This window comes from Nyctereutes procyonoides, unplaced genomic scaffold (assembly GCF_905146905.1).
Source record: "Nyctereutes procyonoides isolate TBG_1078 unplaced genomic scaffold, NYPRO_anot_genome, whole genome shotgun sequence".
Classification (NCBI taxonomy): Eukaryota; Metazoa; Chordata; class Mammalia; order Carnivora; family Canidae; genus Nyctereutes; species Nyctereutes procyonoides.
Window position 1 is genome coordinate 11,485,028 of NW_026575037.1, and position 144,179 is coordinate 11,629,206.

The 144,179-nt window shown below is 42.0% G+C and overlaps 1 long non-coding RNA gene and 1 pseudogene across 1 annotated transcript; both read left to right on the top strand.

Annotated features, from left to right (window-relative positions):
* Window positions 1–7,464: 7,464 nt before the first annotated feature.
* LOC129506027 (uncharacterized) lies at window positions 7,465–67,246 on the top strand. Its single transcript, XR_008663668.1, has 2 exons — window positions 7,465–7,630; window positions 66,999–67,246. It is a non-coding gene; the product is annotated as an uncharacterized LOC129506027 (long non-coding RNA).
* Window positions 67,247–79,266: 12,020 nt separating this feature from the next.
* LOC129505799 (DNA polymerase delta subunit 2-like) lies at window positions 79,267–81,491 on the top strand (annotated as a pseudogene).
* Window positions 81,492–144,179: the final 62,688 nt, after the last annotated feature.

Here is a 144,179-nt window from a genome sequence, read left to right on the forward strand (position 1 = left end):
ACCTTCAATCAAGTTTCCTCCTAGCAGTTCTAGAAAATGTAATTGACAGAACAGTGATCAACAAAAAGAATCAAGTTTAAATCCATGTAAAACTGTTATAAGAAAAAGGGAATACGAATAACATCCTTATAGATCATGAAATCATGCCAAAAAGTTATGCTCCAAGAAAAAAAAATCAAAAATAGAATATTTTTTCTCAAAATGAAATAAAACACTAAGAAAATGTCTTCTATCAGAATTAGATATGTTCAGAAATGAAGTGACAAGACTCAAAGAATTGGAAATAGGATTACAGAAGCAAACAAACATACAAAATAACATCTTAACAGAAATAGAAAGTAAAAAGACACACCTTTTTCTTTTCTTTTTTAAAAGTTTTCTTTTATTTCTTTGTTTTTTCCATCATGATAAGTGCACTCTTTAATCCATATCCCCTATTTCATCCCTCCACCACCCACCTCCCCTCTGACAACCACCAGTTTGTTCTCTGTAGTTAAGTGTTGGTTACTGGGTTTGTCTCTCTCCTTTTTCTTTCCTTAGCTTATTTATTTTATTTCTTAAATTCCACCTATGAGTGAAATCATATGGTATTTGTCTTTCTCTGACTGACTTATTTCACTTAGCATAATCCTCTCTAGCTCTATCCATGTCATTGCAAATGGCAAGATTTCATTCTTTTTTTTATAGCTGAATAATATTGCATTGTATATTATATTATACCACAGCTTCTTTTTCCGTTCACCTGTCGCTGGACACTTGTGTTACTTCTATAGTTTGGCTACTGTAAATAATGCTGCTATCAACATAGAGGTGGGTGTAGCCACCCCTTTGCATTAGTGTTTTTGTATTTTTTGGATAAATACCCAGTAGTGCAACTCTTGGATCATAGGGTAGCTGTACAGCTTTTTAAGGAAACTCCATACTCTTTTCCATAGTGCCTGCACCAGTTTGCATTCCCACCAACAAACAGTACACGAGGATTCTCCTTTTTCCACATCCTCACTACTCTTGTTGTTTCTTGTGTGTTTGATTTTAGCCATTCTGAAAAAGGTACATCTTAAATATTAAAAATAAATGAGGAAGACAAGGATTTGAGAAAACATGCCAAGTATTTCAGATTGGCAAAAAGATCCAACATAAAGATAATGAGGGTTCCAAAGAAGAAAACCAAAACAAGGAAACAGAATGAAACTCAATATTATGACTAAAGAAAACCTGCCTGAATTGTAAAAAAAGAAAGAAAAATGTTTGAAACAACATATGGAAAGAGCACATAATATGCTGGGGAATAAACACATGCTAGTACATTTTCAGGTTTAAAAAAATGAAAAACGGGGGAAGCCTGGGTGGCTCAGCCATTGAGCGTCTGCCTTCCCCAGGACATGATCCTGGAGTCCTGAGATTGATCAGGCTCCCTGCATGGAACCTGCTTCTCTCTCTGCCTATGTCTCTGCCTCTCTGTATGTGTGTGTGTGTCTCTCATAAAAAAAATAAAATCTTTAAGAAAAATGAAAAATGTTTTGGGTACCTCTGTAAAAAGAGCATGTCACTTATAAGGGAAAGAAAATTGATTTATCATCAATTTTTGACGGTTGTGATTTATACCAGAAGCAAATGGAGTGCCATGTTTAAGGTACTCCAGGAAAGAAAATGTGAACCAAAGATTTTAAGTCCAGCAAAACTTACTTTGAAGTAGAAAGGACCCTGACAAATGAATCAACATTTCAGGACTCAAGGAATATTATTCCCATGAGCCCTGGGATTTTCTGAAAAATGTGCTTCAGACAACGAGATGACTTGAGAATAATGAGCATAAGAACTGTTAGTATTAAATATATAGTTACCTGTAAAATTAGACTAAATGAGAGTTAAAAGGCATAGGCAATAGCATATGCAATAGCTGTATGTTCTGACATTGTAAATTTACTGTAACCATTAAAAAAAAAGGAAGAGAATAGGATTAATATGAGCAACAATTTTTTTTGAGCAACAATTTTTAAATTGTTTTAGTAATCATAATTGATGGCAATAGTTTCGGTATTCGGAGACTGTTGTATTTATTTATTTATTATTATTATTTTTTTAAAAAAATTTTTTGACTGTTGTATTTATAACACAGGATAAAGCAAATAAGTTTTTGTAGGATATTCTGTTTTCCCGAGGTACCTGAGAAATAAGACTCTCAGAATTTGAACTGAAAATATTATTATGCATTCATGAGAATTTAACTTTATTTTATCCTCAAATATGTTTATTCTTTCCTTCTCCTCCACCCCCCAAGTTCTTCCTATTAAAATATTCAAGAAACACTCCAGATTTGGGCCATAAAATGGTCAAGATGAGCCTGGAACATTTTTTTCATACCAGAGACTGAAAAAGGTATCAAAGGCAATGTTTCAACTTCCCAGGGTTACCATAACAAAGTATGAGAAACTGGAATGCTTAAAACAATGGGGATTTATTCTCTCACAGTTCTGGAGTCTAGAAATTTGAAATCAAGGTGTCAGCAAGATTGGTTCTTTATGAAAGCTCTGTGGGAGAATCTGCTCCATGCCTTTCTCCTATCTTCTGATCATTACTGGCGATTCTTGGCTGGTAGATGCATCACTCCAATCCCTGCCTCTATTACATGACATACTTCCTGTGTGTCTGCATGTCCAGATGTCTCTCTTCTTCTAAGGACACCAGTCTTATTGAATTGAGGGCATACCTAAACCAACACGACCTCATCTTAATTACATTTGGACCCTGTTTCCAAATAAGGCATGTCCATAGGTTCTGGGTGGGCACAGGTTTTGGGAGGACTCTATTCAACCCACTACAGACTATTAGGATCATGTCAAAATAACTCATCTTAAAGAAGCTTTCATTGGCAAAAGTTTGGATGAAATAAAGCATTTTCTTCCAGAAGAAAATGTGGGTAATTATTGGCAGACCAAAAAAAAAAAAAAAAAAAAAAGGAAAAAAGAGTCACAAATCTAAGACGAAAACTAAAGCATCATGAACATGTTTTCATTTCAGTGAACTTGGTTGGAATTTCTGATAAATATAAGCTTTTTTGAGCTTCAGTAAGAATAAGAAATACGAAGAATTAAAACTCATCCTGTATGTTTAAATGTATGAATTCTAAATTATATACACACACACACAGACACACATACACACAACACAAAAATTGGTCGGTTTTAGAGGATGACAGGAAATCAATCCATTATCTTGAAAACCAAGGAAATAAATGGGAAGAACTAAGCCTTTCCTATGTAAACTGTAATACTAATGGAAGGAAACATGTCCTCATACAATTATTCCAGCTAATAAATGGAAACAAAACCATGCAATTAGGATATGCCCGTTTTGCAAACCCTAATGAATTAATGGGTCTAGGCAATGAGCGTCATTGGTTGCTAACATCAAAAAGAGGAAAAGCTAAAAAATGAAGTTGATTAAAAACAATAAAACAAAAGGAATGAACGCCAAACTACATTTTGCCAAAGGAATCAGACCAGAGTCTGATCTGGCTCTGAATTCAGCTTTCAATATGCAGGACATCAAGAGGACAGAAGAACGTGTTGAAATGCGTTGTGGTGTTCAATCTGTAAAACCCAGACTATGGGAGAATATGCAGGTCACATGGCCCAGGTTCTCCAACAAGAAAAAAGGAGGGAAAAGAAAGTGTTAGAGGGGATCCTGTAGATTAAAAGAGACATATAAAAATTAAAAAAAAATTTAAAAAGTAGGCAAGTCTGAGCTGTAGTATGTGGGGACACCCATGTGGATGATAAAACCATGAAGAAGCGTAAGGAAGCAAGGGCTATGAAAGTCAGGATAATGCTTAGTGTTGGGGGTCCAGAAGAACTGTGTGATTGGGATGGGGCACAGGGAGGGGGTGCCTAGGGTGGCCCATCACATTCTGCTTCTTGATCTGGGTGGTGGTTACAAGGGTGTTTACCATATACAAATTTGTTAAACTAGATATTTGTCTGTAACTTTTTGTATCTATGGTTTTTTTTCCCATGATAAAATGATTAAAAAAAAGAAAGAGTTGGTGATCACTCTGGCTATAGTGTTAAGAATAAATTATAGGGCTATAAGCCTAGGAGCAGAGAGACCAAGTAGGAGGCCCTTACTATTATTGAGGTAAAAGAGAAGATGCTGGGTCATACTAAAGGAAGTGGTACCAAGTGGTCAGATTCTGGATGTATTTTAAAGATAAGCCAAGAGGATTTCATGATGGTTTGGATGTGTGATATGAGAGAAAGAGGAGGAGTCAAGGATGATTTTGGAGATTTTGGACTGAACAACTAGTAGGATGAAGTTGCCATTAGTTGGAACAGCAACAACCATGCATGTCAGATGTTTCTGTTTTGTTTGGGGGAGTAGGCAAGAGTCCAGCTTAAACATGTTGAATTTCAGCTAGCTTTCGGAGGTGCAAGTGTTAAATAAGGAGTCCTGGAAAACAAATTCTTCTCCTCCTCTTCCTCCTCTTCCTCCTCTTCCTTCTTCTTCATTTTTAAACAAATCAGGAGTCTGACAGAAGAGATGCCTGGGCCAGAGGTTCCTTCTTTGGGAGCCACTAGCACAGAGATGGTACTCTTGTGCATATAAAAGGCAGATGGAATCAGATACCTTGAGGCTTAATCTCATTCCTTCTAGCTTGTGCCATCCTTAGCACATTATTTAATGGCTCCATTTCTCATTCAGCTTCTTTGTTGCTATGATAGTGGTACCTACCTCATCAGGTTGTGGTGCTGTGAGTTTGAAATGAGGAAAAGTGTGCCAACTGCTTAGCGGAGTTCTTACAGAGCACAGCACTCAGTAATTATTGGGTATGATGATGTGATGGTGATGGTCTTACCTCACAGCCTACTTCCTCAGGCATCCAGTGAACTTTGCTCAATGCTCCAAGGGTCTCCAGAGCCTCACCCCAAGTATCCATCCCTTCTGGATAGCTGTTCCATAGCCCAGTTTGCTTCCAGTTTTCTAATTACTCGGTGCTCCATTTTTTCTTTTCTTTCTTCTTTCTTTCTTTTTCTTTCTTTCTTTCTTTCTTTCTTTCTTTCTTTCTTTCTTTCTTTCTTTCTTCTTTCTTTCTTTCTTTCTTTCTTTCTTTTTTCTCTCTCTTTCTTTTTAAGATTTTATGTATTTGAGAGAGACAGAGACAGAGAGAGACAGAGGGTGAACAGGATGGGGGTGGGCAGCAGAAGGAGAGGGACAAGAAGACCCTGAGATCATGATGCTGAGATTATGACCTGAGTTAAAATCAAGAGTTGCATGCTTAACTGACTGAGCCCCCAAAATGTCCCTGTGCTCTGTTTTCTTAAGTCTCTGTTTCTTGCTTGTCAATCCGATAGATAAAATTTGAATCCATTGATGTTGGTATTTAGGGAGCTATTGAGACATGATCAACACTTTTCCAACAAAGGCTTTTGGAGCCATGACTTAAAGGAGGAAGTTGTGAAGGAAACTTTTGACACCCGGGGAAAGCAGTGGGACCACATTGCCAATACAGGAAGCCCTGTATTCTCTGCCAGATGAAAGGCCTCTCTTGAGTTTTGCCCTAAGAATAAGCTCATGATGAATGCTCTGCAGGCAGAAAAAGTATTTGCTCTGATTCAGCCCTTACCCAGACCTCTCTTCCCTCCTCTTACACTTGGTAGACTGAGTTCAGTTATTTTCTTGTTGAACCATTGAGCAAGGAGAAGGTAACACAGAGTGATGGAGAAGAGGCACTGCATCCAACTTCTGAGGAGCTTTTCAGATACAAGTATAGAGTCTGATGCTCTGGGATCTGGAGAACCTGGTCAATGTCTCCCATGGCTGGTCTAGGTTCAGGGTTCCCAATCATGGGTGTGTGAGGAGAATTCACTGCCTCTGTAATCTTCACATTATTCCATAGAGAAGGGCAGCAGCAGCATTTGGTGATGGAAACATTGCTTGCTTTCTCTTTGCCTCCTCCTTAGCAGCCAGCCTCGGTCCTCTTAGCAGGGCAATGTACAGAGATCTGCACTCAGAGCTCATCCTCCTTGATGCATTATCCAGGCAGCAGGTGAGAAGGTGGGTCCAGCCAGTGTACAAGTGGAGACTCCTCTCCCATCTTCAGCCTTACACTATGCAAAGAATCACAGTTCAATTCCCAGAAGTCACCCCTAGCTTCTGAGATGAGGGTGAAAGGGTGTCCATCTCCTGGAGGAGGATGTTGGTGTGGTTGAAGATTTTTTGTGTTGGTGTCTCCTTTACCTCTGCTTGATTCCCAAAAGGCAGGTGTGGGACTTGTGAGCATGAATCCTTTCCCATTATAGGACTTTTATTTTGAGATGTGTATTAGCCCTCAGAACATCTAGAAACCTGAAATTTTGTGAAAATTCAGTAAATGAGTACAATTTTCTCCTAGAGTTTGGCTAAAGTTTTTTTTTTTTTTTTAAATCAGATTCTTTTGTGTGCGAGATCAAGGAGTTACTAGTAAGAACAGTAACAGCACTGTCCTTTTGACACCACTTTATTGTCTCTACATGCTCTCCTTTTCATTTTCTGGTACTTTCTCTCATTTTCTAACCATTAAAAAAGTTATTAAGAAGCACTAACAAATGTTTGTCCAGAAATTTAGAGGATCCAAAGATCTCAATGGGAGCTTCTTTAAGAGCCTTCAGAGAGAGACTCTGTGAGGTTAAGGACTATGACCACCACATTTTACAGTGGAGGAAACTGAGGCTCAGGACAGGCGGGGAGATGATCAAAGGTGAATCTAAGATTCAACTCATGTCTTTCTCTGAGAGGGATTCTTTTCTCACTCGATACAGAGCTGAAATTGTACTACATCATGCCACTTTATTTGTACCCAGATGCCAGGAAATTGCACGCTGAAAAAAGTCCTTACTAAGGCAACAGATAATCAGTTTTTGGTGGGAAAGAACAAATTTGCTTCCTCTGTAGACAACTCTTCTTTGACACATCTTCTAGGGTATGCATGCGAGGGTGTGGGCAGGGTTCTGGAAGGCTGCTTTCTCAGAAGCGACCAAAGGGGCAGGGTGGAAAAATATTCTTACAGAGGAAAGTATCCCCTTTCCACGAGTTCTCAGGAATGTCTCCTACCATAGCCAGTCTCTTGATTTTCATCTGTAAAGGGGTCTGGATTGAAAGGAGCTTTGCACCAAAGTTCAAAAGGTCGCCCACTCACATTTTTCCAGCCCACAGGCCGTTCCCTCCACAAACAACATCGTCCTATGTCACTGCAGCGCTTATCTCCTGTGGCTGTAACAATACCCCGAAGACATCGCTTAGATGGTTCAGGAGTTCACATTTTTTATTCAGTTCCTCCTTTGCCACCTGTGTGCTTTTTGGACCGGCTTCACATTCCCCGGGCCGCGAGAATGGGCTTGGCAGGACCAGTGCCTTCCTGATTGGAAGCTAAGGTTCCATGTGTGGTTGTTCTTAATCTGCGTGTCTAATCTGAGGGCCCCTGCCATGCCCTGCAGGAGCCTTCTCCTGGTCCCCCGGGGCTGCAGCGACTTCCTGCCCCCACAGACCTTGGGTCCCCAGGCCCCCCACCGCTGCCCACCCCGCACTCGCTTCCTTCTTCTCTGTCCCCGGAGCTTGAGCCTGATGGACAAACCCTCGGAATCGGACTCGTTATGTAAGTTTCCGGGTCCCTGAGCTGGGTGACTCAGCATGAGGTGGTGGCCCGCTCTTTCCCAGCCTGGGGCAGCGCTAAGCAGGGCCAGGGCAGCGGCAAACGAATGGAAAACAAGACCAGCTAATGAGGTCCAGCTGAGCAGCCTTCATTCCCAGTGCTGTCTGGTGAGCCCCGGAAACCCACAGGCCCTGAGGGCTGTTGCCAACGAACCCCTGGGTGGGATCCTCCATCTCCCTGCTCACTTCCTCTTCACTCCTCTTATCTCTCTGGCTGAAGATTACAGAAGGTTCACGTTTGGGTTCCTCTTTGCCCCGAGTCTGCTACTTTCTGGGTCCCTGTTATACATTGAATGTTCGTGTTACCCCCAAATTCCTATGGTAAAGCCCTAACCCTCCAGTGTAATAGTGTTAGGAGGTGGGGCCTCTGGGAGGTAATTAGATTGAGATGAACGAATTAAGGTAGAGCCTCCGTGACGGGATTAGTGCCCTCCTAAGAAAAGGAGGAGACCAATGCCCTCCCTGCATCTCCACCCCCCATATGAGGATCCAGCAAGAAGGTGGCCACCTGAGAGCCAGGAAGAGGGTCTTCACCAGAACCCCGCTATCCTGGCACCCTGATCTCTAATCTAGCTTTCAGAACTGTGAGGACATCGGTTTCTGTTTAAGTCACAAAATCTGTGGTATGTTGTTAAGGAAGCCCAAAGACAGTCTCAACTGACCTCGGGTCCTAGGGAGGCTCAGGCAGGAAGTGAGGCTGGTGCATGAGGGTGTACCCTTGGGTGAGGCTCAGCCTGGACCCAACCTCTCTCTCTCCTCTGCCCCAGGTCCCAGGCACAGAGTAGAAAATCGGTTGGAAGGGCGCCTGGGTGACCAACCGAGGCATAGGTCATAATCTCAGGGTCCTGGGATCGAGCCCCAAAGATCTCAGTGGGCTCTCTGCTCAGTGGGTATCCTGCTTCTCCCTCTCCTCCCTGCCCGAGCTCTCTTGCTATCTCTGTCTCTCTCTCTCAAATAAATAAATAAAATCTTTAAAAAAAATCAGTTAGAAACACGGGTTATAGAGAGGACAGACTTTGGCCCTGAATTTGGTCTTGTGCCTGGCTTGCCCTCATTTCTGTCTCCTTCAGGCATGTCGGTGAGTTTTCTCTTCTTTGCAGGACAGGGACAGGTGCTGGCATCCTGCAAATTACTGGACTAGGAGCCAGAGACCTCAGATTCTAGTACAGGTTTGCACTAACCAGGTGTTCAAGGCTAGATGGCAAACTTTCCTCTCTCTGTGTCCCAGGGACTCATCTAAATGACACCTGCCTTAGAATTGTTACTCATTCATTAATAAAAATTGTGTGCTGGCTCTGTCCGGTGTTGGGATATGGCTCTGAACAAGACATCTTGCTCAATAAACAAGCCCCTGCCCTCATGGAGTCTGCATTCCAGAGTGAGGAGACAATTAGCCGGGAAACATGTAAATAAGATAATTACCGAATGTGGCAAGTGCTCTGAGGGAGACAAACAGGATTACAAAATCGAGAGTAACGTGGGGGAGGTGATATTTATTTAAGTCTCCCCCCCCCCCCCCCCGGAAGCTGAGAAAAGGCAGCATTGTCAGCCAGGCAGAAGCTTTCCAAGCAGAGTTATGGGCTAACGAAAGGAAAAACGCTTTACAAAATCTACAGTGCTACACAGATACCCTGTTTAATGTGAGTTAAACCACCTTCATTGCCTGTGGCTTTGCCCCCATGTTCCCGGATCAGAGTCTAGAGTTGGCAAGACTGGCTAGTGTCTGGAAAGCAATGCTAGGACAAGTTAAGTCACGCAGGAGGCCAACATTAGGGATCCTGGTGGGAGAGTAGGGTAGAAAGACAAGTGTCTGGGAGATCGGCTCTCTTTGAGGACGTGATGATCCAGTCTCTACAGAGACCCTTCTCCTCCCTCGGCCTCCTGTCCGCAAATGCTTCAGCTCTTTGTCACCCTTCTTCCAGCATGCAGCTGGCATTTATGGAGCACCTGCTAAGGGAAAGGGATCCTCCCCTCCTCTGAGCAGGAACTCAGGAAGTAACACCCCCTCCTCTATGTCTTAGGCCTAAGGAGGTCACTTCTCCCAGCTGTTCCTGTTTGGGTCCATGTTGGCTCCAGTCCATTTCATTTGTTATTTTGCTCTTCAGCTAGATTCCTTTTGGGAGCCAGTGGGGCTCCAAGCATGCTGTGTTTGTAAATTGATGCCATTAACCATCCAGAGGGGCCATCTAGGGGTTGGAATGTTACAGCGTGTGTGTTCTCTCTCTGGACAAATGCCCAGAGGTACGTGGAGTGGTCATGCAGCACATCCCCCTCAGGGAATCCCAGTAGCAAAGTTCACTGACTGACCAACTGAGCCATCCTCAGCACGGTGGGCACAGTGCAGCCTCCTGCTTTAGATGCTGTCTGCGCATGTTTCCTTAGGGCCAAGAGCACTGGACAGGGAGCCACAACATCGGGGATTCCACCTCCTGGGCTTGGGGCCTGATCTGCAGTGTTATACCTGTTAGTCATGCCCTTTGGGCTCTGACATTCTCCAGTTGTGTAACTTTAGGGGGACAGTGGTTTTCAAACTTTGGGCATCAGAATTCTCTAAGATCCGATGAAAGTCCAGAGTTCTCACCACCTGCTGAATCAGTAGCTCATTGATTAGAGGTGCAGGAATTTGCATTATTAACAGATGTTGAAAAGTGTTTCTGATTGCAAGTAAACTACAGTTTGAAAAACATGGCTGCTTAAAGTGGCTACCACCAAAGCGTGATTCGGTTAATTCCTCCCTTACAAGATTCATGGGGGGGGGGGGGGGACGCCTGAGTGGCTCAGTGGTTGAGCATCTGACTTTGGCTCAGGGCGTGATCCTGGGAACCAGGATCAAGTCCCACATCGGGCTCCTTGCAGGGAGCCTGCCTCTTCCTCTGCCTATGTTTCTGCCTCTCTCTGTGTCTCTCATGAATAAATTAAAAAATATTAAAAAAAAAAAACAAAAAACAAAACCAAGACTTATTGGTGCTCCACAAGCCTTGAAGCCAGGCTTCCAGGGGGCATTCCTGGAGGCAGCATATATCATGACAATGCCTCCCCAGAGGGAGCCCCGGCATGTCACAGGATGCCAGGGCCCAGAGCCTGTGCTCAGTAATGCTGATTGAAAGAATGAAGGGCCCAGTAATTTGGAGAGATGAGAAGGGGAGTTGGGCTAGACTACTAATAATACTAGTAGATGCCACTAGAATGCAAATTCTAGAAAAGTAGGGGCCATATTCTTATTATTTCCAGGGCCTTAGATATACTGAACATGCTGAACAAATTATTGGCACCGCCTATTTCTCTCTCTCCCTTGGGTGAGAGAGAAGGTCCGAAAGTCCATTGAAGTAGACTTACCCTGTTTGAAGGAATTTCCTATTTCCCCAAATACCTAATTTAAATTACCATAGAATCAGCATTGCATGATTAAAAACCAAATTCAGATTAGGACATGAAGGTATTTTTCATACCTAGTGGCTGGGCATATCACCTGGGAATAATAAAATGAGTCATATAATTTCTATTATAATAAGAAAATATGGGGTAATTTATTTCCCTTAAACACCAAGGCCAGAACAGCTGGGCCATTTGGAGAATTCACTAAATAACAAAACTCATAAAAAACAAAGAAACAGCAAATTTAACTGACAATGCAAAACCATTTTACACCCATTAGATGGGCAAATATTAAGCAATATGACAATAGGAAGTGACAACGATAGCATGTGGCATAATAAAAACGCTGATAGACTGCTCATGGTTCAACCCCATTGTAAAAGAGAGGGCACCCAGAAGCACACTTGCACACTTTATGACCCAGCAGTTCCACTTATAGGGAGGTATTCAATTCTTGCACATGTACAAGAGACATCAGAAGAATGTTCGTGGCAGCCTTGTTTTATAGGCAAAAGCCTGAAACAAGCAACCCAACATAGTAAAATGAAGTGGTAACTAATTGAGAAACCATGAGCATCACTTTTCGGTTGTAATACGATATACTTCATTATAATAAGTTTATGTAAGTTTTTCAAACGCACCATCAACTGTAGAAGAATAAATAAACCACTAAGTGGATACGATGTCAAACTGTATAAGCAGTAAAATGAATGAACTCTAGTTGTGTACTAACAGATGAAATCCAACAATACTTTGCTAATTGAAAAAAAAAAAACAAAACCCAAGGCCAAGAAGCATACATACATCATGATTCCCCTGACAGAAAGGCCAATAACAGAGCAAACAAAGCGGGGTGTGGAATTTGCACAAAATGATGTTTTGTTATCGCTGTAGATTCTTTTCCTGGATTTCCCATCCCGTGCTATTTAACTTGAAAACTTCTCATTCTTTCCTTAGGATAAAACGAAAGTCACTTCCTCTGTAATGTCTTCCCTAATGGCTCCAGGTGACCCCCCTTTCCTGATACATCTTTGCTTTACACATACATAATCAGAGCACCCGTGACACCATATTGCAAATATGGGCAACGTCCCAGCCACTTGTGTGCTTGTAACTGGTTCCTAACTGGCTCTTCATGGGTAAGGAATAATGTGTATATACATACATATGCACATAAATACATGTTATTTTCTCAATTTTTTATGCTGTTTAGAGTAGCTACAGATAGGACACACTTTGAGTTTTTACCTGCCTTATTAACATTTTCTTCATTAACTTAAGTCTGACAGTCAACAAAACAAATCAAACATTGATTTTTAGTGTTTGCTGATTTCCATGGTATGAATTCTTCCCATGTAGAAAATTTGGGGTTTTAACATAAAATCATTGAATGAGGAGCTGGACAGAGATGCATGGCAACCCCTGTGTCAAGGAAACCTCTTTTATGCTGTCATTCATTCAGTCCACAGGTATCTGCTGAAGGCCAAGTCTACAGTAATGTTCAGGGCAGGCAATGTCCTCAATTAGAAGAAAATTAATGGGGCTAGCAATAAATAAATGGAGGCAGCAAAGAACAAGAGGATCTGAGAGTGTGGTGAAGGAAATAAATAAGGTGGTTAGTGAAATAAATGAGAGGGGATGACCTAGAGAGACCAGTGACGGCTTCTTTGAGTTGGTGACATCTAAGCGGTGACCTGAAGAATGAGAACAGGTCATCGTTTTAAGGAGCCAGAAGACTATTCAGACAGCAGTGTCAAAGCCTCCGAGGAGACAAAGAGCCTGGAGTATGAGAGGACGACACGAGGGCTGAGAGATAGGAATGTATTTGGTGTTTGGTGTATTTGGATACAGTCAGATTGTGGCTGGATTTTACTCTGACAGCAGTGGGAGCTCATGAAGGGAGTCTTGTAGGCTGGTTTCTATTTTGGGTGCATGGCAAGAACTAAGGACATGTTTAGCCATCAGTTTTGTTCCTAGGTCTGACCCTTAAAATAGACAAAATCACACCATTGGTTTCAGGTTGATTTCTTCTAGGGACACATGATCTCCCTTAGTTCTTGCCATGGTGTACTGAGAGACCATAGTTTGGGAAACACTGCACAAGACAAAAGGGGTCCTCTACCTGAACCCCTTTATAATGCATCTTTTGACAAGTCACAGGGAGGAGCCTAGGAGGAGGGATCAGGTCAAGAAAAAGCAGAAGTTAAGGCAAGTTAACCTCACAGTTACTGTAGAAAAAGTAAAGTCTACACAGAGATGCTAGGCTTCTGAGATAAAAGGCTATTTTTTCCAATGGGGAATCCCTGGTGGACAAACAAAGCATTCTCTCCTCGGCTGCCAAAAAAGCAGAGCTAAATGATGGTTTGTAGGCCCCAAATGAATTCTTAAGTTGCTGTGGCGACTTGTGTCCTAAATCACACCTGTCTACAACAAACCCAAAAGATCCAAACCAGAGGTTAAAAAGTGGGAAAAAGAGAAATTCTTATCTTTTATCTAAAGACAGCCTTCCCAAAGTATGTTCTGAAGAATATTAGTCCCGTATAGTCACGTCATGACAAAAGATTTCCATGGTCCAATGGAACAGGAGGACGCCGTATTCCCATCTTGGAGACTCACTGTGCACATCTGAGAAGTCTTGTTGTCAAGACATCAGGTTAATATCGTTGAACTCAGTCTTTGGAAATAAGGCTGGAGAGCATTTTTGCTTATGACATTGTCTGCTGCACATATTTAGGGTAGCACTGCCTTTGGATACCTTCTCTCTTCAAGGGAGGAATTTTGTTTTGTTCAGGATGGAAACTTCATGGAGGCATGCAAGAACAATCTGATACACACACACAGCTGCCTCCAGCCTCAATCACCAGATTGGTAGGAGAGGAAGTATCCCCAGTGACCGTTGCTGTTCTCTTCCCCTCCAGATGTGAAGCTGCCTGGAGGCACAGTATTAGTTGAATGGGGCAGCATGGGGGCTGCTCTTTAATGGGGTGGTCAGGGTGGGGGGAAGAGGAGGAGGAGGAAGCTCTGGGAGTAGGTGATAGGCAGCCAGGAAAGCCCTGGCCTAGGGAGCATCAAGTGGAATATTCCTCTGGAAATCCTTTTGAACTAAGTGGGTTTGAATGTTGCACCCCTGGTTGCCTAGATCCCATGGCTAAGTGATTTGGTCTTCATTTTCCAGAAATGATTAACATTGCTGTAGTCACCGCAGGTCAGGGGCAGTTTGTCTAACTGTGGTGATGGAAACAAGGAGGAAGCCTCTCCCTGAGTCCCTCAGCAAAGTCTGCTCTCCACTTCTGACTGTTGGTGAGAAGAGGAGGAACATTAAAATATTCCTCTGTTTGCAAGGATTGTTCAGCCTTTTCTCTCTCTTTTTAAAAAAGATTTTATTTATTTATTCATGAGAGACACAGAAAGAGAGAGGCAGAGACACAGGCAGAGGGAAAAACAGGCTCCATGCAGGGAGCCCGATATGGGACTCGATCCTGGGACCCCAGGATCACGCCCTGAGCCAAAGACAGACGCTCAACTGCTGAGCCACCCAGGTGTCCCTATTCAGCCTTTTCTTAAACACTTCTCAGTGTCTTGTATTCTTTTAACGAAACCCCAAGCGGGGGCTAATGGATGATGTTTTCATTAGTCATTCTAATGAAACTGTAATGATGGTATTTTTATATGAGGAAACAGAGGCCAAGAGGCCCAAATCTTTCTGGGGCAGGAGCAGGGAAGGATGTGGTATCTTACCTCCTAATTCACTGGAGACCTCTGATGCCACCTGGCAAGTTGTCTGGGTCCCACATGTCACTTTGAATAAACAAGTTGGCTCTGATAACTAAGTGAGGTTGAAGACTCATGGCCCTGGGATGCAATGCCACTTACACAGCCGCTGTGTTGCAGAGGGGCCACTTTACCCCTCACCCCCACCCACTGAGCCACTCTAAAAAAGCATGGCTTTGTTTGGTGGTTTTAATTTTGTTTTCAAAAGCTTTTCTTCCTCCCTCCCTCCGTCTTTCCTTCTCAGTGAAAAAGGAAAGGACAACAAAATATCACTCGTTTGAGAGAGGCAACAATAGAAAGCCATCAGAATCTGCCCCTGGGAGTAAGGGGAGGGCTCCCTTTCCCATGATGCTGTGTGCATCACAGAATGTCAAAACAAGGAGCGAACTTCTCTCTCAGAGAAGATGGAGGCCCAAAGGTGAGGCTCCTGCTCAGGACTCTTAACCACAGCACTGCCTCCATCTACTCCTTCATGCTGGAAGTTGGAGCAGTATTTATTATGTGATTTCATGAGTTCGATGGAGCTCTCTCTGAAGCATAGCATCACATGACACCTTCTGGAACCTTTAGCAGGATCCATCCATCAGCATCCTGGTGAGGATTTGGCCATCTTGGTCATATTCGTGGGTTGAAGTAGGGATGAAATGAGCAGCCTGCTGAGAAAGGCTGCTTAACCTAAAACTAAAGATATTAAAAACGTGCTTGATGCTTTTCTGAGCACTGAATCACAATTAGTTTGCCAAAATTAGACTGGCTGAGACTTTTATGATGGACAGAGGGAAACTGAGCAGGGTGTGGAATATTACAGGCTTGGAGAAATGTACCGGAACTTGGACATCACTCAGAGCCCTGTGTAACTCCATGTCTCACGAGCCGATGGCCAGGGGTAAATTCTGGGCCTCCCAGCCATGCTGTGGAAAATTGTCTCCTATGAAGGATAGCTATCATGTAATTCAGACCCTGCAGCTGAAACCAAGCCTATCCTTCTTGTTCCTTCTATAAGGATGATCTCCTTATTCATAGTTTCATGCCATTTCATGTGAGCATGAAAATGTCTGTTCTAGATACTTTATTTCTTACTCTTGTGACAGAGGGATATTTTCTTATATGGGCATTTTTATGATTGACAGTGTTATCAAATATCAATTCTTTATAAGCCACGTTCTTAAAGTTTGTATGTAATGAAAGAAACTTAATTATACCTGTGCAATGCTGATAAAAATAATGTAGCATATAGGGATAGAGACACAGAGAGAGTATGGAGTATAGGGATGTAGAGGGCAACAGCAAGGAAAGGGAAAGTGACGTGGAGAGACACTTGGAGAAGTTCTGCAAGTGACGGCATGTGGCTGTTGGGGTTTCTGAAATCTCTAAATCTTGGCCAAGACTTCATGGAATCACATATGTTTTGTTTTCTCTGGATCCAGAGTAATGACTTGAGCTATGAATAGGAATGAGGAAGCTTGGGAAATCGCATTTCCCAGAATAGGGTGTGAGTATATGGTTCACAGCCTAGAAGTATGTCGCCACAACTGGACCCAATCATGCTGGTTAGAACACAACTTGACACATCTCTCACTTACAGTTATAAAGAAGGGTGGCCATCAGAGACATGAGGTTGCTAGGGACATAAATATCGCCAATCGCTAATGTTGGGAGGATTTCAGAGGTCATCGGGTCCCTTCTTCTGCCTCCTAGCTCTCAGACAATGAGTGAATTGGTGAGGGTAGGGGGATGGGGTTCTTGCCTCTGATTTTGTCCTAAATATACCAGAAATGAAGATGATATCCCGGCCACCAAGATAATATCAATCTATTCTAGTGTTTAGTTTTAAAGGAACCAGTGTATGGATAAGCGTGACTCAGATTATTGAGGACACATCATGTTGTGTCTGGCACTTGCTGAGCACCTGCCGTGCACCTTACCTCAGTTAATACTCATAGAAGCCCTAATGAGTAATAACATCTAGAAAGGAGGAATAACTTTCTCTAGACCACAGTGAGCAAGTGGCAGAGCTAGGGCCTAGCACCAGATTTGTTTGATTTCATACTTTGAGCTCCTAACATACCATTCTATGTCCATTATGAAACTCCTAATATTATGAAATGGTTCTCTATGTGTGTTGAATAATTGGTTTTAATTTATTGAACAAAAGACATTTCCCTTACAAATAATAAGAGGGTCATTATTAGGGTTTCTAGATTAGCCTGTAAAAATAAAGAGTACCAAGTATTTTTGAATTTCAGATACATAAATAATTTTTCAGTTTAAATAATTTTAGTATAAGTGTGTCCCAAATGTTGCATGGAACATACTCGAACACTAAAAAACTCCTCTTTGTTTTATCTGGAATTCAAATTTCCTGGATATCCTGTACCTTATCTGGTATCTATATTCATAATGAATGAGACCAAGTTGGTGAGTTTATTCCCTTTGGAGGCCATTTGTGGCTCTGTTCCATGGCTGACCCCTCCCTACTGGGAACCTCTTCATCCAAGGCTGCTGTAAACCCCTTCAGTTCCATGATCCCTCAATGCCTATGTATATCATAGACTATATTCTAATTCGTTTATCTTAAAATACTTTCACTACTCAATGGTTGGTACATACACAAGAATATATATATAACAATTGCTGAGTCAAAGGTTATAGATATGTTGCGCGTTGCAAGATAAGGCCAATTGTTTTCCAAAATGATGGTACAAGTATTACTCTTCTATCCTCACTGCACATAGGGTGTTGTCAGACTTTTAAATTTTTGCTTTTGTGGTGAGTGTGACTGGCTCTCTCACTGTGATTTCAATTTACAATTCCCTGATTTCGAAGGAGGTTGAACATCTCTTCACAAACTCACTTTTTCTCAGATATCTGTTTGAATTCCATGTATGTGCTGGGGTTTTAAAGTCCACTGTTTTAAGGAAGATACTCAGAGATAGTAACTCAGGAAAAGATTTAGCAGAGTGAGCCCTGGACACAGTGTGTACATTGCCTCTTGGCCGGTAGAAAGCTGTGTTTTGTATAGAGCACTACCGGAAGCCTCGAAGTTCCTAGGGGCCCAACCACCACTCAGATCCTCCCTCCCTCCTGGCAGCCAAGTGTTGTGGAAAGAATTTCCAAGCCAGACAGACCTGGACATAAGTTCTATTTCCAAGCTGTGACAACAAGTTAGTTTCTTTCTCTGAGTGTCTGTTTTCTTATCTGTAAAATTGGTAGGGAAAATGTGCCTTGCAGGGTTGCTGTAGTATCCAAAAAGATAACTGCCAGGTAGCTGCTTGATCAATGTTGCTTTCTTTCAGGCTTTTTTTTTTTTTTTTAACTTAAGTAGGCTCCACACCCAGTGTGGAACACAATGTGGGGCTCGAACTCATGACCATGAGATCAAGACTTGAGCTAAGATCAAGAGTTGGATATTTAACTGACTGAACCATCCAGGCACCCTTCTTTCAGGCTTCTTTGTACTCAAGAACCAACTAGAAGAAAAACACCTGCAGGCAATCAATATTCTGTTCCATTAGAATAAATTGCCAGGAATTTTTCATTTAAGATCTTATTTGTGTCAAAGATAAGCCCCAGGTTTTTCCTAAAATCAAGAGTGACTGGATTTTGGAGGCAATGTGACGGGAGGACTCCCTTCCGGGCAATACTGTGAATAGATCATCTGAGAACTATCCACCATCTCATCCTCCTACACCTTCAGAAGGAGACGCCACCACCATCTAGATATCGGACTCAGGGTTTCACAATTGTTAGATAGTTCAGAGTTCTTCCTGATATCTTGCTTAGACTCTTGTTTCAGTATAAACTGTGTTCTTTTCTTTTAAGATTTATTTGTTCATTTTAGAGAGAGAGGATGAGCACACATATGCAGAGTGAGAGGATCTTCAAGTAGACTCCCCAGTGAGCATGGAGCCCAACTGCGGGGCTTGATCTCACCACCCATGAGATGATGGCATGAGCTGAAACCAAGAGTCGGCTGCTCAACCACCTGAGCCACTAGGAGCCCCTTTGCTTTTCTTCTTCTAGTGAGGGAGCACTGCTGTGAAATGGACATTTGAACTACACAGCAGCATCCTATTGCTGCATTAAAGTCCCAAAAGCGGCATCATTGGCCTGGTTCACAAATTATGTTATAGGAGGTTGGGCATAGGCCTGACCTCTTAATTCACATGAGAGAAAACTAAGGGCCAGAGGGGTCCAGCACCTAGCTGAGAATATCACAGCTAGTCAGGGGCAAGAGCTGGGTTTCAACTCAAGTTTTCTGAGCTACAAATTTAGGATTTTTTTTCCTGTTCCCTTTTACTCAGGATTTCCTTTCATTGGACATGTGTCCAAAGGTGACCCAGAATCTTTCAGGCATCTCCAAGGGCCAATTTCAAATGTCTTAGTTTGGGAGTCAGAAGACTCTAGTCCCAATCTTGGTCCTTTTCAGAATAGCTCTTCTGGAGAATATGTGACCTTAAAGCTTTTGTTTACATGCTCTGCATTGGAAGATTCAATTTATCTGTGTCTATACACACACACACACACACACACACACACACACATTATATATGCGAAAATGGAGAGAAGAATTATATAAATAAAAATATATATAACATGAAATATAAATATTTTATAAACATTTATAAATAAAAATGTATATTTATAAATATCAATATAAAATAAAAATAAATAAATATACTTTTTATGGAGAGAGGAGTTCTTCTAACCAATTTTTAAAAAAGATTTTATTTACTTATTTGAGAGAGAGATGGAGAACACAAAGAGGGGGAGGAGAGAGGGAGAGGGAGAAGCAGATTCCCTGCTGAGCAGGGAGTTGGATATGGACTTGATCCCAGAACCCTAAGATCATGACCTGAGCCAAAGGCAGATGTTTAGCCTACTGAGCCACCCAGGTGCCTCAACTTTTACCCAATTAAAAAAAAAAGTCCAGCACCTAAAAAAAAAGGCTAAGGAATTCATGATTCATTCAGTCAGCAGATATGTTTTGTTTTGTTTTGTTTTTTTAATTTTTATTTATTTATGATAGTCACAGAGAGAGAGAGAGAGAGAGAGGCAGAGACACAGGCAGAGGGAGGAGCAGGCTCCATGCACCGGGAGCCCGACGTGGGATTCGATCCCGGGTCTCCAGGATCGCGCCCTGGGCCAAAGGCAGGCGCCAAACCGCTGTGCCACCCAGGGATCCCCAGATATGTTTTTTTAAGATTGTATTTATTTATTCATGAGAGACACAGAGAGAGGCGCAGAGACATAGGCAAAGGGAGAAGCAGTCAGTAAATATTTCTCAATTGCTTACTGTATGTGAGGTACTCTAGTAGGCCCAGAGAATAAAATAGAAATAAAATAAATATAATCCCTACTTTCATGACACTTACATTATAGTGAGAGGCAAATAATAATCAATAAGCAAATAATAACACGTGAAATAACACCTATGACAGACTGAACGAAAAAAAAGCAGGCTAAGAACTACTGATCTAACTAGACTTGCATTTCTCTCTGGTCTTTATGTTTTACCTTTCTTTTCCTGAGAAAGTCAAACCCCTCTAGAAACAGACTCAGTTTCACTTCTCAGTTGTAATTTGAAAGCATGTCTTTAAGTCCCTAAGTCCTCTGACCCTCCTTCACTTGAATAGGGTGGCTTTGTGCAGCCAGGCTGATTAGATTAACCCTTCATTCCTCCCTGCCTCCCAGGCAGGCAGGATAATTCCAGGTCTCTAGAAATGAAAGGCAAGTCTGTCTGGCCAGGATCAACAATGTACTTTCCCCTTGCAGCATCTCCCTCCTGATTACAGCTGCAGTTTGAGCAAGAATACATGATCTGAAAGCCCCAGAAAAACAAACTACCAAGAAATGTTGGCAAATTTTAGAAATCTGTGAATTCCCATAATGAGGATATTGTTCAGATTTTTATCTCAGATCAGGTTTTTGTCCACTGCTGAGTGGATTTTTATATGTGCACATCTATTGTTTAGACATGCAAGTGATTTATACCAGCCCCCTGCCCCATTTTCAATCCTTAATAAACTCACAGAACAATGTAACATTGTGCAACTAGAATTGTTGCTATTTTTGAATTGGTGCTGTCCTAAATTCACCCAAGGAGGTGGGCAGTAGTAAGAAGGGGACCTGTTGAAAGATTTTACAACTCAATGGCAAAGTTGAAATTTGAATCTAGGACATCTGATTTCTGGGTCTCTGCTCTCCAGGTACTAGATTAGATCCAACGGCCTTCCTCAGGTTACACATGCATGAGCACACAATATTATCAGAATGCTGTGGGGTCAGCTGATTAGAATTTTCAGTCCTTACTAGGGAATGTACCACACCACCAACTGAAAGGCCAGCTCTGATTTGGAGAAAAACAGACTTGATTAAACATGAATGCATGGTTGTAACACTTTGAAGTGAAAACAACACACAAGTAAATGAGGGGAAAAAGGCTATTGGGGAAGGTTGTAGATATCAGTTGTAGGGGGAATAGGAAAGATTAATACACAATTAAGGTTACCAGGTCACCATCTAAAGTCCTGTTGGTTGTCCTAATGGGCCTGATTAATTTGAACTCAGCTGACAGCTTCTCTCTTCCATTCCTTTTCTTCCCATCTTCATCTTCTACTCCATTTCTTCCTGCCATCCATTGGCATCTTGGGTCTGGTGGGGAGGTGACATCCCTTGCTCTTGAGAGTCTCTTGGGGATGAGCTTCAGATCATGGTATTCTATCATAGCAAGGAATTAGCTTTTGGGGTCACCTTTGCACAGCATTGCCCTCCTCAGGTCCCCACTGAAGGCTTGGAAAAGTGTCTGAAAGGCTCAAACTGGAGAGAAAATCAGGCTTCCTTCCCAGGGAACTGTTGACTATTTCTGGAAAGCCCAGCCTCAAGGTGTATGCCCATTGCTGAGAAGGTATCATGGCACAGAGCAAAACGCATTAGGGGCAGTGTCCTCACATCTCTTAAGTCTGTGCAGCATCAGTGCCTGGGCTAGGGAGTGGAGCAGGGGGCTGTCTTGGGCTAGAAAAGGCTGAAAGCCAGACTGGACAGGAGGCCCTTCCCTTACAGATATTGGGACTCAGTCAATTCCAGGATTTGAGCTCAGGCCCCCTTAGGCCACATATTCAGTTATCTTGGGAAATGCCATCCACTGAGGATGCTTATTTCTAGGCAGCAAAAATGCTATTACTTCTATTTTGTATAGCTGCTATGTGGATGCCTTCCATCACCCTTGGCCCAGGCAGCAGCGAGAAAGGGTAGGAGTCAGGCATTCGCCATTATCCGTTCACCTTTCTTGTATGCTCTACCTGCTAACGCAGCTCACTCTCACACTCCTCACTCCCCTGGCCCCACCCATATACACTCAAACCCTCCCTTAATTTTCAAGCCATGGCAAGGTTTAATTAAATGCTTATGTGCATTTTCATATACAGTCTGGTCTTTGTATCAAGTGTACTAAGCCTCAGCATTTGCCTAGAGTAAATAAGGAAGTGCTGTTAGGAAATTCATTCCTTGTGATCTTAGTGCTTTCTTAAACTGGACCAGTACCTTTTGTTATTACAGTTGTTTTTTAGTGCAGTGCACAGAAGGCTTGCTTTTCTGACTCCTTCTTTTGAATGTGATTCTTTTGACATGCACCCCTAGAATAAATTTCTACCCTTTCTCCAATCAATGGGACAAATTCATGTGCCAGTTTAGGCTGATTCACCTGCCCAGTGCTGTAAGCAATTTAAATAGGGCCGCCTTAATAGCACTTCTTGGGCCCAAGTACGGGGTTATACTCTACTCAGGAATGTGGTCCTGGCACAGAAACTCAAAATTTCTTTACGGATTTGAGGAGTGCATCAATGTAAGCAGACTTAGAGGAGGGGCACATCTGCAGGCTTGGAACCCTGCAGACAAATTCCTGTCCAATGCCTAGGAAAGCCTGTTTTCTGGCTAAAGTCTTAGGGAGACCAGAAATTCTTGCGATGTGGGTTTTAGAAGCTGGAGCTAAGGGTAAAGAAGAGGGGAGCAAGCCATGTGCTCAGGAAAAAATCATAGGTGACATTCTTGAGGTTTCCTCTCCTTCTCACCCCTTATAACCAGTCTGCGACCAAGCCCATCAGTCCTGTGTGTCCTGAAGTCCCTTACACCTATTTACCTTTACTATCATCCCCCAGCCAAGCCTCTACCTTCTCTCACGTGGTCAACCAGATGACCTCTTCCAGGTAGTTTTTGTGCATTTTCTCTTGCTGCTTTCTTATTCATTCTCCAGGCAGAAAATGGAGAGATCTTTCACAATGGCACGCTAGATCGCAGCACTTCCCTGCTTGAATCTCTTCATCAGCTATCCACTGTTGCTGGAATTGCATCAAGTTCTATTCCAAGGCCTGCAAGCCCCACGTGTTTTAGTTCTGCCCACCCCCCTTGTCTTCCCACAGCACCCTCTTCCGTGATCATTGTTCCACTGCCACACGGGAGAACATTGCCAGCTAAGCATTTGGATGCCTTGGAGCCTCTGCTTCTACTGCTCTCTGCCTGGATTGCTCTTGCCCACTCCTTCACCTGGCTGGTCCATTTTTAGGTTGCAGGTATGCACTCGAGTGCTCCTTCTGTGAGAGGCCCCAGATGACTTCCTTATCTAAGTAGCAACACTTCCCATCCCTACTCTTCAGTTGCTAGCTCATCACCATTATTTCAATGCCAGCATTTATTATAATCTAAAGTCACTATCTTTATTAATCTCTTTCCTTATTTTCTTACCTTCCCACTCATAGAGGGATGAGAGACATTTCTATTTAGATCTGTGCTCTCCAGTACAGTAGCACTAGACTCGTGTGGCTGTCGACAACTTGAAATGCAGATAGTCTGAATGGAGATGTGCTTCGAGTATAAAATATACACCAGATTTTGAAGATTTAGTGTGAAAATATATTGATACATGTATGCTGATTGCATGTTGAAATGATAATATTTTGGATAATTGGGGATCCCTGGGTGGCGAAGCGGTTTGGCGCCTGCCTTTGGCCCAGGGCACGATCCTGGAGACCCGGGATCGAATCCCACATCAGGATCCCGGTGCATGGAGCCTGCTTCTCCCTCTGCCTGTGTCTCTGCCTCTCTCTCTCTCTCTCTCTCTCTCTCTCTGTGACTATCATAAATAAATTAAAAAAAATTAAAAAAATATTTTGGATAATTAAGTTAAAGAAAATATATTCTAAAATTAATAACTTTGTGTTTTTAGGTTTTTTTTAATTGGAGTTCAATTTGCCAACATATAGCATAACACCCAGTGCTCATCCCATCAAGTGCCCCCCTCAGTGCCCGTCACCCAGTCACCCCCACCCCCGCCCACCTCCCTTTCCACCAACCCTTGTTCATTTCCCAGAGTTAGGAGTCTCTCATGCTCTGTCAATCAGAGAAGGACAAACATTATATGGTCTCATTCATTTGGGGAATATAAAATATAGTGAAGGGGAATAAAGGGGAAAGGAGAGAAAATGAGTGGGAAATATCAGAGAGGGAGACAGAGCTACTAAATGTGACTACTAAAATTTCTAAATTACATGCACGGCTCACATGATATTTCTATTGACCAGTATTAATCCAGACCACCATTACTCTCTCCAGTGGGTACAAACATTTGTTTGTATTGATGGTTTCTTTGCTTCCACTTTCTCTGAAATTTACCAAAGATGAGTGGCTTCTAGGATTGTCAACTGTTCTTCATTGTTTTGTTCTATTTATTGTTCTATACTAGGAGAAAGACAAAGAAAAACTCAATACTAGCAACATCAATGGAAGAAGCCCCTCCACCCTTTGGCCCCTCCCTAGCCCCAGCCATCCAGACCCTAGCAGCAAACTGAGGAAGGCAAACCAGGGATAGACTGTGGAAGGACGGAATGGGCAAGTTTCAGCAGCCAGAGATCTTTCCTTAGGCCAGGACAGTGACATAAGCAATTCTCCCAGAACTGCCTTGACACAAACAATAAATCAAGTAAACAAGGCAAAAGGTCACTGGGACCCATCTCCATCAATGTGGGCGTGACTCTCCCATAACCTAGGAGCCAAGATGCTGGGGGAGGAAGTCTTCTCATTCACCAGTTCACATCTTTCTGCTTGTATGGTGGGAGGAACTGCAGAATTTGCAGAGTCAAAGTGGGGTAGGGGAAAGGATATAACTCTGGGAATTGGAAAAACCCATGTGATTTTTTTTTCCAGCTTTCTTTTTAATGATTTCTGGGGACAGAAGAGGATTAAAACTTCAAGTTATGGAAGAGTAAAAACTCATAGCTACCTTATCAGTGGAGTTCATCTGATTAATCCTGGGGATCTTAGGTCACAGTTCAGTCCAACAAAATTCACTGAAGTATGGAGAGTTTAAAAAAAGATTTGAGCCAGAAATTTTACCTCCATTCCTTGGATAGTGGGAAGGAATGAAATAGGGTGAGAAAGTGCTTTGTTCTGGGAATATAAAAGCTCCTGGGGCCAATGGAGTTGCTCTCTTCACAGATCTGAGTTTTCTATTAGCCTTACTTCTGGCTCTGCTCAGTCATTCATTCATTCCACAAATATTGGAGCCCTATTAGGTGTTAGGCCTTTGGTAGCACAATGCATTGAGTACAACATTGAACAAGATATACAAGATCTCCAACTTCTTAGAACTTAACATTCTAGTTGAAGAACAGACTGAAAAGTAAACAAAGCAATAGTGGAATTACTAGATTCTATGGCATTTACCTAGAGAAAATGAAAACACTGATTCGAAAAGATATATGCACCCTATGTTTATTGCAGCATTTTAGCTAAGATATGGAAGCAACCCAAGTGTCCATGAGTGGATGAATGGATTAAGAAGATCTGATATATACACAGTGGAATATCACTCAGCCACAGTAAAAAATGAGACTTTGCCATTTGCAATAACATGGATGGATCTAGAGGGCATAATGCTAAGTGTAATGAGTCAGAGAAATACCATATGATTTCACTCATGTGGAATTTAAGAAACAAAGAAAAAAAAAAGAGAAACAACCAAAAAGCCAGATTCTTAAATATAAAGAAGAAACTGGTGGTTGCCAGAGGGGAGGTGAAAGGGGGGCTGGGTGAAATAGGTGAAGGGGATTAAGATTACACTTATCATGATAAGCACTGAGAAATGTATAGAATTGTTGAATCATTATATTGTGGACTTGAAACTAATATGGCACTATATGTTAATTATACTTGAATTTTAAAAAAAGTGAACAAAGCAAATGTAAACTAAGAAGTTCTTTGAAGCAATTAGTAAATGCCAGTAAGCAAGAAAGTCCTCTTTGAGGAAGTGACATTTAATCCCAGATCTGGAGAGAAGGATTACTCACTGCCTCTTTCACATCTTGTGGATTTTATGATGCATTTATTCAGTCATCAAACACTTACTGAATGTCTTTAATGGTCAGGCTTAGTGTTGGGTAGTACCAAAAAAAAAAAAAAAAAAGTGAGTAAGTCAGGAACTCTGCCCCAGAGGAATTCATCAAGTGGAGGAGACCTGACATGTCAACAAGAAGGTGATTGCAGGGTAATTTGATACAGCAGAGCTAGATGATCCCTAAGGGGCATTCCTATGTCTAAACATTCTACTGTCTAGTAAGTTCTTAACGTATGTTTAGTACTTTCCGGATGATCATTCTCCAAGGATCTTGTAATCTAACCTTAGGTAGCCAGCATGTGTATTTGATCATTTAAAATCTCAGAAAACAGGCTGTAGCAAATTATTTGTATATTTTCAGATCAGCCCCTATCTACTCAGAGATCATTAAGGCTTTTAAAAATCCAACAGGCCTAGCACCTCTTCCTTATCCATTTTTGGATCCCATCTAGAGTGCGTACTACCTTTGTGCGTACTACCTTTTCTTTCAGGGTCCCATTTGAAGGTCTGGAATCAGGATTTGGCCACCATTTATCCATTAAGGCTTGAGCAAGATGCTTCAAGTCTCAGGTACCTTGTCTGCATCTATATAAACTGAGGTCTACTCTGAGTTGCAGGGAAGCTGAGATATATCACACTGGAAAAATTAGTTGATCTTCCAGAAGCAAATGCCATAGTGAGGTTTCTCTTGCTATGGACTTCTAGAGCTGCTGACTGTCCTCTGAGAAATTACAGATATTGCCTTAAGATCTTTAAGCAGGGAAGAAAATGCTTCATTTGAATAATCAGGTGGGTGGATTCCCCACTTCCTCCTTTTATCTCTTCTCTGTAATAACCTGTCATCCCAATCATTCTATGCCTATGATTTTCTGCTGAAATTGCTTCCTTTAAATTCCCCAGTGACCTCCATTTTGCCAAATCCATATTCACTTGCATCTGTGGAGTATCAACATCTCTTGAAATTCTGTCTTCCTTTGGCTTTTTGGGACACCCTTCTTCCTTGGTTCTTCTCCTGTATTTCCAGCCACCCATCTTTTAATCTTCAGATCTTTTGGCTGGCCTTTGAAATGGATGTTCCTCTATTCTCCTTGGCTTTCTCCTTTTCTCACTCTGTTCGCAATTCTTGTCATCAATAACCAAGATCATAGGATCAGCTACCATATAAACATGGACTGGGTTCTCAAAAATTGTATCAGGCTCTTATCTCTCATTTGACCTTTGTTAATTTTATTTTTTTCTCATTTGACCTTAGCAATATGTCTTAAGCTGCCTGCTAGAACTACATTGGATGAACTCAATCCCTAAACCAGTGGTTCTGTTATCCCTGTCTTGGGGATTCGGCATTACAAAGAACCTGTGGGTTATTTGGATTTATGCTCTCTGTAATGGCTTTCATTCAATGGAGAAATATTGATCCCTTACTAGATCCTGGGCCCTGGGCCATGTTCTGGGGGTACACAAGGGACTGGGCGCTTAGAGACAGGTAAATAACCAGAGAAATGCACTGTAGGATATCATCAGATGGATAAGTGCAAGAGTAGAAGTGCATAGAAGATGCAGGACATACAGAAAGCACAGTAGAGGGACTGACTGGGAGACAGAATCTGAAGAGTCTTACTTGACGTAGTGACAAGGCCTTCTAAGTGGCTTCAAAACTCATTCTTCTATTGAAATTTTTTCAGGTCAGTTATGTGTGCTGACTAGAAAATTTGCAAAAAAAGTTGTTTAAATTTACAAGTAAATTTGTTTATCCAACTGAGTGTCAAAAACCAAAAGTGAGCATATAAAGCTTTAATACGTACATCATCTATGTTTTTTGGGTCCAAAAGTTTGAGTTTAGCTTATTTCTGGTTTTGCTTGGTAGACAAAGGAACTGCTTATTTAATCATATATACCTTACAAATGTGCTATGAAGATTAAAGATATTAAAAATATATTATAACACATGTTGAGTATGTTATATATTAGAATATATTATTTTATATATTATTATATATTGTGTATCAAAACATATATATATTTACAAAGATAATTATAGGAAGCATATACAGCCTTTTGTACTGTAAAAATGCCATGATTGCCATATTTGCCAAGTTTAGGTACCATCCTTTTTTTTTAAGATTTTATTTATTTATTCATGAAAGACACAGAAGGAGAGAGGCAGAGATTTAGGCAGAAGGAGAAGTAAGCTCCGAGCAGGGAGCCCGATGTGGGACTTGATCCTGGAACTCCAGGATTATGCCCTGAGCCAAAGGTAGTTGCTCAACCACTGAGCCACCCAGGTGTCCTTAGGTACCATCCCTTTTGAAAGGCAAATGGGAATGGAATCCCTATGACCGACAAGAAAGGTATAGTATTGTCAGCATTGAGAATAGCATGTAAAAGGCATGAATATGTGAACCAAAAAGCCTATCTGAGAAAAGAGAAGCAGAGTGATATCGATGGGGTGTAAAGTACAAGGCAAGGGGAGATTTGGCAGGAGATGAACCTGGAGTGGTAGGTAGGAGCCCCATCATAAAGGGTCTGTAATAATAAGACCAATAATAGCTACAATGAACAAAGTACACTTTACCTACAAGGCCACTAGTGCTTCATGCACCCTGTGTTATTATTCACATGCTACAGCAAGTAACATGAGAGGCTACATATCTGGTACGGTTTAGCTGAAATTCATTCCCAGGATTCTTAGCTTCCACAGCCTCCACACACATACACAGGTCGTTTGCCATACACCCTGCTACATGTACATGACACTAAAATATCCTTATCTTACGGAACTCTTAATGTAGCACAGAGTGGGGAAGCCTGGATATGATGGGTTGAGTGGGAAGGGGAAGATGGCCTCTGCACCTGTTTGCAGGGTCAGGAACTAGAACAAAGCCACCTTCACCACCAGCTGGTGGTGGGCTGGGTCTTGCCTACTAGAGCAAGCTGCTACCTCTGGGTGGTATGCAGTTCTGAGGTTAAGTCAAAGGAGTTTTATTTCTGTAATAATTCTGTCCCTTGGCTTCCCACACCCTCCTAATCTATTTCCTTGCTGCCCTCCTTCTCTTTGCAAATCATCTTTAACACCATCCAAATTTGACCTCCTTCACTTCTCTACCTAATAAAATCCTCCTGCAGATCCTCATTGACTTCAGGATAAAGCCCAATTCTTCACACTCCTTTGCTGGCACACAAAATGCTTCCTAGAGAGCGTCTTGCCCACCCACTTTGGCTCTGTCTCCCACCTGTAACTAGGCTCCCACACTACATGGTCTACTATCCCACACCTCTGTGTCTTGTCTTTTCAGGTCCTGAAATTCCTGCCTCAAATCCCTGCCCTAATCTGCCTGGGACTGTTTTAGAAAGCTGGATTTTCCCCCGAGCTACATACAAAATCCTCTTCTCCCCACACTACCGCCACTGCAACCGCATTCTTTGAAAATCTATCTACTCTTCAGGATGGTACACATATCACTTCTTCCAGGAAGCCTAGCCTAACTTCCCCAGGCTGGGCTAAAGGTCTCTCTTTGGTTCTCCCAGCACCCTTATATACACTGTGCTATCTATGCACCTGTTATTACTCTCTTCTAATTGGGAGTTAAGGTCAACTCCTAGACTGGCTTCTTCCTAGTTACTTGTCCTTAGGCAAATTACTAAACTCTTGATACCTCAATTTACTCATCTATAAAAGGGGGTGAAAATAATCTCTACTTTTTAAAAAAAATTATTTATTTATTCATGAGAGACACACACAAAGAGAGAGAGAGGCAGAGACACAGGTACGAGAGAAGCAGGCTCCATGCAGGGAGCCTGACGTGGGACTCGATCCCAGGTCTCCAGGATCACACCCCATCTGGAAGGCAGGCGTTAAACCACTGAGCCACCCAGGGATCCCCATCTCTACCTTTTAAATGTACTATGAAGATTAAGATATTAAAAATGTTAATAATATATTATAACACATATTAAGTAATATATTGGAATATATTACTTTATATGTTAAAATGCTGTCTACAATGCCTTGCATGCTATAAGCACTAAATAAATGTCATTGTTATTATTCTGCCTATTAGTATTGCCCATCCATACTAGACTCTTAGTGCCTTGAAAGCAGTGATTTATTCAATATTTAGTATACTATCTGGCATTTGGTGGGCATTTAGTAGATATTTGGATCTATATCTCTCCTCTTTTTCATTGTTGACTTTGCCACTTGAAGTCCTCAATCTGATTTTTTTTTTCTTTTTAAAAATTGAGTAAGATGAGAAGAAAGGGAAAAAAAAGATATTTGCATTTACTTCCAGAGATTTCTCAGCCCTGGGCCGTCATCAAGTCCCCAAGGGACTGCAGGAAGATGTTATTTCTATAGATAAGAGAGCATTGGCATCCACCCTAGTCTTTTCCACTGATCCACCTCCTTTATTCCTTGCAGAGAACCCTCCTGCTTTTACTGCCTCTCTGTCTACTCCTGGGATCTTTGAAAATTTTCAAAGAATATGGTCGTAGCGGTGGTGGTACGGGAGAAAGAGCTTGTATGTAGCTTGTATGTAGCTTGGGGGGGGAAATCGACTTTCTAAGACAGTCCCAGAAGAGATTAAGAAAGATGAGGTTATATATTTTCCCTAAGGGCCTGAAGGCTTGGAAAGCCTTATCTGAACAGGAATATCCATCTGATCCTGTAAGGCCGAGGGAGTGATCACTCCTGTTTTTGCTGAGCATTTGAAGTCTGGAGAATAGGGAGTTCATTCATCAGATAAGGGCTCAGGGTGGGTGAGGAGCTGAACTGGATGAAATATTTACTGTGACTATATCTTCTAAGCCAATCTAGTGTTAACTATGGCACAAAAGAATTGTTTAAATCCTGATTTGTGATTTTATTTATATAAAGGATCATGCAAAGATACAAAACAATGAAATAACTTTGAATGAGCTGTCTTTATTAAACAAAAAAGAAAAAAGTGCAGTTAAAAACATTTTAGATTTCGTTTGTAATTTTGTTTGCAAAATTACACAATAAAAAAGGTTTAGTTCAAGATTTTGCCCACTTTTGCATTAACTTATCTGATATTCTTGATTTCCAAAATTTCTTGTTTTTTTTTTTTAATTTTTTATTTATTTATGATAGTCACAGAGAGAGAGAGAGAGAGAGAGGCAGAGACACAGGCAGAGGGAGAAGCAGGCTCCATGCACCGGGAGCCCGACGTGGGATTCGATCCGGGGTCTCCAGGATCGGGCCCTGGGCCAAAGGCAGGCGCCAAACCGCTGCGCCACCCAGGGATCCCTTTTTGTTTGTTTGTTTGTTTGTTTGTTTTTAATTTTTTATTATTTTTTATCAAAATTTCTTTAATAATTCTGGCTATGATTGCAAATATATCTTCTCACTCAGAAGCTTGGTTTTTTTTTTTCATTCTTTTTACAGTGTCCTTTGATGGACAGAATATTTACATTTTCAAAAAGGCTGTGTTATCACTCTTTTCCCTTATGGATAGTTTTTTTTTTTAAAAGTCTGCCTATTCCAAGGTCATGACAATATTCTATGGTCTTCTATAAACTGCATTGTAGAAGAGAATGTCCAGATAGTTAATACACCATGAAAAAATACTCAGTGTCATTACTCATAAGGAAAAAACAAATGAAAATTGTAAAGAGGTACCTCTCTACTGGAAGAGCTAAAAATAAATAAATCCAGCAAAAATGTATAATACTGAATGTTAGAGAGGATGTGGAGCATCTGGAATTCTCATGCCCTGTTTGTGGGTGGGTACATTGACATAGTAAGTTAGTACAATCACATGGGAAAAATTTTGAGCATTATCTACTAAAGCCAACATATGCTTACCCTGTGACTTAACAATTTCATAAGTTAACACACAACAGAAAGGTATAGACATGAGCACCAAAACACAAAGGTGCTCACTGCATTTTTAGTCATCATAGCTCAAAATTGGAAACAACCCACATGTCTTTCAATAGTAGAATGGATAAATGTATGTAGCATATATATTCAATGGAATACTATCCAGTAATGAAAAAAGACCAAACCATTATTGCATGTAAAAACATAGATGAATCTCATCCACATAATTTTGAGCAAACATAGCCAGACAGAAAAGAGAACACACTGTGTGACTGTGTATTTATATGAAGTCCAAGAACAGAAAAACCTGATCTAAGATGGAAGAAGTTGGGATACTGGTTATCTTTGGTGGGGGTGGGGTTGACTAGAAAGGGGCAGAAGGACTAGGGCAGATAACATAAGCATAGCTTGATCTTGATAGTAACTTTATGGTTGTATATATTTATAAAAATTGATTCAGTGTCATTCAAAGGTTTGGACACTTCAGGTCAATGAAAAGAGTTAAGGGAAAAAATGTTAGTTAATAAAATATTTGAGCTGTAATTTTTACTATTCATTGACAATAGAAGTTGAAAGAGTATTATTTTGCTGTATATTTGTGTGTTTGTGGCTTATTCAATCATTCCAATGTTCACCTATTTGATTCATTTTGATGTTGTCTGCAGGAAATTTAGATTTCTATAAAATGTCAATAATTTATGAGAGCTGGGATATTTAAACTTGATATATTCCCAGAAAATATGAGGAGTGTGGGTAGAGGACCTCCATATCCCTTCTGGGCCTAAGATATAATGATGAATTGTCTGAGATTATGGACAGTAATAATAATATTATCCTTTGATTATAAAGGCAATAGGATATAATATTTATTTGAGGTATGTATAATAATAATAGCATTGTCCTTGATTATAAAGGCTATCTTATGTAGAATATTTTGAAGTTTTTTTCAGGAGTGTTGATTTGATTTATACTGACTTTACATTTTTCTGCTGAAAATGTTCCAAATATTTGGATCTTGTGTTTTACCTTTCAAAGAGCTTTTCCATGTATTTGGATCCGCTGTCTGAGGGCTTAATATTCTATAGGAGAAACTGACCTTAAGCAAGTATGGTACTGAAGTGCTAAGAAGGGGACATATAGTCTGATCTAAGGGGTCTAACCTAGCTTAGGGGATGTCAGAGAGTTCACTGGAGCATCTGACATCTAACTTAAGATGAGTTTAAGGTTGCCAGATAAAGTGGGGTAATGGAGGCCATTGAGATAGGGGGTTAACACATTCCAAAGCTGTAAGAATAGAGAGCTACATGTTGCTTTGGAAGGAAAAAGTAATCCAATGGGCCAGACAAGAGAATTTGAGGAGAGATCTAGGAGCTCTTCACTGTGGAAGGCCCTGTTTGCCTTATTAGGAATACTGGACTTTATCCTAGGGTAAGATGAAGCCATGAAGTTTTAAGCAAATACATTGATCGTATTTATATTTTAAGCAAATCGAACTGGAATAGGGACAATTGTCTCCTTTTGGTAGGACCTGTGGAAGAAGTAGAGTGGGAACTAGAATGCAGCTCTCCAGGGGGCTGGTCCCTTACTATCCTAAGTTCTCTATTCTTTCTCAGTCTCAGACTAAAGTGAAAATGGGAACTTGGTATTAGAAGTGAAGCTTAAGTGCACAGCTGGCCTCCTTTGTTTTTGTTTTTTTTCCCCTGGTTCCTGGTTTCTGTATGCTAGACAGAGAGGAGGGCTGACTTCTTGTGTGGCTACATGGCAGACACCTTTGCAGAGGAATCCATCCTGCAGGGCTTACCACCACAGCAAGACTTTTTGATCCTTTTTGTTGATTTTATCTAGGAATACTTTTTAGAGAAGAGCTAAGAGCTCAAATAACGGATTCCCAAAAGGCCCACTTGAAATTCTGTGAAAGGATAAATGTCACCTTGAGGAGTTGTAAAAGTCCATTGGTCTATTGCCAGAACATAGTGCCAGGTTAATGAATTGGAAAGCAGAAATATTTTCTAGGACAATTGGTTTTTGAGAGCAAGAAAAAGAAGGAGGAGGAGGAGGAGGGGGAGAGGGAGAGGGAGAGGGAGGGGTAGAGAGAGAAGGAGTAGGAGAAGAAAGAGAAGGAGAAGGAGACAGACGAAGGGGGAGGAAGAGGAGAAGGAGGGGATGAAGAAGAAGGAATAGGGGGAGGAAGTGTTTTAGAAATGTCACTTCTGGGATCCCTGGGTGGCGCAGAGGTTTGGCGCCTGCCTTTGGCCCAGGACGCGATCCTGGAGACCCGGGATCGAATCCCATATTGGGCTCCCGGTGCAAGGAGCCTGCTTCTCACTCTGCCTGTGCCTCTGCCTCTCTCTCTCTCTCTGTGACTATCATAAAATAAAAAAATAAAAAAAAATTAGAAATGTCACTTCTTGAAAGTTCACTCTATGCTCCCTGCTCCTACCTCTTCAGATCCACTAACTTCTGAAACCAGACGACTATGCCTGTGTTCCCACTATTCTACTGAAACTGCTCCTGCTCATCTCACCCAGGATTCCCTTTTTACAAACCCAGAAACTTCTTTCTGGTGCTCATCAAAAAGCAATTGAGCTCCCTAAACTAAGAGCTCAATGTCATGAAGTCCTGTTAACTCTATATCCAAGATCTTTCTTCCTGCTACATCACCCATGATTTGTTTTCAACCAAGGATTTCTCTATGCCACGGTATTCTTCCTCATAGTTACCAATTACGACTTTTGAAGCACACATCTGATGAGCTCTCTTCCCTCTTTGACGTCCATGAAGTCCCTGAAGGCTCCCTCTTACCTCCAGAATAAGGTGTCACCCTTTGGCTGTTGTTCATAGGGCCATCCACAGCCTAGTCCCAGCTTGTCTGTCAAGGGTCTGCCCCGCACACCCCCTCCATTCAGATGGGCCCCTCTGTCTACCTCCCTCTGCTTTGGCCCTTGCTATTCTCCTGTACCTCTATGGCTTCACCCTCTCTTCACATGTAACAAACTCTTCTCCACTCTCCAAAGCTGTCCCCTCTCTGTGACTTTTCTTGATGCGTCAGCACCCCAATATATTGAATCATTTCCTTTGCTTCCTCTATGCTTTGTACCTACCTCTATTATAGCAGTTACTGCAGGGTTTTATGACTCTTTACCTCACTGTTTGTGTCTTCCTCTCCTAGGATCTTTCCTGATTCCTCATTGTAATCACCAGGGTGGTGGCATTTGGTAAGCACTCAGTAATGTGTATGTTTTAATGCTTCCTCCCTCTTTTATTTCTGACCCTTTTCAGTAAACTGGTTAAAGATGTAGACAAAGCTCGACTCATATTTTTCCCAGCTGAGCAAGTGCAAATGGACACAGCAGGCCCTCAGAAATAGTAATGAGAATGAAAGATCAAGGGCTGAGAGAACAAAGAACATGTTGAGTTTTTTTTCAGTAGGGGTGACTGGAATTGTACCACCCCCAAGTGCCAGCTCAGAAAATAACAGTGATGCTTTACACCAGTCCCTGTCTTACACTTTGCAAAGTGCAGGCCAGCTGGTGTTAACAACATCATGGTGAGGGAGCCAAATGGTGTATGTGTATGCTGGTGGGAATGTTTTTGGTGAAGAGGGGAGGTATTATCTCTGTTTGGAAGGTGAGAAGCACGACTGGAATTGGACAACCGATCCTCTAATGCAGAGTTGACCAACTTTTTCTATCTGCAGATGGTTAAGTATTTTAGGCCTTCTTGTTCATATGCATAAGCAGCCATAGAAGATAGAGGAATGAATGAGCATGACAGTGTTACAGAAAAACATATGGAGACTGAAATGTGAATTTCATCTATTTTTCACATGCTGTAAAATATTATTCTTTTTTTTTTTTTGGTATTTTTGCCCAACTTTTAAAAAATGTAAAAAACACTCTTAGCTCTCTGGTCATACAAAAGCAGGTGTCGGGCAGGGTTTGGTCCACCAGTCATAGTTTGCTACTCCTGCTCCAGTGCTGAGTCCATCACTATACCACCCCAAGTAGCTTTAATGGGAGTGAAGCCATGTGGAGACTGCTGACTTTATGATATCATCATGGCAGCCTAAGCTCCTAAGGGCTTGCTGAGAGCAGGCTCCGTACATCTCCTCTCTTATTTATTTCTTACAACAACTCTGTGAGGAAAGAACTAGGAGCATCTCTATTTTATGGGTGATCAAACTGATCACCCAGCTTGTAATTGTGGGAGCCAGACTTTAAAGGCTCTTTGGTTCTGAGGTGCATGTTCTTACCACTACACCATACTGCTTCCTATCGTGAAGTATCATTGCTGTAGAAATCATATGTGAGGGGCTGTGTTTTTCAAAACACAGACATTTTTATCCCAAAGTGGTTAATTTTCCAAAAGAAAAATTGGAGACAAAGAAGACTGAAGGACAGATGTGCTCACATCCTGCTGTGGGAAAATCGGCTCAGAATCCTCCAAGACTTAATAACTTTTCTGAACTTATCCAATTCTTTCCCCCAGGAGTTTACTTACAGGAATGCAGAGTTAATCTTCTCACTTACCAGAAGGACCCTCCCCTGACTGCCTTCTGCTACCTCACACCCTTCCTACCACCAAAACACACACACACACACACACACAAACCCCTCTTGGGTATGCATGCGAAACTACTGTCAAACAATCTATTTGGTATTAGTATTTAAAGAACAAATGTCAACCTCTTGTTACTTCCAGAAAGGGCCCTGCCAGGTAAGGGCAAACGTGGGCAATACCTCCTGTAGGAATCCCTACCACACTCTGTGCATATTTTTTCTCCCCCTCTGCTTCCATAATTTCTCCTCCCAACACTGAGGGCTGCTCAAGGGTCAGGCCACTGTAACAGTGTAATGGGGGAAAGGGAGGTAGCCTGCAGCTGCAGAAGTTCAGATACCTTCTCTACACTTCTGAGAGGTCTGCTCCAAGCTTTTCTTCTCTGCCCCTACCAGCCCCACCCTCCCTTTCCTCCCTGATCTCAAAACTAGTTCTTTAAGAGCTGGGGTGTGACTGTCACCCCCTCCAGTAGGAGCTGCAGGCCCTGGAGTAACAAGGACTCAGATTGTTAGTCCAGACAGAATGAAATCGAGGTGGGTGTGGGAGCTAGAGGTTGGGAGAGGGAGATAAGAGAAACACAAAAGAGAATGTAAAAGATCTGACAATGAGTAGACTAGGTTGGGGCTGGAGGAGGGGTGGGGTCTTCTTCCCTGAGCTGACTTGAACCTTGCCTCCTCTTCCTGGTTTTCTCCCAGTTCTTCTCTTTCCAGCCTTAGAGGTCCTTGGAAATGTGCCAGCTCTTGAAAAGAGTAGTTTCAATTCTTTATTAGAAATCCCCTTCTTGGCTCCTGGGCTCACTTGCCTTCTATTCCTGACTTCCTCCCTTTCATAGGCTAGTGAATCTTTTTGGAGCAAGACTGGTGTGGGCTGGAGTTTGCGGCTCAGCTGTGGAGCCCCATTGGTAGTCTCTAGGCCTATCACTGATCTTGATCTTGGTTCCTGCAGAATCCACATGCCTGAGCTACCTCTCCTGGGTTGCTTTCAACTCAGTCTCTGCCCTCAGGTAAGGGTAATGGCCTCCAGTGGACACTGTACTGTGCAGCAGGAAGGAGGGTGGAGCCATGGGGTCAGAAGACCTGAAGGCCTTTGTACTCAGCTTTCACCTGGGCTTCTTGATGAGGATGAGTTGGGGCAAGGTGATCTACATTTGAAAAACAAACTTAAAAAACTATTCCTCTCATCCAACATTACTAGAGCTTTTTTTACCATATTTGCTGATGGTAAAAAAAAAAAACATAACAACAATAGCAAAAAATAAAAATTTGGGGCAGCACAGAAACGTACAGAAAAAAAAAAAAAAGCTAAGATCACCCGTAATTCCACAACCTGGAAAAAACTTCTGGCATTTTGTTTTTGCTTTTGTTTTTGTTTTTTTTACTTCTGGCATTTTGATGTATTTCTGATGAAGGGTAGTCGGAAGGCAGGCAGGCAAGGACAAGCCCCCTCCCCCCGCCCCCACCTTGCCCTAAGAGGAAATCACCCTTAAGAGAATCTTACACCACCCTGTAAGGAACCCTCCACCCTTCCCAAGTGATAGATGACAAAAACCTAATTGGATGACAGGCACAGGGAGGGTTAATCACATTAAAACAGTCTACCAACAAGCTCATAAAAACCCCTAGACTTAGAAATTCTGGTAGCAACCCTCCTGGACCCCCTTCCTCTTTGGGATCTTTGTATTATCACTTTACTATTCACTCAATAAACCTGGCTTTGCTGCCCACCACTCTGCTTGGTCTACCTCTTCATTCTTTGAAGCGGTGTGACCAAGAACAGTGGGCACCAAAAGAAAAGAAATCCTATAACATTTCCTTCTATTCTTTTTCAGTGCCTATTTTTGTTTCTGGCTCTGCCTAAAATATATGGTATCTACCATTCGATAGCCTGCTTTCTTACCCCATTGCCATCTTTTTAAAAAAGATTTTATTTATTTGTCAGAGAGAGAGAGAGAGAGAGAGAGAGAGCGCGCATAAGTGGGGGGAGAAGTAAGTAGGGGGAGAGGCAGTTTCCCCACAGAGCAAGAAGCCCAATGCAGGACTTGATCCCAGGACCCTGGATCATGACCTGAGCCAAAGGCAGATGCTTAACCAACTGAACCACCTAGGCATTGCCATTCTTTCTTGAGTATTTCCCTGATGAAAATTCATTCAATGATTTGTGGATAGATATTTGCCCTCCAAGACTAAGACAGTGTTCTTATCCAGGAATTAGTTTTAAATTTGTATTGATGCTGTTAACATCCCCAGCTCAGCACTATACACACTCACACACATATACACACACACATCTCCCCTCTGAAAGTTTATCAGGAAGGCGGGTGGATTAAACACCTTTCACAATGAGGGGCAGGCTCTCCAGATGGGATTTGTGGGCTCGGGGTGGGGTGGAAGGCCAGGGGTACAGGGAATTGTAGGCACAGGGGAATTGTTTACAGCTACTCATTCCCCCTTTTGAAGTCTCCACATCTTGACCAGAGAATTTCCTTTGGGATAGAGTGTGAACCACTTACCTGACAGCTGGGACCAGGGCTCAAACTATGTGGGTGTATGTTTTGATGCTCAAGCAAAACAATTCAACATGAACTCTGCCAAAGTAAGACTGGATTAGACAAGAGATTTTTAGCACCCGGAGCACCCTGGGAATACTGACATTATTCTCCCACATTGTGGTTTATTTTGCTGGTTCTCTGGTTCTTTGCTTTTAATCTGGCACACACTCCAGGAGAAATGCACCCTTTCTGTGGAGATGGTGCCAGAACAAAAGGCCACTGGAATAGCTTGTGTGCCCCCCAACATGGCACAGTCACAGGTAATATTTTGGGTTCCTGGGGGCTAGCATAGACAGGAGAATGGGGTATAAGTGGGCAGGACAGCCAACAGCAGCTGTGAACCCACCTCAAAGAAACCTGACACAAGCTGCAAGGGAGAGTTCCCGACGCATGGATGAGGGCTGAGTTTCTCAGTTTTGAGGGCCAGCAGCTGGGCTCTACAAGGATTGATACCACTGGGAGTAGGAAAAGAGTAAAAATAAGGGTAAACAAAGGAATAGAAGCAGGACCTGATTGCCTGAGAGGCCGACTATCAATGCTTGGCCATCCAGAAGACTCTTAAACCACCAATTCAAAAGAAAATAGAATTTAATGTTTAATAATTCATTAAGAGCATTCATCTATTGCCTGGTGGGTAAAGTGAGGTAGAGAGGAAAAGGTAATTAGGGCCTCAATGAGTGTCAGCTATTAGGGCCTAAATGGGTTCTGAATGAGCAGGAAGGAGACTTGAGAAAGGAGGAGAAAGTGGAGGATAAAAGGAGAGAGAAGAGCACTGATGGTACCCATGTACAAATATGTATTAAGTATCTATTATGTCATAGGCTCTGTGCTACTGGGGACAGAGAATTGACACTTTCAGGGCACCTGAGTGGCTCAGTTGGTTAGGCATCTGACTCTTGATTTTGGCTCAGGGCATAATCTCAATGTCATGGGATTAAGCCCCATGTTGAGCTCCATGCTCAGCAGGGAGTCTGCTTGAGATTCTTTCTCTCCCTCTGCCTCTCCCCTGCTCTCTCTCTCTCTCACACATACGCAAATAAATAAATCTTTAAAAAAAAGAAAAAAAAAAGAATTGACACTTTCAAGCCCTGCCTTCAAGGGATAGTGTGCCATAGAAGATTTGTTTTCTAAATCTCTATGTAGTAATTGCTTTTAAAGACCTTTGTTGTTTAGATTCCCCAGATGGTCCTAGGCTTGATTCGTGTGGAGTCAGATGTTATAGACAGATTCTTGGGCTCCAGATACCATATTGGCCATATCTACAAGCTGGCTTCCTAGCTACCGTTTCTTTATGGTTGCTGGCTCTCCAGGAGGATATCCAGTCTCCATCTTTAGATGGAATGTGTTCAAGAACTTTGGGGAGGGGCTGCAATTCTATGAGGCAAATCAAATAAATGTCCTATATTCATTCCATTAGGGTCTGCAATGTTCATCATTTGCTTATGCATTTATTTGTTCATTCATGCTTTTTTTTTATGATAATCACACAGAGAGAGAGAGGCAGAGACACAGGCAGAGGGAGAAACAGGCTCCATGCACCGGGAGCCCAACGTGGGATTCGATCCCGGGTCTCCAGGATCGTGCCCTGGGCCAAAGGCAGGTGCCAAACCGCAGTGCCACCCAGGGATCCCCATGCTTTAAACTTAGTAGTTAGACCTTATCCCTAAGGCATAGTTAAAAAGGATATATCTAGCCATTTCTTTTCCTTAGCCCTTTAAACCACAGGGAAAACTGTGATGACAGTCTCTTCCTGTGGCATAACTATCTGGGAAACAATTTGGACCTTAGACTAGATTAAAAAGGAGGGTAGAACTTGAATCGCTTAAACTGGGGACTTGCTTTGCCTCAAGGGGAAACCCCTTGGTTGAGAGTTGGGGACAAACATGGGAAATCTGCTTGGAGTTTCTTTTTTGGTCTCAGTTGGTCTTCAATGGCTCATGACCTGAGCAGTATCACTGAAGGGATTGGTACCACTATTGAATCAATGCTCTCCATGTTGTTACCTGCCTTTACGATCAAAGACTCTTGGGAGACCTTGCTGAATTACAGAGATGAAGAGGATGCACCCTCTGCCTTTGGGTTGCTTACAGCTCGGGGGGTGGGGCAGAAGGTAAATGACTGAGCGGAATTTGAAGCTGAATAAAGTGAGTCCTAAATTGTAGAAGAGGCAGTGGGCTATGGGGACTCAGAAAAGGACAATTTTATTATAGGGTAAGATTACAAAAAAAACTTCATGGAAGGGATATTCGGTTCAGATGGGCCCTTGAAGGATAAGTAGAAAAGACAGAAGGATGTTTTCTGGGATAAAGGAATTATAAGAGAATTACCTGGAAACCTGAAAATACCAATGTGTTCTGGGAAAAGCAACTATTCAGCGGTGGCTTAAAGGGAGGGGACACACATGGAGTGCTGAAGTGAAAGTCATGGGAAGGGAGCCTGAGAGACCTACAGGAAGAAACTCAGTAACCTTCCCATGGATGTTCAGATGGGAGGCAGTGTGGCACCTTCAAAAGAACATGCTATCCCAAGTCAGGCCTCCCAGAGTCTGCCTCTCAACTCTATCTCATTATTGCTGACTGACCTTGAACAAATTATCTAATATATCTGATCCTTATTTTCATGATATATAAATTAAAGATAATATTTTTAGCTCTCACCGTGCAAAGTTTAAATGATGTGATATTCAGAAAGTGCCAAACAAGTACATATGACAGGCCCCCTTGAAATGTAGCTCCTTCTCTTATTCCTTGAAGTGGGATAAATCAGGAAATGTAGTTGTCCATCAAAAGGTTTTCTATTCTGTCGTTCATTTCACAAGCAGTTATTGACCACCTCCTATGTGTTAGGTCCTGTGCTAGGTAATGCATGATGTCCAGGGTGCAAGCTCTAAAAGAGAGAATAATATACTTGGGGAATTATACACAAAGAGGTCAGAGGTCAGGTATAGTCTGAGATAAGAAGTCTAGAGCAATCTTGAGGCTGTCTCAGACTGATGAATGAATGAGCATCCAGACAATGAGTGCCACACATGACATGCTGGTGGACATAAAGCAGGGTGAGGTCACTGAGGGGTGGCAGGTGATGGGGGAAAGGTGTCAAGGACCAGGAGGTATGTGAGCCAGACCTCAAGCATGGTTAACATTTGGCATGGCAAAGAGGGAGAAAGAGATGTGCTAAGTGATAAACCAAAACCAAAACCAAAACAAAACAAAAACACAGCAATGGAGCAAGGTGAGCTTAGGGTATTGTCTAGTTTGATTGTAGAGGAGGGATCCTGGGAGGTAAGGCTGAGGTGCAAGTTGAGGCCAGATTATGGAAAGCACTGGAAGGCAAGCTCAGGACTTCAATTTCCATTATAGGCATTGTCTTTTTTGTTGGGTGCACTGCTCTGCCCCCCAGCCCCTGCACTGATTTATGCCATTTATTTTCTAGTATTTATATATTATTATTTATTTATATATTATTGTATCATTTTCTCTGTTAGATATATGTGTCACCTTATGCCCTGAGCAAGATTATAAATTCCATAGAATAGGTCACATAAAGATTTCCTAGCTTGATATGGCTCAGTGTGGTAGCATACCATCGAAGCTGAGAGATAAAGAAGGCTTGGGGATACCCCTGGAGAAGCTAGGAACACACTGTTGTGACAGCTTATAGAAAGTCCTAGCCCCACACAGGCACCATAATCAGCACATTTGGTCTCTCCAATGTTGATTTTAATGCTTTTGGTATTATCTCTAGTTTGAACAGTACCTCTATAGACCGTATTTGATGTCCTTCCCATCCATTAATATAGACTCCTCAAATATAAGTGGAGGGGACATTTTTCTCTTGAAAGATCTTAGATCTTCCAGATTCTTTTAGGTTTTGCCTTGCCCAGGTCCTTGACTTTCCTGAATTAAACAAACCAAAGTCTCACCATTTAATAAGAACTACTATGTGCCTCTAACTCCCTTATCCTTTAGAGATCCTGTCCTTTGATATTACTGCTGTTCCTTCTCAACTTAATCCAAGGAGGAAATCAACCTGGAACCTTAGGAATCAGGTGACTGCGGGCAGAAAGCAAGTACTATGCAGAGCAAACATGGTTTGCCTGGATGTTTGCTTTAGATTAAAGAGTTACTGGGGATGGTATACTAACCTTTTGTTTTGCAGGCAGCTTTACTTTCCCGATAAATAGCTGTTTTTGAGTAGCAATTCCTCCATGTGACCAGTCAGAAAGATTCTTAAAACAGACTTTTCTTCCTGTGGATCAACTAGAAAGGCAACAGTGATAACTGAGCCGTTGGCTCCAGTCACATATCAGGACAATGGCCAATCAGGAATGCGTGGGTTTCTTATCTATCCAGTACCCAGCTGTTTGTTCAATTTTCTGTCTCTTGAGGCCACAGACTTTGGTGGCCCAAGTGGTAGGGTCCTCATAAGAGTGTCTGCTGCCCCAGATACTATTTGAGACCCTCACAATGTGGCAAGTGCATGAATGGTCTCACTCATCTGGAGCAGATTACTTTGGTTCTATAGATATTTTAAACCTGGTTTTCTATGAATAAGAACATATAAACTGGGGTGGGAGTGAATACGGGACTGGAATGAAGCTATATCTAGTGGTTTCTCTAAGGAACAAGAGCAAAATCTCTCTTTCCCCACAGGAGCCTGCTCACACTGTTAGGGACTAGCAAGAGTCTGTAGCTGGTCAGTTGATTGGGTCATAGCCTAGCCCTCAAGGCCCGGCAGATGCTGACTATCCTCAGATTGTTTTTTCTTTTCTCCTCTCCTTATTTTCCATGGAGTAAGACTAACTCTTTACATACATCCCTCATGGCATATACACGAATGCACCTTATGACAGTTCTCTCCTCTTGTCTATGTTCCCTGTGTTCATACTATTTTCTCTGCATCTCTTCAATCCCTACCATTCTTCAAGGTCGAATGCAATTTACTTCTTCTATGCAGCCTCCCCAGAATGTTCCCTTGTGTTTCCTCACAACTTTGTCCTGCTCCTTGTATCTTCATGCTATGTGGTCAGTTTTGTATGCTTGTGGGGTCTGTGAGCTCCAGGAGGGTAGGCACCATGCTGGATTCTTTTCATGCCTTGCCCACATTACCTAAGATAGCTGTCATTCCCAAGATCACTTATCTCCCCTTTGTCATTCACTTCTGAAATGCCCATGGCTACTTGCACAAAGTTGGTGATACATAGTTACTGACTGGTTGATTTATCTTTAGCCTATATTAAAGAGAAGACAATAATGATTAAAATGATAGAAGGCTTAGCATGATCCAAGAGCCCAATTTTAGATCCTTGAAAGTAAGCATGCCTAAATGCATAATGGCCTTTGTGTGCATTTCCTCTTTCATTTAGTTGCTGACAAGGCAGTCTGACTCTAGCCACTCTTATGCTTGTTAGAACAATTCAATTAGTAAACATTAAATGAGTATCTGCTAAGTGCACCTCATTCTGTTGGATCCTGGTAATAGGGTCTGTGGCCTTAAGGGTTGAAAAGCCTTAGTTAGTTGCCAGTCACTTATTTCCTTCTTATCCCTGATGGGAAATGACCATGAGAGCTAAGAGCAGTAGCAGCAGGTTGTTCAGGGCAAGGAAAAGATAGGGAAGGAGTTCCAAGGGGTCAGAGCCTGGAATGAAGAATTTCAGTTTCCAAGAGCACAAACTGGTTGATGCTCACAGTAAATACCGTGGTCTGAGGTGACTCAAATGACCAATTATGCAAGTATCACATCAGTCACTAGAGCCAGGTGAGACCTTCAGTGAGGGAGTCAGTCTGAAAGTCTTTCTGGGGGTAAACTAAACATTCATCAACCATGAAACAAGGTTAGAAAAGGTCCTTGAGAAAAGCTAAATATATCCAGGTTGAAGTGCTTGAAGGCATGAACTTCACGGAAAGAAAGTGCAAATGAGGAACCACTTATATGCCAGTGAAGGAGACCAGAAAGGACAGTACCCATGGCTGATGAATCACAATAGCAAAAGAAGGAAATCTCTCCAATGCTGATTTGCAGCAGCTGCTAAACTATATTACAGTTTGTTGGAGTAGAAGGCGGGGTGGGGATGGGGTGGGAGGGTGGGGGAGGTGGGGATTGTCTTTACCTAAGGCACTTGAGCCATCCTGGGGAATTTGAGATGATGGAAAACTATGAACCACATCAAAATTCTGCTACATCTAATGATGTATAGAAATGTAATGCTTTTTTTTTTTCAAGAACTGGATAAATAGCTGAGAGTTACAAAAGCATGTCACTATGTCACTATTCACTATGATCAGAGCATGTAATGTCCAAGATGCCATAACTTGATGACCCTTTCTACTGATGGTCCAGAGAAAATGCTGCAATCATTGTCAATGTAGATAACATGTCTAATTTGCAAGGAGTTGAAGGAAGCTAAGATGAAGAGTAATCTTGCCCACTCAAGGGTGGCTCTCAAGGGTAAGATGAGCAGGAGGTAGGAGGTGAGGGAGCACTTATTGAGTACCTATTCATATCTTTTGTGAATGCTGTCTCATTCAATACTTTTCAGTAAGTATCACCTCAATTTTATAGGTGAAGAAATGAAGACTCATGAAATTTACATAACTCTAACAAGGTCATAATGATAATAATTATTAAAGTCGGGATTCAAACTTAGGCCCCCTATTTCCAAAGCCTAGGCTCTTTTTTCTCCAAAGTGGTGTTTTCCAGCTCTCTCTATTCCCTTTGAGTATGAAATCCCAGCCAGGGAAAGCTTTCAGAGAGGGTCTAGTATAATTAGGACATAGGGGAAGAGATCAGGAGATCCTTGCTCATAAAACCTCCTGGGTCTTGGGCCAATCCAAAGCTAACAATAAACTAATACTCCTTCTAGGTCAGCTCAACATTTTTCTACTTGGAACTTCTGTTTTTTCCAAATTGGCATTTCTATGAGAAATATATTGAACTAGGTGAAAGGTGGATGTCATTGCCTTTTTCCCTTTGTTTTTCATATATGATAACCTTTATGGTCACATCTCAGTCTCATTGGTCTTTGCCCTCAGTGCAAAGAAAGTGCATGTTTACCCAACCTTTATTCCACATGGCTCTGAGCAGCACATGCTCTGATCTGGACTAAGTCCACCTAGCAGAGGGTGGGTGGCCTTCAACTGACCCTTCCAGGAAACACCTGTCCTCCCCAGGTTCCCTTGGAGTCTGTGCTAATGGCAACAGTGCTGGGATGGGGCAGAGTGGGCGGCAGCCTACTCTGCAGGAAGTCCAGAAACAGTCCCACCAGCTTCTCCAGGATGAACCTCAAATGCCTTTGCTTACTGTAAATCTTCCCTCTTCCTTTCTTCGATTACTTCAAGCATTGGCTGCACATGCTTATAACACATTTTTAATACTTGAGAGGAAAACAAGCAATGAGGATCTCATACCTCACCTCAAGACATATGAGACAACTATTTGGAGGCAGATGTAGATTCCAGGAGCAACTTGTCTTCTCCTTTACTCTTCTTGTCTTAAGATTGGTGTTCCTTAGGATTTTGTGTGGAATATCTTCTCTTCTTAGTGTTCTCATCCTCCCTGGGCAATCTCATTCTTGAGTATGACAGCAATCACCACTTATATGTGATGACTCTGAAATCTCTTCTCAGCCTCTGGCACTTACCTGTTCACTAGACACCTCTGCTTGGAAGTTCCTCAGGACACAGTGGCTGCTCTATAAGTCACTGTTGAAAGTATGACTATCTAAACTCTGAAGGTCAGGTAGAGGTAGGCCTCTGACGTTCTGGATTTTACAGCCCCTGTTTCATTGTTGTTGCTGTGTGAGGTAGTTTGGAATGGTGGATGGATTACAAGTCTCAAAACTGTGACTGTATTTAGACTCTGACCTTGTTCTGGTGTCTACATCTATTTATTGATCTGTAGGCAACAGTCAATCTCTGTGGTAGGCAGTACAGAGTTCCATCCAAGATTCCAGATCTGGTTCTGATGCAAGTAAGCTGGAGGCTTTGGGATGTCCATCCCTTTGCCTCATTGGGTCTCATGAGATAGTAGACCTCGATGATTTCTAAAATCTCTTCTAACTTTACCTTTCAGTGTGAAGCATTCTAGAACCTCTGGGTAGAAACTTTTCTTCAGACTAACTAAGCTGATAGCTTTTGTTAGAAGGTGATATTACAAATGTCGGTAACTTGGCAAATTTCATTGTTTGTTTGTTTTTGTCCAGATCTCTCTGATTGCGGTTGAGAATAGTTGTTGGTTTCAACACAATTCTAAATTCAGACTTCTGTTATAGTAGATGTACACATAGTGGGCTTGAAGAGGAAGGTGAAAAGAGCTCCATCCCACAGATGCTTATTTTTGTCTAACTCATCCACTTTTCCTTCTTCCTGAACATGGACCCACAGAAGCATCTGTTGTCTGAGCGCACCTGGCAAGTGTGGGTCTGCATGGGTGACTGTGCTTAAGGGAGCTGGAACTCCCAGGTTATAAGTGCTTGATAAAATGCCAGAAGCACAAATGATGTATCTAAGTGAGTTGTCATCTTTCCAGGTATTCACCTTGGTAGCGGCATAGTTATTCTAAAACTATTTGGGTACTACTACTTATTTCTGAAAGTAAGTTAATTTAAATTTTAATCAAAGTAACATAAGCTTTGAGTTGAAACAAGTCAACTGTGCTATAAACGCTTGCCAACACAGTAGTCCTGTAGCCTACCAACCACCTCCCCCATATCTTGCTCCCCAGAGGCAACCACATTCAGGTCTTTAAGCTCCTTCTTATCATATGTACTTCCATATTTTTAAATAAGACGCTCATACTACTGTCACTTGATTAATAATTTGACGTTGTTTTTAGAATTTTGTCACAGATGAGGTTTTAGGTCTCTTATACTCCCTTCTCTTCCTCTCATGCTTTCATTTCCTCCAACAGTGAATTAGAACTATATTCACTGTTTAGATTATTATGATCACTGAAAGATTGCTTGTGCTAAGCCAGGTAGTGGGCTGTAATTCCAACCTTTTGGTTTTTTCCAGTAATTCATGATTGCTGCTTCCTCTTCCCCACCCCCATCCTCCCTTTACTTCTTCTTTTGTTCATTTTCTTTGTATCTATGCCTAAATTTCCCTAACACCTTTCAACATCCTTTCTAAACCAATTTCTACCTGGTCAAAATTGGCATCTGTGGGGGATGGAGATGATTTCTCATTTATCTTGAAGTCCGGTATGTGTACAGCTCCATTTTTTTCCCCCTGCAGACCTTTCTCCAGGGGTCTCTATCCTGTAGCTCCTCTTTGGCTTGCTCTTCTGACCCACTGCAAACATGTCCACATGGGATCTCATTTCATAGTCATCTCTGGAATTTGTGTCATCCTTCTCTTATGTTGCATCCCTTATTTCCTGGATCCCATGCCTTCCCCTTTATCAGTTTATACCTCACTTCAGTGGGACATATTCTCTAACAACTCTCTGAGGAAGTGTCAGTGTCCATAGGTAGTAAGTATTTTGAAATCTTGCTTGTATAAAAATGTCTGTATTCAATGTTTGCATTTATTTGGGACTTTTAGTTGAGAACAGATGAAAATAATTTTCCTTCAAAAATTTTTTTTTGTCTACTAGCTTCTAGTGCTGACATTGAGAAGTCTGCTGCTATTCTTTTTTTTTTCTGCTGCTATTCTTAGTCCTCATTTCTTTGTAAGATATTTTTCTCCCTAGAAGTTTCTGTTTGTCCATTGAATGTTAAAATTCCATGAGTATATACAATAGTGTGAGTCCTTTTTTAATTATTATGTTAGGCACTTGTTGGGCCCTTTCAGTTTAGAATTTTGTGTTCTTCAATTTCTTGTATTTTTAAAAATAATGTTGTCTCTATTCTTTTTCTCTGTTTTTTTTTTTCTTTCTGGAATATCATTGGCCAGAAAATACCTTCCAGATCAATTCTTTGATTTTTAATCTACTTATCCATCAGTTGACACATTTTTATACATTTTGGGACATTATTTTCAACTTTTTTACATCTTCCACTGAGTTTATTGTATCTTTACAATATTAAAATTTATCTTTACAATAAACTTCTGCAATAAACCACTTTTTCTTATTCACATAGTTCCTTTTGTTGTTGTTTTTGTAACTTATTCTTATTTCATGAATATAACCTATATTCTACCTCTCTGAAGATACTAGTTACATATTCATGGAAGTTTGCTGCTTTCTGAATGGCCTCTGCTTCCTCCAGATTGTCTTGTTACTGTTTGTTATCATCTCCATCTTTCATGTTGAAGAGTTTTCTTTAGTGCTGATGTTTTCTTCTTGTCCGTTCTTATTTAAAGAGTGAGGTTTGTCAACTGTTGGATTAAATTTTAGGGTTGTCTAGTGGCAACTGGGCTTTTTCACACACAGCTGGTTGTATTTGGAAAGCAGGAAATACAGTACAAAGACTAGGTCCTTGAAACAGGGGGCAATGCATTAGTATGGTAAAGTTCAGTGCTTTCCCCTCTTTCATTTAGGGACATTTGTTTCATTCTTGAACTTTAGAAATCATCAAAGAGATTAATAAGTGATTACCCCTTTGAGATAATTTCAGATGCTTTCCAAAACTTAGAACTAGTTGTGAGGTTGGGACTTTAGCTCACGGATCCCAAAGAGCACCATCTTTGGAGATGGGCCCAATCAACTGGAAAAGATTAAAATAAAGATTACATGGGTATTATGACTACCCTCATGGAATTGGGATTGATGCAGTTGTGCCAAGCAAGAGTGGGACTCTTGTTTAGATATAAAGTCCTGGTATTATATGATCTTTGTGTTTGACTTTCAAAGGAGCAGCTTCTTGCAATATCACTATACGATAATTGCTATTGACTCTCTGCATTAGGAAGCTCTCTGCATTAGGACAGTCATGGGCGAATAGAGAAATTACAGAGAGCACTGTCTGCAGATAAATTGAAATGTCTTCGGGCAGCCCTGGTGGAGCAGCGGTTTAGCACCGCCTGCAGCCCAGGGTGTGATCCTGGAGACCCGGGATTGAGTCCTACATCAGGCTCCTTGCATGGAGCCTGCTTCTCCCTCTGCCTGTGTCTCTGCCTCTCTCTGTGTGTGTTTCTCATGAATAAATAAATAAATCTTTAAAAAAAAAAAAGAAATGTCTTCTCGATCTAAAAATGAAGAATTTTCAGATTTTAAGTAAAAACACTAGATATCTGTTTCTGCAATTTCAGCCATCACTTGCCATACAAATGCCTTAAAGCCATCCCAGAATCTAAGGGAAACACTTTTCTCTCTTTCATCTATTTATTCATTTATCCATCCAACCACCTATCCTTATCCTATCTACTTGTCAAGGCCAAGTCTAAGAAGCTATATTCAACTATTGAATTCTACTGATTTCTCCTTTTCCTGAATACCTGCAGCAGAGCCGTCAGCATCACACATTCTAGCATGTAGTAATTCATGACTTAGATTGTCCTCAGGTGTGGTCATAAACATACCTGCCTCCCAAGCACTGAGCAGCTAATACAAATTCAATCTTCCCCATGAGTCCACTATAGAGAGCTTCGAGGACAAGAGTAAAGGGGAGAATGGGTGCTCTCAGGAATGGGCACCTGTACCTTTGTCCTAGTCAATTGCTGCCTATCAGGAATGCAGGTCAAGGGTCTTAGATCTTCCAGTTTTTGAACAAGAGCCAGATATGCAGATATTTACCTGATTTAAAAAAAATGATGGTTCAATTTTACAAAAACACTGTGCGGCACAAATACCATGGGTGATTCATGTTGTAGATCTGCAGCCTCTGACATAAGTTTTCTTTCCATGACACAATGAGCTTCTTGAACTCCTTGTTTCTGAATTCCCCACAGCAGCTCATACAGGAACCAGCATGCAGAGTAGGTGCCTGAGAAGTACTTGTCCAACTTTCCAGAATACCACATCCAAGCCAAGCAAAATTATTGCGTCAGCTGACTCTGTAGCCTGTAGGTAATACAAAGAGAATTATTCCTCTAAAACTTATTTATATATTAAAGCCCTCTCCCCTGCCCCCAAATCTGGTATGTTTTGATGTTTTGCCTGGCAGGCATAAATGAGATATTAGTGTGTTCTCTACCAAGTTTACATAAAACCATCCGTCAACCTTCTATTCTCTTATGCTGCCACTAATAGTGTTTAAACTCTCTACCTCTTTCTTTTCTTCTCATGTCTTTCACTCATACTTCCACATGGAAGAAATTGCCAGAAATTGCTGCCAATAATAAGGCCGCAAGTAACCTCTTTGACGGCACACGCATTGGTGCTATTCAGCTCTGCCCATCCTCTCATCTGACTTGAATGGGTCTATAGCATTTGATGTTGTTGATTATTTCCTCCTTCTTGAAACTCCTTTGCTCCTTAGTCTTTGGGGCTCCACTTTCTCCTGAATTTTCTTCAATCTTCCTGGACACTCCTCAGCAGCCTCCTTTTTTTGCCCGATTCCTAACACGCCAAGTTTCTGCAGGTTGCATTGCAGGCTGTCTCCCTTCTCCTTCTACATATTCACCCTGGATGACCTTATCCTCTCCCGTGCCTCTTGCCCCACCCCCTCCACCCATGAGTGCTGATGATACCCAGTTCTACCATCTCCGCTCCAGACCCATCTAATCAGCTGCCCTCTGGCAGTGTCTGTCTCCATTGATACTTCACACTCACACGTCCAAGGCTGAGCTCATCATTCCCATCCCATCTCCTATGCTTCTCTTCCTGAATCCCCCCCCTTCTCTGTGAGAGGCATGTCATCCATCTAGTGGGCCACACATGAATTCTGCAACTCCTTCCCAGTATCAGATTATCCAATAAGCACAAAAATTCATGCTTGAAACACCAAGAAAACAAAACCGGGTGCCAAAAAATTGTTTTCAAAGAATTTAGTGCTTAGCAAGTGTATCAAAGCAGCCATCCTAGAAAAAAAAACAGAAACTTTTTGGAATTCCTTACATCTATTTTACGACTAGATGTTACTTTTATTTTGAATGATGTTACAGGAGGTGGGCATAACTTTTTCAGGGCTTAAAACCATTAGGTCCATGCTAGAGCTCTGGCCATCCTTACCTACTTCCTCTCCATGCCCAATTGTTTCCTAAGCCCTGTTGATTTTGTCTAACTGACAACAATTGAGCCATTTCTAATGTTATCTTAGGGCTTTCACTGCCTGCTACCTGGATTGCTATAGCAGCCTTTAACTAGCATTCCCTTCCCATTCATCCTTCATAGAGTTGTGTTTCTGCTTCCTGTATGTCACTCTCCTTGCTAAAATCTTTCTATTGGCACTGAATAACTTCAAGGGAGGTTCCAAGTACTTAGGCTAGTTGACAAGGACCTGTGTGCTCTGCTTCTCCCTTGGCCTCCTCATCTTCATGTATAGCTTCACCTCTAACCTTCACACTAGACTTCCAATGCTCACTTCACCTCCTGCAACCCCCACCCCATACCCCGAGGTCTGCATGAGAAATGAAAGAAAAGGCAGAAGAATCTAAGCCTGTGGTCTCCAGAGAAGAAATGACCACTCTATCCCCATCTCTTAAAAGCTTTCAAAGGAAGAATAATCAAACATAGAGAGATAGACCCCAGCCATCATTTCCTTCTGCTCCTAGGATTGCCCCTATGACTTTTGGTCATAGCTCTTGCCCATATAATGCAGGTAGACTCATTCCTGGAGCCACACATAGAAGAGGGCCTTTGTCTTCCTTCTCTCAATGCTCCTCTCAGTGAGAGCATCCTCACGTCACCAGCCACGAGCCAGCCCTCTCAGCTGACTGAACCCGTGTCTGCTGTAAACAGGGCTGGGGAGAACGCTCTGTGCACCTCCGGTTAGAGCTCAACCTTGGCTGGGGAGGATGGCATTACTCATTGAAGCCCCATCCTTTCTTCTCCCCAACATTGTTTGCCCATTTTCACCGGGGGGCTAAAATGGGGATGGAGGGGAGAGGCAAGAGGACACAGAGGAGTGGGGCTATTTGTTTTCTTCTTTGTGTTAACAATACAACATCTGTTCCCCAGCCTGGCAGCTGGACCAAAGTGAAATGATGTGAGTATTCACTGCCCTCTGATCAGGGGGTGGGGAGTGGGAGAAGGAAGAAGGGAGGGGTGCAGCGAGGGCCAAAGCCTTCCTGAACAATAACAACCCCAACAGTAAAGAGAATATCTCCAACACTACTCGGCAGGCAGCCCACAGAACCCACAGAGCTGAGTAACTGGATGTTCCTGCTGATCCACATATTATAACGACACACTGCACAGTGATCTATGTGCCTTTAAAAAGAGCCACACAATTAGAAGGCTAGTGTTTACCTGGTAAATACCTACCTTGGCTCATGCACTTTTTTCCCCCACTTGTTTTTATTTAAGTTCGATTTGCCAACATATAGTATAACACCCAGTGCTCACCCCATCAAGTGCCCTCCTCAGTGCCCGTCAGCCAGTTACCCCAACCCCCCACCCACCTCCCCTTCTGCAACCCTTTGTTTGTTTCCCAGAGTTAGGAGTCTCTCATGGTTGGTCTCCCTCTCTAATTTTTCCAACTCAGTTCCTCTCCTTTCCCTTATAATCCCTTTCACTATTTCTTACTTACCTAAGAATAAGGTGGAGAGAGTTGGAGTGAGAGTAGAAAAGAAAAATGAGAGTTAGAGAACAGGACAGGCCACATTCTGTCCTTCCACAAGGAAGGAGCCACATTCTCCTGGTTTTCCTGCAACCTTACTCCTGGGTCCTCTTTTTCTGATGTCCAATGCCAGCAGCCTCCCCTTGTCAGTGGGCTGCGTCTCTCTGGTATTCTTGTTCACTCTGAGTGTTTTCATCTAGTTAAACGCCTATTTTTGCCATCTAGATACTGACCCTTCCCAATGTACATCTCAAGCACAGACCTACTTCCTACATTTAGCCTCATCTATCCAACTACCTGCTTGTCATCGCCAATCAAATTTCAAAAGGTACATCCGGCTAAGCATCCCCCAGATGAAAGACTGATGTCCTGGACCCTCCAAACTTGTTCTCCCATAGTCTTCCTCATCTCAGTTAATGCCAGCTTCATCTTTCCTTGACAATTTGCCCTCTCTCACATCCCAAAACAGAGCCGTTGGCAAATCCTGTTGGGTGTGCCTTCAGAAAGTCTCCCAGAACCCAATCACTTCTCCCCACCTCAACTAGCTATCACCTTGCTGCAAGCCATCATTAGTTCTTATCTAAATTATTGCAATAGTTCCTGACTGCTCAGCTTCCACCTGTGTGCTCCCTCCCACACCATCTACTCAGTTTTTAATGCAAGTCACAGAGATCCTACAAAACTAATTTATATCAGTTCACTCATCTGCATCTGCATACCCTTCCCCCCAATGACTCCCCTTCTCACTCAGAGTAGAAGCCAAAGTTCTTGCAGTGGCCTACAGAGTTCTCTATAATATGGACTCCTGTTAGCTCTGTGACTTGTCACACTGTTAACTTTGCCTCAGCCTTGCTGGCCTCTGTTTCTAGAATATTCCAGTTATATCCCAGGCCTTTCCCTGAACTGTTCTTCTCTCTGGTTTTTGCTTATCTTACACTCTCATCTTTAGGATTTTATCTCAGAATTTCCTAATCTCCTTTCCTAGTTTATTTTTCGCCATGACACATCTTACCTCACAAGTTTTATCTTATACTTATTTATTTTGCTGATTGCTTCCTCCCAGTAGTGATGCAAGCTGCATGAGGGCAGGACTCTTGTCTCTGCTGTACCCCTAGCACCTGGAACAGTGCTTGGCACATAGAAGGCACTTGATAAATATTTGATGAGTGAATGAATTGGTGAATAAACAAATAAGTGGATGCACGACTCTGCTATTGTTTATGACAGAATGGTTAGACTGCTAGCAGCTCATCCCACACCGTCTGAATCAGTGGGAAAGTGTCTGGCAAGTGTTTATTCTAGGTGTAACGTTTCTCCACCCCGGGTAAAATGGCAGGCCAGGAAGGCAAGATAGATTCTCTAATCCTAGGGACCCATTATAGCTCTTAGGAAAGGGATTTTGGGTACCTCCATGAAGTACATGAACAAAGGTTTCCATTCAGATTTATAGAGCTCATTCCTGTTCCTTTGTATCGACTGGCTGATCTTAAGGACTCTGGGCAAAGCCAGTAGATTACAGATGAAGGTGACATGGGAACAGCTGTCTCTCAGACACAGAAGAGGAGAAAGTGAGAGATGCAAGCTGTCAGGTCAGGGCGACATCTTATTCCTTAGGAAGGGACTGCACTTCTCTCTTGGCTTTGCTTCTTGACTTACCAGCTTTCCAACCTTTAAGGTTACCAGGGCTTGAACAAAGAAATTGTGATACAGTGAGTTTCCTTGTATTAACCAGGGTGCCTTATATTTGCCCAGTATGCTGAGAGCTTCTGTCTTCATTCCTTGTGCATTTTCTGAGGTCCATGCATATGCAAGGAAACTGTGCTAAGTGTTAGTGATATTAAAGAGAGCTCTAATGTAGCAGTGTGAGTAGAAAATGTTAATGTAATTAAAGCAACACCAAAAAGCAGAAGACAGGTATTATTCCTTTTTCACAGATTAGAAAACTGATTTAGAGATTAAGTTGCTCAAAAATACCTGCCCAGGTATTAGAAAAGCCCTGGGGACTGGATTTGACTTCAGGTGTTCTGGTGCCCAATCCAGGGCTCTGACCTTTATATTGTATATTATTCAAAGGTGATTTCCCCAACATTGCATTAGCCCACACAAATTGTCACATTGATCTGTGGCCTCCCTCTACATGGTCCAGAAGCACCAAGCAAAATGATGTATGTGATATCTTTCTTTTTTTTAAATTTTTTTTTTAATTTATGATAGTCACACAGAGAGAGAGAGAGAGGCAGAGACACAGGCAGAGGGAGAAGCAGGCTCCATGCATCGGGAGCCCGACGTGGGATTCGACCCCGGGTCTCCAGGATCGCGCCCTGGGCCAAAGACAGGCGCCAAACCGCTGCGCCACCCAGGGATCCCTGTGATATCTTTCTTGAAGTCCAACTGCTAAGGTTGGAGACAGGACCCTGACTTGTTTGATAATTGACTAGGGTTCTAGGACTCATGAATGTATCCCAGCTCTGCTACCTACTAGTGAGTGACACAGATGAAATTATTTAACCTCTTGAAGCCTCAGGTTTTTCCTTTATATTATGGGGACATAACCTATGTCAAAAAGTTGTTCCAGGGATTAGTGAATGTGTATTTGCAAAGCATTATGTTGGCTTGCTAGGGCTGTCCACACAAAGTACCACAGACCAGATGTCTTAAATAATAGAAATTTATTTCTCGTAGTTTTTGAGACTGGAAGTCCAAGATCAAGGTGTCGGTATGGTTCTTTCTTGCTGAGGTCTCTCTTCTTGGCTTGCAGATAGCCACCATCTTTGTCCTCACAAGGTCTTTCCTCTGAGCACACGTGCCCTTGGTGTTTTTGTGAGTGTCCTAATCTCTCCTTTTAAGGATATCAGTCAGACTGGATTAGGGCTCACCCTAACGGTCTCCTTTGAATTTCATCACCCCTTTAAAGGCCCTATCTCCAAATGCAGTCACATTCTGAGATCATGGGGGTTAGGGCTTCAACATGTAAAGTTTGGGGTGGGTGTGGGGGACACAATTCAGCCCATAACAAACACAAACACCTAAAACACAGAACATTAAATCAACTAATTAAACTAAAGCCTAATGTCTTATTTGGAATGCTATTCTCAGCCTTTATTGCTTTCTAGAGTTCTATAATTCATTGTTGCATACGTACAGCAGCACTTCCCCTTCTTGTTTTAAACGTGTCTCTCTCAAGCCTCCAGAATGGTTCTTTGTCCTAGTGTTTTTATACTTATAGGTTTTGGAAGATTTTACTTACTCTCTTCATAGCCTTTGTAATTTTCAAAGTTTGATGATAGCCTTGCTCAGCTCTTAGCCTTCCAGATGGAGTGGTCCCATGGCATGGCAGGAAGATCCTGGCCTGGGAGTCATGAGAGCTTGGTTCAAGTCTCCGTTCTGCCACAAGCCAGCTTTGGGCAAGTTTCCTCAGCTTTCTAAACCCCTGATTCTTTGGAGGAAGGTGGGGAACATGGACTCAATGCTAAGGCTTCATGTTCAGTGGTTCCCTGAATGGATCACTGTGGTTGAATCCCACCCCTGTCACTTTCTAGTTGGGTATCTTTGGACAAGTTACTTAACCTCTCCAAGCCCTCATTTCTTCTCCTGTAAAATGAGAATAGTAGTGTGATCTTGGTTCACAGGGTATCTGTGAGCCTCATAGGAAATAGTGCAAATAACGATGACCCCTTAGCACAGTCCCCTTCAGTAAAAAGCCAAACATATCCTAATTGTGCAAAGCCTCTTCCCGGCTTCATTCTTTCCTTCAGCCATCTTTCCTGTGTGTGTGTCTTTCCAGACTGCTAGCATCCAGATCCCCATGTCCTCTCTATTCCAGGCATACTAAGAGTTTTGTTTTGTTTGTAAAAAAAATAATATTATCTGTTTTGTATTTGGTTCATGATAATGTTCAGCATTTTGTTTGCCCCTTTTGGCGAAAGCAGTACACTCATCTCTGCTGGGTCATAAACAGAGAATTTCCTCAGCAGATTGAATAAGCACAGTAGTGAGACTGCTCAGGAAGGACTCATCATAATTGGGATTTAAAAGTCAGTGTCTGCAATATTCTTCTCACTGGGTTTTATTCTCATCCTTTTTATAGACTTTTACTATAACAAAGTGCCAAATAATTTCTTTGTTTTTACATTTTTGCCTAACTTTCACTATAGAGTTAAAATATTAAGAGGCAGCAATTAATATTAGTTTAATATTAAGAGTAGCAACATTAACCTTGCAGTATTGCAATCATCTTCTTTTCCATCTATAGAGCAAGTGGAAAAATAGGTGCTGTGACCCCTCCTTGCTAGTTTAGGCAAATACTTAAAACTTTTTGGTCCTATGTGAAAGATTGACAGATATCTGATCCCCAAGTCCAAATCACAGATTTTTAAAAAGATTTTACTTATTTATTCATGAGAGACACAGACAGAGAGGCAGAGACATAGGCCAAGGGAGAAGCAGGCTCCCTGTGGGGAGCCTGATACCAGACTTGATACCAGGACCTTGGGATCATAATCTGAGCCAAAGGCAGATGCTTAATCACTGAACCACCCAGGTGCCCCCAAATCACAGATCTTATATCTTAATAGCTCTTGAAACAGTTGAAGGAGGAGATGGTTGAAAGTAGCTGTAATAAGATGCAGACTCTTTTAAATCATTGACTCACTTTCAAACCAAACAAAATAACAGTTAAGATTCAGTTGGGAGAACATTTTTGATGTTTCAGGTTTATTTTGCTTCAGTTGTTTTAAAAGTCAGAAATAGTATGAAGAATTAATTCGGAGGGATATGTGCACCTCTATGTTTCTTGCAGCATTATTTACAGTAGCCAAGTTATGGAAGCAGCCCAAGGATCCATCTGAAATGAATGGATAAAGAAGATGTGATATACGTGTGTGAACAGCACACACACACACAATATAATATTATTCAGCCATAAAAAGGAATGAAATCCTGTCATTTGCAACAACGTGGATGAATCTAGAAAGTATAATGCAAAGCAAAATAAGCCAGTCAGAGAAAGACAAATACCATATGATTTCACTCATGTGTGGAATTCCAGAAACAAAACAAGCAAACAAAATGGGAAGAAAAGGACAACACCAGACTCTTAACTATAGAGAACAAACAGATGGTTACCAGAGGGGTGGGGGTAAGGGGATGTGGGAAGTAGGTAAAAGGGATTAAGATTATACTTATCATGATGAATACTGAGTAATATATGGAATTGCTGAGCCACTGTATTGTATACCTGAAACTAATATAACACTATGTATCAACTATACTGGAATTAAAGTAATTCTAAAAAAATTTAAATAAACTAATTTATTTTTTAAAAAAGGGAAATAAATATCAAAGATTTTAATGCTGCTAAAATGGTTTATCTAAGCGCTCTTTTAAAATTAAATTAAATTTTATTTTATTCTAAAGGTTTTATTTATTTGAGAGAGTTAGTGAGTGAAAGAGGGAGAGAGAATCTGAAGCAGATTCTGCACTGAGCACAGAGCCTGATGCGGGGCTTGATCCCACAGCCCCATGATCATGACCTGAGCCAAAACCAAGAGTCAGACACTTAAAAGACTGAGCTACCCAGGTGCCTCACTAAGTGGTTTTATTTATTTTTATTTATATATTTTTTACGATTTTATTTATTTGAAAGAGAGCAGAACGAGAGAGAGAGAGAGAGAGAGAGAGCATGAGCAGGGGTGAGGGCCAGAGGGAGAGGGAGAAGCAGACTCCCCACTGAGCAGCGACCCCCAACATGGGGCTCCATCCCAGGACCGTGAGATCATGACCTGAGTCAAAGGTAAACACTTAACCAACTGAGCCACCCAGGCGCCCCTCTAGGTGCTCTTTAAAAATACTTTGGGTTGCTTTGTGAAAAGAAAGTATAAGTTTATTGCCTCTAAAGGGATGTCAAAGACTCATCTAAATTTGATTACCAACTGACAATCTGTCATGTATTTGAAGATAGCAGTTATGTCTCATGGAAGTTTGTAATTTTCTTGGCTAAATCTCTTCGCCTCCTTCAGCTATTTTTTATGTGACCGGGCTGCCTGGTTCTGGGTTTTTTTGTCTAGTTGTCATTCAATGTGCTTGTTAATCTAGAAGTGTGGCATCCAGAGGTGACTTTTATCACTTTAGATATGGACTGACCTGAGCAAAACAAAGTGGTCTTTCTATAGCCCCTCTTTGGAATGCTATGCTTCCTTTGGCCCTGGCCACATCAACCATATCACAGTATTGACTCACAGTAGCTTGTGGTTACCTAAGAATTCTAGAAGAGCTACTGTTATTTCCTTCTCTTGAACCAGAGCAATTATTTAAGCTTTTAATTTTGAAATGATAGATTCTCAGGAAGTTGCAAAGAAAGTACAGAGAAGTCCTAAGTACCCTTCTTCTAATTTCCCCCAATGGTTACAACTTTCTTAAGTATAATATAAAAACAGGGACATTGACATTGGTACAATGTGTGGGTATAGTACTATGCCATTCCATCTATTTCTTTTTTTAAGAGAAGGAGGAGGGACAGACAGAGAGGGAGAGAGAGAGAGAGAATCTCAATCAGGCTCCATCCTGACTCAGGGCTCAATCTCATGACCCTGATATCATGACCTGATCTGATATCAAGGGTCCTTCCCTTAACCAACTGAGCCAGCCAACAGTGCCTCCTACCTATCTTTTTGACTTAAAAACTGAGTTCATTAAATAACAAACCTTGTAACTACCTACTTGTCTTTAGGCGGTATCCTCTATCATTTGTAATTATATTGTGAGGATTGAATTTTTTGAGACCTTCTTGTTTCACTAGAACATTCCTCCCTTAATGTTTCTTAATACCTCTGACAAAAAAACCACCTGAACGAACACTCCACACTCAGGGTTCCCCATATCAGTTCGTGGCATGACCACTCACTCACTTACCTAAATTCAAGTTCTTGGAGATGTGTTTCCTCCTTCCTTTCACCTACAACTTATTGCCAATTTATTAGTAAATCTTGTCAACTTTCAAAATTTACCCTGAAGCTATTTCTTATCATTCCCACTATGACCTCCTTGGTCTAAGCAATCATTATTCTGGCCTCTATCACTGACCTCTGGCCTCCTAACTGACCTCCCAGACCTAATCTTGCTACCCTTAAATCTATTCTTTACAGAGAGCATAGAGAGATCCCTTGAAGAAGCAATGTGAGCCATAAGCAGCCTTCTGCTTAGCACCTCCAGTGGCTTTCCATATGATAAGAACTAAATTCTTATTTATACAACATTTATAAGCCAAGAAAACTTGGTGTTTCACATATATTAACTAATTTAATCCTTACAACAACCATCTGAGGCAGCGTCTGGTAGGATTTTCATCTTATAGATGAGGAATTTCCATCAGACAGAAGGTAAGTGACTTTTCCAAGGTCATACAGCTAGTGCATGGAAGTCCCAGGATGAGACCTCAGGCAGGTCAGCTCCAGCATCAATAAAACCCTGTTTTACCTTGTGCCTTTTGAAGGAAATCATTATGTGCAGCCCACACTTAAGTGTGAGCATTATGTTTCACTTCCTCAAGGGAGAATTAGTTACATAAATTATTTGGAATTCCTCTGCATAGGAGATTTATCTCTTCTCTATTTATTTATTCAATCATTTACATATGTCACCATGGATGCAAAGATATGTATTTTATACCCTGGGTTATAAGTCAATACTACTTCATATTGTTGCTAAACTTATTCCAGTTTTTAGGGCACCTGGTGGTTCAGTCAGTCAAGCATCTGCCTTCAGCTTAGGTCATGATCCCAGGGTCCTGGGATCCAACCCTCTGTTGGGTTCTCTGCTCATTTGGGAGTCTGCTTCTCCCTCTTCCTCTGCCCCTCCTGCTGTGGTCTCTCTCTCTCAAATAAATAAGTAAAATCTTTTAAAAAGATTTTAAAAATTCCAGTTTTGGCCATAAGAAGTGATTTCATTCTACTCCCATTGACATAGTCCCATTAGTGTGGGTTTTTTGGTTTTTGTTTTTAATTTTGAGCACTTCCTTACTTTCTGACGCTACAAGATTGTTTCAAGCTTATCTTATGTATTTCCTTTCCCAGTCCTAGAATCAGCCATTTGTCCAAAGAGCTTTCTCTACTTTTTAAATAACATTTATCACTACTTGGCATTTTATTATATATTTGTGTGTTTGCTTTTTGTTCCTCTCTTCCCTGTCTATACTTTAAGTTTCACATGGACAAGAGCCTGTTTTATTCAATGCTGTAATCCAGCCATAAAGCAGTGCTTAGCGTACAGCACATGTTCAACTTTGTTGAATCAATTTCTGACTGTGGGACCAGTGATCTTTCTGTAGCTTTGAACTTTAATTTGCCCCCCTCCAGAAGTTGGGAAAATGATACTCACCATTTACTTGTTTGGCTGTTCGTGGTTGTTTTTCCTAAGATTTTTCTCATCTTTATGATCCTGATGACTCCTTACTTGATCAACAGTAAATCTAGGATAGCACTTCTTTTATTGCCTCTTCAATTTTGTATGCAAGAAAATAATTTAAAGAAGTTCTGTTTTTAGAAGAAAATGAGACTAGTGATTTCTCATCATGTCCATATTTTCTATATTGTGTAAATACAGTACCATTCTGAGCCCAGCCATGTTGCTACTACTGTTACCTTGTCTTTAGAATTCTCCTAAATGGTCTCATAACCAATCCTTGAGTTCATGGATATCCAGGACTTGACATGTCTGCTAGGACTTTCAAATCTGCAAAGCACAGGCTTCTGTGGCCATGTTGTAGTTGCCAGACACTATATGCTAAGTCTAGAAAATCTTTAAGATGGTATTTGCATTCTTATATGGAAATTTCCAGGTAATTTTGTTACTTAAACTCTGGCTTTCCTACTGAACTCTATTATGTATGCCCTCTTCTTAGTGATTTTCCTCTATGGTCTTTCTTTGCTACTCCTGACAGCCTTTATAGAACATGATTTTGTACTTTTACCTAGGGATGTCTCCTCATTCTAGTAGAAAACCTGTTTGTTCACTTAAGTGAGCATCCTTTTGTCACGTTCTTCCTGGTTCTTACTAGATTTACTCTAATTTTAGCCAGAATTTCATCCTCTTTTGTTAGTAATAGGTCAGAATGCTAAATCTTATGGGGTATTTTGTCTTGTTTTTGTTTTTAGTGCATTTTCGTAGGTATATTTTCTCTTTCTGCCTTCTAAAATAAACCTGGAACGTTGATAGCAATAAGGGGTAAGGAAAAAAGATAAAACAGGCAAGAAATATGTGAAACAACAGGGTAGGGGTTGACATTTTAGATAACAGCTAGGGAAGGTCCCTCTAGAAGGGGACTTTGGGTAAAGTGTTGAAGAGAGGAGAGAGTGACAACCGTGTGGTTCTCTGGGGGAAGAGTGTTATTGACACAGAGAACTGCAAGTGCAAAGTTCTGAGGTAGGAGAAGCCTGGCACTACCTAGAAATAGCAAAGTAACAATGTGGCTGGTGCCAAGTGAGGGAGAAGGAAATTAGCAGGAGAGGAGATCAGGGAGCTATGGGAGGAAGAGCAGGTCATATAGGTCTCAGTATGGACTTTCTGTCTTTTTTTTTTTTTTTTTAATTTATGATAGTCACAGAGAGAGAGAGAGAGAGGCAGAGACACAGGCAGAGGGAGAAGCAGGCTCCATGCACCGGGAGCCCGATGTGGGATTTGATCCCGGGTCTCCAGGATCGCGCCCTGGGCCAAAGGCAGGCGCCAAACCGCTGCGCCACCCAGGGATCCCTGGACTTTCTGTCTTTATACTGAATGAGTTATGAGAGTCCATTAGAAGTTGTGAATGTGAGTGTGTGTATGTGTGTGTGTGTGGGAGGGTGTGTGCACATGTCTAGGAGCTTGCAACTGGGATAAAGTCAAAAAGGCAGACTAGGACTAAATTTTGCCAGGCATATCTGTAGAAACAGGTATAGGTGATTACGAGACTCGTCCTTTTTAGTGGAGAGCTGCGTCATTAAGCAGAAGAGAGAATGCAGGTGTGCCGTAGTTGCCAGACTACCATTTAGTTTTGAGAATACTGTGGGAATATATTGAACCATTGTCAACAGGTTTATTGATAATTTTTAAATTTTGCAGGTAGATAAACAGACACAATCAAAAGTCATGAGTAAAGGTTGAGTCAGGTCTTTCGATTGCTAGCTCTGCACCATCTCTAGGCACTGCTTTCTTTAGAGATTTAGCTCTGATGAAAATTACTACTGGATCTCTTCACCTGGAGTTCGCATCAGAATTATCCAGAAGACTGGGCAGCCCCAGTGGCTCAGTGGTTTAACGCTGCCTTTGGCCGGGGGTGTGATCCTAGAGACCTGGGATCGAGTCCCACATCAGGCTTCCTGCATGGAGCCTGCTTCTCCCTCTGCCTGTGTCTCTGCCTCTCTCTCTCTCTCTCTCTCCCTCTCTCCCTGAGTCTGTCATGAATAAATAAAATAAATAAATAAAATCTTAAAAAAAGAATTATCCAGAAGAGAGATTTTTTGAAATATGCATGTCCCTAGGAATACTGAGTCAATAGTTTTGGGGAGGGACCTACTATATGTGGTTGAGATAGTTTCCAGGTGATTGTGATGTGCAGCCCTGATCAAGAAATCCCTGAACCAATGCAAGAATTGGCCCACTGTAATTTTACGAAACAAAAATTAGTGGAATACATTAAAAATCCCTACCTTAGCTATTTATGAGCAATAGAAAGATGAGAGATTCTTAGCTGCCTTTACATATAGTTTCCTCTCACTTGGGGAGAATATTACCATTAAAGATTTTTCACATTCAGAGAACCTGGGGCTAAAAATTGCTTTTGCACTATGAACTATGGGCAAATTGGTCCTGGTCTTCTCTGGGTTCCTTTCTCTTAATAGATTGCTCTAATAATCAGTGCCACAGCTCAGAGTAGTTTTTGGAATGTCTCTCCTGGGATGAATATATTTTTATGTTCTTAGTTTAAAAAAACATACTTGTTTAGGGCTTTATAAATTTCAATTTTAGAGGGGAGAAACAAAATCCGTTTGTTTTTTATTTGTATGTATTGCTAGACTGGCTGATTGATTCTTTGGGTGAACAAATAGCCTCCCTAGAAGGTTCCACATGCTTGATCTAAGAAATAAGGCCACAGAAGCTATTTTTATGTAGCAGCTAGGGTTCAGGCTCCAGGTTAGATAATGCTGCACTTGCTCTGGCTCTCGGCTATGTATCAGCTTTGTGGACTGGGGTAACTTGTCTTGGCTTCATCATCTGCAGAAAGGGATAATAAAGGTATCTATCCTCTTGTATTTCACGGAGAGTGTTTATGTAAAATGCTTAGCACAGTGCCTAAATCACAGGCTTTAGTGAATATTAACTCTCACCATGTTTCATAGATTCTGAGCCATGTCCTGGAATTGAGTCTCACAATGATAATTTCCAGATTTTTTTTTAAAGGATATATGAGCTTAAAATCAGTGCTACCTTGGATTTGATGAAATAGGTATTAATACTAGAATATACCATAGTCAGTGACTTTAGCAAACACAAATTTACACATAACAGTTTATGAGTTAATCTCTAATATTTTGTTTGAATAACTTGAATAGATCCAGAAGATATTAATTTGAATTAACAATTATGTCAATGTGTCTATGCAGTAATAATGAATACTTTCTTTTCAAAAATGTTCCAATATATCACCTCTTTATTAATTCCTTCCAAAGAGCCCCAGATTGATGGCATTTTTCACATCTATAAAAATAATCTCTTTTTTAGCCGACAATGGCAGCCAAATATTATCTGAATCTACTGAGGATGGCGTAATGGTCTTTGGTTGCAGCAAGATAGATTGCAGTCAGAGATGAAGGAGAAATGAGTGGAAGTACAGACAGAACTATTCATGGTGGGTTACCCTTGTCCTCTGCTCTAAGCTGACCTGACCCTAATGAAGAATCCTTGGAGACTCCTTGTAGCGTCTGTTGCAAGAATACTGCTAAGGATATATCCATCACATTGCTCAGGATCCCTCTTTTTATTTAGTTATTCAACAAATATTCACTGAGGCTCCTCCTAAGTGCTAGACTCTATCCTAGGAGGTACAAACCAGGTTCTTGTGCTCACAGACCTTAAATAGTGGGAGAAATACATGATAAGCAAATTATTAAATAAATAAAAATTTTCGTGTAGTGATTAGATGGTAAAAAAAAAAAGAGTGAAGAATACCACCTTGGAGATGGGGGGAAGGAAGAAAGCTTTCAATTGGACAGTCAAATGCAGCTTCTATTTAAGATGAGACTCTGAGCTGAGGCCTGAATGAGTTAAACATGCAACGATTTGAGCAAAGGGCATTCTGGGAAATACACACACACACACACACACACACACACCACACACACATTGCACAAAGGTCTTGAGTCAGGCATGCCCCTAGTGTGTTCAAGGAGCAAAGTGGAAACCAGTGTGCTAGTTGCTGAGATTGAAGGTCTGGAGAGGACTTATGCATCAGGGTTTCTAGGTGGAGGGGGAAGTTGCTAGAGCTTAGAAACACATTTGGGTTGCTCAGCCATATTCATCTTCTGGATCCCATGAATTGGATATCTGAACTCATTGCAATCACTTTCTCCTCTGCTGCTCAAAAGCTCAGGGCCAGATCTGTGACCTTTAGTAAGTGCCTAGGAGCCTGAGCTTATATTACTTTCCCAGCACCATCTTGCACCTAATCCTGTGTGTCTTTTCTTTCTAACACTTCCTTATGTACCTCATCCTGGTTTATTTTATCTTTCAAGTAAGTCACTTCAAATCCATTTGTGGATGAAGCTGAGTGTACTGTACATAAGTGCATAAACATGAGTGGAGGGACGGGGGTAGTGACATCTCCTTCATGGAGTCTTCAGAACAGCATAGATTTGTCTTATCCAGTTGATCTTAGAGGCTGGCTCCTCTACCTATGATTTCTGGCTCCTTGGGTTTTCACATGTGGGTATGGGTTTGCAGCATTTTTGTTCTATAAAGTCACAAACACTGAATTGAGGAATATGAACCATTGCTCCAGGGGAGATATACAGGATGAGGTTGTAGAACCTCTGGTCACAACATTCTTATCAACCAATCAATACACATTCCTGTTTTGTGTGTTTCTGCTTAAAAACACCTGATTTAGTATATATTGCTGATTCATTTATGTAGAATTCATGGCTAACAGCAGCAGAACTCATGCCTGAGCAAAGCTTATCTAACATATATGTTTTCTTTGTAGGGCCCATCCCAATCTTCTTATGCTTAAGATACCAGACAGCACTTCGGGATTATGCTTGGAGATCAGGGGGATCCCTGAGTGGCTCAGTGGTTTAGCACCTGCCTTCGGCCCAGGATGTGATCCTGGAGTCCCGGGATCGAGTCCCACATCATGGAGCATGGAGCCTGCTTCTCCCTCTGCTTGTGTCTGTTTCTCTGTCTCTCTCTGTATCTCTCATGAATAAATAAATAAAGTCTTAAAAAAAAGGATTAATGCTTGGAGATCATTTAAACTGAAATCATTGACAAGAAGGATAAAAATGTGAAAAATGTGATCACTATAAAAACTGCAAAAAAGACACTTGCTTGGTGTAGAAGAGTTGAAGCAACATGACAGAGTATTGCCTAATTCAACCTTAACTGGGAACATGTATGTCTAGCAACTCCAGTTTTTTTCCAGTCTGCAGGTGTTTGGGAATGCCTGGAACAGTGCTGGTATATTGATTTTGGAAATGACAGATATATTTTAGCAGGGAGGCAATTTTGCAAACACAGAAACCAATGAGTAATGATTGACTGTAGTTTAAAAAAAAGTTTTGTTACCTTTGATATAGACCCGGATAATCCCAGTATTGAGATGCATGTTAACAAGTCTAAGAGCTCTTTATTCAAGTCCTAGTAAGGAGGTTATTTTCACTGCTTGGAACAATACTACTGGGAGCCCATACTACTGGGAACGTTTGGCAGTTGACTTCGAAAAGCTGTTTCTCAATGGTTTTTCCTAAGGAAGTTAAGGAACCAGGAGGTATGATCTAAGTGGTCTGGTTGGATAAAAAAATTCCTTGAAGTATTGCGGTCAAGAGGAGAGTAAAAAATTCCAGCTACTTACATAGAGAGGCTCTTACTCTCCTGAGAGTCTGGACCTCCCGGGCAGCTGGCCTCAAGATGGCTGCCCAGATGGGGTGGAGCACAGGAACAGGAAGCAAGAATGGGGCTCTTCAGACTGTTTCCTCTTCTTGATCTTCCCCTGGCCCATGTTTGTGGTTTCTACCACTTTTCTTGGTATGGATTTCAGTTCTTCAATCATTCTTGGTGCCCCTTTTCCTCAACCCCCCTGGTCACTAAGTTCCATCTATTCTTGCCCTTGAATCTAGGTCCTGCTTTCCATGATCACACTGTCTTACTCCATGTTTCCTTCCTGTTCTCCAAGCCCATTGGTGTCAATGCTTAGTGTTTTTCTCCACCTCTGGCCTCAACTCCCTCTAAGCCAAATTCTTCCTAAAAGAATCCCTTACTCAAAAACCTTCCATGACTCCCTATATCTATGGATTTAAACTCAAACACATTGACTTCAAACTCATCTCCCCCATTCGTTGTTCTTCCCAAAGTTATTACAGATGCTTTTTCTAGTCTCGTCTGTCATGGCTCCTTTACATGTGTTCATATACACTAGGCTGACTGTTTCCTTGCTATTTTCAAAACATAACTAAAATTTCCAACCACAAATGATTATTCGTCTTGTACTTTTTACCAGATATACTTTCTTTCTATATCTACTATTTAAAATTATATGCAGGATTAATGACATGTTTCCCAATTTTCCCCAACTGGATACAATTTTCTGCTCCCTGAACTTTTTCAGCATTTTACTTTTGCCTCTAGTGAAGTTTTACATGTTTGCTTTGTATTCATTATTTTTTCTTACTGTTAGGCCTTTTATAAGAGACAGAAAACTACCTGTTTCCCAACATCCTTAAAGGAGACCTTGCACAGAATAGGTGCTCAATAAATATTTATGGAACCTGAAGACTGTTCTTAGTAGCCACCATTCTAGGAAGAAAAGTAGAAAAAAAGGAGGAATGCCACCAGGTGTTTGTACCTAGGTCACCTTAAAAAGCACATGATGGGTTCAGATAAAAATAAGGAATGTACTCCAAATCCCAGATATCTAAGAAGCCACTGACCATTCTTTTTTTAATAATAAATTTATTTTTTATTGGTGTTCAATTTGCCAACATATAGAATAACACCCAGGGCTCATCCTGTCAAGTGCCCCCCTCAGTGCCCACCACCCAGTCACCCCCACCCCTTGCCCTCTTCCCCTTCTACCACCCCTAGTTCGTTTCCCAGAGTTAGGAGTCTTCCATGTTCTGTCTCCCTTTCTGATATTTCCTACCCATTTCTTCTCCCTTCCCCTCTATTCCCTTTCACTATTTTTTATATTCCCCAAATGAATGAGACCATATAATGTTTGTCCTTCTCCGATTGACTTATTTCACTCAGCATAATACCCTCCAGTTTCCATCTTAAAATTCCAGAGAAATGTAAGTTAAATCCACAAATGCACTAGAGTCAAGTACCAAAAAAACCCCTGGAAGTCTCAGGAATTTCCTTCAAAAGTTATGTAGAACTGCTGCGAGCATCTCTGGGTGTTGTGATCTAGATAGGCCCTAGGCTCAGTGTTAGTCTAGGTGTGGCAAAGCCCACTAAGGCTTACCATAGTCCCTTTGTCATCTCTAGCCCTTGGCTGAACAAGAACTTGAGGTTTCAAGAAGATACACAGGCCAGGGCCTTACCATATGGTGGTAACCACCCTGTTATTCCTTGTCCAAACTGTCATCTAAGAAAAAAAAAAAGAAAAGAGGGAGTGAGAGAGAGAGATAGTAAGTACTTGGAGTGGTGTGTGATTGGGGTAGGTCACAGGAAATTCACTATGAGTTCTTTCAAGTATAGTGAACAAAGAGGAAGGCCAGAAATCATTTTACAGGCAGTAAAATAGCATACCTGTTTTATTTTAAAATGACTATCCTTTTCTATGTTAACCTGAGCCAAATTGTCTCCATTCACTCACTCCAAACTTATTTATTTATTTATTTATTTTTAATTTTTTATTTATTTATGATAGTCACACACACACAGAGAGAGAGAGAGGCAGAGACATAGGCAGAGGGAGAAGCAGGCTCCATGCACCGGGAGCCCGACGTGGGATTCGATCCCGGGTTTCCAGGATCGCGCCCTGGGCCAAAGGCAGGCGCTAAACCATTGTGCCACCCAGGGATCCCTTTTTTTTTTCTTTTTTTTTTTAATTCCAAACTTATTTATTTAGTGCCTTTTAGGTTCCAGGCACTTTCCTGGGCATTAGAATACACCATTGCACATGATGATCTTATCCCTCTAAGGTGATTGGGGTCATCTGCCTGTGGTGATCACAGCCTGTCATTGTTGCCTACTGCCCTAAACTTGGTGATTCCCTTGGGAATAAAAGACAATCATACTCAATGAACTGCCCAGGGCTTCGTGAAGGAGGGGCTGGCAGAAATCAGGGAAAGAACTTGGATATTAGCTCTTGACTGGTGCAATACTCTACCTCTTAAATGTCTGATCAAGGAGCTACACACCCAAGTGACTAATTCTACAAGGCAGGTGCCACTTTCAGCATACTGTGAGGCTTCTTTTCAGATTTTCTATAAGCCTAAATGTACATTTTTTTTGAGAGAGAGAGAGAGAGAGTGTGTGTGTGTGCTTGTAAGCAGTGGGGGAGGGGCAAAGGGAGAGCCAGAGAGAATCTTAAGAAGACTCTATACCCACAGCTCAGAGCCCAAGGCAGGGCTTGATCTCATGACCCTGAAATTAAGAGTTGGATGTTTAACTGATTGAGCTGCCCAGGAGTCCCATACATGTACATTTTTCAAGTTATCACCTGTTTCCCCTACACCCTCCCCTCGGAATAAAAAAAGATGGGGGAAGGGTATAAATCTTCTTCACTATTTTGTTTTTCGTACTTCTCCTCACATCTGGCTTTTGCCACAACTGGCAGCAGAAATGCTGACCTGTCATGAGAAAGCCTTTCTAGGGGACACGTGGCTGAGCAGCAGCAGCAGCAACAGCAGCAGGAAGTACAGGAAATCTCATGAGATGGTCTGTTCTTGAACACTTGCCAGCTTTCTTCTGCAGTCTCATGAGGGAAAGAGAAACATCCTAGTTACTGGAGATGTAACTAGAACAGTCTCAATTCTCAACTGTTTGAGGTTCACCCATAACTGACAGAATGACCACAGAACACAACTGTTAGACTCCAGCCACAGCCTGTGGCCATGGTGCTGTATGTTGAGATACTTTTTATTCTAATGACTCCACACACCCAGGGAGCCCAAGAGTTAATACTGGCAGTGAACGGCATCAAGCAAGGCTTTCTCCGCAAGTGCTGTGATGTGCTGGGTCATGGTAAGATGTTGCTATGGAGTCCTGGGGAGGTCACGTGAGAGGGGAGAGGTCATGGTCTGTTTTTGTGAGGCAACAAGGTAGCTGCTAGTTCTAAGGGGAAAGGGAAAAAGTCTGGATTCATAGACCAGAGCTGACTTCTCTGGAAGACTCAGGATGGGGACCCATGGTGGCTTGTGTACACTTTGACAATTTAGCTAATACACGCAATGTGCCCTCTAGGATGAAGATATTGTTTCCAAGTCAGGAGCCTTCTGAAAGTTTCATCAGAGAGAGAGAGAGAGAGAGAGAGAGAGAGAGAGAGACAGACGAAAGAGGAAAAGAAGAGAGAGATAAAGAGAAAGAAACTTTCTCTGCCACATCTTTAGCAAGTGTTGTTTCCTGAAACAGCAAGGTCCATTCTAAGAAATGGCTGGGCTTCACTGCCAGGGTTTGCTGAAAGCACTCTGTTAAAGCCAGCACAGAAAGACTGGCCGCAAGCCAAATGTTCTGACCTATCTAAACCGACCCAGGCACATGTCCAACGAGAGCACCCTTTCTTTTTGTTTTTGGCCGCCTTTTATCCTCTGGTACATACCTTGAGAACTGGAGATTCTGAGATGCTCTGGTTTTGTCTTACATACACCAAAAGTGCTGGGCCACGCACAGCCCTACCTTAGAAAAGCATCTAATAAACCCAGTGGATGACTTCTTCAAGCAAGACTGGCAGTTCAGTCTAATTTGGAGGAAAAATGAGAAGCCGTCTAAAATAAGGCCAGACACCAGCTATGGGCCCTGGACCAGCCATCAGTCACCAGAGCCTAGAATTCCAAAAACCCTCTGCCACTTCTCTTACCTGAAGGGGACCTCCTCCCTAGGCTGAAAATGTGAAGAGCAGAGCTGGATACTGCCAGAGGCTTGGTGGATTACAGCCCGGAATGGGACTTGCCAGTCAGAAGTTGCCAGGCCCCAACGTTGTGGTCGGTTGAGGATTATCGTCTGACTTGCCTACTGGCATGCTAGTGACATCCTCCACATGCAGGTGGTAGGGGTGAGAGCATTCCTGGGCTGCTGATAATTTGGATGGAAGGTATTAAATAACTGAATTATAAAATGCAATTGAAGATATGTATGCTCAAAACAATTTGTCTTTGTAACGGAAGCTCAGGTATTATTTTAAATGGATTTCCTCCTACCTTCTTCCCACTGCATACAGCTGTCTTGGTGATCTGAACCGCCCTGCCCACTCTTGTTCAACCTACAATCAAATTCTAACAGTGAGAATTTCCTTAATAGATGGTTAATGAAGATGAGAAAATTAAAGATGTATTAAAACACACACACACACACACACACACACACACACACACACACACACTATTTCCCAAGCCTGGGAGTGACCCACATACTTATGAAAAGAAGGCTGCTCAACTTCTGCTGAGCAGGGGTGGGGGATACAGGGTTTTTGTCACTACTCTTGGGCAAATGCTAAATATCCACTTGCCCTCCCCACTGCCACCACCTCTGAAAACAGAAAAACAGACAAGAAGCCTTGCCACAAAGATTGCTTTCACATTGAACAGACAGATGTTTTCTAGCATCTATTAACCCTAGGGCTATTATTAGAAGTTGATTTTTTGGTTTTATGGTAAAAGTCTCTTAAAAGTAATCCCATAATCATAAAGACGTCAGAATAAAGTAAACATTTCAAGTCCCTCCTTGTGGCCAACATATTTCTAAACAACAACCAAAGTAATAATATTTTCTCCTCAATAATGTTGGCATTGTTTGATTCTTCTACATGCCTTATCTTACCTGATCCTTTGGAGTGGATGAGGTAAATTGGCCTGATTTTACCATCTTCACTTTACAGCATGGAGGAGTGGCACATATGGAGGTGTGCCTCCCAACCCCCCACCAAGGAAGGGACCGGTTGAGGGATGGGCAGTGGGTCAGCAGACAGCCTCATGCCAGCTCCTTTAGGGGTGCCTCAGTGGCCAAGAGCTGCCTCACCTGAGTCACGCTCTTCTCAAGGGCAACAGAGTCTTGAGGAGGAATCTGAAGGCCCAACATTTCAGCCCACTGCAGGATCACCATGATAGGCACTGATCCTTCCAGAGCTCCCCACCAGCTAAGCCCAGGCTCTGTTACATCTGCCTTGCAGTGGAAGGAGAAGGCCTGAGCCTATGACACCAAGTGATGATGAGTCCAGAACTGCTCACCTTGGCCTGGCTCCTGTCATATCCACCAAGTCATAAGTTCTAGTGGGCCCAGAAATAATTCATTATAGAATTGAGATGGTGCATCTGGGATTGAGCAAAGCAGGAATAGAGGGTTCAGGCTGCATCACAGAGAGCTCAGCCCTCACTGTGGCACCTACCACCCTTGGGTCAGTGGCCCTCCCTCAGCTCACCTTCACGGTTGTATAAGTGGCTCTTTACAACATGCTGAAGGAGGGTAAAAAAGCCGGAGCATGTCTTATGGATGGATGGACTTGGTGTTTGTGTGCAAGTTGAATGTTGGTGACAGCTGGACTATAGTCCCACTCAGGCCTGGCACTGAGGAAGGAGGGCCAAGAGAAAACTCTGCTAATGAGCAAAGCTTTGAGCAGTGCACGAGGTCATCCACACGGTGTGAGAAGAAAAGTGGTCTGAGATTAGAATATACAAGGACTCACACACTGGAGTCTAATTTTCAAAGGGATGATCTCTGATGTCTCACCCAGACTTACGAGTGAGGGAGAGAGAGATTCTATTTTCCTTCCTTTGGGGTAGGTACCTTTTGTCTCAGGATTGACCTGACTTCTCTCTGGAGTCCCTCCCTCATCAAAGGGTCCCTTACAGGTTGGGAGGCCACTCTCTCCTTTTGAGATGTGACGGTTCAGGATGATAGAGAGTGCACAGGACACATAGAGAACATTTCAAAACCAAATAGCTTCTGAAACTTTATCCCTAGCTCTGGGTTATGGCCCCTCCAGGCACAGACTTCTGAGAAACCTGGACAAGGTCATGTGATTTTCTGTTCCAGGCTTAGCTAATAATAATACAGACCTAAAATAAACATACCTAGGCATATTTGGACAGTACACTTAAATTTGCATTTATAGCAATACGGTCAAGTTTGGGGAGGGGAGAAGAGGAGAGTCCTCAATTAGCCACTTAATTGGTGGCATAAGTTAAATATTTCAGTTTATTGAATTTATTAATATTGCAGTTTACCCACAGTCAGGGGAGAATGAAAAGCTATGTATCTTTCAAGAAACTTATTTTAACAAGGGACATTTCTTTATCAAATAGGATCCCTTTCTTTATCATGGAAAGAGAGATCGGCCTAAAGAAGCCTTGCCCCTTTTGCTCCCTGATTCTGTACCCATCTCAAAATCCTCAAGCTATCAGGAAAACAGTCAAAAATGGCTGAGACACCAAGAGGATAATGCCCTTGTTGCTAAAAATCCTTACAAAATTAAGCTGGTATATCCACATGCAAAATAATGATGACAATAAGAGTAATCCCATTCAAAATAATCAGACAAAACTGTTACCTGTGGTTTTAAACCTTTTATTTTGATAAGAAACACTTGGGGAGTTTTAAAAATATAATAAGAGCTGAGCTCTGTTTCCTGAGACTGAGATTCAGTTGTTTTGGGGAGGGAGCTAGGCATCTACCTTCTTCAAAAAGCTCTTGGGAGGTTTAACATGCAGCCATGATAGGGAACCACTGACCTAGACCTTGACTTAGAACCAGTTATTTTCTATCCCCACAGAAGAACATGCATTTGGCAGGAGGGGGTCCTAAAGAGGCTGAAAGCAATCATCAAAAAGATCTCTACAGAAATCAGGTAAACCAAAGCCTATTTTTGGTGACAACCCACAAGTCTCCATATTCAACAAAAATTCTATGAACCTTTCAAAACACAATATTAAATAAAATCTACATTTCAAGTATTAATGCTGAATTATTAATAATTCGATGATAAAATGTAAGGTTATTGTTTTACAGTGTTTCTGATTTGAATTCTGTAAATGGGAGGGCAAATTCCCTATTGGGTGTGCCAATTATTACTACAAAAAAATGTCTACTGTCCTGTTGCTACTGTCACAGAGGGTTCCTAAGACAGTCCAGGCTGCCAATGGACAGACTACAATAGTGGCAGCCCAGTAATGGGGAGAAGCATTAATCTGGAAGCTAGACGACTTGGACTGTTGTCCTGTTCCTGACACAGAGCTAGTGAGCTATTTAACTGAGATTCTTTTTCATCTGTAAAATGGAGGAAATAATGATTATTTAAATCACAGGGAAGGTAGCTGTGGGGCTAAATCAGATAAAAGTACTTTATAAAGAAGTGAACATTTATGTATAGTATCACTATAGTGATATAGTGATAGTGTTATTCACTATGATATGATAGTGTTATTCACTATAGTGATATAGTGATAGTGTTATACACTATGAGTTTTGTTATATATATTTTTTAAGATTTTTATTTATTTATTCATGAGACACACACACACACACACACAGAGAGAGAGAGAGAGAGAGAGAGGCAGAGACACAGGAAGAGGGAGGAGCAGGCTCCATGCAGGGAGCCCGACGTGGGACTCGATCCCGGGTCTCCAGGATCACACCCTGGACAGAAGGCGGCACTAAACCGCTGAGCCACCCAAGTTGCCCTGTTATTACATTTTTATCCTTACACCTGTGTGAACCAGTGAGTCTTAGTCTTATTGTACAAAGGCCAGTTTGGGAAATTACCTTTTTAAAATTATAATTATAATCTTCATTACTAAAGTCTTTATTTTGGTTATCATTCTATTTCAATAGCAAAAAACCCAAAAGAAGTGTCAAATAGGTGACCCCAGCAAAATGGCCCTGAAAGACTAAATTATTGTAAAGCATCCTTCTCATTTATGTTATCCAACTATACTTCTTCTGACTCACTTCAAGACCCAAGGCAAAGTCAGTGATTTCAGTCCTCATGATCCCAACAGCAGAAATGTCCTTAGAGGGTTGTTAGCAGTGACAAGACAGCGAACACGACAACACTCTGTGAACTGTGACACTAGGCATGTGTAGGTGATAATGTTAGTGGTCGTCATAGAGATGATAGTGTTAATGACAGTGATACAGACCAACTGGTTAGCCTTGAATACATAGGTAAGGACATTTACCACTGGTCCCTACTCAAGTAGGAAATGTCCCAAAGGAGATAGGGCAGCCTCTGGAAAAAGAATGATATGAAGGCTGAAACTGATTGGTTAGTAAGTCTTATGGCTCCAGGCCTCTACCCCATCCTTCTCAAACCTAAGAAATGCCAAACAACTTTCAGGTGGTCTTCACTGGGTTTTCTTCCCCATATGCTCCTTTCTAGACAGTTCTCTTGAAGCTTTGTTATGCCTGTCTCTTGTTCATCTAAGTCCCTCTTCCCACACAATCTCAGTGGGTTCCACTCTCTGGACCATAGTATCAATGTAAACACTGGTCAGAACTTGGAATGCAGAAAGGAAGGGGCATGGTAATGAGGAAGGCCTGTCTACTTGTCCCCAGGGATGTTTCATAAATTATGTGTTCTTTTTTTTTAAAAAAGATTTTATTTATTTAAAAAAATAAATTAATTAAAAAATATTTTATTTATTTATTCATGACAGACAGAGAGAGAGAGGCAGAGACATAGGCAGAGGGATATGCAGGCTAATGCAGGACTTGATCCCAGGACCCTGGGATCATGACCTGAGCCAAAGGCAGATGTTCAACAACTGAGTCATCCAGGTGCCCCAAATTATGTATTCTTACAGTCCACTGACTGTTCACTTTCTAATGCCTAAGCTCTCCTGAGAAGGCTGCATAGAATTTTCCACTTTGGTGGGGAAGACAGATGTATGGAAGCAATATAAAACTACCCCAAGGTTCTCTAAGCAGGTAGTTGCAATTTCATTTTGGTTGGAAAATAAAAAGACTTAATGGAGGAAGAGCAGTGAAGGCACATTGAAAAAAAATTCAATAAAAAACTAGACAAATGTGAGAGATGTATAAACCTTCCAAAGGTGTTCCCTTTTTTTTTTTCCCCCAGATGGGAGAAGAAAAGTCTCATTAACCTGTGACAGTGCTTCTTCCACATCTTTTGGTTCTCTTCTTCTGGCACTTGCAAACTTCTTTTTTCTAGTAGTTGGGGACTTTTTCCTCATGAGAGCCATGCCACCTGCCCATTCCTAGTTGATACATCTAGGATCAAAACAACTGTGTGTAGGACAAACCCTCAGGTTTCTGGATTGGGGTGGGCGATCAGAGGTCAAAGACTATCTACCTGTCCTCCAAGCCCAAGCCATGAGCTGTCTCATTGGGTTAGCACAGAGCAGCAAATGGCCATGAAGTCATGTCCATTGAGATTTGTCAGCTTTGTGGAACTTAGTCAGGGACATAACCATGCTTGGCCCTGATGCTGATGGCCCCTCTCTTTTAAGGACACACGGTGGTTGTAAGGATGCTTACAACTTGCAGTGGGTAATAACACTCTATTTACCTTCATCATAATACTTGAAACTCAGGCCTTTTACAATAGGCTTTATCAAAATGTTTTTGTTTTTAATCTCTGAAAACTTTCCCAAACTCTATTGAGTTTCATCTTACTGGCTTCATCTTGCCCTGTGTGTTCTAGCAGTTAGTGTCTGGTACTTCTTTTATAGCAAAACTTTCTCATGAGAGTTTTGGGGTGAAAAAGTAGACATTCTTCATGTTGACTCTTTTTTTATAGGAAGATTAGGCAGGAGTCCAGGAATGTAAATAGACAGGCCCAAGAGAATGTTTTGTGTGTGAGCAGATCCCAGAGTGTCCTGGACTGTACTGGGTGGGGGATGGAGCTCCATCAGAAACCCAGTGAAGGCTTATTCTTTTCTTAACCCTCCTGGCTCACTGCACAATGAAATGATGGCTCCAAAGAGTCTTTCCCACAGGGTCATCAGGCCTCTTGCAACAGACTGTTCTGGCTTGCGGATGCAGGCATGATATGAGGCCATGATGGAGAGAGTCAGCAGAAATAAGTCAAAGACAAGTTCTCGTTTTCTTATGGGCACTTGTGAAGGCAAACCAAGAAGGGAGGTGAGGGGAAAGGGTGCATGGGTGGGGTCAGGGAAGTTGAGGAAAAGAGAAAGAATGTAAAAGGTATTTAGGGGTCTTTGGGCCTATTCACAAGAATGCCGTAATGTACAGAGGGATTGGGGGTATCTGTGTGATCCTGAAATGGGCTCAGGTGGCCATTTGTTTATTCTACATCAAAATTTCTAATTCCACACAGTAAGCTTCCATAGGAGAGAATATACTTTTATTGTGTGTATATATTTTAATGTATGCATGTTTTTAAGTTAAAGGTGTGTGTGTACATTATTAAAATTAAATTTTAAATCACCCAGCAAAGTAATATGCACCTTTGCTAAGTCAGAAGATACATCCTGAGTGCTCTAGGGGACTAAAGTTAGCAGGCTTTACTATAATAAAGGTGAATAACTGAAAATGAATGCTATGAAGTATGGAAAGTTGAGTTCTCTTGTGAACTACTAGAACATTCCATAACAAGAGATTATCTTCGTTCTAGCTTCCTAAAAGCCAGTGGATAAAGGAGTTGGGCTGTTTCACTTTGGATAGACTAAGGGAGGGTCAGATTTCATGAAGAAATAGAAAACAAAATAAAAACCTTGTCATACATTTGCTTAGGACAAATTAAGGGTATATGAGATGAAACAGCAGCAAAGAAAATTTTGGTTAAAAAAAGCACACACACACACACACACACACAAACCCCACAACAACTCAGTGATGCAAAAAATTTATTTCATATTGTCCTGGTGGCTGGATTTCAACCCTGTGGGTCAATCTAGTGTTGAATAGGAAAAGCATCTGACCACAAAGGCATAGGTACAGTTACGTAAACACACTGAACACCGTGAGATCCAGCTAATGTTGTTTCTATAATGCTACCCTTTCTCCTTTCTAATCTCACCAAGCCACAGCTGAGGCATTACCTTTTTGTAGTAAATGCTACATTTGTGACTGCCTCCTCCTTGGCCTGAGTATGCTGTCTGGACACATTAAGCATGGTCATGTTTCCTGAGCAGGCTGCCCAAAAGGCCCACACTCTACTCTCCCCACCATCAACCAACAATGTTACTTTTGCCCATGTGCGTGTGTTGACTTACACCAAGTCCTCCCAGCCCTTCCTGCTGGGGGTGTGTGGCTTTGGCTGGTGGCATGACTCCAATTATGCCACCCATCTTCTCCAGATGAGACCCTTCCTGGTAAGCCTGGCCCAGTGACACTGGGGTGGTGGAGTCCAAATAAAGAAGCCATGTGAGCTGCAGCCTGGGAAGAAGTACCCTGTGGTGGGGGCTCCTCAAGGCTGTGCCACTCCAGGTGTCCATCCTCTAGGAGATCAGCGAAGAGCACAACCTGATCTCCTAGCTTCCTTGGAGCAAATATATCCACCCAGATGATGAACTGGTTTTAGAGGGTGAATTGCAGTGTATCAAACTGGAAGGCACCACTGACATGTCAAAGCTGGTCATAGGGTCAGTCCTGGCTGTGCTCCACTCTGTGAGAGACAGTGGGAAGTTTCTGGTGGAGGACCACTGCTTTGCAGAACTTGCTCCTCAGAACCTTGCATCTCACCCTGACACAGATAGGTTTATGCTACTGGTGTCTGGTTTGGGCCTGGATGGAGGCAGGGCTGAGAGCCTGCTGGGAACCCAGCTGCTGGTGGACATAGTGACAGGGCAGCAGGGAGACGAGGGGGACAGTGCAGTGCTGCCCACATGTTCTAGATCATCCTTGCCAGGAACCTCCTAAGCACAACACCCAGAGTAGAGATACCATCAATATGGCCAAGACCTTAACCAAGAAAACCCAGGCATCCAGCATGGAGGCTGTCAAAATGCTGGATGAGATCCTCCTGCAGCTGGGCACCTTGATACCCATGGTCATGGTGCCAGGCAAATTTGACCCAACCAAGCACACTCTCCCCCAGCAACCCCTGCCCCCCTGCTTGTTCCCCCTGGCCACTGCCTACTCCACCCTCTAGCTGGTCACCAATCCCTACCAAGCCATCATTGATGGAATCCAATTCCTAGGGACTCAGGGCAGAATGCAAGTGACATTTTCCAGCCCAGCAGCACGGAGAATCACTTGGAAATCCTAGAGGGGACCCTGCATAGTGGTCACATAAGCCCCACAGCCCTGAAATTAGGTGGCTACCCCTTCTACAAGACCAGTCCATTCATCTTTCCAGGGTATCCTCACATCTACTTTTGTGGGAACACCCCTGGCTTTGGCTCTAAAATCTTTCCAGGCCCAGAGGACCAGAGGCTGTTGTTGGTGGCTGTTCCAGACTTCAGCACCACACAGACAGCCTGCCTAAGTCTGCATAGCCCAACCTCCCTGCCCACCCGTTTCTCAGGCTTTGTGACAGAGAAGGGCCTGGGGGGTCTGCGTCTGGGCCCCCGACTCACAGAGATCTGGGCCATCTGTTGCCTGCAACATTGACACTGCAGCAGCATTTGCTGTACAATAAAAATCTGTGGAAAAAATAGGTGGGTTGGGGAGAGGCAGGTGTGGCACCAGTCCATGTGGCAGCCGAGGCGGAGACTGAGGATGCGGACTGCCAACACCCCAGGTCAGAGAGTGGAGGGACCCACACCCCAGTCGAATGCCGATGCTACAGGGGAGCCCACTGCTGCCGTCACATGCCCTGCAGGAGCTGCGGGCCAGGGGCACCGTGCAGGTGGAGCTCGTTCCCGAGAAGGGCCCCTTCCTGGAGCAGTGGAATACCAGGTTTCCAGGCAGCACTTCAAGGGCTCTGTGTACAGACGGTACGAGGACTTCGTGGTTTCCCATGAGATGCTGCTGCAGACGTTCCCCTAATGCAGGACACTGGCCGTCCCCCCGAGAGAGTGCTGGGGGCCCACCAGGAGTTCGTCGAGGCACTTCATTAACCTGGTGGCCCGGCACCCCTGTTCTCCACGGGTGGGCCCCGATGTGCAGAACAACTTAAAGGAATCGGCTCAGTGTGCTGGACACGAATTCATGACCAGTAAGCTGGCTCCTCTGGACAAGGGCTTCCTCCCAGCTGACATCCAGACTCAGCTGTTAGCCGGAGCTCATTGGGAACATCTACAACAGCTTCCACGAGCTTCGCCATCTGGCCCATCTGGCCGAGTGGATGGCTTCGGGCGCCACGGACAAGGCTGCTGACCTTCTCATACTCGGGAAGGAGCTGAATGCTTTGGATGGCAGCACGTGGGGTCCCTCCAACGGGCCAACAGGAAGAGAATGAGGTGCTCTGGTCCTGTGTGAGGGCCCACGCAGAGCCCCGGGCCTGACTATGGAGCAGCTGGGATCCTACATCGTGGAACAGGAGAGCGCCACCCCGCCACCCCGACGATGGAGCTTCAGAGCTTCCTCTCCCCATCCTGCCTGCACCAGGAGGCACAGCTGGTCCACAACTACCTGCCCCTCACCTCCCACATTCTCCTGCCTTTGTCAGCTCTCAGCTCCAAAGGCACGAGGAGATAAGCAAGGTATGGAACGACCCCAAACCCAAGCTAATCTGCCTCTTTGCTGTACCCAACAGCTCCCTGACCCCACAGGTTGGCGTGGGGCCTCACTAATGCCAGAGGCCTTGGGCGGGAGGCGGGAACTCTGGGGCGGCCTCACTGAAACCTCTTTCAAAAAAGAAGGAGGGGGTCCTTCCCAAAGTGTAATCCTACACAGAACCCCCCACCTCAGGTTCCATTTGACTTAAGGCATCCTAGACCTTCCTCAGAGTAATAAGCATGAAGAAGACACTTCCTTCCCAGAGACAACAGAGGCCCCTAATGTCCTCCAGATATTGAAGAATGTCAGCAGTCTAACGTGTGTCATGAGCCGGGACTTGGGAAAAGTAGGTCCTACCCCAACTGTGTTGTTCACTGGTTGTGAAATGGGGCAAATCATCTAAGAACTCTGGGCCCCGTTTCATCACCTGTGTCACGAGGGGCTTTGACTAGGAGTCTCTTCGCTCCTTCCCAGCCCCATGGCTAATTCCATCCTAACCTGTGCTTTCCGGGGCTGAGGCGACCGTGGGCCCCACAGTTATATCAGCCAGTCCCCTGGCTCCTCCCCCCTTCCCCTCTGGGAGATCTCTTCTCCCACATTTATTTCTGCGAGTCCCCAGGGATGTCTTGCGCTGGCTCACGTCTGCCATGTGCTTTCTCTTGTGCCACGTATTCTTCTGGACATTCACTGCCCAAGAAGCCACTTGAGGACCCCTCAACACCACAGCTGCCAACGCTGCCCTTTGCCCCCAAAGCTACTTAGATCAATGACCTTTGCAGTCTCAGGAGACTTCAGTATTTCGGTCTGAAATGCCATGGTGTGAGCACAGAAGCAGACACAGTGTTCCCCCTTCCCACGTGGAGTTACCATTTGCTTCTCTGACATCAGAATTATGCTTTCTACATCTCTTCCACTTCCTACATCTCTTCCAGCTTGGAGAACTGCCGCGGCTTGAGCTTGCTGTGTATCTCTCCCTGGGCTCCAGATGTCCTGGTGTCTGAGATACCCACCTCCACTCCTGCCACATAAATCCCTTCCAAAGTGACTCTTGCCCACGTTTCCATCACACATACCCGGACAGGTCTGAGCTGAAATGGGGGATCCTGATGTGCTATTTAAAGAAAAAAAAAAAAGAAACAGAAATCCCAGGAATCTTAAAGCTATTCATCTTGAAGACTATTCATGGAAGCAGGGAAATTTAAACACAGCATCCTTGAATATATACCCTCCACACCTAACTAAGCTTGGGCTATTGTTTCCTTCATAATGACAATTCACCTCTGGGAGTTGGAGAACAAGCACTCACTACTGCTCAGTACAATCATGTAGAGCTGGATCAGGTATCAGGAGGAAATGAAAACAAAGCTATATTGTCAGGAAGCCTGAAGGTTGACCCAAACAAAGCAGAGCTCCAGAAAACTATTGTGGAAAATATTTCCCCCATAGCTGCCTGTGGTTGTTCAACCCAATCTTTAGTCAGACTGGGCTGGAAGAGGAAAAGTACTTATCATTTAGCAGAGAAGCCTACATGCTGCTGTCCATTTACAAGAAAAAGAACATGAAGAGAAAAGGACAGTGGTGTGAGCCACAGCTCATGAGAAATCCACTCTTCTGCCCCCACTCTCTGCTCTCTCCTTGAGTTGCTTTCCAGAAGAAAACATCCATTCAATGTAAACACACACCTTTCTTTTAAGGAGCTCCTATAGGCTCATCTGCTCATTTGATTATCTGGAGGGCCATTGAGGGTAGGAAATTCTAGAGGCAAAAAGGGGCCCCAAGGTAGTGAACCCAGAATTTTTAGTAGTGAATGGTTGGGCTGGAAAAGTTGGAAGTCAAAGTGGAATCCAAAATGGGCTCTGTCATCCATAAGATCACTTAGCCTTTCTGCTTCTCTTGATAATCATATGGGTATCCCGAAGTAGATTTCAATGCCTTCCTGGAGGGCCCAGAGGGTATTGTGAATACGTAGAAGCCACAGTTTTAACAAGATTAAATTTCTCTAGAATCTATCAGAGACTTCCTGGTCAGATGTTTTGTGGTATTAGTAAATCAATTCCTTTTCTGAGAATAGAAGGAGCTGTGGAGAAATCCTGCAAAGGGAAAAAGTGAAGATGAAACTATATATGGAATGACAAAAGGGACAGCATTTCTCGTAATGGGCTGGTTAGTTCATACACTTATTCATCCATTTATTCAACACATATTCATGGAACCTCTTCTATGTGCTAAGCACTGCAGCATTAGGGAGACGTCAGGGAACAAAATAGAAAAGGTTGCTTCTTTTTTGGAGCTTGTAGCCTGGTAAAGGAGACAGACTAATAGGACAAAATAAATTATGTAACTGTAATTGTGGCAAGCGTCAGGAAGGAGAACAGGGTGCTATGAAAGCAAATAGCACGGGTGGTGATGGGTCAGAAAAATTTCCATGAGGAAAGCTGAGCCCTGAAGGATTAGCCAGATGAAGGGGAGGGGAGGTTGGGGAAATGATCTAAGCAGGAAATAATAGCACGAGTGAAGGGAGAGGCAGGTGAAAAAGTGAATCTCAAAAAAAAAAAAAAAAAAAAAAAAAAAGAAGCCATCCATAAAGAGCAAATGAGCCAAACTCAATGAAGAGCAAAACAAAATGGAGCCAAACCACAGTGCAGCAAAAAAATCTGTTCCAAAAAGGTGCCAGCTGTGGTGGGGAAGTGGGTGCAGGACCCCTTCCCCCCATCCTGGCTTCTGTCTCTCTTACATTGATAGCGAAAGGCATTGTGTGGGAGCAAATGTTCAAATCCTTCCCTACTGCATCCCCAAGACATTATCCTAAGCCAAATGGGTGCCATAAGTTTTTTTTTTTATAAAATTAATATGATTATCCAATGACAGAATGGCAAAGGTGAAAGTGGGGATACAACGAGAATTACTGAGCACGTCTGGTGTGGCAGGCAGCATCTAGGCATTTGTGTGCATTATCTCATTTAACAGTCAAGTAGCCCCACATGGCAGAGGATAGTACACATTTTATACTCCATGAACTGCAGCCCAGAGAAGCTCAGTGACCAGCTCAGAAAGTTAAAGATGGAGATGAATGGGCTCTACTTGGTGTGACTCTTATGTCTGACCACGCTCCCACTCTGCTTTGTGACCTTAGAAGAACCCGTGGAGGTCATCTGGTCCCAGCCTGTTATTTTGTAGAAGGAACTTGAAGCTCCAAAGGTTGAGAGATTCAGTAAGGCCTTGGGATTAGTGGCAAACGCAGGCCCAAACCTCTGGCTCCCATTGCTAATCCATATATCTTCCCTGTCTTTTACTGTTTTATAAACAAAGTAAAAACACACACTTGTGAGTTAACAGGATGCCAAAACTATGCATAATTCATCATCATTTTTCTTGACTTACACTCTTTTCTTCCCTGAAAACTTCAGGGAAGAAAAGAAAAATGTACTGGGGGGGATCCCTGGATGGCTCAGCGGTTTAGCGCTGCCTTCAGCCCAGGGCATGATCCTGGAGACCCAGGATCGAGTCCCACATTGGGCTCCCTGCATGGAGCCTGCTTCTCCCTCTGCCTGTGTCTCTGCCTTTCTCTCTCTCTCTTTCTCTCTCTCTCTCTCTCTGTGTGTGTCTCTCATGAATAAAATAAATAAGATCTTAAAAAAAAAAAAAAGAAAAAAGAAAAATGTAGTGGGAACTTCCTCCAGAAAAAAAAAAAAAGACTACTGAATGGTACAGTTTGTAATAAAGCAATCATACTTTAGTTTCTTTTTGAATTTGGCTGTTTGGATTTTCAACTGTATTAAAACAGGGCATGCTGGTATTAAACAACTGATTTGTGCTTTTTATATTCTTCTATATTCATCTAATAAAATGGAAAGTCTTAAATAAGGTACACTTAATTGATTGGCTGCTCTAATAAAATCTCATATCCAGAGTAATATCTCAGTCCATACACTGAGTCAACGAAACAAGACTGAGGAACAGAAGGAGCATGGTAGCCACTGCCCCACCAGAGACTTCTCCAGGGGCAAGGACAGACTTGCTTCTAATTAGTTCCGCCTTTGAATATATTACTTCATTCTTCTGGCCTTGGGGTCTGCATCTGGGAAATGAAGAGAGTCTATCTGATAGACTATACGATTCTTTTTAGAATTGAACTTCATTGGGTGTTGGCGGTACATTCACAATTGTCCCACTCTCTCTCCTCAACAATCCCCAACCATCATTTTCATCTGCCGGTCACTTGACTTTGTGGGTTTTTTTTAAAATATTTTTTTTAATTTAAATTCAATTTGCCAACATGTAGTATAACACCCAGTGCTCATCCCATCCAGTACCCTCCCTCCTTAGTGCCATCACCCAGTCACCCCATCCTTCCACCCACTTCCCCTTCTGCAACCCTTGTTTGTTTCCCAGAGTCAGGAGTCTCTCCTGGTTTGTCTTCCTCTCTAATTTTTCCCCACTCGGTTTCCCTCCTTGACTTTGATTGCCTGCCTTCCCGACTGGATTTTACAAATATCCAGGGGTGGAGTGTGGGGTGAGGAAATCATCTGACATTTTCAATTCCTGGGCCTGAGCGCCCCCTAGGCACACAGAGGTAAACTGGCAGCTCTGGGAGAAATCAGGGAAGCTGGCGTCTCAACTGAGGTCAAAGCACCAAATCCCTGCACTTCCCTGTAATCCTCCTGGCAAGAACTCTGGGGGTTTCCTGATTTGGTCAGGGAGGGAGGTTGGGAGACAAGTGGCGGCGGGTGGAAAGCCCTAGCATCAGTCACATTTGTTGGGTCAGGGGGCTCTGCAGCCCTATTACTTCAGTGGGCGGATGCAGAAGGCAAGGGGGTGAACTAGATGCCTAGCAGGTGCCACCCTGTGGAAATAAGTCAGTGGCCACACGGTGAGTGTGTCAGGGCTAAAGAGCAGTCACTGGAAAAAATGGACGGTTCAACTAAATACATTCACAGAAAATGATCCAAAGGTTATTAATCATCCGTTATTTGTGTTGCTGGCATTACCTTCCTGTTTCTATAAATATTGTGCATGTGTTTCAACAGACTTTATCCTTTTGTATACACCATTTTTCCTGCTTTTTCCACTTCTGATACTGTTCTGTACACATACCTCCTATACCCGTAGCCCACATAATATTTATTTTAAACCTCTTATAACATAGCTCTACCACAGCGAGACACTTTTTGAGAAGTAGAGTATATTCACACACATATGTATGTGGTGTATGTGCGCCCCGTGTATGTGTGTGGGGGGGTGGTATATATGCATATGTTGTGAATGGGAGTGTGGTGTGTGTGTGTGTGTGTGTGTGTGTGTGTGTACTCTGTGTGTATGTGTATATATGGTGAGTGTTTAAGAGTGTGATACAGTATGTAGATGTGGGTATATGGAGGTGTATATATTTGTGGTATGTGTATTTGTGTTTCTGTGTGTACAGTATATATGTTGTGTGTTTCTGTGTGTACAGTATATATGCTGTGTGTGCGTGGTATGTGTCCCTGTATGTTTTTGGTGTACGTTTATATGTTTACATGGTGTATATTTGTGGTGTCTATGTTTGCTTGTGTAGGTGTGAGTGTGTGAGTAACATTTGTGTGTATATGTACACATATTTATGGTGTGCATGTTTGTGTCTGTATATGTGTGTATGGAGTGGGCCTCCATGTGTGTGTGGGTGCTGTGTGTGTGTGTGTTCACCCTTGTGTGGTGGCTGCAGTCTCGTAGATCTGGGTCCTGGCGCCCTCTCTCAGGCCTTAGCATTTGTGCCAGAAAACAGAGTTCCCAGGTGCCCCGGAGGACTGCGCTTGCTGTGTAGGGAGAGTGGGGAAAGCTCTTCCCGTGGTAGGTGTTTGAAAGCCTGCATAGTCACCATGCCTGGCTGTGTGGCAGGCCAACTGCTTCTGCAGAGGATGAGTGTCTGTGGTTATCAGCAGAGACAGGACACTCAGGAAGCCACTATCACAGGCACCAGACTGCTTGAATTCATGGAGGTGTGTTTTTTCTCTAAGACCGTATTTTCATTCTCTGTTAAAAAAAAAAAAAAAGGGAGGGAGAGAAAACATCTCTTGGGTGAATCAGTACGTCATTCTCATTAGCCCTGTCCATATCAACATCCTGTGATCCTCTTCCAGAAGCAGGAAGGGGTGACATATACCCAATCCACCAAATAGCCTTTCCCCAATTTCTGGCCCAGTTCCCTGTTGGACTTGCACGCACAGCTCCACCTCACCCCACACCAGTGGGCACATCTCCTCCGTGTCCCTCATGGTCAGCTTCCTGCCATTCTGACCTGGGTCATACCCAGAAGGTGAAGATGCTTAGGCCACGGCATCTTGGGTCTAATTTTCTGTTTAAACCAACGATGAACTAACTCCTCAAACGTGTACTGTAGTAGGTGTGGCCAGGCACTAGGTTAGGCGTGCAAGATAGGATGATGAGTAGTCTAATAGAGTGGTTAAGAGCAGGGGCTCTGAATCAGATAGAACCTGTTCACTTCCCACCTTCACCCCTTACTCTGTGACCCAGGACAACCAACTTCCTTTAGGCTCTGCTGCCTCGTTTGTGAAACGAGTACTTGTCCCTCTGGATTGCTCTGAGGCTGGCTGGTGGGAAGTAGACAGCAGAGTACCTAGAAGGTGACAGTCCGTACACGTTAGTTGCTGTGTGGACTGGCTCACTCAGCCTTCACGCTAGGCTCCTAGGCGAGGAGGTCTGAAAGCTGAGCACACATTTTCCAGACGTTTTTGCATTTTGATTTCCAGATGCAGACTGTCCTGCACCAAGTCAATGAACTCAGGAGAAGAAATAAAAGGCAGACCCTGTTCCCATTTTAGCCCTTTTTTTTCTGGGAAGCAAAGTTGTGGAAATGTGAATTTTCTGTGCAATGGTGCTCTAGAGTCTGTTTTTAGCCTCTTGGGTACTGAGAGGTAGGGGTAGCCCCAGCTTCTTGGTTCCAGCAGAGCTCCAGAGGTTCCCAGAGATGCTCACTCTCCCGGTGGGTCATTTTTATCTTGTCTGGGAGCCATTTCTGGAGTTCTAGTCAGGAGCCTGCTCCTTCAGCTACTCTACTAACTTTCTAAACATCTGATTCCTTGGTTAAATACGTTCCTACTTAATATAATAAATACAGTAGTTTCTGTTTCCTACCTGGAATCCCAATGGATGCAATTCTTATTACTTATATGCAAAATTTAAAGTAATAGCAACCATCACGTATTGGTAACACCGTAAGTTCAGGTTTTTGCAGGTGTTATGTAATTCCATCCTCCCAGCAAAACCGCACAGTCTGTAAGAGGCCTAATCAAGATGGAAACTGAGATCACTCTGCCACCAGAGGCCAGGGGCCTACTCACTGTACTCATTACACCCTCCTGTTCCTTCCCTGGAGGAGCTCACAGTGGAGTGAGGATGGCTGTTTGGCAGCATGAGAAACACTAAGAACTGGGGGCCCGGGGCTGTAGAAGCCTGGGAAAGAAAATGTCTAACTCTGCCTCGGGCTTGGAAGCCCAAGATGGCATCTGCTTGCCACCTTAGCAAGAGGTCATCATGGCTTCTTATTCCTTGACATGTTGGGGGACCCTGCCTCAAAGATCTGGTGGCCTGTTTCTCCAGTAACCATCATTTAGGGGTCCCCAGGCTGCATGTTTGCAAAGGGTCCAATCTGTTCTTGTGTCCCGCTGAGTCATGGCAGGTCTTGAAACTTGCGGATACCTTCATGGGACTGATTCCTGCGGGCAGCCGGAAGAGCTCGCTGAGCTGAAGGTGCCAGCGGCCTGGAGCAGGTGTGTGCACTCATCTTCAGCACGGCTCTCTCCTTCCTTGTTTCTCCTGAGACTTCCATGCAGCAACACCTGCTTGCTGAGAGGGTCTCCAGGTCGGAAACCTTGCCTTAGTCAGGTCTGTATGCCTGCCGCCTAGCACATGGCAGATGCTCATCGCATGAATGAGTGAATGAATGAAGCAGCACCATACTAGGGCCCCTGCTTGCCTCAAATATGAGTGAGGAGCTGGCTCTATTATCTTGGATGGATGTTGGAGCAGGAAGCATAAGCCATACCTGCTTTTTCAGCCCTGGAAGAAGTGGAAGCTGGGTTCTGTTGGGGGGCGGGGGGTAGCAGGCAGATGTAGGGCCTCTGACTTCTTGGCTCGCAGCTCATCATTTCCAGGATTCACTACCACTCCTTAATTTCCAGGTTGTGGGTCTTGTAAAACCTAATTCTGGAGCACATTTTCTAATTCTTAGCCCCTGGGCAATTGGCTCCTCTCCCTCTGCATTTGGTCCTGCTGCTCATGACCACCGTCAGCAGAGTGCTAGGCAGGGGTGCAGGGAATCACAGGAGATCCTGGCTCCAGGATAACCCATAGATGCTGTCAGAGAAATAAAGACCACCATAGCTGTGCTCCCACAGAACCTGAAATACCATGGTATTTCATAGGGAGCACAAAAGGGGGGCTTGGGAATAGTGCAGCTTCTAGAAGACGAGATAAAAGGAAGGAAGTTACAGTGGAGATGATGAAGTGCTCTGAAAATAATACCACAAATTACATGCATACAGTACTCGATAATTTTAAAACCTTTCCCATAAATAGTACATCAGTTCATCTAATTCTCACACTAGCAGCCTCGTAAAGGAGGCAGAGCAGACATTATTATGCCAGTTTAAGAAAACAAACCTGAAGCTTGGGGTTAGGTCTTCTGATCCCAAATCCAGCTCCCTAGTGAAAATCAGGACCAATAAGACATAAAGTTTAAAAAACCAGATGTTTTTTTAAAAAAATCTGTCATCCAAGTTACTTGATTCTGATCCCTACCTGTGTAGGCAGGAGTTCAGTCTCCTGAAAATTCCTCTTTGATAAGTTCTGGGAATCCCTGAGGGGCTCTTCACAGGGGTCCAGGAGCAAGGCCACTCACATAAGTTTCCCTCCTGGCAATTGTGCCAGGTCTGTTGGGCCCCACAGAAGCCACACTACCCTGGGCCATGGCCTGGGACTCAGCGACACTACCATCACCTCTCTGGATCTGTATTCTTTCTACAGTTCCCAGGCCTGGCAATTTTTGTTCATACCCATTTCAAGTCCACAGGCTGTCAAAGATATTATTTAGTGGTGAGTAGGAGACACTGGCTCCCTTTTTGTGGAATTACCCTTCATCAGAGGCTCCTAAAGCAGTGTTACTATGACTATAGTGTGACACAGAAATTAACTTAATTGCTATGTCAGTTTGCATGTATCCAGGGTGACCTTGGGAGAGGTACTTTGAACAGCCAAGAAACTCTCCTCTGCTCCATTTAGTAGCTACACTGCAGGGCTTTACTATGAGCCTGGCTCTCAGTCATTCAGGAAGTGAAGTGCATTTTTGGATAAACCCTTTGTAGTTCAAAACTGAGGGATCAAGCAGATTTGATAGCCCATTGTTTGTCAATATCTAGGTGCTCCTATTCGGATAGATATGTCTAAATATCTATCTATCTATATCAGGCCACCTCTGATATGTCTGGCTGTGTAGTTGCAGGTCCTAGAGGTCCAGTGGCAAACAAGACAGACGAGGAATCTTACATTCTGGAAGGTCAGGATCCTAGTGCCAGTTTCCTTCTTTATCTAGATGAGTTCTTTCCTGGGAGGCCTCTCTGCATTTTTTTTCACTCCCTTCCCACATTCCCATCTTGCGAATGAAACTTTTTTAAATTAATTTTTTATTCTGAGATGATTGTAGATTCATGTGCAGTTGTAAGAAATAATATGGAGAGGTCCTGTGTACTACTTAACAGTTTTACAGCAAAACTGTAGCACAATATCGCAGCCAGGATATTGATATTGACACTGCAAAGATGCAGAATGTCTCCATGTTTGTCACCACAAGAAGGACCTTTTGTAGCTAATTCCACCTCCTTTCCCATTCACCTCCATCTCTGATCCCTGGCAACCACAGAACTATTCTCCATTTTTACGATTTTTGTCATTTTAAGAATACTATATACATTGAGGGATACCTGGTGGCTCACTTGGTTAAGTGTCTATGTTTGGCTCAGGTCCTGGGATCAAGCCCCACTTTGGGCTCCCTGCTCAGCGGGGAGTCAGCTTCTCCTTCTCCTTTGCTTCTCCTCCTGCTGGTGCATGTGCTGTCTCTCAAAAAAAAAAAATATATATATATATATAAATAAGTCGAATCATACAGTGTGAGACTTTTTGGAATTGACTTTTTTTTTTCTCAGCATAATTCCCTGATTATTTGCATGTTCATGGAAGTTGTCTTGCTTATCAATAGTTCATTCGTTTTTATGGCTGAGGAGTGGTCCATGATATGGTTGTGCCACCGTGTAACCATGGACCTGCTGCAGGGTAACTGGGTTGTTTCTAGTTTTTGACTGCTATGACTAAAACTACTGTTTTACAGGGTTTTGTATGAATAGAAGTTTTCATTTTGGGGGGTACAAATGCCTAGAGGTACAATTGTTAGGTTGTATTATAATTGCTGGGTGGTGGTATTATAAGAAATTACCAAGTCATTTTCTAGAGTGCCTATACCATTGTACATGGCCACCAACAAAGCAGGAGTGATCCAGTTTCTCCACCTGCTCACTGGCAAGTAAACTTCTGACTGACTACCCCACCAAATTGCCAGACATGCCCAGATAGTTTGAAAGCTTGCCAGCGGGCACAGTTTGAGGTTTCCATTTTTTTTTTCTAGCAGGATTTTTAGTCTTTGTATGAATTTTATTTCTATCCAGCCTTTTCCACCATTTCCCTGGACATATCCAGACATGCTTGAAGCCTCAGCAATGGTCAGAACACTCTGGCTCAAGCTACACGTCCATCTGCATAGAGTGAGATGTTTGGGGGTTTTATCCTCATGCCCCTTCTAAAGAATGACCTCTCCTTATATCCCCTGCTGTCAGGTAGTCCCCAGAGACCAGTGTGTATCCACCCACCTGAGGTGAGGGAGGCCCTCTTTAAGTTGTGTGGAAACCATCCCATCCATTCTCTTGGCATCTACGATGTGTCAGGCACTGTTCTAGGTGCTGCAGATAAAATACTGAACAATCAGGTAAGGCCCCTTGTTTTGAGAATTTTATATTATATGAAGGGAAAATAGACAATAAAGACACAAGATGATTTCAGATGGCAATAAATACTACAAAGACTCTACATAGAGTGATATAGGGGCACATAAGCTTCTCTCTAAGGAGCTGAGCTTTCTTAGCATCAAAATTTCTACAGGCTTCCTTTTTCAAAGCTGTTTCCATTTCTTTCACCATTTTTTATGATATTCTCACCATGTTTTCTTTCTTTTTTTAAAGATTTATTTATTTATTTATTTATTTATTTATTTATTTATTTACAGAGAGAGCAAAAGAGTGAGCAAGCATGTGGAGCAGTGGGGAGGGGCAGAGGCAGAGGGAGAGAGAGAACCCTAAGCAGACACCCTTCTGGATGCAGAGCCTGTCGTCGGGCTTGATCCCTTGATCCCAAGACCCCATGACTCTGAAAGCATGACCCAAGCCAAAATCAAGAGTGGGACATCCAATCTACTGAACCACCTAAGGGCCCCTCACCATGTTTTCTGATCCCAAGATACCATGGTTGACCTTTGCTATCAATAGTTCCTTTTATTTGTTAAGGATTCTTTTATAATTATTTCTCTGATTCAAAAAATTACTCCAAATATGGAATATATGCCACAGAAACACTGAAAAGACTTTCTTCCTTAATTTGAACACCAAGTTTCTATGAAAATAGCCAAAGATGGCAGGCCTTTGGAAGGCTCTGTTCTTGTCCATTCCTTGTTGTTCTATGAGTTAATATTCCCAGGTTCTTTTCAAGTGAATACTGTAAAGTCAGACCTCTCACATCTCATACCAATTCCAATACTTTTTTTAAAAAGGTGTTTACATAGATATGCATCCACCTTGCTAGACCAGCCTGCCAGGAATTTCTTCTACTTGAGTCTACCATTTTATATATATCAGTCATCCCTCCCAGCTTCAGGTCATTTGTGAGTATGATAATGTGCACTTTCAGACTAAATTTCATATTTAGGTATAGAAGAGGACACAACACCAATGACTGCCTGGTGTTCAATCTAACATAGTCTACTCAGCCTCTTGGGCTTATTTGTTCAGTGAGTTAGGAAGCCACTTTGGGTTTCCTCATTTTGCCCACAAGAGTATAATGAAAGCTTTGGTAAAATGTTTTGCTCAGATCAAGCTAAGTTACATTACCCATTTGGTAATCTCATTAAAAAAAACTCAAAGGCGAGTTTGATGAAACTTGTTCTTAATGGTCCCATATAGGCTTCCAGATCTTTAGTCCTGTTTGTAATATTACACCTTCTGCCTCAAGCAGTTAGCTTAGTCTTTTCTTGTTCTTCCTGCTCTAAACACAACTAAAACAAAAATCTTTGCTGTTCTTAGGCTTTTTGCATGTTTCTGCTTTTTCTGACATTGGTCTTTTGGGTCCTTTTGTTTCATCTTTTGCACTCATCCTTTTAAAGTCTGAGTGCCCTGAATGGCCAAATTGCTAATTTCCATGTATTATTTTCAGCATATTTAGGCACTCGTGTACAGTTGATTGGATGACTTGTGACTATATGAATAAGAATATTTTTTAATAATTTTCCAACCCCCTTTAGGGTCCTGCCTTTTGGAATCATTGACCACAGAAGTATTCTCTCTTTTCTGTTTATTTTATAAAGTCGTTTCCTAAAGTTTAATATATGTGTGGCCAATTCTTTCCAGAATTCTCTTTTTAACTACTTCATCTTTAAAATGGCATAGTTATCTTTCACCAATCTTTAGAGGCCAGGTGTCATATTGGCAAACTTAGACTCTCAATATGCAGATCTACTTGTATATATGTGATTTTTCACAAATGGGGCATGGGTTTGTATTTTATATCCTTCAAAGATTATAAGCTTCTTAGGGGCAAGAACCACTCTTCTCTGCCTTTTCTAGAAGAAGCTAGAGAACCACAGGGTGTTAAATCTGAAAGCAGACTCAAGTATGTCTTTAGTCCAACCTTTTTTCTACAAATGAAGAAAGTGAGTTCTAGAAAACTGTAGGAACTTACTCAAGATTAATAGCTAGTTGGAGGCCACTAGGTAGTAGAATCCACAGTACCTGCCTCTTCTTCCCATATTCTTAGCAGTCTCTACTCTGAAGATAAATCTTTTAAGAAGGGAGAACACTGCTTACTGTTTTCAGAATGATTTCATAGGAAGCAACTCTTTGAATCACACAGTGATGACCAAATCTTTCATCCTAATCTTCCACCAGTGGTCTGTCCTCAAGGCTTGTCATTCAAAGCAGATAAGTACTTTGAGACATATGAAAAATATATTTCCTTGTATTTATATATATTCTCTTTTTTTTCAAAATGACATGTTTTTCATGAAACAGAAATATTTGGGTTATCAAATTAAGGATATTTAAATGGGGATACAGAATTTAGAAGTAGAGACCCAATTTCCAACCACCATAAGAGGTAAGGGGGTGGCTGAGATTAAATATAAAACTTGCCCAGGATTTTCTGGACATATGAAGGGTAAAAGAAAGAAAAAGAAACAAAAAAGGAAGAAAGTAAGGGGAGGGGGAGGAAAAATGAATTAGAATCTTCTTTCCTATCTAAGGGAAGGTACTAAGGGATATAAGTTTCTCAATATCAACTCTGTATAAATAAAGAAGAGAAATTTAATAATTTCTGATAAAAGCAAAAGGGAAAAACATGCTGAAGCATAATTAGAGTAAAAACAGTTCTTTGGGATATTAAGAATGTTTAGAAGTGTGCATAGATCTTATGCCTCATAGACTGTCTTAACCAAGTATTTAATAAATTTTATAAGGAGGCTAAGTTATTTTTTTAGATTTTATTCATTTATTCATGAGAGACACAGAGAGAGAGAGGTAGAGACATAGGCAGAGGGAGAAGCAGGCTCCTCAGAGAGGAGCCTGAGGTGAGACTCAGTCCCAGGACCCTGGAATCATGACCTGAGCCAAAGGCAGATGCTCAACCACTGAGCCACCCAGGTGTCCCAGGAAGCCAGGTTTTTGATAGCAGTTGATGTCTGAGATTAAGCTTTTAGGAAAGTGTTCTGTCCTGCTAATTGACGTAATACCTGTTTTAGAAACCAGAGGAATGGGTGGGAAGGTCAACGTTTGTTACGGCAACAGAAGAACCTACCAATATTCTCACATAGAAGGAGGCCACATGTCTTTCAAATACAGGTGACCCACTAGAATTTGTGCTTGACAGAAACTCCAGAATTCCACCAGTGTGAATATTTCAAGTCAGATCATCATAGCCCGAATGAAACCTCTTAAGACTGAAGTGGAATGTCTAGTTCCAAGTAACATGGCTCCTTCACTGGCCATTGGAATGAATTAGCCACAAATAAACTCTCAGGAAACTGTATGATTCACTCACCATACGAAGTTAATGGATATCAACCAATTAAGTCTTGGAACCTGCCTCATCCAAGGATAATTACTGTTGTTTTGCTGTGGTTGATGTTTAGCTCCTTTTCCTGGTTAGTATAATAAAACCATGCTGTCTGCATTTGCACTTGGGCTATCCTCTTCAAATAGTGGCCTGATATTTCTAGAAAGTCTTCCTGCCTTGCTGACTTTGGCAGTGGAGTTAGAATGCAGAATTCATAGTCTTATCCAGGGATCTACAATGAAGGCTTCTATGGCTTAGTTCACAACCAGCGAATAGGAGGGAGTAATTCTTCCTATTAACTGGACTCAAAAGATTTTCAAAGAATGTGTTGTCTGATTACCTGATTACATTTGTTGGGGGCTCCTCCCCACCAGACATCTGGTACTTGGGATCTTCTACAATACAAATCACATTGTGTCACTCTGCACTCAAAAATTGCCTGTTTTTCCATTATTCTTAGGTGAAGTCTAAAGTCCTCAATGTGGCCCCTTCAGCCTGATGTGGTGCTGCCTTCCTCTCTGGCAACCCACTTTGCTCACCATATTCTTAGTATACTAGACTCTCTCATCTTCTCTCCCTCCAGAGGACTTTACCACAGCTGTTCCTGCTGACCAGAATGCTGGACACCTAGCTAATGCTTTCTTATCCTCTAGGTCTCAAGTTAAACATCGCTTTCTAACCTCCTCCCATTTCTAAATTAGACCCCTAGCTACGGTCTCTCATAGCGTCTGCACTTTTCTTTTGTAGCATTTACCACAATTTTTAATTATGACATTTATTCAAGTAATTATAGGTTACTAGTAGATGCCAACTTCCAGGTCATCAGAGGCTCATTTGTTTTGTTCAGTGCTGAATGGCCGGGTGACAGGAATTCAGTTAATATTTACAGAATAGATGAAAATTTATAGTGTCATGGTATTGGCTCCCATGATTGTGATTGCTCCACTGAGCATTGTGCTTAATACACACACACACACACACAAACATGTGTGCATATGAATATGTACTGTACTTAAATATACACATAGGTTTAATTTTATAGAGTAGGTTCTTAATCATCACTTTAAGATGAAAGTTATAGCAAACTCTCCTTCCTTTACAGCATTCCTTTAATATGCTGCACAGGCCAGCTGTAGGCAAATACCTTCTTCCTTGGATAGAAAAAAAAGGTGCAGGTGAGAGCCCAAGTGTGCGATCCAGGGCAGCATGTTCAGGCCTGCTTAGCCCAGTCATTTCCCCTCTCCGGGGTCCTCAGTTTCCTCACTGTGAAGTAAAGGGTTCAGATGACATAATAATTAGCATCCTTTCTATTTCAATGCAATATTATTCTAAAAGAGAAGAGGGGAAGAAAGGAAGGAAGGAAGGAAGGAAGGAAGGAAGGAAGGAAGGAAGGAAGGAGAGTTAACTTTTAATGTTGGAGGCTAAAGTAGTTGAATTTGTTTCGCTACAGGTGACAGAAAACCATAAATAATGGTGACTTAAGTAAGTTTCCAGATTATTTTTCTCTTATGTGAAGCCTAGACATTGTCCATCTATAGCTAGAATGGATACCAGGCTCCTTCTGTCTTTTTGTTCTGTCTGGCATGGCTTTCATTGCCAAGGTCACTTCATGATCCAAGATGGTGGTTGGCCATCTGCTTACATTCCATTGGTGGAACTTAGTCTTATAGACACACTACCTGCAAGGGCATCTATCAAATATAGTTTTTATTCTAGGTAGCTGTGGGGCTCCTACTGGTGAGGAATAAGAAGGGAACATGTATTAGAGGAAATATAACAGCCTGGCTAGTGGGGGCTTCCCAAAAAGTGTAAATTAGGGAGAGGTCCAAAACTTGCTGAACAGAGAAAATGCTGCCTACACAACATTTTCCAAACCACCTTCTGCCTAGAGGACTTTTTGGAATCAGTCATTTGTCTAGTTGCAAAATTGCTTCTCTTTTGCCTTTCCATTTCAGGTTTCTAAATTCTGCCCCTGGGTCCATTTCAAAACCTGTAATTGGATCATTTGGAGCTGACCTACTGTGGAGTGTGTCAGTGTCCTTGTCTATATTCATCTTGGAACAAACCCATCTTGGAACTAACTTTTCATTGCAAAACTTGTCTATGCTTCTTATTTCAAAATCACTGTATCTGAAAAATGGTCACCCATCTCAAAGCCTACTACTTTGTGTTGTCAGTTCAAAATATAATCTGTGTCCGAAAACCAGGATTCTTTGGAAATTGTTTTGAAAGATACTCTGGAAGGTCAGTAAAGAACCTTCAGGATCATCTTCCCTCACTCCTCCCCCTTCCCCCAGCTCTCCTTCCTCTCTCTCACTTTGGAGTTTGTCCATAGATAATCTTCCCTATCTGCTATTAGCCTTACCAGAATTAATGTGTCAAATCCCACTGTAAAGTTGACATTGGGGTATTGATAAGCAAAAGTTATTCCTAAATGTTCTTATATCATCTTTTAGGCAAAGCCTAGTGTATTTTTAACCTCCATATAGTTCCTTTAAAAAAATTATTGGAGTTCAATTTGCCAACATTTAGCATAGCACCCAGTGTTCATCCCAACAAGTGCCCCCCTCAGTGCCCATCACCCAGTCACCCCAACCCCCCGCCCACCTCCCTTTCCACTACCCCTTTTTCATTTCCCAGAGTTAGGTGTCTCTCTCTCATGTTTTGTCACCCTCACTGATACTTTCACTCATTTTCTCTCCTTTACCTTTATTCCCTTTCACTAATTTTTATATTACCCAAATGAATGAGACCATATAATGTTTGTCTTTCTCTTAATGACTTAGTTCACTCAGCATGATACCCTCCAGTTCCATCCACGTTGAAGCAAATGGTGGGTCTATCATTTCTAATGGCTGAGTAATATTCCATTGTATACATAGACCACATCTTCTTTATCCATTCATCTTTCTATGGACACCGAGGCTCCTTCCACAGTTTGGTTATTGTGGACATTGCTGCTATAAACATTGGGGTGCAGGTGTCTCAGCGTTTCACTGCATGTGTATCTTTAGGGTAAATCCCTAGCAGTGCAATTGCCTCCATACAGTTCCTTCTGCTGGCCTGCTCTGTTCAAACCAGCCCTGGAATGTTCCAGTGCTATGAAAGGAAACCAAGTCATTGGTGGCCAGTGCATACCTAATGTACAGTATCCCATTAAGTCCTCTCCACCCTCCTGGGAGATGGGCTTTACTATCCCAGTGCTTCAGATAAGGAAATGAGGCAGTAGGTTGAGTAACTAAGGCCTCCTCCAAGCTGGCCATTGGAATCAAATTTGCATGTGTCTGACTCCAAAGCCAAAGCTCTTTCTGCTGCTCCAACTAATTAGCTTCCTTATAAGAAGATTGGAACTAGTCAACCATATAACCTTGGATAAGCCAATTAACATCCTCTGAACCTTGGGTTCCTTCCCAAATGAAGAAGTAGGTTTAGATGAATGCCAGAGTCCCTTTATCTATAACATTCTCTCTGTTCCCATAGCTCTCTGGCTGGCTTATTCTGGAGGAAGAACTTCCACTAACCCTAAGTAACAGCAGCAGGAGTAATATCAATAATAACTATTTGCCTACCCAATACAAGGTGAATGATTACTTATTTTAATCCGTTTAACAAATCTGAATTCTGATGATCCCTCTTTCATATATGAGAAGACTGAAGACCAGAGAAGTTATAGATATACCCAAAGTCACACAGCTGATAAGTAGTAAAGACCCAAGGGTGTCTGTTTTCTAAGCCTATGCTCATGTAACTTCCATGCTGTTTGGGGGCGGGGGAGTGATGAGGAAGGAGAAGAGAAAAATGCTATAAGGAATGATCTCTTAGGGTAAGAGACATATGTACACCTGGCAGGATGATCCAAAGATAAGTCAGTTGGGATAAGAAAGGGTGCTTGGAAGAACCAGCTGATTAAAGCACCCCCCTAGTCTCCTCAATTTTGTTTCCAACTCTTACCAGACATGCTCCTTACTCCCAGGCACAGAGTGCTGCCCAGGTAGGAACTTAGGTTGGGAGAGCCTGGCTTGGTGCCAGTCTGGCTCACGGGGGCCACTTAGACCCTAAGTCACTAAGCTTTTTATCTCATTGCTTTTTAAAATCTCATTTTATTACTAGGTCCATGCTTTTCTGACCTCTCTGAACTTTAGCCAAAATTGCCAGACCCCCAGCCCAAGCCTTACCATGCCCAGTACTTCTCTGGAGCTGCCTGAGTCTTAGTGTGCATCTGGTAAGGCTTACAAGAGGATGAAATCATCACTAGCCCAAATGGAAAAGGACAATCAGGGGAAAAGAAAAACAGGTTTCTGAAGAGTAAGTGGGGGTCCATTATGGATTAGTCTAAGCTGGTCAGGTGTGTGAGAAGGAGGGACCAATTATGAGGGAGGGCCTGGGCAGGCTATGAAGGCTGAAATCTATAGGGTCTGAAAGTTCCCCAGCCTCTGAGGAACTTAGGCAAGTCAGTTTTGCCAAAGCAGGTGCATGGCCTGATGGAGTACAGATATGGGCTTTGGGGCCATGTAGATCTGGATTCAGATAACTCGGCTAATTTCCCTTTGTGGCTTCAATTTATAGCCTCAGTCCGTAAAATGAAGCTGGCTGGAACCTCACAGGGTGGCTTGTAAACATTAGTAACAATGTGCACGGTGCTTTAAACACACCAGAGAGACAGGAGGCAGGTTCTGTTATCGTATTACTAAGGAAATAGCGTGAGAAAGGCTTTTTTTCCTGCCGTGAGCACTCAAGCAATCATCATCAGTTTTCATGCTGTTTTGCTTATTCAAAACTTGGGGCGTGACTGTTTGGTGAGTAAAAGCTGGCAATACTCAGTTGGGCACTGGAGTTCCAAATGAAGCAAGTCTCTGGAATTGAGGCTGCCGGAACACACCACTCGGAGCGTGGGATATATAATGGGATCATACAGCTTTTTGCATGGAGAATTTTTAAAACTTGCCTTTTCACCACTTCAAAAAAGAGATGTAATTATTGCTTGCAGATGACTGTTATCGAAGAAAATAAAGAAATAATTCCCCCAAACCAGTAAAGGGAAAGGACAAATGAGCCATAGCATAAACAAAACAAAACAAAACAAAACAAAACAAAAACCCCAAAATCCAAAACAAACAAACAAAAAACCCAAAAACAAAACTACTCATGAATCAGGGCAGACATGTGAATGGTGACAGTGAATTGTAGGATGAGAAGTTGACCTGCCAAGCTGGGTGTTCTGGTCAAGAGCTTTGTCCCAGAATTGCTTTCAATTGCACCCCACTTAATTCTCAGAGATGCCTACTGTGGATAACACATTCTTTGGTCACCTAATCACATGGGCTATCACACACATTGATGTGGGAGGAGAGGGGTTACCTGATTACCCCAGACAACCCCAGGCGGAAGACATTTAGAGAAGGAGCTTCTAGAATTTTGCTCTCTGAGCCAGGGCACTCTCCTTCATACTTTTTTACTTAAGCCCATCTGAGCACCATGTTGGCCCACCTGCTGGCTATGGCATGAAGAAGCAGAGACTAGAGAAAATAGGGATGTTTTGGGGGCGAATCAGGGAGGATAGAATAAGACCAAGGAATCAGATGATCATTGGTCAGTTGTTTTCCGCATGGCATCAAATGGGAGAAATGAACTGAAGGACCGTGCTTGTCTTTCTGGAAGGCAGAAGTATTTCTTAGAGAGTGGACTCCATTCACCAGTGGCCTGGCTGGGTCTGAGTCAGTGTCCACTTCACACACTCTCCAGGTCTGGGGTTCCTGGGAAGTGCCCTGAAGGAAGTCGGCCGTTTCTGACCCTTGCAGAGCAGACCCTCTGAGGCTTTGGTATTTGTCCAAGCTCCACCAGAAGTGAGGATGTGTATACACACGTTTGGTGGACGGTGTGGGTGTGCCTCCCCCATCCAGGAAATGCAGTCAACTCCCTAACTCCGGACCCACCCAGCGGGCCCCCTGTGTTCTATTTTAAAAGCTCCAGGGTAGCCTGATCTGAGGTCTGTCTGGTGTGTCCATCCCATCCCCTCCTTGTTTACTGGAACATTGGGTCACCGCAGTGCAGCTGGAATGCAGTGTCTGGGCGAATCAGCAAGGCCGAGGCAGGCCCTACCAGGCGTCATGTCATTGCACTGTTTTTCCTCCCCTCCCACTGAGTTTTCTTGGAAGTTCTGAGGCTCAGCGTGTATCTCCAGAGATGCATTCCAAATTCTCAGCTGCTTGCAACTCAGCAAGTGTTACTGCCTCTCTTTTTAAAAGCAAGGTGCCGGGAAGCCTGGGAAGGCTCTGCCTTCCGCTCAGGACATGATGCCAGGGTCCTGCGATCGAGTCCTGCATTGGGCTCCCTGCAGGGAGCCTGCTTCTCCCTCTGCCTATGTCTCTGCTTCTCTCTCTCTCTCTGTCATGAATAAATAAATAAAATGTTTACAAAAAATAAAAAAAAGCTAGGTGCCTTGCAAGGTCAGAGGTGAGTAAGTGTGAACACAGAGGTATTCAAGACTCCATGAGTTTGCTGCTGCCTGCTGGCACACCTAGTTCAACCACAGTTTACCCTCTTAAAAAGCAAAGAGGAGGGGCACCTGGGCAGCTCAGTCAGTAAAGCAGCTGCCTTTGGCTTTGGGTTGTAATCTCAGGGTCCTGGGTTTAAGCCCCATCAGAGGCTCTGTGATCAGTAGGGGGTCCGCTTCTCCCTCTGCCCCTCCCCCACCGCAGGTGCACACTCTCTCTTTCAAATAAATAAATAAAATCTTCAAAAAAAAAGAAAAAAGAAAAAAAAATAAAGAGGAAAATAGCCTCTGTATGAGATGCCTTTGTGACTTGATGTATTTGCCTCTGGTCTGCGCGTCTGTCCCAGCTGAGACCTCTGGGGGTGGCTTTGCCGCCCTTTTCCTTCCTGAGTACAACTACCCTGAATGCCAGGTGACTGATCATGGTCCGACTTCCTGTTTCCTTCCAACCTTCTGGCTCCATTATTTCTTCCCATTAGTCTTTTCTCTCCTCATCATGGTCACTCCATCCCTTCCTGGACTAGAGGAAATGATGGGGAGCAGCAGAGAAATAGCCGAACACATCAATGATGTAAAAATCATATTTGTCTCATGAAGAGTTAAGAAAGGTGTCTGTACCTTTTCTTAGATTCGGTCTTGGTTTTAAATGATATATTACTTTTTAAGCATTGAGCCCTGGTTCTTAAAGTGTGGTTCCTGACCTGCAGCATAAGCCTCACCTGGGAACTTGTTGGAAATGCACCTTCTCTGGTTCTAGCCCGGATCTGCTGAATCAGAAACTTCTGGGGTAAGGCACAGCAAAGTGTTTCAATAAGCCGTTTAGGCAGTTCTTTCTAATGCACGCAAAAGTTTGTGGACACCTGGAATAGAGGATTGCCCATGATACAGAGGAAGGAAAAGTTTGAGATTTCTCTTTGCTCTCCAGATGTCAAAATCAACGTGAGAAGGACAGAGCCTATACCGTGCTCCTTAGGCCTGATTCATACACCTTGCCTTTCAAGCTGGGGCAGGTGTGGGAGTATATGCGAGGAGAAGAAGGACCAGGCAGTCATAGTAGCCCTAGTTGACACCCTCGGTGAGCTGGATTCGTGGGTCATGCCTCTGGTCAAGGACCTGGAGGTTCCTGATCTTCCTCTTGTGTCCAGCACCCCTCTAACGGCTTAAGGCCACCTGATACATGTTATGTAATGGTATAAAGATGCCATCAGGCAGCTTCTCATCCGCTCTCAGGCAACTTAGCCAACCATTAGTTATAGATAGAAATTGTGGAGCTTATTCTTTTCATATTTTTCTTAGATTAAATCAAGCAAATAACTAGAAACATGCTCTTCATCTTGCCAATGCTCTCCTTACTATCTGTAGAGCCCCCAGGATTATGAAGAGAGTTGGGATCTATGGGTCTAGATCTGTAATGTCCACTTCAGCAATTCCTAGCCACATGCAGCTACTGAGCAGCTAAAATGTGAGTAGTCTGAACTGAGATGTGCTGTAAGTATAAATATACACCATGTTGCTGAGGCTTAACACACAAAAAAGTGTAAATTATGTAAATTATTTCATTAATAATTTTTATACTGATTTCATGTTGAAATTGTAACATTTAAGACATATTGGCTTACATGAAATACATTATTAACATTAATTTTACCCATTTCTTTTTACTTCTTAAAATGTGGCTACTAGAAAAATTAAAATTACAAATGTAGCTTCCACTTATGGCTCGTGTTATATTTCCATTGGACAGTGCTGGTCTGGTTAGTCCAGAACTCTGGTAAAACACAAGGTTTTGAGTAACACTAGTGAGTATGCCAGAAGCAAATACAAAGGAGCAGGTATAAACTATAGCATGTCCAATGTGTCCAGGTGAGGCAATATAGCTAAAGCCTGGCAGCTAATATCCTGAACCTTGGAGCTAGACATACTGGAATTGAATATGGACTCTACCACTAGCTTGGTGGAGGAACTTAATCTCTCTGAACTTCAGTTCTTTTATCTGTAAAACGGATTTTCTTGGTTCGTAACTCAAAGGGCATTCGTGAGAATTAGTTTAAGATAATGAATGTAGGGCACCTGGGTGGCTCAGTGGTTGAGCATCTGCCTTTGGCTCAGGTCATGATCCTGGGGTCCTAGGTTCTGCATTGGGCTCTCCAAAGGGAGCCTGCTTCTCCCTCTGCCTATGTCTCTGCTTCTCTCTCTAGGTCTCTTGAATAAATAAAATCTTTTTTTTTTCAAAAAAGGCAATGAATGTAAAAGGGTTATTATTCTACTAGTAAGTACGCAATAAATACTAATTTTCCTTATGACGAGAAATTCTAATTAATACTAGATGGTTCCTGATTATGGAATCTTCATTTCAGAGGGCCTTTAATATTGGGATAGATTCTCCTCTATTAGGAATAGTTTGTGGACCATCTGACCCCAAAGTATGGAGTGTGGAGTATCTTACCTTTTCAGTACTTCTTCAGCTGCAAATCCACAGTTAGCTATAGAACCCCTCCCCACATATCCTATCATATGGCTCAAAGTCCTCACAGTGAAGAACTGGATTACATAGAAGACTGTCTCTGGACAGAGACCCCTGGCTTCTTATGCTCGCAAAACTCAAGTGTTTGTATGGCACAGATCGAATGGACTCTGAAAGGTAGTGTCCTTACTGAATAAGAAGAATGGAATCTCCTCACTAGCAAATGTTCCAGGTGAGTACGGTCAGGGTTGGGCAGGAAACTGGAAGGGAACACTATAATCCTGGCCTTAAGAGTACTGACTAGCCCCTAAAGAAGAGTTTTGGCCCTTCAGTTGGTAAGATAGAACAGAACATCTAGTTTAGATTTTTCCAAAGAGTAGACGGTTTTCTTGCAAGCTTATGTGTAATAAAGAAATGGGTGATATATAAGGTAAAGAAGAGATGGAACAAACAAACACATTAGAAAAGGTGTCTGGCGGGATCCCTGGGTGGCGCAGCGGTTTGGCGCCTGCCTTTGGCCCATTGCGTGATCCTGGAGACCTGGGATCGAATCCCGCATCGGGCTCCCGGTGCATGGAGCCTGCTTCTCCCTCTGCCTGTGTCTCTGCCTCTCTCTCTCTCTCTGTGACTATCATAAATAAATAAAAATTTAAAAAAAAGAAAAGGTGTCTGGCTTCATTTTGAAAGACCTGAAGAGTGTCCCATGATAGCATCTCTCCAGGTGCAAAGTCTCTGAGCTCCTTGGAGCACTGACGCCATGACAAAACCTGTAACAGTTATTAGCCACACACACACTCAAATACCCTGAGTTTCTGTCCATGGATACTGCTCAAAACAATTGCAAGAATGAAGAAGCAGAGATTATGCAAGGTATTTCCACCCAGGATTGAATATGCTGGATACCTGTTCTGGGCAGTGTTCTACCTTGAAAAAAGAAGAAACAGGGTGTAGATATGACATACTAGACTAAGGAAGGGATTAAAGAGCTTTGGTCTCTTTTTGAATCTTACTACTTAATTTGTCATCATCACCATCATCCTTGTCGTCATTATCGTCATCATCATCAAAACAGTGCTTCCTGCATGCCAGAAACTTTGCTAAGTGCTTTTCAAGGTTGAGCTCATTTAATTCTCCTGACAGATCTATGAGGTAAGCACTATTATTATGCCATTTTTAGGGATAAGGAAACTGAAGCTTACAGACGTTAAGTAATTTGCTCAAAGTTGCACATACCTCTATCCCTGGCCTTGCCAGGATGGCTATGCTCAATAAACAGAGAAGCAAATCAAGACTATTTTATTACAGATCCTAAAGGAAATCCCTAGATCAGAAATTATTTACCCAAATCAACCCTAAATCCCTTTTTATAAGAAATATTTTATAATGATGCATTTATTATCCTGAAATGAAATTTATAAAGTATATAATCCACCCAAACACACAATATTTGAAAATCAATTATTTTGGCAGAAAGAGACATGATGTGAACGTATATTATAATAAAGTGCTATATATTGCAATATGTAAAGTATAAAAGTATTACATATTATAATTATAATACATAAAAGTATTACATATTGATGTAAAGAGATCATCAGATGCTTGCCCCTGTATATTGAATCACAAGGAAAACTCAGCTACAAATGCTAATTATTCAAATACCACAAGTTGTGCTAACATTGGTGATATGGTTATAAGACAAGGTAAGCAACTCCTAGTAAAGTCCTAAACATAATAAAGTACAATTCTACATTGATTTATAGTTGATAACGTTCTGGGAAAATTCAGTGCATGCTAATTAAAAAAAAATGCAAAGAATACTTTGTGTTTTTATGTATGGTGGAGTTGAGTTCCAGATTATATAAGTTTTTCAACTATATCAATATCCACTAGGACATTCAAAAGGTAGGGCAATTTTTCAATGGGCAGGGGAAACATCCTAGGCATTATAAGACATTACAAAAACATCTAACCTGTATATCTGCCAAGAAAATACCAGTAACACCTCTGCCTCAATTATTGGGCTACCAGGAATATCTTGCAAATTTCCAAAACGCCTTAGGATAATAGTTCTCAATCTTATCTTCATATTCAAATTATCTGAGGAGCTTTGTTCAAATACTGACACCTGGACTGTATTTGCACTGTCTCTGATGTATTTGGTCAGGGCCGCTGTCTGGTCATCAGGGTTTTTAAAACTGCTCAATTGATTTGTATTTAGTCACCGACGTGAGAATCATGCCTTAGGTATAGTTCTGCCCCTTTGAGCATCTTTGCCATTAGCGGAGTCATATCACCACACTGTTGACTTTACAGGCTTTCTTTCTGCTTCATGGAGCTGTTGGCAGTTCAGATAGAGCCCAGGGGCTTCTTAACCTAAGGAACACCATCTTTAATTACAAAATGAGGGGGAAAACAAAAACAACAAAATGAGAAGCCCTGAAAAAACCAAAGTGTGATGGGGACCCGTGACTCTAGAATCTGAAAAATAAAAAAAACCTACCTTCAGTAAACTGCAGGAGTTGAGTAAATGATTAATAATTTATTTCCAAAGGCAGAACAAGCAGAAGAACACAATTTTTAAAAAATCATTTATTTGTTTATTTGAGAGAAAGAGAGAGAGAGAGGCATGAGAGAGCAGGAGCAGGGGGAGGGGCAGAGGGAGCAGCAGACTCCCTACTGAGCAGGAAGCCCTTCTGCAGCTCCATCCCAGGACCCTGGGGTCATGACTAGAACCAAAGGCAGATACGTAACTGACTGAGCCTGTCAGGTGCCCTAGAGGAGCATTATTTAACTAAATAAAAACCAAATTAATCAGTGACTGATTGTTTAGGAAATAAATTTATGCTATAGTATGGCTAAGCTTCTTCTAGAACCTCTGGTCATCCCTTTTTTGGCTTGACTTGGGCCTTTACTACCTTCATAGGAAAAATAAACCTGTAATCACACTTCCTAGTCTGTTGGAGCTATCTGCTGAATCTTTAAATCAGGAATGGTAGATATATTTTATCTCCAGCACTAACTCTAAATGATTGGATATGTCTGCCAGGAATGAGATTTGAAGCCCAGTCCAGGTTAATGGAAGAGTGCTATAGTGGATTGGTTAGTGATACCTGTCATGCACACTGGATGGGGGAGGAAGGGAAGTGCCCCCATTCATCCCAAAGACCCTAAGGCTATCGTGGGGAAGGAGGCACATTTCTCAAAAATAACAAGTGAGCTGCTCAGTCCTGGTCAACTTTTGGAAGTTGATTGGATTCTATTCATCATCATCACCATTAGCAGCATCATCCGGTGAGGTTTTATTGAGGCATACTTATGCACTTCACAATTATTACCTCATTAATCCTTCCAACAATTCTACAAGGTAGGCATTTGCATCATTCTGGGATCTTACAAATGGTAGAAGGAAGTAGTGTTCAAATCTGGGGTTGCCTGGGGAACACTAAAATCTTACAGTGTAATAAATAATATAGAGTGACACGTAGCTTTAGGTCATCCTGGAAAGCTCTAATATTCTTTATCTCATATACAAATCTTCAGGATTCTTGTTCAAATGGGACAAGATTCAATAAAATTCAAATGGCAGTATACATTTTTATATCTCAGCATTTTCCCATCATTTCCTGGTGTTGGATCCTGCCCACACATTTAAATGGAAAACTTGAAAAATACAGTAGAGATGTTCTGTTTAATGAAATTTTCTTTGCTTTGTTTTTCTTTGTTGAAAAATTTTCCAAAATGTTCATTTTCCTGCAACAGTTCAATATAATAAAGTTCACTTCATTGACATAATTCAGCATGAAGAAGGGTACTGGCACATAAATAACATTTAAAAAAAAAGATTCATTTATTTATTTGAGAGAGAGAGAGCATAAGCAGAGGAGGGCCAGAGGGAGAGAGACAATCTTTTTTGTTTTTAAGATTTTATTTATTTATTCATTAGAGACAGAGAGATGCAGAGACATATGCAGAGGGAGAAACAGACTCCTGCAAGGGGCCTGATGGCCGACTCAATCCCAGGATCCCAGGATCATGAACTGGGCCAAAGGCAGATGCTCAAACCAGGTGCCCTGGGAGAGAGAGAATCTTAAGCAGACTCCTGGCTAAGCAGCGGAACACAACAGGGTACTCAATCTCATAACTCTGAGATGGTGACCTGATCAGAAACCAAGAGTTGGATGCTTAACTGACTGAGCCACCCAGGTGTCCCACATAATAGATATTTTAAAAATATTTAGAATGAATTAATCAGTACAATTGACATTTTTGTCAAAAAACAATTTTAAATTTTTATTGAGATCCAATTCATCATTTTTTCCTTTTATGGTTTATCCTTCTTTTGTTGGATGTAAGAAATCTTGGACTAATCTAAGATCACAAAGATTTTCTCCCATGTTTTCTTTTAGAAATTTTACAGTATTAGCTTTTACATTTAGGTGTCTGATCCATTTAATTGATAATAGTTTTGATTATTGAGTTTCTTGTAGATCTTAGGGTTGGCTTTCTCAACATGTCTGCTCAGAACTGAAGATGCAGGTGAAGCTATATAAAAGTATGGATATAATGTTCTCTGCCTGGAAACATGGTCTGAAAGGTGTTCTTCCAGACAAAATCTCTCACAGCAATGTCATATTTATTATTTCACTCTTTCTCAAGAAACAGAAAACTCTGATCTGGTCAGTGGTGTTATCTGATATCTTTCCATTTCAGAATAATCATGTCCAAACCTGGTAAAGGAAATATTGCTCAATACATTCCGTCCTCCATCCACTTGCCCAGATAACAGCCCTGAACACCAATCTCTAAAGTAAACTCCTTCATTGTCTGCAAAATAATATTCAACTGGGGCTCGAGGAACACACCACCAATCAGAGGCTGAGGTCTGTGGGTGGGAAGGGGAGAGAGGTTAACAGCCCACTTATTCTGGTTAACCTGTAGCTATTTCCGTTTCATGCTATGCATATTGCCTGAGCAGTATCTCTTTGTTTAGGAACCTTGTTGAGGGAGTTGGAGGAAAGAGATGTGATGGGAAGGACTTTTTCCTTTGAATTCATACAGCTTCTAAGATTTCATTTCTGTCTTTTTTTTTAAAGATTTTATTTATTTATCCATGAGAGACATAGAGAGAGAGAGACATAGAGAGAGAGAGACACACAGAGAAAGACAGAGACACAGGCAGAGGGAAAAGCAGGCTCCATGCAAGGAGCCTGACATGGGACTCGATCCCAGGTCTCCAGGCTCAGGCCCTGGGCTGAAGGTGGCGCTAAACCGCTGAGCTACCCGGGCTGCCCTAAGATTTCATTTCATTGCCAGAATGGCAACCAAGATTTCTGTTTGTTCACAATTCCAATAGAGAATTTACATTATATTTATACTATATAATATATATAGGAATATATATACTATAGAATATATAATATGTATTATATATACTATAGAACATATAATATACACTATTTAATATATAATAATATTCATATATACTATATTTATATATACTATAAAATATATAATAATATGTTTATAAAATATATTTATATGTAATTACAATTATATGGTATATATTATATTTAAAATATATATATATTATATATAATTACCTCTCTGACATTTTGGGAAGGTCTGAGGAAAATGAAGTGGACTTTGTTGTATTTTTTTAGGTATATGAAAAAACATTTTGCCTATCACAGTTGGGCTCGTGTCCTTTACTGTTTAACAGATTCATGCACAAAATCACTCTCCTGTCAGGAATATCACCCCCCTGACCTTTGAAATTCTACTTACCTATTGATCAGGACTCAATCCAAGTCTTTTGCTATGAAACCAGCTACTTACGTCTGCTCAGTAATTTTTCATGTCCCTAGTCTTAAAAAAAGAATGTTATATTCAAAATGGCCAGGAGCTAGTAGAGATGCTGGGGAACACAGGAAAATGAGACACAACCCACACCTATCAGGGAGGTTATAGCACTAGTGAGGGATTCAGACACGCTAATAGCTTATTATAACACAGTGCTGTGATAAGACATGTGCATCAAGAGCTGTGGGAGCACAAAGGTTGGGTACATAACATAGACTGGGCTGAGCCAGAAAACAATATAGAGTCAAGGAAGACTTTCTGGAAGAGACAATGGCTTTGGTTGAGTTTTCAAATTAAAATGGTATAGAGTATCAATGGGATAGTACCAAGCAAAACTGTCAAAAGTGTAGAGACATGATAACATGGGAAGTACTATAGGTAGTTCAGGAGCCTGCAAACAGCCCCTCTCAGCTCACTAATTAAACAGGTACCCTTTCAACTGGTTTCGTATAATTTTGTTTAGAGAGAAGCCAGGAACCCTGAGATGGCTGAATGTGTCTGCTCTTTGCAGTTGTCCCAAGCAAGTCAATTCCTGGCCCCTGACTCAGTTAAACAAATTCTGCAGTTACATGGACCTGCTCTCTTTAGAAAGCAATTTAGAAATCTTAAGTACTCTTACTTAAGCATGGCCCTGGGGGATATCACTCCCCACCCTTAGCAGTTTATCACAGGACCTCACATAATGTCCTCTCCCTGAGGGGTTCTGACAACTCTGTTCTCCGTGCCTCGCTAGATTTCTAGTGATGTTAGAAAGCCTTAGAGATTGACTCTCCCAGGTGCCCCTCTTAAACCAGCTCCAAGAACATAGAATGTAAGACAGAAATGTGCTAGTTGGAATATGAGTGAGAAACCAGATGATGATCTCTGAATACCAAAAAGACACAGAGGGAGCCAGAGCAATGTTAAGCTGTTGACATATAAACTGAGCCTCACAGAAAAAGACACAATTATTCCTAATTGCTTTAAGGTACAAGCCGGTCTGTCCTAGTAAATCACACATATACTTTGTAAGGGCAAAAATCCTGCCTATTTCTTTGGTGTCCTCTATGATTCTAGAATCATGTTTGAGTACATAAGAAGTTGAAAAAAAAAAACATTATGTTGGTTGGTGGGTTCAAATGAGCTACTAAGAGAGGCTGTATAGATTTTTAGAAAAATAGCTTTTGTATCATAGAGTCAGATTTTTAAATGGCAGGAAGGAGAATAGTCTGTTTGGGTCTGAGACCCTCTTCAATTCCTCCAGCCTGTTCTAAAGCAGCCTATTCAGTGGCTTCTTTTAATTTTCCACTCTCTCCCACTAGGAGGCAGCATTATTCCCTTTGCCTTCTGGGATAGGGATCCTCTGTTCCCTGATCCATAACACGTTGTGAATGTATTATGCATAAATACATAATACACGTGTATGTATATATTCCACCAATATGAACAGCTTTGACCTTGATTGACTGCAAAAATATTGCATGGTGTCTTGGCCAATTGGCACCAAAACTGAAGACAGAGGGTTCTGGAAAATACAACTCTCTTGACCTCCATCTAACCCTGAAGGAGCTATCCCAATAAAAAACAACTTTCCAAGAAGTATCTGCATGATAAATTGATTCTGCAAGGAACAATTGGCAAGTTCAAAGATTGCAGAATCATATGTCGGGTAAAGAGGGTTTCGATGGAGTTGGGCTGCTTTTTCCCATTGAGTTTTATGCAACCCTGGGTCCCTAGAGAGCTTCCACAGAAAATCAGTTCAGGGTGTGCTGGCTTCTAGGGTTATAGCTTTCTGTTTGTTTCATAGTGGCTGCAATATAGTGGCACTTGTTCTTATGCCAGGAGTTTGAAGCCTTTCACAAACCTGACATATAACACCCCAGTAAGCAGCCAAAATCGGATCCAAACATGTTTTTCCCAACGCCCATATTTCAAGGATTACCTCTGTCAGAAGCGACAGTAAAACTTTAGGAAAACTAAACTATTTATTTTAATCGCTATTGTCAGTATGTCATTTATATGTTGTCTGGGTGTCTCAGGCTGTCTGGAAAAGATTGGTCAATCGATGAAGTAGAACTTCTCAAAGCTGATTAAATTAGAGTTCAGGTTATTTCTGAGTCACAGATGTGACAGCCAACACCAAGGACAAGGTCAGCCTCACTCAGACATACAGCTTCTGTTAAAGTCAAGTCTTGGGCTGGCCTCCTACTTAAGCCTCTTTAAGAAAGATTTGCTTTGACAGGTGACTTGGGTAAAGACCAAAATTATTGGCTACTACATGTGTGTGGGAGGCAGAGACCATGCAACATTTTGGAGGAAATCCAGCTTATCTTCCTTTGAGCTTTGTTGAAGTCCCTCCAGAGTTTTCATAGGCAAAGTCAGCATTGTTCTTTCAATAAACATGTGTTGAACTGCTGTCTTATCAGGGCTGAATATACAAGGGGGTAGACATGGGGTTCAGTCTTGGCCATCACATCTGCTCCAAATGGGCTTGTACTGTGCTAAGGGGCATAGGCAAAGACAAGTCATTTCCATGTGATGCATTCATGAGAATAAATAATAAAAAGAGAGGAAACACTACTTTCAAAATGGAAATCAACATAACACAAAACAGAAACATTGATTTTTGGAGCTACTATAAGAATGGGAGAGTCAAAAAAAAAAAAAAAAGAATGGGAGAGTCACAAATGTATGTAATAAAAGAGATGCTTATAATAATGTAGATAATCGCCCCCATATAATATTGACATTTTAAAAATTACTATGAGATACGTGGAATTTAAGAAACAAGATAAACAAGCAAGGTAACAAAGGAGAGAGAGAGAGAGAGAGAGAGAAAGATAAGCCAAGAAACAGACCCTTAATTACTGAGAACTAACTCCCAGGTGGGGAGGTGGATAGGTGGATGGGTGAAATTGGTGATGGGGATGAAGGACAGTTTTTCTGATGACCGGGTGACATGAGGAAGTGTTGAATCACCATATTGTATACCTGAAATTAATAAAACTCTGTATGTTAAAAAATTTTTAAATAAAGTTACCATAAGAATGGAGAAGAAGGAGTTATTGAGCGCAGTTTAACTCTTTTCTCACTGAGAATTTGCAATACTAATGACAGAGAAGATCTGGGGAATCACCTACCAGGAAAATGGTGGCCTTGCGTCAGGTAAACCTTACTCATTTACTCAGCAAATATTTATTGAGTACCTGCCCCATGTTGTTAGGTTCTTGAGATGCATCAATTAATTAAAGGGGAGAAGATTCCTGTCCTTATGTCCTGGCAATAACCAGGAAAAGCACTTCTTTTTAAGTAATAGGCAGAAATCTAATTGTCTTTTTTTAAGATTTATTTTAATTTTCATTTATTCATGAGAGACACACAGAGAGAGAGAGAGAAGGAGAGACATAGGCAGACAGAGAAGCAGGCTCCCTGCGGGAGCCCGATGCAAGACTTGATCCCCAAGACCTGAGCCAAAGGCAGATGCTCAACCACTAAGCCACCCAGGCACCCCAACATCTAATCGTCTCTTGTTGATGGGACTTCTAAAAGTTATAGGACATTATATCTCTTGATCCTGAAGTCCTACTGAAACAACAGTGTCAGACAGTATGTAAAATAATGATTGCCCCAAATGTATTCTGAAGACAAATTTAAATTCAGTGTGGGATAGCAGCACATCATGTTGCTAAACACTTAACAACTGGAGATAAATAATAAAAAATGAAGCCCTCACTTGTGGCATTTGCCTTTTTTTTTTTGGTGGTGTAAATACTCACTGTGGCCGTTTTAAATTACCGATGAGATGTCACTGAACAGATATGGGAAGAAATGTGCACAATGGCTCTTGGGCCAGTGCAAGATGACACCAGCACATCACCTATGGAAGGCCCACAGAATAATGAATCATTCGATGGAAAGGACCTGGACAGTCTCTGTACAAATGCTCCTTGTTCATGGTGTGTTGCAATCATTTCAGAGAGAGGTGTCACAAGTAAGTTGCTACAAATACTTATTTCCTTCAATCGTCTCAGATTCAACAAAAGCTTTTCGTGAAAAAAGAAAACATTGAACATACACGAAAATTATTTTATTTTCTAACTAAAGCAAGATACATCTTCCTTCACATTTGATACCTAAATATTCCTCTTACTTTTGGCCATGGGCAGCCATGCAGAGCATTGTAGTGAAAAGCTGCTATTTGGGGACCTTTTTTATTTTTGCAGATTTAATATTGATCTTGAACTTGAAGTTTATTAAAGAATGTCTGGGTTTTGTCTGCATTTCCTATTTGATTAAACTGATATTTTTGTTTTCTTCTTAATTAAAATATTTATTGAGGATTGTTAAACAGTTCGTCTTTAAGATCAGCCAGGAGTTTTTGTCAGGCCCATACTAAGAGTTTGAGACATAGTTTTTCAGATGTGTTGCTTACACCACATTTTTCCACTTAGACTTTTGCTGCCTTTTTTTTTTTTTTAATGTGTAATACATTTTTATTCTGGGATGTTTGGCTCAACTATACTACAGCAAAGCTTTAATCTCCTAAGCATACATTTATTTAGATCATCAACTCAGACACCATATTTGTATTATTCAGATTACTAATAGACATTTGTTTCGTTGAAGAATTTTTGCTGCCTCTGATCCCACAGTGTAACCCAATAACAAAGCAAAACTCTACTCAGGTCTGGAGGACACTTAGTTGCTTTACCAAAAACATGTGGAGGGATACTCACTCCTCTCCTGACAAACTTTGGTTTACTTCTTCTAGGTATCTGACCTTTTGTGCATGGAGCATGATACTGAAATGTGGGGTGATATTCTGGTAAAGTAAATTTGGGGAACCATATAATGTAGAATTCAACCAAGTACCACATATATTCTAATTTTGGAAACCCAGTATGCAATCTGGGCTTAGCTTTGAAACCCTTATGCCATGATCTCTCTCTCTCTCTCTCTCTCTCTCTCTGCTGCTTGGACAGCTGCATGTGCAAGATCAGGGAGGACTCCAAAGAGGCTCTTGTGAACAGCAGAGCTGCTGCTTGCAAAGAACTCTGGAGCTGCCATCTGAAGTAGAGTTTCCTAAGGTTGCTGCCCCAACCAGATGCATGGGGATTAATCCTCTGAGTTACTAGAGTCCATTTTTTATTTATTTATTTATTTATTTATTTATTTATTTATTTATTTATTTATTTTGCGGCAGAGCTTCTCTTATCCTAATATTCCAAACCAGAGCTTCTGGGACAATTATTCTTTTTTAAAGAGTTTGATATTTAAGTTTAAAAGAAAAAGATCAAACTATTCTAAATGGGCAAAGTCAAAACTTTGTTGGACTTCCTTGGCCTTATTTTGTAATTTAGTGTTTTTAAAATCTCAAGCTGCCACACAAGAACACTAATAAAATTCCTATTCTTAGAATTTATGAAGGTCTTAAACCAGTTTTGCTTTCCTGGCCTCTAGGTCATTCGTAGTGAAGACAGACAGCTCATGAGTCTTTTATAGAGTCTACTGGCTCTTGCCTAAATATATTCTTTATTCCCGTAGTTTTCTACTTTTGTTCTGAAATTCCCTCTTCCTGGAATATTTACTCTACCACCTCCTTCAAGTTCAGTTCAGTTCGATTTCTTCCAAGAAGCCTTTCTAAATTCTTCAAGGAATAGTCAATCTTTTTACTCTATAGTCCCATGTATTCGTTCATACTACTTATTACATTTGTATCTGTCTCTTCCCCAGAAGGACCCACACATGCACACAATGAAATGTAGCTTCTAGAAGGAAGGTACTATTCCTTACTGTTGTCTTCACCATAACATAGTGCTCTGAAAGCAATAAAAGTTCAATGCATTTGTAAATTTTAGTAAAACCATGTTTGGTTGCTGGGAGAGTTTGTTTAACCAGACAGGACCATCTGGTACCTTCTCACTCCTCCATTTATATGGAGTGAGGGTCCCTACAATATACCTTGTTCGTACATTAAAAGAAAAAATTCTAAATGCCTACTGTAAATCAGGAGCTGTGCAGAATGCTGAAGCACTGTGTACCCTGTTTAACTATTGTATGTCACCCACCAGGACCGCTGCAAACCATGTATAGGATGTACCTACTACGTGCCAGGCTTTCTGCAGATAACTCATATCACTCTGAGTCTCTGGCCAAGCCCTCACTTTCCAGGACTTATTCCTTTTCCAGAAAATATAACCTCTCAGGATCTGGGCAGCTAATCACTCATTTGCTACCGTTTGTACATCAGAATTTTTTACTTTCACAAACTGGCTGTTCATGTCTCTTTGGCTCGGAATCTGTGTTCCCATACTATTATTTATGATGTAATTTAGAATCTATTTTACAGAATTAAATTCAACTCAATTTTGACATTGTGCAAGAGATCTACCACACCCATTTTCTTTCCATTAAAATTCAAGAGAGGGTATGTAGAAACAATTTATTAAGGGGCCCTGGGGCTAATCCCAGCCCGTTATTTCACCATTTCCTTAGAGCTCACTGAAAAGGATGGCGGGGGGGGGGGGGGGGGCGGGGACAGGAAAGGGGAGACTTGTTCTTTCCTGAGTGATTGTTTGACCAATCCACAGGGACCCCTACCACCCTACACCCATTAGGGAAGTAGCATTTGGAGGGTCATCGCATGGGCAGGGCTGGCTGTGTCAAGCTGTGATGAATGAGCCAGAGTAGGAGGTGGAAGCTGGCCAACAACAGGGAAAACATGATAAACGATAATCATTAGGACATGAGACTTTGAGAACAGGATCTGCATCTGTCTTGTGTACCCCAGAACTGGCACAATGACACGGCTTAGAAACTGCTCCCTAGTGTTGAAATGGATGTTAAATGAATGATTGAATGAATGAATGCCACATTCGTGCTTCCTTCTCCAAGTACTGTTATAAAAGAATTTCATCCATGTCTTCTCTATAAATCAGGAATTTGGTGGGGCCTGCAGCCTGCTCCGCTGGAATCATTCTATTTACTCACAAAGGCCTCAAGGGGCTTGGGTAAAGAAACATTCTAGAGCCTTTTCAAATAGGTTAATGCTCCCTTCTCCCCGTCCCTGTTGGTTTAGTTTCAGGCTTCTTTGCCATCCTTCCAACATGTTAACAGCTTGATGAGAACAAGGATCAGCAGTATACAACTATGGCTAAGTGCTCTGCTTTATAGAAGCAATTTAGTCTCTTCAGAAGGGCAGGTGGTATATCCTACCAAGAAAAAGAGAATTAATGAACTCTATTGAGGTATAATTTATATAAAACATCCATATTTTTGCATATTCCCCTTGTGGGTTTTTTTTTGAAAAACTGAATAATATTTCATTGTATGGATATACCATAGTTTCTTTTATCTATTCACTTGGTAGGTGGGCATATGGATTGTTTCCAGGTTGTGATTATAATAAATAAAGTTGCATTTGTGTACAAGTCTTTTATGTATGTTTTCTAAAAATGACTGTTCCATTTTGCATTCCCACCAGCAGTGTATGAGAGTTCCAGTTGCTTTACGTTTTCACCAGCAGTTGATACTTCTGGTAAGTAGAATAATCATTTCCCAAGGTGTTCATGTCCTATTCCCCCAAATCTGTGACTTCTGTGGCAAAAGGGACTGTGGATGTGGTTAAAGATCTGGAGATGGGAGGATTATCCTGGATTGTCTAAGTGGGCCAGTGTAATCACAAGAGTCCTTAAAATATATAAGACAGAGGCAGAAGAATCAGAGAAGGAAATGTGAGGATGGAAACAGAGGTCAGTGTGATGGGTTAACAGGCCAAGGAATGATGGTAGACTTTAAAAGTTGAAAAAAGAAAGAAATCACTTCTCCTTAAGACTATAGAAGGAACGTAGTGCTGCAGACAACTTTGAGGTTAGTTAGCCCTGTAAGCCTCATTTCAGTTCTACGACAGCCACTGTTCATTGAGGAAGGATCTTTTCTATGGCCTCCTGGGAACTACAGGAACTGCAGGGACAAGACCCTATATGGTAAACACTCTCACCAGATTGCACTCTGGCCCTCTCACTGACTAATGTGATTTTCAGGCTAAATTCTTAACTTCTCACTGTCTCTCCCCCCCCGCCCGCCCCAATTTTCAGTTGCAGCTATAGAAACAACAGAATCATGTTGTCTGAGGGCTAAACTGCTAGTGTTTAAATTCTATATCCCTTATTTACTAGTCATGTGATTTTGGACAAATTCCTTAATTTCTCTGTGTCTAATTTCCTCATCTATAAAATAGAGCTTCCAGGACACTGACCCCAGATGATTGTGATAAAGATTTAATGAGCTAATACCAGTAAAGCTTATGAATGCTACCTAGCATATAGTAAGAGCTCAATGAATGTCATCTTTGGTTATGGGACAATCATAAATATGTTTTATTCCTACATTAGTTTTAGTAAAAAAAGAAAATATTACTCCCTTCTTCAAAAACGTATTTCTATTCCTTTGCTCCATAAATAATGTTATAGTGTGAAAATAAAAGTTTCCACAGGAGATTACCCAATTACTATTTTATTTTCCTGTCCCGATCTGGTAGTTTTAGGTTAAATGGGGGAGAATAAGTCATGATCTAGCAGTATGGAAGGAGACCAAGTATCATTGATTGTATTGTCTTAAACACATGGTTTATCTCACTTATCAGTGGTTGAGCTGAGCCTTTAAACCAAATCTATCTGGTTTATATGTACACTCATTCGGCCCTCAGCCTTCTCAGTGCCAAACTGTCAGGAACCCTTCCAATAGTAGGACAACTGTGCAGTTTGCTGGTTGACATCAGGAAAGGGAGGAGAGGGTGACAAAAGGAGTTTCAAAACCAAAGATTGTCTTTTTTAAAAAAAAAATTATTTATTCATGAGAGACACAGAGAGAGATTGGCAGAGAGAAGCAGGCTCCATGCAGGGAGCCCGACGTGGGATTCGATCTGGGGTCTCCAGGATCACACCCTGGGCTGAAGTCGGTACTAAACCACTGAGCTACCCAGGTTGCCCAAAGATTGTCTTTTTAATAAATTTGACAAGTCTTAGAGAGAAGTTTGTGATTCTATCCTTGTGGACCACAGCTCTCTGCACTTCTGTTATGGGACTGTCTTGTCTCTTTTATCTTGATACCTCAGTACCCAGCCCAGGGCCTGGTGAATGGTCAGCGTTCCATAAGTGTTTGTTGAACTGCATTGAATATCAACCACCCTAGCCCTGGAAGGACCTCAAGGAATCTGAGTTGGAACAAAGCTCAGACATAATGGAGCCCCAAATCCTGCTGGATGCGGGAATTCCCTCCATTGTAAATCAGAGGGCCGTCCTTTGGAGTATAGGATCTGGAGACAGACTTCCTGGTTCTGAGTCCTAGCTCCATTATGTCAAATTCTATAAACATGGGCAGATTATTTAACTTCTGAGTGCCTCAGTACTTTACAGAGATATTGTAAGATTTTAACAAGATAATATATGTAGATTGCTGAAAACAATGCCTGGTACAGAGGAAGTGCCCAATAAATGCTGACCATTATTTTTAATTATTATTAATGGCAGGAATACACTGAAGCAAACCTATCTTCTCATAATTTCCACTCATTGATCTTGACCTGTCTTCCCATGAAAACTTTCAGAGAGCCAAAGGCAGCTACTAGGTGCCTCCTGAGGTTTCTCTAAAGTTGTACATTCACACATTTCTACAATCATGTTTTCTGATTCTATGGGGCTTTCAAAAAGGTCTTGTAGGTCCATTCCCTTGTAGGTTTCTAGTTACCCAATTGAACACAATCCTCGTTTGGTTTGTTCAGGAGGAGGGTGGTGTGGGCTTATTCATTCTTCAATCTGGACAGGTTTGTGGGTCTCTTTGAAGAGATGGGAGTTATGAAGCTCTTTATGGTTGCCTACCTAGATACCATCTCCTGTTATACCACACACCCATTCACCCTAAATCTCAGCTCTTCCCACTGAGTTACATTCTGTATGGTGTAACTCCTTCTTCCCCCATGATAGCTCTTGTGACACTCCAGGAGGGAACCAAACTGGGTTCAGGCTATTTTGGGTTTCTTCCAGTGCCACAAAAGCCAATTTCAATATCTGGAGGGAGGTAAGGGTTGTGTATCAGCAGGGAAGTCCAGGAAATGCCTCAGACTCTCCACAGCAGTCTTCCACACAGTGAACCTAGGGAGACCTGCCCTGCCCACCTAGCAAGGAGAACCTTGGGTAAAGTGGTTGATGTTCATTCTGAAACACTAGCCCCCCTCAGCATTTGCAGCTTCCATCCTGAACTGCCTGCCTATTCCTTTTACCTTGTCTCTCTGTTGCTGATTCCGGTTTGTCTCTCCAACCTCAGCTAAAACCTCAACTAAAACATCTATACTGATTCATTTACTTCTTTCTGTATATTTTAGACTCTACTACTTGACTCCCCTTCAGACATTCAGCACCTTCAATAATATTAACATTTACTGAGCATTTGCTATTTATTAGGATAAGTGTTTTACATGCAATATGCCATTTAAACTTCACAATGACTCTATGTGGTAGCTAATGTTATTGGTCCCATTTCACAAGTGCAGAAAATGGGGCTTGAGAGGTTTAATATCTTGCCCAAGATCAATCAGTTGGTAGTGGTGGAACAGAGGCTGGTATGAAGTATCTCTGACTCCAGTGCATGGTGCCTTTGCCAACAAGAGCCGTCTAGTAATTAATAATCCCTTCCCACTGGGTATCTCAGGATTCAAATAGGGAAGAACCACTATGCATTATTAAGTAAGGGATTTATTATGAAACATTAGATCTCACATAATTATAGGAGAAGAAGAGAAAGTGAAGGTCCAAGTGGGGAGTTGAAAGATCAGAGAGAGTCAGTAACACAGCCAAGCATGTCCCACTGCTGAAATGCAACCACAAAGGGAAGCATATGGGAGGTCTGTGGGACACTCTGCTCCCACTGCCAAGCATCTGGTGACAGGCTTGGACTTTGGGGCCACTGTTGGTCAGCAAGGTCAGAGCAGAATATGGAACTGGTTACAGAAGAATAAACTGGAATCTGCCGTCGCCTCTCCATCTATCACCACATTTAATCATGATGATTCAGAAATCATTGTGCTGCTACTCTTCAGCCTTCTAAATCTCATGCATAACATTTTTTTCTTTGACAATGGTAGAATTGAACTATACAGGGGAGGGAGTTTGGTAAACGTGGTTCCAAGTTAGCAAAGTTGACATATGCAATCACCCCATGTGTCAAAGCCTGCAAACTTCTTCCCATGTACAACCCTTAACAGCAGCAGGGTACATGATCCACTGGGGAGCCCAGACATTACCCGGAATTCTGTGGGTACTAATAATGCTTATGTAATCCAATCTTCCATTGCCTTATTTGTAATTCAGAATTTAGTATGTGACCAAAATTCATTTTCTCTCTTTTTCTTATGTCAGAAGATTAAAAGAGGGCCTGCCATTTCATTTTTGACCACTGGTGTAAAATGAAGAAATGAACAAACAAGTGAATTTAAAAAAATTCTCCTTACAGACAGGCAAGGTGATGAAGTTTTCAAGCATTTGAGCATAGATAACAATTGGCACAGGGTACGGATTCCATTTAAAACAAAAGAAAATAAAGTTTTAAAAAATCCTTCAGAAGTTGTATGCCAAGAATTCCAGAATTCCAGTAAAGACAAAACAGCCTTAAAGCACAGCACAAATCATCTCATTTGTTCACCAAGGCTTATCCAGCAAGGGCTGTAGCTTCTTGCAGGGAGAATTCCTGATTATCATTTATCGGTAGCAGTCACCACACCAGTAGATTCATATTAGCTGTTCACCATCACAATCCATTTGAACAGATAAATGAGAGTGCTCACTGGACAAAATCCTTTTTGGCTGATACAGAATGACCTGGAACCCTGAAGTTCTTGGGTCTTCTGTTTTACTGTACCCATAGCCTTGCACTGAATCCATGCCTCAGTTCAACATCTAAAATATCTCTCTGCTTTTACTGTCACCAGGCCAACAAATTCTCTCCAGCAAGGATGCTACCGTTTCTCCAATGTGCAAATTGCCAAAGATATTTAGAGGAGAAAAACAGCTTGACATGAGTGCAGGTATATAGAGCAGAAGAGAGGCAGGTCCTAGGGATAGGCAGGTCAGCCTTTACCCTGATGCACCATTCATCGTCTCACTAGACAATCATTTATCGAGCATCTACTCTATACCAAGCACCATGCTAGATGATGTGGATGCCATGGAAAATAAGATAGATGACTCATAGCAATTTCCAGACAATGCCATTTAAAAAAAAATGCAGCCATATTTTCCATGAACATTTGTGTCTGTTAAACCTTTGTCTGAGATTGTGAGTTGGGAAAACAGAGTGACATTCATTCCTCTCTATTTGCTTATTTCATGTGCCCTCTCCCCACCCCACTACAGGCCGGATTTGGCTTCAGCAGATTAGTCTGTCAGAAGATTGAAAAACAGTGGTGGCTTATGTGTCATTATCTATTTCCCCCGTTTTTGTTTGTTTGTTTGTTTGTTTTGTTTTGTTTTGTTTTGCCATTGACTTTCCGAAAGACAAGACTGGGGGCAGCCCTCCCTCCAGTGGCAAAAATTGCATAAACATCAGTCACAATACCAGGTAATAGATCGCCCACATCTTTTTCATAGGCTCAAGTTGTAAGTCTCCTTGGCAAACACCATCCATTTATTAAAAATAAATAAATTACTTTAAAAATCCAAAAACAATAGAGATGATGATATGGATTCAAGGTGACACAGAAGCTCTCAAAGCCTCTCAGAACCAGCAATTGCACTCAATCCGAGTGATCACCATACTGTTCCATTTTCACTCACACATTACTGAATGCTAGGGCCTTCGCAGCAGAAGTTGCAGCATTTGGGTCTTTCCTGAGGTTCTAACAGATAGTCCAGATGAATGTTCAATTAAATAGGTTTTCCAGCCTCAGCTGGACCCTCAGTGACATTTGACATTGCTTCACAAACTAAGTGCCTCTCCTTTTTCCTGAGATGGCTGTTTTGGGCCTTCTTCATTCTTTTCCAAGGATTGAACCCTCAGTTCCCCCTTCACTTTCTACTTAATGGAAGATATGGAGAAGGAATCAGATGAAAACTCTTCAGCTTTCTGTGCATCCCTGTGTGTTCCCTTCCCTTCTCCTTCCTATTCTCATGGAAGAAGCTTCCACACCTCCTGTCCGAGCCGGAAGTTGTGTCCTCCATTCCTCCCTGTCCGTTCTGATTAGAGACCATGCATTGATCAGCATCCTCTCTGTTGGGTTTCCACTAGTTTTTGACCTTACTCTAATCTCTCCTGTTTATTAGCGCCATTTCTATCTATCCTGTAGAATCCTCCAGCTCTCCCTTCTCTCTCTCCTTCTGTCCATAGATGCACTTCTTGGAAATGTGTTTTTGTTTGCTGTGTACACATTCTCAGTTCCTTCCAACTCATTCTGGTCTACTGAAGTCTGGTTTCTGCCTTCATTACTCCACTGAAACTGGGGAAGGTCTGTGTTAACCACACAGGATGTAACTAATGTCCCCTTCCCCTGACAGCCCACTGCCCCTTCCAACCTGCTCTCTGGGGCTGATTTTTCTATACTTTTAGTTGGATCTAGAATAGGTTCATGGTTTTTCTGACCACTCCTAAATAATAAGAAACCTTCTGGTCACGCAGAGCTTCACAAATAACTTCATTTCCAATATTAAAATGCCCAGCCCAACTTTTACTTGAGGTTAAATCTTCTCCCCTCTCTGAGCTCAGGGAACATCCAGATGTGAAGCTCCTTTGGGTAAAGGAGCTGTGGTTGACTGTTCTTCTTACTCTGCTGACAATTTCATAGTCCCCCTTCCCTACTCCCAGACTTAAAAGCTGCAGGTTCTGCTCCCTGGAAGATTGAAGTACACAAAGCAGGGGTAAGGGTCAGGAATGATATTACTTGGCTGGCAATGATGGATTGCCATTGTTTTTCTCTGGGTACAGCAGGTATTTCAGTCTGGCTCCCTCTCTTGGGGTACCTTGTGGATTCTTTGAAGTCTTCATTGCAGAGCTCACTAGCTTGTAGTTCCCTTGAATGGACATGTTCCCTTGTAGTTCTGGCTGGCCACTAGAATCCTCTGCCTTCCCTCTGTGACACTGTCCTGGGTGGGGTTTAAGAAACCTGCCTGCCTCTTTCAGCCTCTTTAAGTCCTTGTATAGGGTTGATGAGCTAATCGTCTTTGAAAATAAAATTTCCCAGACACCTCTTTGCAAGCACAATATTGGTATTTAACACTTCACTGTGAAAAATGAATGTCTCATTTTAATTCTCCCTTGCAAACATATCTCAGACTTTATCTTATTCCACAATAACTAGTCCTTACTTCTTGAAATGCTTTGTTTTCTTTATTTTGAAAGACAGCACAGTCTCCTGTCTTTCCTTTTTTCTGGCTGCTCATTTTAATCTCATTTCCCCTTCCTCTGGTCCTCAGGGGCCAGCATCAGCACCTGCTCTGTTGTCCAAGCCTCTTAAAGGGCTCCTTCACTACTCCATCTCCCTAATCCTCCCCGATCCAGGTCATTACAAGTGGATCTGAGTTCCCAAACACACTTCTCTTCATCCCTACTGCCCCTCATGCAGGCCACCATCGTTTTCCTATGGATATGGCACCACTGGTCTCTGTTCTCCTGGCTTACCCTCTTCCAAGTGATCTCCATGTTATTGTCATAAAGATCTTTTTATCATGTAAAGGTGATGGTTCTGCCCTTAGAACCCTGCTTTCACAGGTTCCCATGCCCTCCAGATTAAAGCTCAGTTCTGGAATGGCTCCACCTCTGTCTCTCTCTCATCGCTTCCTATCATGGTGCCCCATGCTCTGTGCTTTTCTCCTTCTTTGCCACTCACCAGGTCCTAGCCTCTAGGCCTCCACAACGATTTGCTGCCTCTTCAATTTATGAAGATGCTCACCTCTCTCCCACCCCGTGAGCCTACAGTCTCATCTACCTTTTCACTTATTCGAGGGAAGCTTCTCCAAGTGCTTTATGCAGGTCAGTTCTTTCTGGTGTGTGCTCCTACTGAGACTAGATGGCCTCCCTACAGAGCACTTACCAGTTTTTCTTGTAACTTCTTGTTGAATTGATTTCCCTGATGCATGGTGCACTTTGAGCAGGCAGGGACTGACTCCCCACTGCTATGGTAGGTAATCCATACCTTATCAACTCAGTGTATGAACTAAAAATGCACAATCACAGAAAACGGGAAATGGAGGCAAAAATCACCACAATTCCATTACTCTAAGAGGAACTTTCTCATTTTTGCTTATTTCTTTCTGTCCCTCACCCCCAAAATTACATATACTTTTAAAAAGTTGCAGTTGGGGGCACCTCGGTGGCCTAGTGGTTGAGTGCCTTTGGCTCAGGTCGTGATCCTGGGGTCCTGGGATTGAGCGCCACACGGGTGCCCCACGGGGAGCCTCCATCTCACTCTATCTATGTCTGCCTCTCTCTGTGTCTCTCATGAGTAAATAAATAAAATAATAAATAAATAAATAAATAAATAAATAAATAAATAAATAAATAGTTGCAATTGTTGGGGTGCCTGGGTGGCTCAGTCCATTAACCATCCAACTCTTGATTTCAGTTCAGGTCGTAATCTCAGGGATGTGAGCTTGAGCCCCCCCATCAGGCTCTGTGCTTAAAGTTCTCTCTCTCTCTTTTCCTCTCCCTCCGTTCCCATAACTCACTTATGCTCTACCTTAAGAAAAAAAGTAGCAATTGTTAAAAAATTCATTCAACTGAGTAAAATTTAAAGATCTTACTGGTTTTATTCAATGATCCATGATTCAAATAGCATCCAATGCAGTAGTTAGAAAGGAGCTCAGAAGACCTATGCAAAGTAAAAGAAAAAGTTGTTTAGGCAGAAGGGAACAGGAACAAGGAAGTTACACCAGGCAAAAGAAACCAGATTGGTTATTGCAAGGTTACTCTCCCTGGAGGGAATAGCAGGGGTTTATCGGGCAGATGACCTACCTAGTGCTGATCAGGAGATTCCCGATTGGCTTGTTTAAGACTCCATTTTTGGGAGAGCTGAAACTGTCATTAAGTCTTAGTGACTTGGGGCTTAGGATAAACAATTCCATTTTGGGTCTGTTGTCTTGTTTTTAACATAGTCATGAGACACATACAATTTTGTACCGTGTTTCTAACATCAAGCATTTTTAAAAGTTTTACATAATGAAACTAAACTTTGCAGCACCTTGTCCTACAAGTGGCCCTGGAGCTCTGACCTCTAGGACAATGTTAAGCCAGAACGAGAAAAAGAATATGTGAACTACATTACTGCATTTATTCTAAGTCGTGTCTGCCTTTTGTCAAATCCTAGGCAAGCAGGTGTGGACTTCGTGTATGCAAGAAATTAATCTGTAGATGAATGCAAAAATACGTTCAGCCTAGCAAGCTGCCCTCCTTTGAATTTCTTCTTAAACTCATTCAGAGGATCAGCTTATCCCAGTTAATTTTTGCTACTTGGATTTTCCCAGGAATTTCTATTTAATTGCCTACAGCTGACTCTGTGGGCTTCTCCGGCCCAGAGTTCAAATTCTGATTCAGATTTGATTTGGTATATACTTGTAATTTTTTCCTTGATTGGTCATTTGCTTTCAAATATAGTTTATATGTATTTAGTTTTAGAAAATATATGTGTTACATATTTTTGAGAGGTTGGGTCTGAGGTATTTTATATATTTTTAAAATTTTGACTGTATATTCACAATTTTTAAAATTTGATACTGCTAAGACAAGGTCTTTATGTATGTATATTCATTTTCTGACCATTATCTGATATTATAAGATCTGATATAAAAAGAAAAAATATTTTCTTTTTCAGTAGATTCTTTTGGTTTTTGGTGTAGATGATCATATCATCTGCAAATAATTTTCATTCTATCCTACCCCCATTTTATTTCATTGGCTAGAACTTCCGCTACTGTCGAAAGAACAGCAGGATAGTTACATCCTTATGTTCTTTCTAGCCTTTAAATGTACAGATCCCTATTTTTTTTCAGTGTTGCATATAGTATTAGATTTGGGGTCTATGTTAATGTTCTGCTACTCATTGAAGAGTTTTCCATATTTGGTTTAATAAAAATTTGGGGAAGGAATTTTTACGAAAGTTTAAGTCAAATTCCTATTGGCACCTGTCAAAATGACCAGATAGCCTCAGCTTTGCTTTGCTTTTTCTTTTTTTCTAAAGATTTAATTTATTTATTTGACAGAGAGACAGCACAGGCAAGAGGAGCAGCAGGCAGAGGGAAAGGGAGAAGCAGGCTCCCAGGGCTTGATCTTGGGACCCTAAGATCATCTGAGCAGAAGGCAGATGCTTAACCAACTGAGCCACCCAGGCACCCCTGTTTTGCTTCTTACTATCAAATAACACAGTCCTGCCTGCCCATAGTTCTAATCCACAGACCCCCTTGTGACTTTTATTTCTTAAGTTTCTCATGAAATTTTTTACTTCTAATTTTTTTTTAGATTTTTATTTTTTTATTCATTAGAGACACAGAGAGAAAGGCAGAGGGAGAAGCAGGCTCCCTGCAGGGAGCCCATTGGAGGAACTTGATCCCAAGACCCTGGGATCATGACCTGAGCCAAAAGCAGACACTCAACCACTGAGCCCTACTTCTAAACTTTTTAACAGTAGTATTCACCATAAGTTCTCTTCCTTATCCCCACCAAAGATAGCATAAAATAAGCAGAAATAAACAACTTTCCAGTCAACAGTAGCAAATCAAGTGCTCTCCAGCTATAGGATTAGAGCATTCTCCCATAGAATAATTTTAAAATTCAGTAACTTGAGTAGGTTATTTTATTCCATGCATAGTTAACCTTCTAGATATATTTTATTTCTGTCATTTAAAGGCATCTTAAAGGTATAAACTTGCTCTCCTTTCTCTAGTCTATGTTTCTTTTTTTTTAAATAAAGCCTCTATAATCCCCATTGTAATTTTATTCAATATTTATTCAGCAAAAACATTTTGAACACCTGTTTATCATACTATGATAGACTCTGGGAAAACAGGTGACACTAACACAGTCCTTGTTCCCCAAAATTTTGCCCAGCATTGGAGGTAGCCCACAGGGGGAATTCAGGACACAGACAAGAAAATCATGGTGTCAAAAGGGTGTGGTAAATTATTCAATAAAGGTACAAAGAAGATATTTAGGGAGCAAAAAGGGGCACAGAATTCTGACCTGGGGTGTCTGGCAGAGGGGTAAGAGACCACTTGCCTGGATGCTGCCACTCAGTTGAGTGGGTATCATTTGAGATTACCTGATTACCTACCAATCCACAAGTACTTGAAGGGTAGCCATCCTTTTGCCCCTGTATCACTGAAATAATTCCTCCCCACTGTTTTTAAAAAGCCACCTTAGTTATCTCTTGACAAGGCTGGCTATAAATCCCAGTGTCTCCAAGGTTGTCCTATTTTGTAGCTATTATCCCCAGCACATTTCTAAGAGTTCCTCTTCATTCTCAGAGGTCCCCCACCTTGGACAATGAATGACAAGTATCCCTTCTATCTGTCTTCTTCCAGCTTTAATCAACCAAAATTTATGGAGGAGTGGGTTTTAAAGGCAGATAATAATAATTTTTGTCAGCAATTTCACTATATGCTAAATTTTTTAAAAAGATTTTATTTATTTATTCATGAGAGACACAGACAGAGTGAGAGAGAGAGGCAGAGACACAGGTAGAGGGAGAAGCAGGCTCCATGCAGGGAGCTCGATGTGGGACTTGATCCTGGGTCCCCTGGATCACACCTGGGCTGAAGGTGGCACTAAACAGCTGAGTCACCCGGGCTGCCCACTATATTAAAATTATTATTTTATATATATTATATATATATTATAAAATTATTTATATACTATTTACTATACTATACTATATAGTATTAGTATATTAGTATATTAGTATATTAATACTATATAGTATTATATACTAATACTATTTATTTATATACTATATTATAAAATTATATTAAAAGGCAAATAGAATTACAAGACCTGTAATAAAATAATAATAATAATAATAATAATAATAATAATATAAATTTCTTGCCTCAGTCCTCCACACCCATGTTTTTTGCCGCAGGGGCAATATCTTTTAACTCTTTGCTACTCTTTTTATATTTATCACTATTTTTCTAAATAGTATACCATTTCTTGATTTTACCATTTAATATCTTCTATTGACTTCTGTTATGGAATGAATCCAGTCCCTCTAAAATACATGTTTAAGTCCCGAGCCCCAGTGTGACTATATTTGGAGATAGGGCTTTATGTAAGTAACTAAAGTTTACTAAATAACTGAAGTCATGAAGGTGGGGCCTGATTGATGGGATTAGTGCCCTTGTAAGAGGAAGAAGAGACACCCTGATGTCTCTGAAAGCTAGGGCAGAGGAAAAGCCATGTGAGGACACTGTGACAACGAGGCCATCCTTGAGGCAACCAGAAGTGGAACTGGCCCATACCATGATCTGGGATTTCCCAGTCTTCAGAACTGGAAGAAATAATTACCTATTGTTTAAGCTACCCAGTCTGTGGTATTTTGTTATGAAATCCTGAGCAGACTAAGACAACTTCCTACTATGAAAAAGAGACATTAGTTTCTCCCTATAACCTCCTTCCACAAAGACATACCTCTCACATACACCCCTTACACCCCTCACATGCATATGGCCATGCACGCACACACACACCTCACATATACTTCACACACTCACATACACAGCCTCCCAACACACACACATCATATATATGTATATAATTATACACCACACACATTCACACATACCGCAAATATACCTCATACACGCCATGTCCGTATTCACATACACCTCACAAACACACTTACACACCACATATACATACCTCACATACACCCCACACCACACATACATACACACTTTCGTAGCTTTCCATTTCTTACCTCATGATGCCTTCTGTCCTATTTCCTTTGTCCTTGATAACTTATGTGTAATGTGGTTTTCAAATCTTTTACCTGACATATTAGTTGTGTTTCAGGATAAAGATCACATGTTTTCAACCCACCATGCTTACCCAGAGGCTCTCATCTCTGCCATTATATTTGCCCTTGGTCTACTCTCCACTCACCAGTTGTGCTAACTTGCTGAGATATGGCACTAAAGAAGCACTTGTGCCACCTCCTTCCTTGCATGAGGGGGTTTCTTTTGATCATCAGCTGGCTTCCTCAGTCCTGGTGATTTTCAGGCCTTGAACTTTGCTCCGTGTTGTGTGTGTGTGTGTGTGTGTGTGTGTGTGTGTGTGGCCTCTTTAAGTTTTCCTTAAGTACACCTTAAGCTCAGCTTCTGCAGATAAAACTTCTTTGTGATGTGGATTCACTCCCTCTTTGACCCAGTAATGCTTCAGAGAGGTATATGAAAGTGAGTTTTAAAACTTCCACCATATGGGGGGCACTGTTCAGATGTAAACATTCTTATTATCAACAGTAACAAAGTCAAAAAATGCATAAACTTTTAAATTATGTCATCAAGATACTATTCTCAGCATCTTTAATCATTGGACTTCAGACTGCATTTTCAACTACAACGTCAGGTAGGGCAATGCTCTCACTCTTGTTCTTGTTTCCAGGATACAATGTAGAGAAGACTTGCTCCGTGTGTTAAATGAATAGATCCCTAGTTCATCTAAGGGTCATGATTCCTTCTAACTCAACTTTCTCCTTCTGTAGTGGTCGTGTGAGTTCTGAATAGCACCAGCTTTTACCTTTATATATATATATATATATATATATATATATATTATATATATTAAGGTATTTCCAATGGGAATATGAGGTTTCTTCTCAAGTAAAGAAACTAAATGCCCTACAAACTCAGAGTATAATCCCAGCTTCAGAAATTTTCAACAGGAGTGGTATTATGGAATATTATTTAACTGAACTATACAGCAGTGTTACATGGACACAAATGACTTTTCTACCGAATTGATTCATTCGTTGAGAAAATTGCTTATTTAATACCTCCTACACCCCTGACATTAAAAGTAGTGGATGAAATAGCTAACATTATATAGTGCTTACTATATTCTATCATGTTATATAACTCATTTAATTCTCAGAATGATCATATGAAAAATCTAGTAGTATGATTTCTTTTTTACAGATGAGAAAACTGAGGCACAATATTGGTAGGAAACTTGATTAGTCTACACTAGCGGTTTTCAACAAGGGGTGATTTTGACCTCCCCTTACTTCCAGGGGACATTTTGCAATGTCTAGAGGCATTTTAAACTCTCATAATTGATGGCGATGGAGAGTTCAAAATCCAGGGATGCTGCTAAACATCCTACAATACACAGAATGGCCCCACAACAAAGAATAATCCAGTCCAAAATATTAGTGGTGCTGCTATCCAGAAACCTTGATCGATCAGCATATGGCATTCTCCTGGCAACCGTTTCCTGGGCAGTGATGGACACATGACTTACTCTGCCCAATCAGACTAAAGGAGAGGGATTTGGGAAGAAGCTACTTTTCATTCACACCCTCCTGCTGGGTATGAACAAGAAGCCCAGAGCCTGATGTCCCGTGGCAGCCATCTTATTCTACTGAGAAGAACTAACCTTCCAATGAAGCCAGTGCCAAGGATAGCAGAATGGAAGGACAGAAATAACCTCTGTCCTTAATGACATTACTGAGTAGCACAGGAGCAAATCTCTCCTGGAACCCAAGTTATCTCTGGACTTCATGTGATGCAATACATTTAAGCCTGTCTGAGCTTGGTTGAGTGGGCATTTTCTGTTTCAGGCAGCTGTAAGGGTCATAGCCAACTCCTTTTGCTAATTTCAGGCAATATCTTGAAAAGTTCTGCAAAGTCTCTTTCAGAATCGTTCAGCTTCCTCCTCAGAAATTTACACTTCTCCCTTCTGGCTGCACTTTGTCTTAGTCAGGGATCAGGAGGTATGTTCTTAAGCTTGGTTCTCCTGTCTGAACAAACGTACATGAAGTAGAAACTTGTTGACAGGCAGTTAGAATCCGATGCCATGTGCCAATGAAGAAAAAAGGGAAAGCCTGAGAGGGAAAGTGCACTCTGTGTAGAAATATGGAATACTATCTGCATGGGAGAAAAAAAAAACCAGAAATGAGTTGTTGAAGTGTTTGGTAAAGACAGTCTTTTTATTGATATTTAGTAAATAGAAAGAATGAGCTGCAGTGATTTGGAGGAGGTGGGCTTGGGAGTGGAAGCCATTCCCAGGTACCCCAGGTGACTTGTGATGATGTGTTGCGGGAAATGGAAAAAGGTGACCATTAAACATTATACCAGCTTCACATTCTGTCATTGGAAACTAAAGTAGATGGTAACCTACCTTCCCTGTATGGTATCCACACTACATCCTATGGACTCTGATGGTGGCAATTTCCATTTTATATTCTAGAAGCCACAACCTGTTATTGCCAAGTAGCACTGAGGTACTCACCTCCTTTTATATCATTAGGTACATCTGTGAGAGGGTGAGGAGAGAAGGGAGATAGTAGCTCGACCTTAGCACCCTGAGAACACTGTAAATGAAGTAGGTTGGATGACTTTCTTAAGCACCAAACCACCTTAGGGAGTGTTCTGGAGTCTGTACAGATAGGCATCACTTTTTTTTTTTTTGTCAATTCACCATTTAAGTTTATTTATTTATTTATTTATTTATTTTAATAAATTAATTTTTATTGGTGTTCAATTTACCAACATACAGAATAACACCCAGTGCTCATCCCGTCAAGTGTCCCCCTCCGTGCCCGTCACCCATTCACCCCCACCCCCCGCCCTCCTCCCCTTCCACCACCCCTAGTTCATTTCCCAGAGTTAGGAGTCTTTATGTTCTGTCTCCCTTTCTGATATCTCCCACACATTTCTTCTCCCTTCCCTTATATTCCCCTTCACTATTATTCATATTCCCCAAATGAATGAGAACATATAATGTTTGTCCTTCTCCGATTGACTTACTTCACTCAGCATAATACCTTCCAGTTCCATCCACGTTGAAGCAAATGGTGGGTATTTGTCGTTTCTAATGGCTGAGTAATATTCCATTGTATACATAAACCACATCTTCTTTATCCATTCATCTTTCGATGGGCACCGAGGCTCCTTCCACAGTTTGGCTATTGTAGGCATCACTTTTCTTTCTTTTCTTTTCTTTTCTTTTTTTTCTTTTCTTTTCTTTTCTTTCTTTCTTTTCTTTTCTTTTCTTTCTTTCCTTTCTTTTTTTTTATAAATTAATTTTTATTGCTGTTCAATTTACCAACATACAGAATAACACCCAGTGCTCATCCCGTCAAGTGTACCCCTCAGTGCCCGTCACCCATTTGCCCCCACCCCCCCGCCCTCCTCCCCCTCCACCACCCCTAGTTCATTTCCCAGAGTTAGAAGTCTTTATGTTCTGTCTCCCTTTCTGATATTTCTCACACATTTCTTCTCCCTTCCCTTATATTCCCTTTCACTATTATTCATATTCCCCAAATGAATGAGAACATACACTGTTTGTCCTTCTCCGGTTACTGTGGCCAAGTTCAAAAAGGGTGTTGCCTGAGTTCTTCTCTGGGATTTTGATGGAATCTTGTCTCACATTTAGATCTTTCATCCATTTTGAGTTTATCTTTGTGTATGGTGCATGAGAGTGGTCCAGTTTCATTCTTCTGCATGTGGATGTCCAATTTTCCCAGCACCATTTATTGAAGAGACTGTCTTTCTTCTAGTGGATCGTCTTTCCTCCTTTATCGTATATTAGTTGAGCATAAAGTTCAGGGTCCACTTCTGGGTTCTCTGTTCTGTTCCATTGATCTATATGTCTGTTTTTGTGCCAGTACCACACTGTCTTGATGAACACAGCTTTGTAGTACAACCTGAAATCTGGCATTGTGATGCCCCCAGATATGGTTTTCTTTTTTTAAAATTCCCCTGGCTGTTTGGGGTCTTTTCTGATTCCACACAAATCTTAAAATAATTTGTTCTAAGTCTCTGAAGAAAGTCCATGGTATTTTGATAGGGATTGCATTATACGTGTAAATTGCCCTGGGTAACATTGACATTTTCACAATATTAATTCTGCCAATCCATGAGCATGGAATATTTTTCCATCTCTTTGTGTCTTCCTCAATTTCTTTCAGAAGTGTTCTGTAGTTTTTATGGTATATTTTGAGAACCATTTGAATGGTAAATGGTTCTCCAACCTTTTATTTTCAGGTTGTAGGTGTCCTTCTGTCTAAAATGAGTCTCTTGTAGACAGCAAATAGATGGGTCCTGTTTTTTTATCCAGTCTGAAACTCTGCGCCTTTTGATGGGGTCATTAAGCCCATTCACGTTCAGAGTTACTTGAACTTCTTCTTAAAGGGGAGTTTTAAGAGTCCCCCTTAAAATTTCTTGCAGAGCTGGTTTGGAGGTCACATATTCTTTCAGTTCCTGCCTGTCTTGGAAGCTCTTTATCTCTCCTTCCATTTTGAATGAGAGCCTTGCTGGATAAAGTATTCTTGGTTGCATGTTCTTCTCATTTAGGACCCTGAATATATCCTGCCAGCCCTTTCTGGCCTGCCAGGTCTCTGTGGAGAGGTCTGCTGTTACCCTAATATTCCTCCCCATGAAAGTCAGGGACTTCTTGTCTCTTGCTGCTTTAAGGATCTTCTCTTTATCTTTGGAATTTGCAAGCTTCACTATTAGATGTCGAGGTGTTGAACGGTTTTTATTGATTTTAGGGGGGGATCTCTCTATTTCCTGGATCTGAATGCCTGTTTCCCTTCCCAGATTGGGAAAGTTTTCAGCTAGGATTTGTTCAAATACATATTCTGGCCCTCTGTCCCTTTCGGCGCCCTCGGGAACCCCAATTAAACGTAGGTTTTTCTTCCTTAGAGTGTCGTTCATTTCCCTTAATCTGTCTTCATGGTTCTTTAATTGTTTATCTCTTTTTTCCTCAGTTTCCCTCTTTGCCATTAACTTGTCTTCTATGTCACTCACTTGTTCTTCCACCTCGTTAACCCTCGTCGTTAGGACTTCTAGTTTGGGTTGCATCTCATTCAATTGATTTTTAATTTCTGCCTGATTGGATCTAAATTCTGCAGTCATGAAGTCTCGTGAGGCCTTAATGCTTTTTTCTAGAGCCACCAGTAGCTGTATAATGGTGCTTCTGAATTGGCTTTCTGACATTGAAGTGTAATCCAGATTTTGTAACTCTGTGGGAGAGAGGGCTGTTTCTGATTCTTTCTTTTGAGGTGAGGTTTTCCTTCTAGTCATTTTGCTCAGTGCAGAGTGGCCAAAAACAAGTTGTATTGGAACACGGGGGAGTATCACTGGTCCCTCTAGCTGGTCTTCTGGGGGAGGGGCCTGCTGTGCTGATTCTCAGGTGTTAGCACTTGGGGGAGCTGCTCTGCCCCTGCCTGCTGCAGGGCTCAGCGGGGGTTGTTTACCCCGTCGGGCCCCAGGAGGAACAGTCGCAGTTGCTATGGCAACTCTGGAAGCCTGGATTCAGCCTCCGCAGGAACTACGGGGCTCGGGCTCTCGGTTCTCCGTCTACAGGGCCTGGAGGCTCCGGGGCGGGGCCGCTGATCTGCTCAGCTCGGGGCAGGAGCGTCCTCGCTGTCCTGGGCCCTCCCGGCCTCTGCCTGTCCCGGGGGAGGCCGGATCCTGGGCTGTGTCCCGGCGCCCTGTGCTCCGGGGCCTGCGCTGTTGGATTCGCGCTCCCGCCCTGCAGCCCCCTCCCTGGAGCCGCTCCCGAGCCCCTCCGAGCTGCTCCTGGTCCCCGCCGTGCGCGCTGCAGCCCTTAGGGAGCTCGGCGCACTCTCCGGGGCGCAGGTGTCTGTTAGTGTCCCCGGGAGCCCGAGGGCATCCCCGCCCTCCTGGGTCCTGCTCCAACTCCCTGCGAGCCCCTTTCCGCCCGCCGGGAAGGTTGGTGCAGCTCCTGCTCCTCCGGGACGGGGCTCTCCTGTCCTGGGGACACTCGCCCCGGCCTCAGCCCGGCTCCTCGCGGGGCCCCTCCCCCTCGGAGGCCTTTTGTTCCTTTATTTCTTTTTCCCCGTCTTCCTACCTTGATAGAAGCGCGGACTCTCCTCACTGTAGCATTCCAGCTGGTCTCTCTTTACATCTCAGGCTGAATTCGTAGATTTTCAGGATGGTTTGAAGGTTATCTAGGTAACTTGGTGGGGACAGGTGATTTGGGGACCCTGCTCTTCCGCCATCTTGCCCCTCCCTCCTCTTTCCTTTCTTTTTTCTTTTTTTTCTTTTCTTTTCTTTTCTCTTCTCTTCTTTTTTTTTTTTGAAAGAAAGTTTTAGTTTAGTCTCTGAACCCTAGAAAATGTAATCATTTCAACATAATCTACCAAAAATAATACATTTTCTTATGGTCCCCAGAACTTGTTGCACATGATATCAATGAATGTCAATATTTTCATCCTGAAATGGACTGTAACTGGTCAGTAAGCACACACTTTTCCAGTAGGGCTCCTTTCCTTCAGACCTTTCTGATTTGCACAGAAGCACCCCCCCCCCTCAAAAAAACATATAAGACAGAGAAGCCAGGCAAGATACTTCAATATTCTGTTTCTCACACCCCTCCGCAACACAGCAAGAAAGATGCAGTCAAAAGCGGGATGGGTCATTGGGTACTGGAGGCTCTGAAAAGTCCTGGAAACACCACATGTGCCCTCCAATGTTACCAGACTTTCAAGTTCCCTCTGGAAAACTGTCTCAGTTCATGGATTCCTCTCCTTACTTAAATGTTTAGCAAGACCCCAGAGTTTTCTGTTTTTTTCTTTTCCTTGATCCCTCAAATTAGATTTGATTTAATAATTCTTTGTTCTGATATCCAGGAAGAGTAGACTTTGCTAACATGTATATTCACCATTTCTGCTGAAGGGCAGACACATGATCCAAACCTCTCCTGCTGAGCCTTGCCTCTGGCCTGTGGCCCATGCACATTCATTTCACAATAAATCCCTGTGTTGCCACATCAGGCTCTTTCCCTCTGAGAGTGAAAAGATACTGACTCAAAAGTCTCCTCTTGCTAGCAGAGAGTCTCACCTGTGGTTAACCCTTGAAAGCAAGCAATTTAGTGTTAACCCAGTGGCTGAAGCAGCAAACACACGGTGGCATTTTTCAAACTGCAGATCAGGACCCACTAGAGGGTTGTGAAACAAATTTAATAGAGTATAACCAACATTTTAAAAATGCTACAGAGGGATCCCTGGGTGGCGCAGCGGTTTGGCGCTTGCCTTTGGCCCAGGGCGTGATCCTGGAGACCCGGGATCGAATCCCACGTCAGGCTCCCGGTGCATGGAACCTGCTTCTCCCTCTGCCTATGTCTCTGCCTCTCTCTCTCTCTATCTCTCTGTGACTATCATAAATAAATAAAAAAAATTAAAAAAATGCAACAGAAAAAAAAATGCAACAGGGTAGAACAGAACTGAGGAGGAAGAAAGAAAAATATTATAATGCCCTGCCTGTAATAAGGGTAAGTTTTATTTGGTGAAACTGTTCTTTCAATTCTATATGAATGTGTGCATTATGTCATGATATAAAATGCATTTCTTACTGTGGGGTTGCAATCAAAATTATTTGAAAGCTACTAAAGTGTTAAATTGAAATTTGATTCCACTATCTCTAAAACTCTTGTCATTGGCAGGTGGCAAGTCTATTGTTCCCTAAATAGGGAACAGGAGAGAAATACTTTTTGGTTAAACCCAGTGACTCCTAAAAAAAATAAAATAAAATAAAAATAAATAAAATAAAATAAAATAAAATAAAACAACAACAACAAACAAACAAAAAAAAACAGTGACTCCAAGAACCTACATTTCTCTTAGGAGGTCTGCTGTCACATGTTAACAGGAAAATGCTCCGTAGTGCAGCCACTTTGCTCTCCTCTTCTTCCCACCACCTTAGTGGAACGCTTAAGAGGAGCAAGCACCAGAAACTGGTAAGACAAGTCAGAAGCTCAGAACAGATTCCATATGTTTCTGAGGACATTCACTGAAAAACATTGTGACATCTACCTACAAGATTGAAAAGCAGCAACTGTCATATAATAGTCATGGAGCAGAGCTGGTTGGGCAGAGGGGAACAGAAATTTCTTCCATCTATTACCTGGACATTTTTCTTCATGCTTCAGATGGTCTTTTTATGGTGGTAAAATATACTCAACACAAAATTATCATTTTAGCCCTTTTTAAATGTATAGTTTCATTAACTACTTCACATTGCCATGTAACCATCCACTTCTGGAACTTTCTTGTCATCTCAAACAGAAACTATACCCATTAAACAAGTCTCCATTTGCCGCTCCCCACCACCTTTGGTAACCACCATTCTACTTTGGGTCTCTGTGAATTTGACTTCCCTAGGTACTTCAAATCAATGGAATTCTGATATTTGTCCTTTTGTTTCTGGTTTATTTCATGTAAAATGTTCTCAAGCTTTACCTATACTGTAAATGTCAGAATTTCCTTCCTTTTTCAGGCTTAATAATATTCCATTCTATGTATGTATACTCAGATGTTATGTTAAAAATACTTTTTGCTTTCTCCTGACATTCACTGTGTAATGCACATTTGGGACCAGCAGCAGGGGGAAGAATTTTATGAAGCTATTACTGTCCATAAAATACCTGGAGATAGTGGATCAAAAAACCCACAGCCAAAACTATCTGGTGGCTGACTTCTCTGGCACTCATTTGTTGACTCTGGGAGTTTTAAAAGATATGAATGACGTGTCTATGTGTATGTGTGTGTGAGTGTGTGTAAGAATGCCAAATTTCAAAACCTGTTGACATGTTCCCTTTAATCCTTATTCCCAGAAGTAGAACCTGGCTTTCCTTGAAAACAAGCTGAATTCTCTCTCCTGGGGCTGCATTTTAGCATCATGATCGGGAAACAGAAGAAAATGAGCCTGTTTGATTCCTCTGTTTCTCTCATTCAAAAGCCCTCATTATTTTTAATGCAACTTCACTATGATTTCTGGAGCAGACTTTTTTTAAAGATTTTATTTATTCATTCATGAGAGAGAGAAAGAGAGAGAGAGAGAGAGAGAGAGAGAGAGAGAGAGAGAGAGAGGCGGAGACACAGGCAGAGGGAGAAGCAGGCTCCATGCAGGGAGCCTGATGTGGGACTTGATCCCGGGTCTCCAGGATCATACCCTGAGCTGAAGGCTCAACCCCTGAGCCACCCAGGCATCCCATGCCACTGCTCTCTTTTCCTCACTTATCCAGGTTCTAAATGATTTAGATGTTTGGTAAGAACGTGACCAGGATGTTTTTACATAATGGAGTTAGAAATGAGGCTGGGAATAAAGATGGCAGAAAACCTTCATGTTTAGGTACTTGATGTCATTATACTCCATGATTCAATGACAGATTCAGGTGTAGAAAGCAACTTGGGTAGGAGACATACACAAGGCACAATCCCACCTGACTGTGGGGGCTGAGCTGTGACTGTAGACCTCAGCCTGCGTCCATGAGCCAGTCCAGTTCTGGTCACCACTCAGCCATGCTAACAATAGCTAACGTTATGAGCTCTTACTATGGGCTGGCCTATTTTCTAAATGCTTTACACACATCCTGTCTCGTAATCCTTACAGCAACCCTATGACAGGTTCTATTATGATCCCTCTCTCACAGATGAGGACAGGCTGAGTAATTTGTATGAAGTTCCATAGCTAATCGATGGTAGACCTGGGATTCCAGCTCAGATGGTGGCAAACAGAGCCTATAGTCTTCAGCACTCTTCTGTTCTGGCTTCATTTACTTTTTCAACTCAGAAGCCTAACTTGTGATCAAGCTGAGTCTTACAGATGGATGCTTCAAAAGATCTTACTGGGTCAATCCCTCCAGAGAGTTACTACAGACACATCTAGCACACAGAAGAAATAGTCAGAAGAAACACTGCTGGTCTCTTTCTTTGTCATTTCATCCTGGAGGCAATGTAGCCTGAAAATAGCTTATGGAGGCATTAAAACCATTAGAATCACTTCTTAAAGTCCACCAATTAACAATGACTTTTTGAATACCTACCGGATGGCCAGCAACCATGCTGAATGCTATGATGGATACAAAGAAGTATAACATGATCCCTTTGTTAAAACCAGCCCCTATTTCCAACACATAGGTGCTGAGCAGTGGATGGTCCATTCAGAGAAATTTCTATATGTTAACTTTTAATATATGATGCTCCCATAGTTTCTCCACAAGTTATCACCCATCTTTGTCTCTAGAGAAGAAGTTGGTTGCTTCCTACTTCTTCCTATGTACTCCTTGTTAATTTCTTTAAGAATTAAAATATTCCTTTGGAGATCTTCTTAATTTATGTGCCTTAAATGGCATGGCAACCAAGGGCCAGATGAGGCTTAAAACATGATATGGTCACTGCACACAAAAATAAAAACAGCCCCACTTAAAACTAATCAGCACCAAAGAGGAAGGCAAGGTCAACACAGACATTTCCTCCTTTTCCAACGTGAGAGAAATTCCTCCCAGTTTTCTTGGTGGTGCTTGTTTCTGCTCATTTTCTGGTTCATTTCATGTGACTTCCCATGTGTCTTGTTTGTGTTAGGCTCAGAAATGGCAACCAGCTAAACCATTTTAACTGAAGTCAAGGCTTGCATGAACCCTACCTTTCTTGGAGATGCTGGAGTCACTTTGGAAGAAAGGACATAGCACACATTTCACTAGGAGGAGAACTACAACCCCTTTTTAATTTAGTGTCAGCTGAAACATGCTGTCAGAAACTCAGCACCTCCAAATGGCCTGGAGATTACACATTTTGGGGGTTGAGAAAGACCTCTCCTCCTACCAAGATATATTTTCTCTAATGTGTTCTGCATTCAGACCTGAATCTTGGCTTATATGCTTGGAAATCTGTTCATCCCACAGCCTTGGACTACATGCCAACCTAGGGAATCCCTGAAAATAGTATTTTTTTTTTTAATTTTTTTTTTTTTTTTACGATAGTCATACAGAGAGAGAGAGAGAGAGAGGCAGAGACACAGGCAGAGGGAGAAGCAGGCTCCATGCACCGGGAGCCCGACGTGGGATTCGATCCCGGGTCTCCAGGATCGCGCCCTGGGCCAAAGGCAGGTGCCAAACCGCTGCGCCACCCAGGGATCCCTGAAAATAGTATTTTTTAGTATGTTTTCAGCATCCATCAAAACCTGTGTAAACTAGGGTGTTTATGAAAAGTGCAGATTTGGGAATTCTACTAAATCTTAAGGACTCTGAATCTAGAGGTAGGGCCCAGGAGTTGACTTTCTTTAACATCCCACGGTGCCTTTCCTTTTCCCTTAATCTATCAGCCCCTGAAGGGCGGTGGGACTTCAGCCAGCTTGGACTTGGGAACAGTAACAAGCAGCAGAGCATCCCTTTCAGCAGGCAAGAGTGATGGCTAGGGAAGGGCCAGGAGGAAGCAGTGACCAGTGCCCTCTGGCTCTGAAAGAGCTCCAGGCAAATGCCAGAACTGGAAGCAAAGTTAGGATTAAAAAAAACAAAAAAACAACAACAAAAAAACCCACACCACAGTTTGATTATATATCCCTTTCTCAGAGATCCACTGGCTTTTAATTCTCAAACTTAATATGAAAACCAGATTTCTTACCACATCTCAACACACTCTTCAATATCTACGCCGCTCTCACCTCTCTTATCCAAACTGTGCTTTACCCAAAGAGATCAAATGGAAAGTTTAGTCCAGGAAGAGAAGTGATATAGAGTTGCTGGGGAGCCACTGGTTGCCATAGGAACCCTGCCTGCTGCAGAGTCTGAATGGTTTTCTGTTTGCTGATGTCCAGTTCTTTGGGGCAGGCCCTGGCATCAGCGGGGCCTGGGCACAGCATCCTGTGTCTCCCGTTTCCGGCATCCGGCCCAGTGGCATCCACCCCAGCAGGTCTCTTGGTAGCAGGCAGGGTGTCCGGGACTGAATGCTTCCTCCTGACCTCTTGTCCCACTGCTGCCGCCCTCCCCAGTTGGGAAGTGAAGGGAAGCAGAGCATGTTTCCCAACTCTTTGAAGAGAGAGTCCTTGTTTTCTCTTGCATTTTATTCTTTCTGCCCTTGTCATCCAAACACGAAGCATTGGCCATGTGCCTGTCTCTCTGCTGGCCAGCTGTCCTTGCCATTCTCAGTTCTGAATTTTTATGTATCTCATGAGGCTTGCAGAGTTTGTTTGCACCCAGTTTGGCATACTGGGTGAGCCTCTGTCTCCAGTTGGCTGTCTGAAGTATTACTTCCAGCAGCTGATGAGAAAGGCTGAAATGACAGCCACCCGAATGATCCAGGGAGACAATCCATGGCTTTAGCCTGTTTAAAAGGCTTATTAGACCCAATTTAGGAATGATCAAAGTCTCTAGATGCTTAGCTCATGCTGTATATGTAGTATAAGCCACCATGCTGTAGGCCTTCATGCCCACATACCAATTCCTCCAACTGACAACTCTTTTCACATCTCTAGGCCTTTACATGAACTATTCCTTCTGCTTGGCAAGTCCCTGCGGCTGGTTTTTCCTTGGCTAACCAAGCCCTGATGTACTAGTCCTACTATACTCCCTAGAAGTATGTCAGGCCTCTTTTTATTCACCTTGAACCAGATACATAGGCCTTGTTGCAGTTAGTAAAACAGGGTCTTTGCACATGCAGACCCCCTGTCTGGAGTGGCCCCTTTTACTTGGCTTTCTATGGTTAATTCATTCTTATCTCTTACCTTTGTAACTACTATCAGCTCCTCAATGAGACCCTTCTTGATTCTTCTAATGTGCTTCCTTCTCGCTCCCTATCTCAGCACCTTCGTCCTTCCTTCCTGGCATGCCATACTTTGTAATATTTGTTTACCTTTTAGTGCCTGACTCTTGACTAAGTTGTGAGGACCAATGAATCAGGAACTTTCAATGTTTCTATCCTCTCTGAACTGAGAATGCCTTAACACACTGTTTGGTGCATAGGGTACTCATTAAGTATTTATTGAATAAATGAAAGAGTGGCTCATTTCTGCCCATCCTTCCAAATTCCATCCAGAAGTCAGCTGCCTTCTTGTACAAATATTTTCTGACTAACCCCCCTCCCCGCACCCACACACACACAGGTTCACCTCAGGTCTGGGTAAGGTATCTGCCCCGATGCTTTCCTACATGCCAGGGCCTACTTCCTTTGGCTGTATTATAGTGTCTACTGTTATGTCCCTTTCTGCAGGCAGATG